General features: G+C 49.3%; 4 protein-coding genes across 5 annotated transcripts; 2 read left to right on the plus strand and 2 right to left on the minus strand.

Moving 5' to 3' along the window:
• The first annotated feature begins 1,242 nt into the window (after nt 1-1,242).
• SRRM3 (serine/arginine repetitive matrix 3) lies at nt 1,243-56,314 on the plus strand. The gene is made up of 15 exons (XM_080679929.1): nt 1,243-1,425; nt 21,967-22,231; nt 28,280-28,381; nt 36,891-37,019; nt 37,110-37,187; nt 37,711-37,740; nt 38,183-38,245; nt 38,367-38,402; nt 40,261-40,311; nt 40,800-40,901; nt 41,257-41,434; nt 51,726-52,081; nt 52,559-52,783; nt 52,888-53,025; nt 54,816-56,314. The coding sequence occupies exons 2-15, from the start codon at nt 21,999-22,001 to the stop codon at nt 55,045-55,047; spliced, it is 1,953 nt and encodes a 650-aa protein (XP_080536055.1). The 5' UTR covers nt 1,243-1,425; nt 21,967-21,998; the 3' UTR covers nt 55,048-56,314.
• Nucleotides 56,315-57,243: 929 nt separating this feature from the next.
• Nucleotides 57,244-64,785, plus strand: HSPB1 (heat shock protein family B (small) member 1). Of its 2 annotated transcripts, XM_080679931.1 has the most exons (5): nt 57,244-58,589; nt 62,808-62,898; nt 63,383-63,873; nt 64,323-64,386; nt 64,474-64,785. In XM_080679931.1, exons 3-5 carry the CDS (start codon nt 63,504-63,506, stop codon nt 64,661-64,663), a joined length of 624 nt encoding a protein of 207 aa, XP_080536057.1. In that variant the 5' UTR covers nt 57,244-58,589; nt 62,808-62,898; nt 63,383-63,503; the 3' UTR covers nt 64,664-64,785. The 2 variants fall into 2 exon arrangements, with proteins under 2 accessions (XP_080536057.1, XP_080536056.1); XM_080679930.1 differs by lacking the exon at nt 62,808-62,898.
• Nucleotides 64,786-78,176: 13,391 nt separating this feature from the next.
• Nucleotides 78,177-104,317, minus strand: YWHAG (tyrosine 3-monooxygenase/tryptophan 5-monooxygenase activation protein gamma). Its single transcript, XM_080679451.1, has 2 exons — nt 103,806-104,317; nt 78,177-81,569 (listed from the first exon to the last, which is right to left on the minus strand). Exons 1-2 carry the CDS (start codon nt 103,890-103,892, stop codon nt 80,913-80,915), a joined length of 744 nt encoding a protein of 247 aa, XP_080535577.1. The 5' UTR covers nt 103,893-104,317; the 3' UTR covers nt 78,177-80,912.
• Nucleotides 104,318-125,230: 20,913 nt separating this feature from the next.
• Nucleotides 125,231-133,427, minus strand: SSC4D (scavenger receptor cysteine rich family member with 4 domains; the record flags this gene model as incomplete). The annotated part of the gene is given in 11 exon segments (XM_080677457.1): nt 125,231-125,688; nt 126,321-126,398; nt 127,130-127,441; nt 127,557-127,631; nt 128,182-128,194; nt 128,196-128,302; nt 129,400-129,714; nt 130,494-130,571; nt 131,259-131,564; nt 131,810-131,845; nt 133,277-133,427. Coding segments are annotated over 11 exon segments (1,788 nt in total). The 3' UTR covers nt 125,231-125,371.
• Nucleotides 133,428-141,987: the final 8,560 nt, after the last annotated feature.

Below are 141,987 nucleotides of genomic sequence, written 5' to 3' on the forward strand. Positions count from 1 at the left end.
GCCAGGCAAAAGGGGCAGCCCCTCCCAAACAGGGGAACAAGCACACTGGTGCTAGGCCAGCCCAAGGAAAACCCCAGCAGATGAAATATTCATGCAGCCAGAAGGCAGGAGACCAGCAGAGGACTCGCTGCTGGGGCTATGGGGCTGTGGTAATGGCAGTAGCAGCTGTAGCCCATCCCTCTCCCACATCCCAAGTTTTGTTCTACAGACTGGGTTGGGCCTGCAGTATCAGGATCACACACACACACACACACACACACACACACACACACACACACACTGAAGATGCATGTGAGGGTGGGATGAAGAAACTTGGGGGGAAGGAAAAGAGAGAGGAGAGGAGGAGGGCACACACAGACTCCAGACACAGACAGACAAACACACAGTTATACATATAAACAGATAGGCACACATGCACATAAACACGCACAGACTCACAACAAACATATATTTGACCCAGGGATGACTTTCAGTGTCATATAAATGCCTTCTTAAAATCTGCCTCACTTGCCTCACCCTAGTCCCAGCCCTGCTCATGCCTACTCAGGTACTTCCAGCCCTGCTTGCTGAGGCAGGGAAGCTTCCAAGGGGACACCACTGGGGGCTCCAAGCAAAGGCTTCCACGTTCCTGGCTTCCACTAGGGAAAGGTTTCTGGGCTCCCAACTCCCACTGGGAGCCCGCCCCTGAATTTCTGCCACTCAGCCAGCTCACTCAAGGAAAGGAAGGCAGGAGCCACAGAACAGATAGATCATCCAAAATCAGGAAAAGTAACCAAAGGGTGACTTGAACTCAGGACTCCAGATGCCCAACCGAGCGAGCACTATGGAAGGTCCAGCGACTCCAATCTCAAAATTCCTCTCATCCATTGAGACGTCCTCTACTAGCACCCCACCCGATCTCAGTCCGGCCACCAGGATGCACGATGAAAGGGGTGTTCTGGAGGCGATTCACAGGTGGGCCCTCTTAGACATCTGCTGTGCAGTGTCCTAGCCAGAACTCAGCATCCCGAACTTCACTCCCAGCTCCAAATAAATAACCTCCCTTGCTCCGGATGCCTCTTGGGTCTGGCGTGCCCCCACCCGCAAGGAGTGGAACAGACGTCCCTGAGTGGAAATCCCCCAATGCCCCATTTCTCGCCTCTGCTGCGGGGTGGAGGGGCCTCCACACCTATAGAGGGCGCTGTGGGCGCCAGTCCGCTCTGGCCGGCCGGCGGGCAAGCAGGCCGCCTCCATGGTGGTGCGCTGTCCAGCATTTCAGCAATCGGCGGCGGCGGCGGCTCCCGCGAGGAGACAAGAGGGCGCGGGGCTGTGGAGACCCGCGGAGCTGCCCTGCCCAGCTGAGGAGGTGGCCCGGAGGCAGTCTGGACAAGCGGGGCGGGAGAGCCTGGCTCGAGCGGCTGGGGGAGCGCGGCAGTCAGCAGGGAGGTGAGAGCCCCTGGTGGTGCGGGGGCATTTCCCAGAGGGGCTGGGGCGGGGTAGAATCTCGGGCCTCCCTAGCTGGGCTGGGGAGCTCAGAGTCCGCAGGCCCCCTAACAGAGGGTAGGTTGGGGGACTGCTGGGGTGTTTGGTCGGGGATGCGAGGCACCTGGAGAACAGAGATGAGGAACGTTGTTCATTTCACAGAGAGGAATGGAGAAAGTGAAAACCCTGCGGGATCATGGACAGACTCTTCTGGGTATAAATGACCATGGCCTGCCCATGAGAATACTGGAGAGCCCTCCAACTGCAGCCCAATTGCCCTCCCTCAACTGAGGAGTAAGACCTGCTCCCTAGGGAAGGGAGAGACCCTGTGGAGATGCTGGTCACTGGGAGTGGTGGAGGGACCAGGCCCCCATCTGAATGCTCGGCTTCTGTCCAGCAGGGAGTAGCCCCTTTCTCACCTGCCCATATGCCCCTGGGAAGGCAGGAGCTGGCAATGAGAACTGGGTCTCACACAGGGTGGCATTTACCCTCACACTGGGAAGAGGATGGAGGACATCGAAGTGAAAATAGCCACTAAGAGTTTAGTGGGGTTCTCTGTGGGCTCTCTGGGTGCCCAAGGAGAGTTTCTGGAGCTCAGAGTGGGCCTAAACCCAGAGCAAATCCCTGGTAAAAAGAAGATATGAGAGAAGAGACGCAGCCTCTGTCGTGCATCCTCCTCCCCCTCCCTCTCAGGGCTCCTGTCTGGACAGTGTTGAAGCCTCCTGCAGTTCCTGCTCCTGACAGCAGGTTCATTGTGGGGAAGAATTTGGGGGAGAGCAAGAGAAGGGCAGCCAGTTCTGGCCTGGGACCCCAATGCCTGTGCTCTATCTTAGCCATAACTTCTCACTCCCCTGAGACCTCATTCACTCACCCACTTCTGGCAACAGGGGGCCTGTGCTGGTCTTTTGTCCTAAGTCAAGAGAAAAGGCAGACACTTTGATGGAGAGCAGGACAGGAACTGGAGAATTTCTCTGTCAAGGGGGCATCTTAAGGTCATGTTCCCAGCATGTGCCAGATTCTTCCCCAGCCCAAAATAGGACCAAGCTGGCTAGGAAATTGCTCCCACATAACACCAGCTTCTTGGTTCCTTAATTTCATAACCCATCCCACTTTCTTGTGAGGGGTGAGGGTGGGGGGATTCTTGAAGTGTGAATAAAGACTTGATTGGATTTTAAGAGGTGGGGTGGATAGGTTTGGAGTCATGGATTATGATGTCTGAGAGACATGGGTTCAAATTTAAGTTACATGACTTCAAAAGCCACTTAACTTTCTGAGCCTGTTTCCTGATTTGTGAAACAAGTATAGTGTTAATATTATCTACTTTGCTGTTCAAAGAAATAATCCAGATAATGGATGGGAAACTATTTTTAAGCTGTAAAATACTGGGCAAGTGTTAATAAATTGAATACAAGTAAGAATTTCTTAAGAAGGAGCTGGATAAAGGTGGAAAAGTTTTTAGCATTGTCTAAAGCACATCTTTCTGTTCCCAGGGGATGTGGGCATTGGGTGAGGGACTGATACCAGCTCCATGCTAGGCACAATGCTACATTTGACTCAGTAAATCCTCACAAAAAACTTCACAAGGCAGCCATCGTTGTCCCTATTTCACAGCTGAGACAAGAGATTTGACTGACTTTCCCAAGGTCATGAAGCCACACAAGCTGTCTTCCCTAGGGCAGAAGTGGAGCTGATGACCTGTCCCAGTCCCTTGGTATCAAAGCTCAGTAAAGTGTCAGTTTCTTGACTCATGCTGCCAGCTTTCCAGGTGGGGAGCCTGAGGCATATGGGTGAAGGGCAGGTGTGCAGTGCAGGAAGGAACTGACTCCCTCAAGGTCAGCTGGGATATTTGGAGGTGGAATGTGCTTTGAACTGGCCAGCTGGGTACCCCCACCTCAACCCACCCCTGCCACTGTCATTCATGCCTGCCAAAGGAGGAGTCTGGGTCTGACAGGCCCATCTGCTCACTGCTGCACCCATTCTTACCTCCTCAGCCTGCCAGGTTCTTGCTGACCTGGGCAAGCTGGGCACTGCCAGTTCCTTTCTGAAGCAGTTAGTCCTCACCCCTGAGATGGGGCCTTGGTCACGAGCAACTGCCTCATGGCTGTCCTGTGCCTCCTCTACTGACTTTTTCCTTCCTCTGACCGCTTCCTACTGCCTTCAGGGGCAGAATCAAGCTCCTCCTGTCCCAGCAGTCAGCCTAGGGCTCTGCTGAGGAGATGAGAGGAGCCCACCCTCTTCTTTAACTCCTATACTCTGAGCCCCTGCCATAGACCTGTCACTTCACATACATTATCTCTTTTCATCCTCATAACCTGGTCCTTTTCACAGAGGAGCAGAATAAGGCCTGGAAGGGATGTGACTTTCCCAAGGTCATGGAGTAAAGTCTTGGAGCAACCCTAGCCCACTGCCTAAGGGGCCCAGTGTGGCTTCCACACACAGGTTCCCTGGGGGAGGGTCATCCAGAGCACCGTGGGCCAGTGGGGGTTGGAGGGTGGCATGTGGTGGGGTGATGAAAGGGCTCTGGGACAGGAGTCCAAAGACTTTCTTCCTGGGCCCATCTCTGACCTGGCTTCTTGTGTGACCTTGAACAGATCTCTTTCTTCTCTTGGCCTCAGTGTCCTCAACCACAAAATGATAGGTCTTGAGTAGATGACCCCAAAGGTCCTGCTAGCACCAAGATTTTTAAATCTCTCTGCTCTATAAATCTGTATGTTGGGAATCCTGTGGTTCCATCCGCAGAAATAGAAGTCACCTCCAGGGTTTCAAGGTTTGATTTATTCACTGGAGCTGAGATTTAAAATGTACCCATCCCTCCCACCTATAAACTTGAGGTTTTAACTTAAGGGAGAAAGCATAACTTAGGCCCAGTAGCTCATCTGGACATTCCAGCCAGAAGCCTTCTGGCCCAGGATTTGAGATGACCTGCAGGTTCACTGAAGATGCCCTGCACACACCTCCCAGAGTTGTTTGCCAGAGTCCAGGAGGCCCCAAAGCACATATGCACAGGCCCCTTGTCCAGGTGCAATGGTTGAGGCTTATTCATGGAGTCTTGGGGACAGGGAGGGATTTTGCAGCTGTTGCTCTAAAGCAGTGGTCAGCAAACTGCGGCTCTCGAGCCACATGCGACCGACACCCCCACTTCTTCTAACGCCACTTCTTCAAAATAGACTCGCCAAGGCCGAAAACCAACTTCTGCGCATGGGCCACGAAGTTTCACTCGCACTGTACGTGCGCCCCCGCACGTGGTATTTTGTGGAATAGCCACACTCGAGGGGCCAAAGAGCCGCATGTGGCTCAAGAGCCACGGTTTGCTGACCACTGCTCTAAAGAAAGGACGCAGGGTCCTGCAGAGGGGGTGGGTCAATATGGTAATTAGTCCAGGCCCAGGGGGGAGGGGCAGCCAGATAAGAAATGGAGAAGTTCCCTCTTAATTCCAATGTCTGGGCTCAGTGAAAGGATGGGGAGCTCAGAGGGAGAAGCGTTTAGTGAGGAAAGAAAGGATCAGAGAGAATGCCCACAGTGAGAGTGGATTCAGAGAGGAAGGGCATAGGAGGTGCTCAATGAGGAAACAGTGAGAGGGTGGGAAGAGCAGAGGGGCCTATGAGAGTGAAGGGCTCATTAGAGACCCCAGCCTGACCCAGCCTAGATCTTCATAGTGGCTTAGTGCCTGCTGACACCTCTGGGTTTCTGCCCCCTCACCTTCCTCTGGATCATGAGCCCAGGAGGCACAGCTCCATCCCCAAAGGCCAAGTCCTATTGATTCTTGTCATCCAGAATGGGGCTCTCAGGGGGCTTAGGCAGGTGTGCCAGTTCCAGGTTGCCCAGGCTGACTTTTGGCCTGGGAGAAAGACCTCAGGGGCCATGTGGGCCTTGGCTCCAGAGCAGCCCCAACCCCTAGGAAATCCCACCCTGCCACCAAAAGCCAGCCGTCTGCAGCACCACTTCCTGGGCAGTCAGCCTGGCCTCAGCCTCCTGCCACCCCCACCCTGGCCTGCTGCCCACTGCAGAAGCTTCTTTGCCAGCTGGAGCTGGTGGGCAATGCCATAGCTCCCTTAGCATCCTGCCGGGGCCTGTGAGAGCCATGAGGCAGCCTGGACCCAGTGAACAGGACCTTGGGGTACAGGCAGCTTACTGCACTGGGGAGCTCTTGGCCTTCATTTTCTAGCATTGAGTATGGCCTACTGGCTTTGAAACCTCTCCCCATAATGAGCCCCTTCCCACCACATCCCCCAGAACTCCCCAGGATGGAGACAGGTAAAAGTAAGTTTCAATGAAGTCTTTTTATTAAAAAAAAAAAAAATGACACATCTTTATTGTACGAGATTTGGGAAGTAGAGAAAATAAGAATCATCAAAGATAGCTACCACCCAAAGAGAGCCACTGTGAACAAAGCAGGGGGGAGAATTCCCTTCCAGGATTTTGTCCCTGTGTTCACAGGTACTTAGAGTTAAATAACTGGGAAGATGCTGTTAGGGAAAACAGCATCCTCTTTTTTCACTCTATCATGAGAATTTTCTGATGTCTTTAAAGATTCTTCAAAAAGCTTACAATTAATGGCCGTATGAAGGCTGGGCATGGGTGGAGTTGCTTCCCAGGGAACCAGTGAAAGTTGCAGGGAGAACCTTGCCCCTCCTTTGCCCTCCTGAGTGGGGCACACCTTCAGGGGCTGCTGGCTGTGGTTTCCCGTTGAGGATGGCTATGGGGCTGTGACACTGTCATCCAGGGACTGAGGTGGGCCTGTGTCCTCAGTCGACCCGCTGCCAGCACAAAGGTGGGTAGGGTCAAGGCATGAGGGAGTCATACATCCCCTGAAGAGGGTGAGAGCCTGGATCCAATAAAACCTTAGAAGAAAGAGCTCAGAACTGGAAATCTGGCAACTGCTAATTTTCTGGGCTCCGATCTCACCTGGGCCCCAACCTCCACAATCAGGTCTTAATCTTCTCCTGTAAAATGGGCAAACTGATACCTTCCTCCACGTGTGCCATGAGAAGTGACTCAGGTAGTGGGTCTGAATGCTCCCGAGGAAGAGAATACCTAGTGTACTCCCCAGAGATGGTGGTCATGTGAGTGTGTGACCACACAATCAACATCTATCACTGCCCCCTATATTCTGGGCACAGTAGGAACACTGGGGACACCCTGACCTTGAGGAGCTCCCAGACTAGTGGAGGGAACTGACAGTGACAACCTATTGAGATTCTACTGGGACTAAGATGTCCAGTGATGTGGCAGCCAAAGAAGGCTTCTGGGAGAGGGACATTGAAGTTGGGCCTTGGAAAATGACAGGGAAGGGAAGGTACCAGACAGAGCAGACACAGGCATGGCACTCCAGAAAACAGCATGGGCAACAGCACAAAAGTCCTGGTGAACTTAAAGGGACAATGAATGACCTAATATAGCCATAGCACAGAGGGTATTCCTGGATAGAAAGGCCAACCAGGGGGAGTGGTGGTCTGGCTCAGGTCTATGAGGACCTTGAAAACCACTGTAAAAGCTGGGAATTTATTTGGAAATCAATGGGAGTCATGGAAGGCTTTGGAGCAGTGTCATGAAATGGCCAGATGTGCCCACTATGGCTGCATTTGTTGGGGGAAGGAGGAGGATAGAGATAAAGAGACCAAGGGCAGAGAGGCCGGGGAGGAGGTGATGGCAGAGTGGGAAAGGGGACAGGTGCCGGAGACACTCCTCTGGGAGATTTGACAGGGGTGTATATGCGCGTGCTCCAGGCTAGGTTCACTCAGAGAGAAAGGAAAACCCATGGAGCAAGGGCAGAATGAAAAGTGGGGCAGTCTGTTCTCCATGCCCATCCCAGCTGCTGGCACAGACTTCAGTATCAGACAGAGAACCCCAGGCTGGGGTGGGTAAGCTTCAGGACTGGCAGGGGAGCCCAGCCACCCCTTCTCCAAATAGGATGCCAGAGGGGGCTTCTGGGATTGTAAAGAAGCTGGGACACAGCAGGCCCTGCCTCTGTGCAGTCCTGTCTCCCCTCCTTGCTTGGCATGGCCTGACATGTGCATCTTGATTCTTGTGGCCCACCGTTATTATCCCCAGAACACTTCTCTTCTCTGCCTCCCAATTTCTCTCCTCCTCTGTCCCTTGCTTCTCATACTTCAGAAAGCATAGATGGTCATTCATTCATTAATTTATTCATTCATTCATTGAACATTTTCTCAGCAGGTCCTCTGAACTGAAAAGCTCAAGTATCATTGTCATCCCCAAACCCTGTAGAAGGCACTGGAGAAAGGGAAGAGCCAGCCTCAGTCTAGTGGGGAGCAAGGCCCATAAGTGGTGGATGTTGTGGGATGGAATATGGGTTATGTGGGAGCTGCTGGGTATCTGTGGTAGCGGGAGGGTTGCCTGACCAGGTGACTTTGGAGCCAGTATTTACACATGGGTCCTCATAGGATGAGTACAGGTTGGCCAGGAGGGAAAGAAAGGGAAGAGCATTTCGTGCAGAGGGAACAGCATGAGCAGAACTATGGAGGAGGGAAGAGCACCAGGTACTTGTAGAAAAGTGTGGCTGGAGAATCAGGGCCTGGCCTGAAGGGCAAAGGACCAGACTGGAGAGAGGCCTCAGGAAGGGCTTTATTGTTAGGTGGGGAGTCTAACCTTTCTTCTGTAGGTGACCGAGAAACCAAGGGATGTTTCCAGCAGGTAAGCACAGAGCCAGAGCTGTTTTAGGAAGGTCACCCCTGAAGGGCGAGCATGATTTGGACAGATGGAGAGGACGGGGGGCCTGCAGAGTGCTGTCAGGATACAGGTCACATGGCCTGGGGCCTCTCCTTCTGCAGCTCTGCTCCTCCCAACCTGGGACATCCAGAACCACAGCAGTTGTGGTCTCTAGATGCAGAGTACCTGCCTCAGCATTTCTAGAACATCCTATAAAAAGCAGATTTCTGGGACCCACCCATCCCATTCAGAATCTGAGTGTGGGGCTTTGGGGGTCTGTACTTTTTAAAGCTCCCAGGTGACTGTACATTTAGAGTTGAGAGTCGGTGCCTCATTGCTTTGCACCTGCTGTTCCCTTTAGCTGGATCCCCTTCTTCCTCTTTTTCTACCTCCTTGAACTTCAGACTCTGCTCACATGTCTCTGTGCAATGCTCATTCTGGGCCCTCTCCTCTGCATGCCCCTAAGTGCCCGGTTTGCCTTTCCATCTCCCTCAGTAATCAGCTCTAGGGGTCTCATGTACTAACTCATTTAGTCCTCACAACATCCTGTGAAGGAGCCAGGTCACAGCAGAGGATGCTGAGGTATACCAGCATCACCCAGGCAAGATGTGGTAGGACCACAGAGGCTGCACTGTTCTGTGATGCCCCAGACTAAGAGTTCTTTGAGGGCAGGGACCCTGTTTCATTTGTGGTTGCAGGTCCCCAGTGCAAACAGAGGGCATGGCATGTGGGAGGTGCTCAGTTTCCCCATCTGTAGGATGGGCTTAAGGATGATAGCTCCCCTCTAGGGGGCTGCTCTGCAGCTTGCGGAAGTCCTCAGTCTTAATGGGGTTGTAAGCTGTGATGTGTGTGGTCTGGGTGGGGCTGGTGAGAGGGTCCAGCAACAAAAGCCAGAACTCCTCTCTCGGCTTTTAGGATGAATTTCCCAGAAAAAAAGGCCTTTTCCCCTAAGTTCAGCCACTCCCATAGAATTCAGACCCTCTCAACACTGGCCAGGGGCTGGGAGCAATCTTATGGCTGGGTATGGTTAGAAAACCTGATGACAATTCTCTGGGCTGATGGCAGAGCAAGGTGGGAGAAGCCCCAGCTGCAGAAGCAGCTCTCACTGCCAATCTGACCTTAAAGGGCTTGTGCCTTCCCAGAGCAAAGAGGGGCCCCTCTCCTTATCATTCATGCCTCCCACCCACAATCCCTCAGGTTATTGTCAATGATGTTTTAATTAACTGCTTAATTAACTATTTAGGCTAATCAGATTAATTGACATTAATTGGCTACCATTTGTCAAGGACCCTGCAAAGCTGTGCCTCTCAGAGTTGAAGTGTGTGACTGGGGCTGGCAGGGGAGTCAGGGAGGAGCTGTCACTGTGCTGTGGAGCTGGGGGGAGCCGGTGGCAGGCAGTGGACACCAGGATTGCTGCCCAGGGCCGGTGCACCTCTCCGTGGTTTTCAGGGCTGGGCCCTTGACAGCTGGGTTCTGGCTCTTCACACTTTAGGAAGTGCATCACCTCTTCCTCTTCCTTAGTTGCATTAAAAAAAAAAAAAAAAAAAAGGTTTGATGAGGGACCAGAGGGAAGAGCTAGATACTTTCAATCCCAAAGGGCTGTAAAGACCTCAGAGGGGGAGAGACATTAAAACCCTAAATCAGCCATGATATAAGTAGGTCACCACATAACAACTTCTGGGATGAAATGTGCATATTCAGTTTTAAAAAGGGGGTTGAGGAGCAGTATCAGGGAGATAAAATATGCAAAATATTAAACTGTGATAAAATGATCAGATTTCCATTATTTAGTCAATTACAGCCCCCAAAACTCATAGTACATTTTTATGCCTGTTTTAAAGCACAACTTACAGTTTTAAATTATAGCACTTGAAACAAAAAAGAAAAAAGAAACTACTATGAAATGCATCCTACGTTTTGGAAAAAGAAAAAAAAAAGCCAACCCACTCAAAACTGGGAGTGTGAGTTTGCCTTCAGAGCCATTCTCTCAAGATTAAATGGCTCTCATATCTAGTCCAACACTGAGCTGGAAGTTGGTAGCCTGCAGTCTTATTTTGACTTTGTCACTGACCCCCTGAGGGTCCCCTCCCCTCTTTGGTGAATCCCTGGCCTGTATTCCTGAGAGAGTGCTTACATGGAGCAGAGGAGATGTGGATTTTGAATATTCTAGAGATGAATTCAAATGTGAGGGGAGGAAGGGGTTCATTTTAGTGAGAGGGTCAAGCTCCCAGAATGGGAACACTTCCTGGGCAGGTGGAGGGGCTCCCCACTTAGTGACATAGCTCTCTAGCTTGGTGCAAGAAAACCTGGAAAATGAATGTAGGGTCTCTCCCCACCCCTTAACTGCCCTATCCTGCAGCCCCTGGGGGGAGGAAGGAACAGGAGAGACTGGAGGCTGTTGCCTAGCAACCAGAGGCGCATCTGGATCGATGAGAATGGCAGCTGAGGCTCCAGGCTCCAACCCCCAGCCCAGCTCTCTTTGATCTCACCCGGCCCAGCAGAAACCTGGGGGGGATGCCCAGGGCAGCCTGCCTGATTAGAGCAGAGTCAATAGAGGGAATTTTCCATAATGAGACTGTGTAGGCAGTGGAGGCAGCTGCCCCTGGCTTCTCCTGTCACCAGCCCCAGTGGATAGAAGACGCTTATCTGTCTGTCCCAGCACACCCTTCCTCCTGATAGCTCCTGGGGAGACGCATCACCCACAACTTTGATTATTCTCAGTCTTGGACTGCCAGGGACTCAGAGCCCAGCCTTACCCTGGCCCCAGGCTCCTGACATGTCATCTGGATGAGGAAACTGAGGCACCAAGAGGAAAAGATATCTGGTTACAGAGCTTCTAGCTCATCTTACCTTTCCTCAGCCCAGCTCCCAGGTGTGAGCCTGGAAGGGTTGGGTCCGGATGGGGAGGAGATGGAGATGAAGGGGGTGATAGAAGCAGATGAGAACATACGGGTTCCTCTGATTTAACTCCAGGATCATCATGGGAGGGTCCTTGGAGAGCATGGCGTCCTGACACATAATTACACAGCTCTCCCTAGGACACCTCACCAATACCATCTGGCTTGGACCCTCCCCAGGACACAGGGATCACCACCTCTGTGGGAGCCCATGCCATCAGACGTCCTTTCTCAGGCTCTCAGATCTATATTCTAGCTCAGACAGCAACAGGAAGCTGCCTGCTCCCTGGCTGGATGGCTACAGCTCCCTGAAGGCCAGTGAGGGCCCTGAATAGGAGCAGAAGGGTCTGGGTGGGGGCAGGAATTTCTTTGTTCCACTAGAGTGCAGGGGAGGCTAAAATACTACTTGCTTATTTGGTATCAGTATTGCTCTATACAGATGTGTCTACTGGGTGGAACTGGTCTATATTATTTTCAATGATCAGTATTACATATTCTGCTCCATTCCACTGGTCTATATTACTGGTTTACTGTGGTTTGTGGGTTCCCCGCCATCTTCTGTTGATGTATCCAGTCTGATTGAGGCTCTCAATGGCCTGTCCTGGGCTACAGCAGTCTGCACTGGTCTCATCTAGGTGGATGGCCTGTCCTGTGGGCCTCTCTGAGTAGCAGGTTCCTTGTCCCTGGGACCTGCCACTCAGATCCTCTGCTTTGGGAACCCAAATCAAAGCCAGCAGGAACAGGAGGAACAGGGACCCTAGGCTGAGGGGCAGGCAAGTCCATCCTATCCCTTCAAAGACAGAGCTGGACTCCAGGGCTTACAAAGTATATGACAATGTGACCCATGCAAATGTCAACACACGAAGTCTAGGCATATTAAGAGAAGTAACTAGAGACCTTTCTCACTGAGGTCCCCAGAGATGGCAATAATAAAAAAACAAGTAGTGAGCTCACTGTCAGTCCAAACATAGTCTGGGTTTCTACAAGCATTCACAGATGGCTGCTTTGTGCCAAGTTCTATGCTGAGCATCAGGGACATGAAAATGGAAGCATCCCAGTCACTGCCCTTGGAGAGCACTCACTAGGCCAGGGAGCTAACCGTCGCAATAGAACAGAGATAAATGCTGAGAGTGGTAACCAGAGGGCTTAGGCTCCAGGAGCACAACAGATGTGTGTACCCCAGTGGAGGTCATGGAAGGCTTCACCAAGGAGGTGATGCTTAAGCAGAGTCTTGTAGGATGAATGGAAGGGTAAGAGCATTCCAACTAGAGGGAGCAGCATAGACCAGTGTGTTCTTGGGTGGAGCAGAGTGCCGTGTATCTGAGACATATCAGGGGCTGGACAGGATGCCCAGGGCCCAGGTGCCAGCTAAGTTCCCTGGGCTTTCTCCTGTGGTCATTGGGCTTGCCCTCCTTCCTTTGCCTGCTCTGGACCTCCCATTTTGCCTCTGATAACTTAGCCAGCCCCCACACCTCTATTCCATAGCATAGACTGAGACTGCAGGGCAGGGGACATCACCAGCACAGGGGTGGAGAGGGAAGGGCAGGAGAGGACCAAGAGCACTGAGGCTCAGGCCCAGGATATGGTACCAGCACCCCTGTAGGCCAGGCTGCCTGGCCCTCCTGGAACCAGCCCTCCGTCATCCCAGCCAGCCCCAGCCAGCCCCAGCCTGGGGACTCTGGCCAAGGACTTCCTCTGGCTCCAACAGGGGCGGCAGGAAGCTCTGGCTGCTGAATAATTGAAAGGAAGGCTTTCAGCATTTCTCCCTCCTCCCTCCCCCACAGCATCTTCAGGAGGGTTGGGTAACAAGTAGCAGAGCCAGCATCTCCTGCCCTCCCCTCCTGAGAGAGTCCCCAGGAGGCAGAGAGGAAGCTCACTTAGCTAACCCTCTCACTGCCAGTCGGCCCAGCGCCTTCACCCTGCAGCATTTTCTTAGCAGTGAATACTGGTCTCCACTGGTCCCTGTGGGTTGTTATCTGTGAAAAGTGACCTTGTTGGCCTACTAGTCTTCACAAGTTGGTACTGATTTGGAATGGTAAATTATCTACATAATCTGTTGTGATTTATACTGATCTATATGCCCCACCCATGCCTGTAGTGGTTTAGACTGGTTGGCATTGTTTATGGTAATACTAGCAAAGGTATTTAGACATAGAACTTAGTAAGTGCTCTTAACTAACAGGTTAATTCCTTCAACCTTAAAGGGGTTACTTATATTGACACCATTTTACAAATGAGGAAACAGCACAGAAATTAAGTCACTTTGGGGCACATAGTAAGTGATTTGAACATAGGCTGGCTCTTCTGCCACTTGCTGATCTGCACATGTCCGTCTTGATTTTTTTAATCGAGTCCATTTATTAATGCATTTCAAGTTTTATGTCTGCCTTAATTAATGGTGACCAAGTTAATGTGGAGTTAGGGTCACACCTCTCTCTAAAGGGTAAGGGACAGCAAAAGTGAAGGCACTGGTTAGTAAAAGAGATCTTTTCAAAATGCAGATCTGATCATGACCTCTCCAGCTCAACACTGGCTCCCTATTGCCTGCAAGGTATAGCCCTAGCTCCTCTGTCTCCTCCCATCCACTGTGCTCAGCTGTGCAACAAGCCCATGCTCTTCCCTCTTTCCTCATTAAGCTTTCTTCACACATGCCCCACAAGCTACCCGCGATATCCTTCCTCCCCTTCTTTGTACCACCAGCTCCTATGTATACTTCAAGATCTCTCCTCCAGGAAGACCTCCTAATGATACTCCTTCTCACACACCTCTCAGTTAATGTTTCTACATGTCCACCATTCTAGCACTCATCTTGCTACATTACAGGCATCACTGCTTCTCCCCCTATATCTCTCTCTTACCCCCTGCTGGGCCCCAGAGTGCCCACTCGCTGAATAGCTGTGACATGAGAGCTTGTCCCCTAGAGCTGAGGGGCTTTCACTCCATCCTGTGGCCTTTACCCCCGCCCCCAACCCCACCCTCCTGGGCAGGGAGCATGGGGAAGGCTTTCAGTGTGTTGTAGCCACTGGCCTGGAGAGGCTCATGGAGTCTGGAGAAGGGTCCCCACATGGAAGGGTGAGGTTGACAGGAGAGCCCCTTCCCCCAGTGCGCAGGAAACACATCGGTGTCACAGGTACCGCATGGCTTCAGTGTCAGGGATTGAGGTGGGGTGAAACACCCTGAGCTTCCGTGAACACAGTGGAGATGGGTGTTCTTTCCCAGCTTGGACAAAATATCTTGACAAACCATTGTTGTTGCACACTCATTTTTACAAAGACCGGACTTAGTTTCACAACCTAGGTATGTAGTTTCATGTGTGTTTGTCAGTTCCATCATGTTTCTGACAGTTACAAAGAATTCTTTTCCTCCAGGAAATTCAGGAGGCATGTCCTCTCCACCCTCTCTCTCACACTGGGCTTTTTCTCTGGAAGGCCTCACACTGTGCTCACAGCCCCCACCTCAGAGGAAGGCAGCTCCCCATCATGATTCCACTCCACCCTGGTCCACTTAGTCCCAGGGCCCTGCACCCTGCCTGCCCTGGCCCTTAGCCTGTGCTGGCCCCCACCTGGACTTTTCCTTCCTTACAAGGAGCAACTCATCTTCCAAAGGGCCAGTTCAAAACGATTGCCTTTGTGAGCCTTCCCTGACCTTCCCAGGCCAAGCAGACTTTCTCTGGTCTCTTATTTACTACCCCAGCACCAAGCCAGGGTGCAGGGAGAGGGTGTAATTAGGGTCTGTTTTCATAACAAGCTTGTCACTGAAAGAATGAATGATCCCACCACGCTGTGAGGTAAGGAGTATTGTCTTCATTTTGCAGATGAGGAAACTGAGGCTCAGGAGGTTTAATGACTTTTCCTGGTCACCCAGGTAGAACCAAAATTCAAGCTCAAGTCCTCTGACTCCAAATCCAGTGCTCCTTGTCCACCCACCCCACCCTGGCTTTCCTGGGCCCGTGGGGAACCACAGATAGACCTTAGTAGCAAGAATGTGGTTATATTGTGTGTGACTGGGGATCGAGAGCTTACTTAAAGTTGTGGGAACCTGTACATTTGAGGGTGTGGAGGTCTTGAGGCCTGGCATCACCAATGGGGAGGTAGGTCTCTGGCAGGTAGAGGCAGGGAAAGGGGCCCCCAGGTCAGTGAGTGCTGTCCCCTAGTGAGAGAAGCTTCTGAGCCTCCAGAACAAAGTGGGCCTCTAGGTGGCTGCCACTGGTGCTGGAGGCTGATGCACTGGGAGTGGAGGCGTTTGCTGAGGCCAGCTGGAGGAAAGTGGCTCATGTCACCTCAGCAGGCTCCTCAAAATGACCCCCACCTTCTGCCCTGAGCTCCTGCTTCTGCTCTCTCTTCCCTCCACAATCAGCAACCTGTTCACTCTCCAGGCTCAGTCTCCAACTCTGTAATGAAAGGCCCAAATCAGGCTCGATCTCAGCCTTCTGAGTGCCAGACCCATGACCTGAGGCTCCTGGACATCTCCCCCTGGATGACTAGGGACTCCACCAAGTCCAAAACAGAACAGTCACCACTGACAAATAATAACGAACATTGGTACCACGTATGAGGTATTCACTGCATGCTATGCACTGTGGTAGCATTTCACATGTATTCATCCTTTACAACAAACCTCTAAGAAGGGTGCTGTTATTAGTTCCATTTTACAGGCAAGGAAACGGAGGCACAGAACTTAAGGCACATGACAAGGTCACTCAGATTATGAATTCCCAAGGAGTATAGCCCTGTCTCTGCCTCAAACCAGGGTTCCCCAAGGCAAGGCCAGTCTCCCCCTCAGACACATATGTCGTCCACTGCTCCCTCTCCCCAGATCCGGCCAGGTCACTATCGATCTGAGCGAGCATCTCACCCTTCTGAGCCCAGGATGAGTGATGATCTCATTAGCTGAGCGGCCTCCATGCCTGTCAGCAGACTGGACACTGCAGTACAGATGGACTGTTTCACCTTCAATTAATCTCTACCAGCAGGGCTGGACTTGCAGGTACCAGCAGCCAAACTGTTCCATCCTGTCCTCCGCCAGGTCTACTCAAGGGACCCAGGCTTGGGTCTGGAAGTAGAGGAAAGCCCAGGGACTCAGCCATGAGGCTTGTAAATTAGAGGTCTGGCTCTTTAACCACTCAGATCTGCATGACTTAATCTGCACATGGGTTTGGCTGGCCTGGCCTCTGGGCTTGCCCTTGGGACCTGACCCAGTGCTGGAGACAGCCTCAGGGAGGAGCTCTGGGGTGGCAGCAGTGGCTATAGAAGCAGGAAGGAGGTGGGCTGAAGGCTTGGCAGTACACATTTATAGTTACCTAGATTTCCAGAATAGGAAAGGACCTGTGGGGTCTCTGAGTCCAGCCCCGCTGCCTGCATTGGCCAGTGGGGAAACGAGAGTCCAGAGAGGGTAAGAGGCTTCCTCAGGGTCCAACAGCCAATTAGCAGTAGAGAAAAGACTTCCCATTTGCTGCTCTGCCTCCAAAGAGACTGTCAGTGTCCCCAGGGACCTTGGCAAGTTAGGGTCAGGGTTAGGGTTATGGCTCTAAATGTCATATCTGCCAGCTTGACCCCCACAAGTCCCTCACCCTCAACACACTCTTAATCTGCCCTCCATGTTCCCCATCGCAGTAAATGGCTGTACAATCCACCTGGCCACTCAAGTCAATTCATCCACAACCAGTCACATCCTGCCAAGTCTGTCTACTTCTTGAATTCTGTTCAGGCCTCACCTGCTCTGGTGTCCCTGCCTCCAGCCCCTCCCAGTCCCTTTGGGAATCCTGCCCTGACCAACCAGGCAAAGCTGCAGACTCTCCTCAAATTCTGTTTTATCACACACACCCGATAACTATTGGTTTCCCAAGCCAGCCTGCGAGCTCCCCGATAGCCAGGATGGACTCTTGTTCATCTCCAAATCCTCAGCCTTTCATAGGGTGGGGCCCCCAAGTAGATGCTGGGTGAGTGTTTGAGTGAATATAGTATCTATCTCCTGCTTGAACAGTCTCTAACAAGGAACTCATACATCCTGGGATGAAATGAACTGCTTAGTTTTGTGTTTTTTTTTAAATTAAGATTTGATTGTTGGGGGGTGGGGGAGATCTTTTATGGATTTAGCTGAAGTCCACTCTAGATGACTTCCCTGAAGGAATTTGGCTTTGTCTTCTGGGACAAAGGCCAACAGTGGGTGAGTCTCTGAAGGGGACAGAATGATAATGGGAGAGATTGGCTAGAACTTTGTTCCTCTCAGTGTGGTCAAAGGACAGCACTTGACAACTTGTTAGAAATTCAAATTCTCAGACACTACCCCAGATCTACTGAGTCAGAAACTCAGGGTGGGGCCCAGCCCGCTGGTTTCAACAAGCCCTCCAGGTGACTCTGAGGTCTGATAAAATGTGAGAACTGCTGCTCTGACAGGGCTCCCAATTGCTAGTCCATGATCTACATCAAAATCACCTGGGGAACATTAACAATTTAACCTCCAGAGATTTTTATTCATTAGATCTGGGGTGAGTCTCAGGTAGCATGAACATATAAAATGCAAGACACCAGGTTAAATTTAAATTTCAGATAAACAGTGAATAATTTTTTTAGTATAAGTATGTTCCAAATATGAAATTCATGAAATTCAAATTTAACTTAACTGCACATTCTATATTTTTATTTGCCAAATTTGGCAACCCTACCTACTTCTTATAAGCTTCCAGCAGATTCAGCTAGGTTTGGCCTATATCCTCTACAATCCTTTAAATACTTAAAGATAGGGATTCTGATCGTCTGTATATTCTTATCATTTCCTTATTCTACACATCATATTTTTGTTGCTATAGCATAGGATAACATAGACTTTTGGCAGCCACATCATGATTGAATCTCTGACCATTGAAAACCTCTAAATCCTTCCTAAATATACTGCCTCTAACTATTTCTATTCCAATTTTAGAAAGTTAGTTTGGGACCTAGCTCCAGAATGTGGCATTTTTCACTATCCTGTTTCACCTTCTTAGATTCCTTTCATTGCTCCAGTCTGTTGAGTCCTTTTAGATTCTGACTCTGAATTCATGAGCCTTCCCAGATTGTATCCTTGGTGATAATCAGATTGTCCAAGTTCCCTTCAGTCAATGGTGAACATATTGGGTCAATGGTGAGGACAGAGCCCTGTGGTCCCCCATTAAATACCTCCATCTAATGTGACGTTGACCAATATTAGGTAGCTCTCTTAAGCATAGATCAATCTATCCACCAATTACAACAGTACAGACTATTAGTTCCCACCAGCACGATGTCTCTTTGCCTTATGAAATCTCACAATGATTTCATAAAAGATAACGTCAGTGCCTCACAGAAAGACCATGTGCCTGCAGTAACTCCCTGGTTTGCTGGCCCTGCAACCCTAACATAGTGAGCAATGACCCCTGCCTCTTCTCTAGGGGTTAAAGGGTCATCCTTTGAATAACCTACCTCAGATTCCTGCCTGGCACCCTCCAACTCACCAGAAGTTGGTAGAATCCACCATCTGTCCTAGTGAAATGCAGACTGCACCTGCCCCCTGTACCTTCGCACCCTGAAAGATTGCCCCCAGAAGCCTAGCAATCTCACCCAGACATTTCCCTAGTGCTGGGAATAGAATTTCTCAGGGTCTGGAGATCTGACTCTGATGTTCAGAACTGCCCCCATCAGCTAGCTCCTCTACCCCTGCCTGCAAGGAGCTGGGCCAAGCTCTAGGCTGGGGAGCCTTACTCGCATCAGAAGGTAAGCCTGCAGAGCAACATGGCTAAAAACCTGGCTTTGTACCCACACTTTTAATGTGCCTCCAGCATTGCCAACTTCTGGGGAGGTTCTGAGGAGCTGTAATGAAGGGACGGTCCCCTCCCCTCAAAGGACTTACAGTCTAGAACAGAGGTCAGATAAAAACAAGTTGAACCTCCATATCTAAAGAGGTGAGGACAAAAGCAGTGGGAGTCAAGGAGTGTCCTGTCTCCTCTCCCCGCAACCTCCCACCTCTCTGTCCATCCTGCATCAGCAACCTGGGAGATCAGTCCAGGAGTAAATCAGGTGTCATGCTCTGATTAACGGCCTCTAGTGGCCTCCTGTCACTTTGGCTGAAAGTTGTGACATAACCTGCCTTTTGATCTAGCCTCCATGCCCTTCCTCAGAAGTGGGGAAGGCTTCCCAGGGGAGATGACATTTGGGCTGGGCCCTGAAGGATGAGTAGAAGTTCCCCGGATGGAGAAGAGCAGAACAGGTATTCCAGCATAGGGTAACCACATGGGCAAAGGTACAAAGGAGTGAGAGTGCTGATGGGGCTGGACGTTGGTTGCAGGATGAGGTGTATCAAGGAATGAAGCTGCAGGATAGCATAGGGCCGTTGTCGGCAAACTGCGGCTCGTGAGACACATGTGGCTTTTGGGCCCCTTGAGTGTGGCTCTTCCACAAAATACCACGGCCTGGGTGAGTCTATTTTGAAGAAGTGGCATTAGAAGAAGTTTAAGTTTAAAAAATTTGGCTCTCAAAAGAAATTTCAATCGTTGTACTGTTGATATTTGGCTCTGTTGACTAATGAGTTTGCCGACCACTGGCATAGGGCAAAACATGAAGGGGTCTTGCAGGTTATATTGAGGGCAGTGCCAGGTATTCCTCCATCCCGCCTCCCGTTATAACTGTTTTCCATTTGTTCTATCCATATGCATCGAGCTCCACTTGCTCGGGCACTTTGCTGGCACGAGGAGCAGAAAACTAAACTGCCCCCAGCCTGGGAGAGCCAGGCCTGTGAACTCACAGTGACAGCAATGAGTGGCAAGAGCTCTGGGAGGGCAGCACCTTCCATAGGGCTGAGGGAAGGTTTCCAGGAGGTGGTGATGCCTACGAGCAGTCACTTTAAGCACATGTAGGAGTCAGGAGAAGAGTGTTCCAGGGAAAGGGAGAGACAAGAAAGATGGAGAATCTGTTGGAAGGGGCATAGAGGCTAGATCAAAAGGCAGGTCATGTCACAACTTTCGGTCAAAGTGACAGGAGGCCACTAGAGGCCGTTAATCAGAGCATGACAGCTGATTTGCTCCTGGACTGATCTCCCAGGTTGCTGATGCAGGATGGACAGAGAGGGTAGGGGGTTTGAGGGGGTGGGGAGGAGGCAGGACACTCAGGCCAAAGTGGATCAGAGTGAGGGGCTTGGGTTGAGATGGTAATGGGAGGGAAGGAAGTGGATAAATGTGAGCAATGTTGAAAAGAGAGGATGAGGGGCCAAACTTGATGATAGGTGAGCTGCAGTGGGCCAGGGCAGTGGTGGTCTCCAAGCTCCATACCTGCCCCTGGTTCAGGTGAGCAACATATGGAGGTGTCACCCATGAACTAAGCACAGTGGCCAAGGCAGTGGGGGAGCAGGGTTCTTGGAGCTCTGCGTGGGGCTGGACAGTAGGTGATGCTTATGGATGCCCCAGGAGAAGCCTTGGTGAGCTGGGGTGCAGAGGTGGGATAGGGACAGGCAGGATGCCTGCAGGGTTTGGGGTGGATAGAGGTTAAAAGAACATTTTTGGTCTGTAAACACCCAAGTGCCCTCCTCTCTTGCAGAGTCTGGATAATGCTCCCAGACACAGGAGGGGATCAGTTCAGAGAGGGGTAGTAATGTTCTCAGGGTCACATAGCAAGGAGTGGAGGAGTCTGGCCTGGAACCCAGGGACTTGGGACTTAAGAGGATAGACATATAAAGGAGTTTGTGTTCTCATAACCACTTTCACTCTGTCCCCTTTAGAGCTTCTATGCCTCTCACAGTCCCCCCTCCCTCTTCTCTGCCTTCCAATCTCTGTGTTGTTGAATGTCCCCCACCCCCACCATTCTGAGGCCAGTAAGGGGAGTGTGTGTTGGGGGTTGTGTTGCAGGGAAGGTCCATCCAGGATGTCCAGATATGCCCAGTCTCTTCTTCTCTTCCCATCTCCCTCCACCCTTCCCCTCCCTGGCATCCCACTCCCTGAGAAGGAGGCCTCCCTGTTGCTTAGCAACTAGCAGAGCCTTGGAGAAAGGAAATGGAAATAGCTCAGAAGGTGCCTCCCTCTGTTAAGATAGGTCCTTGGTGTGTATGTGTGTGTGTGTGCATATGTGTGTGTGCGCATCCGTGTGTGTGCCCACGCAAATGCATGCATATATTCTACTTTGGGCCTAGTGTAGAGCCAGGACTTCTTACCTCCCAGGCCATGCTGACTCCCATGTCACCCTGAGCCTGTAGGAGGATGTGGCTGCCGGGAAAGCTAATGTCAGTGCCACTTTGGGTCACATCCTCAGGAGCAGTGTTTCCAGAACAAAGGAGGGTTTTAATCTGGATCAGGCCCCCACCTGGACTGCTGGCTTTGGAGCAGTTAGCCAAATCAAAGTGGGGACTGAAAACTGCATCTGCAGTGGGAGTGCCCCTAAGCCTGGAGAAGGCTCTGTCTTCCCATCTCTGCAGGGCTGCCCTGGGAAGTGGGAGCACATGTGGTCTGTGATTCCCACCAGCCAGAGCCAGGACAGTGAGTGTTTTGAGGAGAAGGAGATTTAAACTGACCCTGAAGGAAAAACAAGAATAAAACTAACAAGTTTTCCCAGGGACTAATTTGATTGCCTGGGGAGATGCAAGCAAGTGGGCAGGCAAAGGCTAAGCGGCCAGGCCCAGGCATTGGTACAAGGCAGAGAGGATTGCCCTAGGTGGTTACTAGGTCCCTGAAAATGATTCTATTCCAAGCCAAGGCCCCTTAGAAACTATCTATAGTCCCGCCTGCATTCACCCATCTTACAGTGTCTAATCCCCTCTCCTGCTCTGAGGGGTGACCCAAAGGTGCAAACTTGCTGTCCATCCCCCTCCGCAGTCTGAGGGGAAGCGGATTAGAGCCATGAGTAGGCCTTTAAATCTTCAGGATTAACCCGCGCAGAGAAGAGCTTAGCAGGTGGCCGAGAAGTGACCATCTCGCCTCGTGTCTGTGTCTGTCCCACAGGGCCGAGGCCAGCAGCTCCGGGGCTAGCCGCTATGTCCTCCACCGTGAACAACGGGGCAGCTAGCATGCCGTCCCCGCCCGATGCTGCGAACGGCTTCCCGCAGCCGGGAGCCTCCTCCGGGAACTGGCCGCGGACGGAGGAGGAGATGCGCGCCGCCGAGCCAGGGCTAGTAAAGCGCGCGCACCGTGAGATTCTGGACCACGAGCGCAAGCGGCGCGTGGAGCTCAAGTGCATGGAGCTGCAGGAGATGATGGAGGAGCAGGGGTGAGCGTGCCGCTGGGCCGAAGACGGGGAACCTGTGGGCTGCGGGTCAGGGCCAGCGGGCGGGGGCGGGGCTGGGGTCGAGGGCGGAGCTAGAGTGGGGACCCTGGAGCCCAGTCAGGCAAGGACCAAGGGAAGGGAGTCTGAAATCGTGGGAGTGGAACCATTGCAAACCCAACCGAATTTTTATTCATTTATTTGTTTATTCAACCAATAAGCTGTCTTGAACACCCACTCTATGTCAAGCTCAGATTTACAGCAGCCAAGGAGACACAACTCATGCCTTTCAAAAAGGTCCAGTCCAGTGGGGGAGAGAGGCATGTAAACATGCCTCAGTTTCCCCTTCTATAAAATCGGTGGATCGAGCCGCCTAGACTCTGCCAAGCACGTGCTGCAGCCAGACAAGAAAGCACAATTGATCCTTACTATGTGGTTTCAGCAAAGGAATGCTGCTGGCAGCCACATCTGGAAGCTTGATTTCATCCTCTCTAGTCCAGAACCAGTCATGGGGCACATAAGTGTGCTGGGCACTGTGCTGGGACCCAGAGTTGGATCTGAGTAACTTCCTCAAAGTCTCTCCCCATCTCAAAAAGGAAACAAGCATGTTAACAACCAACTCCATCACAAAACAGATTAGAATCATGGTACAGAACAGGACAGGAGAGGGCCAAGTGCTTCAGGAGCTGAGAGGAGAGGTTTTGAGAGGAGAAGACATTCAAATGGGCCTTGAAGGATGAGTAGGAGTTTGTCCAGCCGAGAAGGAGGAGTTGTGAGGGACTTCCCTGGCAAGTCTAGTGGAGACAGCCCTCCACCTGAGGCTGAAGACAAAAAGAGCAAAAAAACCCTAGGAACAAAGCCTATCCATTTGTGCAGCTCCAAGGAGAGCTGATAGTCTCAAGGCTCCCTTTTGCATCTGTCCTGAGTACTTTGAAAGGAGTGAGCTGGCTGTGGAGAGAGACAAAGTTGGGAGCAGGCCATGTCCATCAGATATGCACTATCAGTGAGCTGAGAAATCAGAAATGCCAATGGGTGGGATTGGGCCTGGAGCCACATCAGGCCAGACAGCCTGTATACAGCAGTCCTTCCAAACCATACTTTTGTCTGTCCATCTAGTCCTCTTGGACTCCTCAAGAGGCAGCCAAGACACAGCTCACTGTCCCTGTGGAGCCCAGGAAGACACTGAGGCTCAAACAGAGAGAGCCACCAGTGGCAGTCCATCAGGAAGGCCATCAGAAAGGCAGGCCCTGGGTCCAGGGCCTCCTGCAGGGCTTATAAGGAAAAGACAGGGGCACGGGGACTTGGTGTTCACCTCCAGCTGGGGACCAGGTTGAGGGACGGGGGAGGTAGGGTCTCTTCAGAGAGTGATGGATGGAAGGCTACTGAAAGCAGACCAAAAGGAGGCCTCTGCTGGCAGCTGAAAACAGGTTCCATGAGCTGTGGATGTGAGCAGAAGAAATGAGACCCCCGGGCAGGGTTGAGTAGGGAATAGGATGGAGTGTCCTTTTGCAGAGAGAGCCCCCGGACCTTAAACCTGCAAACCCTGCTGAGTTGGGAGAGGAGTGAAGGGAGCATGGCTGTGGGTAGGGAACAGAAGGGATGACTTCTTTCAGAGAACCCTAAGGCACATTCCTCAGGAAGCTCCTCTCCCTCCCCACCCTTCTTTCCCCTGGTGGAATCTCCTCCTCCACGAGCCCCAAGCCCCTTGCTGCGCTTGGGAGGACCTTTACCAGGTGAAGGCAGCCTTTGATGGAAGGGGATAACACTTGGCCAAGTCATTGCTGTCAGTCCCCAGGCATTAAGGACCTGTACCTCTCTGGGAAGCACCCACTAGGTCTCCAGATGTTCAGTCAGGGCACCTTCCTCCCACCCAAGTCTTTACTGCAGGTGGTCCTTAGACTGGAGTCTCCCATAAAGCTAGCTCTCCAGTCACCATCCCCCGCCCCTCCCATCTCTTAGTTGCAGCCTGGTGGGTGAAGGCCACAGCCACTCTGAAACCCAACCATCCAGGCTTTTAGCCCAGGCCTGTGACCTTGGGCAAGCCCCAATTACTTGCCTCCCAGAATTGTTCTGAGGGTCCTGTGGACTAAGGCATGACAGGGCTCCTCTGCCCCCAGTCAGTGCCCAGAAAATGCTCCACAAACACTAGGGACCCTTGCCCTGTTATCAAATCTAGTCATTAATATCCATTTCTAGAAACACTGGTTCATTTGCGTTTATTTACCAGGTTCTCAGGCATTTGACAAATATTCCCACTAGTCACAGGAACACGCATTCTTTGGCCTCATTAAAAAGCAATCCCTTCCTTAATATTGATGGATGGCCGGCTAATTCGCTGGTGATTGATGCTGCATTTGGAAACACCTTCCAGGGTAGCCTCTGTGTGCAGCCTGCAATCACCGTAGGGGTGGGGACGGAGCCCACAGCCTGTGCAATGTGATGTTCTCACCCCCACCACAAACATCCCCCACCCACCCTACCTAGGCCCTTTCCTGTGAGGACACAATGCAATGGTGGTGGCGGCAAGGTGGCCTAGTTGGGTGTGGAGCTTTGAGCCCTCCCCTCTCCCTTATTCTGTTTCCTCTTTTATAAAATGGGAATAGTGAGGTCATCTACCCCCTCAGAAGTCATTCCTTCTATTGCTCCGTGAAAATCAAATTAATGACAAAGGAAGGGATTATCTAAGAGCCCTAGGTCTGAGCAAGGGCAGCAGAATGAAACATTTTCCACTCTGGGGAAATCTTTTAAAATACAGTGTCTCCTCATCCCACCCCCAGAGGGCAACCCAGGAAGTCCCCAAAGCAGCAACCAATTTGGCATGTCCTTCCCATACAGTAGAGTGGGGACAAGGGAGACAGACATCATTGTCCAAGCCCTTGACTTTTAGTATGAGGGTTTGGCCAATGCTAGCCAGGCCTCCTGTGTGGCCTTAAGTTGGCAGATGCTGCCACTTCCACACAGAGTGAATGGTTTGGGTACCAGCCTCCCTTCCATGTCAGCCTTTGCCTCCTGAGAATGCAGAGTGAAAAGGTCCAGGTGGCTCCTGACCTGGGTGGGACCTTGCTGATCTGGCAGGGGTCTGGAGTAGAAAACAACAGAGAGCCTGGGATAGCTAGACCCTCTGTTCCCATCACTCTGGAACAAAAATCCTCAATCACTATGATTTATTGAGCACCTACTATGTGATGGGCAAAGGACTGTATATGCATCATCTCTTTAATCCTTATGATAACCTTGAAAGGCAGGTTACTATCTCACTTCACAGATGTAAGGGCTAAGGCTAAGAGAAGTGTATGAACTTGTCCAAGGTCACAAAGCTAGGCAATTGGAGGGGGGGGGGGGGGACGCGGTGCCAGGACTCAAAAATAGGAGTGCCTGGCTCTCCTGCCTCACCTCTTAATCACTGTTCCACATAGCCTCAGCTGAGAGGCTTGACCTCAAGAGATATGAGGAGAGAGGAGAATAGGAGATGGTGGTCACACTTGAGACCTGTTTGCCCAATAACTAAATGTTATTCCTGGGTCCCCAGCTTCTCCCAGCATGAAGCCCTGGGGCAGAGAGTGGTCCTCCCCAAGCCACCAAGTTGATTCAATCCAGCCCCTCAGCCCCTCAACGACAGGTGCTGGAGTTAGTCAACTTGCCTTAAACCTGCCAGTTCTGGGATGAGCCCCAAGTCCCTGCACATGTCCCATTCCAAGTCTTAATGAAACCCATTTCCCAGCCTCACATGCTCCATAGACCCCTAGGCATGGTGCTTGAACCCTGGGCTGAAACCCCTCCTATCCAACTTGGAATCTAGCCAAGCCTTGCTCTTGGGCCATCTCCTCCTCAACCCCACCACATGCAGGGCCCCATGCCAATGGGCCAGCCAGCCTGTGTCTTCCTACAAGAGCCTGGGGCTAAGCAGTTTTAAAGGGCCTATGCTGTTTGTCTCTGTGCTGGTGACAATGACAAGCTGGTATGAGGAAAAGATGAAATGGGAGCAGTTCCTCTGTGCCTCCACTGCTCAGAGAGAGGGCACCACCCCTTCTTCCTGGGCACCAGACCAACCCAGCCGTCCGAGGACTCTGCACTGCCCAACACACAAGGACAAGGACCCTCCAGCTGAATGCTAAACAGGGACTGAGGAGGACACCACGGGCCCAGGCCCCGAGCTTGGTGAAGCTGGGTTAGAGACGTCAGTAGAGTGTGGCCTGAGCACCCCCACACCCCACACATCCTCCCTGTGATGGAGGTGGGAGTTGGGAGAGATGGGCTTCTCCCCCTGCCAAGCAGGATCCAACCCTCCATATCGTGGGCCACATAGGTGCCTGAACCTGCAGAGAATTAGACCCAAGTTAGGGGTCAGGAGACACCTGGTTAAAAAGTTGTGCTTCTTATCTTCCCCCTGTCCGCAACGTGTCCAATCAGTCCCTGAGTCCCAGCCATTTTCCCACCTAGACAGTTTTTGCCCTCTTCCCTTCCATCCTCAGGCCCACTCTCTAGCTCTAACTTCACCATTTCCTGCATGAACACCTGCAGTAGCCCAATAGCGGCCTCTCTGCCTTCAGGTCTCTCCTCTGCACAGCCACCAAAGCCATCTTTCCAAAATAAAAATCCAACCTCCAAATTCTTTGATGCCTCTCCATCACCAGTCACTCATTTATCAAAACGTTGGGGTGCCACATAAGGCAAGCAAGGTGACAGGTGCTGGGGACACAATGGCAATCCAGACAGACAAGGTCCCTGCCCTCAGGAAACACCCAGGCCAGTGCAGAACACAGAGGAGTCAACAGATAATGACTAGCACAGGAACCACCTGCCAGGATCCAGGAAGTACAAACACCAGCACCTAACCTGGTCAGAGGGTATCCATGCTGTTGTATACACCCTATGAGTCACTTCTTTGTGCTTAGCCATGACTATCTCCTCATGGTAAACCTGGAAGTTAATTTGAGTCAAAGGGAGTGTTCATTATTTAAGATTTTTGAAAAGAATTGCCAAATTGCTCTCTAAAAAGACAGGGTCCATCCACACATGCTTGTTGAAGGGAAGAAAAGAATTGAATAGAGAAGGATGGAGAGACAATATGGAGTCCCTAAGAGAAAACAATGTACTATTTTCACGAATAGGCTGAATGGGGAGGGCTGGACCTGCTGCATGGATAGAAGGTGAATGGTGAATGGGTGATAGAGACAAGACCGGACCTCATTCCTGTTTACCCAGGACACTGACCTGCAGCCCAGGAAGGAGAGAGGGTGTGGGCTGGGAACCCCAAGATTCATTTAGCAGCAGCCACTGGATACAGGGCAAGGGGCTGGGTGAGCAAAGACATGACCCTACCACCTGGGCACATGCTGGAGAAAGAAATGCCAGAAGAGCTGGAAGGGCCAGGCAGCAGCTGTCACAGTGGTGCAGTGAGAGAAGATGAAGACTGACTCCAGGGTGTAGGAGTGAGGATAAGGAGTAGAGAATTCTGGACTTTGATCCCTAGCCTGAGACCTGACTCAAGGAGGGAGGAAGGAAGAAGGGAGTAGAGAAGTGAGAACTTCCATTCAAGGCACAGATTTCATCCACCCACCCAGAAAGAGACAATGGATCTAGCACTGGGATCCCCAGCAAGCCATTTGGTAGCCTTGATCCTGCAGAGATGGGGATGCTCGAAGAACCTCCCAAGGTTATTGTGAGGATCAGATGTCCTTGAGGCTAGGAAAGCAGAAAAAGCCATGGATTCTCACTTCTCCCTAAAATGTGTCCAGAGTGCATGTAGTCGGGATGTGGGAGGGAGGCCTGCCCTGGGGGGATGAGGGCCAGGAGGAAGGCCCCACCTAGCTGGTCTCCCCACCTCTGGGAACAAATCTTCCTTTCATTTGTTTGCCTGGCTGGTGTTTGTTTAGTTGGTTGGTTGGCTACCTTGGCACAAAGTGGGCAGGCCTTGCGCTTCCTCAGCGTTGAAAGCCTTGCTTGGACAGACCATCCCAAGCTGGAAAGTGCTCTTTTGACAGGGCTGGGGGAGGGGCAGGGGAGGACACAGGCAGGAAGAGAACAGCCGTCACCCTCCCTGCACCCCTGCAGGTACTCTGAGGAGGAAACCCGGCAGAAGGTCAGGACTTTCCGGCAGATGCTGATGGAGAAGGAGGGAATGCTCACGAGGGAGGACCGGACTGGAGGCCACATGTGAGTGCCACCTGTGTGGGGGCAGAGGAAGGGAGGGTGCAGGCTCAGACAGCAGCTGGGTGCCAGAGGGGCCTTTCCAAATGCTCCTTCTGAGGGTTGGGGGTCTGCAAGGAAGAGAAGAGAGATGTGGATTCTGTCCACTGGAAGCTCCAGCCTGGCCCAGGCACAAGATGGGGCACCAGGGCATCAATGGGACCTGCCCCTGCTCCCTGGGTTCTATCTATGGCCCATCAGTGGGAAAGGCAGCCCACATCTCAGGTCAGGGAATCATAGGCTGCAAATCAGGAAACCTGATAAATGTTCTGACCCCAAGCATTGTCACAGGTTGACAGTGAGACCGAAGGTAGTCCTTCTGCCCCAACTCTTACTACCCAAACAATGGCCTCCAGAGTAAACACGTACTCTGGAAAGTAAGACTCAACGCACCAAATGCCATTGTTAGCGTGGCCAAAGTCTTGTCAGAGAAAGAGAGCATGAGCTTGTGTGTGTGTGTGTGTGTGTGTGTGTGTGTGTGTGTGTGTGTGTGAGAGAGAGAGAGAGAGAGAGAGAGAGAGAGAGAGAGAGAGAGAGAGAGAGAGAGACATCCCTGCACCTGTCAAAGGGCAGGAGGCACCTGTCACAGGACTAGTGGGCAATGGGCCCCCAGGAGAGCTTTGGATAAACAGGGAAGTTATAGGGAGGTCAACTTTGTCTCATTTAGAGAACTGGGAACCACTCAAAACTATACAGAATGGAGCAGACTGCCACAGGAGGCCGGGGCAGCCTATCTCAGAGAGTGTCCAGGCATGTCTGGATGGCCAGATGCCTGGCAGGCAGTGTGCACTGAGTGTCGCTGAATCCACTCTGATCGATCTTCCCCTTGCAAAGCCTCAGTGTCCCTGCCCCATTGTGGCATTCCCTGCTTTTTACATTGCTTAAACCTCCCCTTTCTGGCCTGGGTAGGAGTGAAAGTAGAGTCAAAGCAGCCTCAGGCTTGTGGGGGTTCACAGGTGACTTGGGGAGCCAGGCCCAGTTGGCCTCTCCCTCTTTCTCTTTGGTGAGAATAGGTGATGTCACCACTAACTCCTTCTCTCCAGCCCACCGGAATTCCCAGCAGCCCTCAACAGCTCCTGTGCCTTCCCCCTCATGATGCCAGCCAGTTCCCTACAAAGCAAGGCCAGCCCTTCTCTTCCTCTCTCAAACCTCCTGGTAAACCAGATCCTCCTGCTGCTGCCTGCACCACCTCCAAACCCAACAGGTCCTGGCTTTCTGACTGGTGCCCCTTCAAATCACCCAGGACTCCTCTGGAAATCATCTGCCCTTTCCCCACCCATCCAGTGTGAGAGTGTGAGGCCTCCTCTGGACTCTACCTGCCACCTTCCCTGGGCCCTTTCAGCTCAGGCCTGCCTCTTTTCCCTCCCCTGGGCTCCTTCCTATTAATCTAGTTATTGTCCTTCTTCAATTCTGCTTTCTCCTCCAGCTACCAGCCCACATTTTTCTCTCCTTTCTCAATCAAAACATTTTAAAATATATTTTTATTGATTTCAGAGAGGAAGGGAGAGGAAGAGAGAGATAGAAACATCAATAATGAGAGATAATTATTGATAGGTTTCCTCCTGCACAACCCCTACTGTGGATTGAGCCCGCAACCCAGGCATGTCCTCTTTCCCAGAATCGAACCAGGGACCCTTCAGTCTGCTGGACGATGCTCTCTCCACTGAGCCAAACCAGCTAGGGCTCAATCAGATTTTTGTGTGTGGCATGCATTGTCTCCATTTCCTTAAGCCATGCAGATGTGGTGACTTGCTCAGGCTATGGCCACTGTCATGCTGTGGGCCTGACCTCTCTGGCAGTTACGCTTCCCCTTCTGAAAACCTACTTTCCCCCCTGGCTTCCAGTATGCAGTTCTCTGTGAATTCCTCCTGGCCCTCTGATGGCTTCTGCTGTCTCCCTTATTCCTGCCCACTTCCCAGATGTTGGTGCCCCTCCCCTCAAGGTTCTGTCACGTCCTCAGGTCTCTTCCTTCCTTCTGCCTTCCCTCTTCTCCTGGGGGAATCTTATCCCTTCTACAGCTGAACGCTCTCCTGTTAGTGGATGATTCCCTGGTCTTTTCCAGTAGTCTTGATCTTATCTTTCCTTAAGTGAATGAACAAATGAATGATGCATTTAAGAACTGGGATGCACTGAGAAATATGCCATGGGAGTGTTGCAGTGTCTCCGCCATCAAAAGAAATGTCCTTGAGGATCTGTGATGCATGCCTAACCCTGAGCTAGTCCATTGAGGAGGGAGGAGAGGAGGGGAAGATGTGCCTTCTGTTCTCTGGGTGGGAACACAAACCTGAAACCTGAAACCAGGAATTACTGGCAGCTCCTGACAATGTGGCCACTTGAACCTTTCAGCCCTGTGCTTGTTCAATTGGGGAACTGAGGGGGACAGGCTAGTGTTGTCAGTCCGGAAAGGGTCCTGGGAAGACTTGACAGTCAGGGAGAACCCCTGGTCTGGAGGCAGAGGACAATATAGACTTAGCAGGATCCTGGGACCCCACTAGAACATGAACTCCATGAAGATAGGATCTTTATCCGTTTTGTTTATTGCTATATCCCTGGTGCCTAGAACAAGGCAGCGTGCCAATCTTCCCTGAAGCCTCAGTTTCCTCCTTTACACAGAAAAGGGGTTCGACCAGAAGGCTTCTTTTAGTTCAGGCAGCCAAAATGGTGTGAAAATATCACTCCAAAAAGTGACTATACCAAACTAAGGAGGCTTACGGTGCGCCCTAGATTACTCAGAGGCTGGGAGGAGCTGTTTGTGGTGCTGAACCCAAGGCCGGAGGAACAGAGATGAGACTGGTCCTGTACCTGCCTTACTGTAGACCTTTAATTCTTAGCTCAGAGTGTGGGGTAGTGGAGGGAGAGTGCAGGCTCTGGTGTCAGACATTCCACCTGTCTAAACCTTTAAGTTCAATGTTAACCGCCTGGACTATGGATTCCTGCTCCACCACATCCCAGCTGTGCGACTTGAACAGGTCCCTAACTTCTCTGGGCTTCCACCTCTTTACTATAAAATGGAGATATTAGTACCTACCTCATAGGACTGTTGAGGAAATTAAATGAGACGATGAATGTAAATGTGAAGAATAGTCACTAGCACACAGCAGACATGTATCACTACTAGATGACCAGCACAACTATCTTAGTCAGATCAGGCTACTATAACAAAAACACCAGAGATTGGGTGGCTTTGTTGTATAACAACACAAACTTGTTTCTCACAGTTCTGGAGGCGGGAAGTCTGAGATCATGGTCAGGTTCAGGTGAGAAATGTGTTCTGGGTTGTAGACTGTGACCTTCTTATATCCTTACATGACAAAAAGAAAGCTAGCTCTCTTGTCTCTTCTTATAGGGGCACTAGTCCCATTCATGAGAGCTCACCCTCATGACCTAATTACCTCCCAAAGGCACTGCCTCCTAATACCATCACATTGGGATTACAGTTTCAACATATAAATTTGGAGGGGACACAACATTCAATCCATAACATCCACAATCCCCATGATCACAGGGAGGCCTGGCAATGGCGAGTGTTGGATTGATATTAACTTATTCCCCTCTGCCTGAGTTTCTCCACCCTCTCTGCCAACTGTGAGATTCTCTCAGGGATTTATAAAGCCCTCTGACCACCCAGCAGTTTCTGTGCTCATGCCTTTGGCTTCCTGACCCTGATACCCCACACGCACTCATAGACAGGTAATTTGAGATGTATAGAAATTCAATGCCCTCTCAGAGTAAGATGACAAAGAAGAGCCAGCTGAAGGGTCTCCACCGTGTGTGTGTGTGTGTGTGTGTGTGTGTGTGTGTGTGTGTGTGTCTGATTTTAACTGTCTACGAACTGTAAGAGCCCATGACAACTCCCACTCAGGAAAGGGTCTCAACAAAGAGTCATTCCCAGAGCTTTTTATCCCAGGGATCATCAGTCTTCCTTAAGCTGATTGACTGGTTTGAGTGACAGTCTCTTGGGGCAGTCCCACCTCAACCAACACTCCACCTGTCTACCCTCCATACTGGATACCAGAACATCACACTGCTGCAGTATTATCTGGATGTGGAGCCAGTGGAAGGTTTTGAGAGGTGTGATGTGGTCAGACAGGTGCGTGGGGACTTTACCCTTTGAAAGATGATCAGATGGATGAAACTGAGGAGAGGTGATGGAGAGAAATAGTAGGTCCCAGAGATCTGGAGACTTTTGTCCTTGGAAATGATTGGTGTGGGGAGTCCTATTTTGCCCCAAAAACCTTCTGTAGGTTCCCCATCATCCATGCAATCAAGTCTGGACTCCCTGGCCTGGCATTCAAGGCCTCCACACACTAGACCCAGCCTGGTCTCCCACTCTCAGCATCACACAGCAGCCAGCCTGACCTACTGACAATTCTCAGCTGTGCCCTGTATGTTTACACTCCCATATCTTTTCTCATTCTGGGCCCTCAGCCTCAAACACCCTATCCTCTTCTGCACAGACTCAAAGCACCCCATCATCCAAGGCTGCCTCTAAAAACCACTTTGCCACCCTAACCGGTGTTGCTCAGTGGATAGAGCGTCGGCCTGCGGACTGAAGGGTCCCAAGTTTGATTCCGGTCAAGGGCATGTACCTTGGTTGCGGGCACATCCCCAGTGAGGAGTGTGCAGGAGGCAGCTGGTCGATGTTTCTCTCTCATCGATGTTTCTAACTCTCTATCCCTCTCCCTTCCTCTCTGTAAAAAATTAATAAAATATATTTAAAAAAAATAAATAAAAACCACTTCGCCCATATTGCCAGGATAAAAGTAAAACCTTCTCTTCTTTGGAATGCATATGTTTTCTTTATTTCTTGGGGCTGCTGTCAGTTCTTTTTTCTTTTTTTACTCTAATAGACAATGACAACTTTTAAGAATAATTGTTTTCATAGTTTTGTAATACAACAAAATGTTTGGAATAGAGGGTTTATAGTGAACAAAATTCATAAGCTACTTTCTAACACAGTGAGAAAATTCATCTTTTCTTTCTGTGCATCTAATTTTAGATGGAGTGTGACCTCTCTGTGCCTCTTTATTTTATCTGTAAGATGGGACTATTAATGGTGGTACCCACATCAGCGGCTTGTTCTGAGCATTAAATGATTAAATACATGTAAAGTGCTTAGAATAGTACCTGGCACCTTCATTAGTAATTATAATATGCACAGTGTTATATTTTTGCCCTGCATTTTGAGAAGATAGAGGAGAGGCCTCAGGCCTGACTCATCTCTTTTCCTGCCATCACTAAACCCCACAACCCCCCCTCCCTCCAGGCCCCTGGCAGGCCTGGCACACTGGCTGAATAAATGAGCAGGAGCAGAGAGGGCAGAGCCTTTGCCTGGGATCTGCCCCTCCTCTGTCTGGACTCATTCATCTGTCAATTGGCCATTATACTCCTGGATAATGGAAAACAGAACCAGTTAATTAGCAAAACTGCTGGCGGGAAGAAGGGCATGTGACAGGCGGTCTTTTCCCAGGTCAGAACCTTGCCCATGGCGGCCCGTCCAGCATGTGTCCTGTGCAGCGCTGTGTTCAACCTCGATATGTTCTTGGTCCCTCTGCAGTGGACTCTTTGGGCCTGCTTTGGTCAGTTACCTGGGGCTTGATTTGTTCTGTCACAGGGAGGAATGCCTCCCCTGCCCATTTCATAGACGTGGTGAGAAGTAAACTAGACCACAAACATGAACTGAAGAGTAGGAAATGTTAAACAAATCTAGAGCTCAGTACACACCCCCTCAATTGTGTCTACAAAGTAGGGAGGAGACAGCTGAGCTAACATCTACAGCAGGGAAGCCCAGCCAGCTAAGTCAAGGGCTATCCTGTTTGCACATGACTTCTCAAAGCCAATTGCATAGGTGAACTTACATTCTTTACTCAAAGGTCCCAAAACCATAGAGGATGTTCCTTTTCCACTCTGGGCCTCGGTTTTCTCATCTATAAAATGGGGGGAGGGAACAATTTTTCTAAGTAGCTCTACATGGGATTTGTGAACTGCAAAGAACTATTTGAACATTAGACAATATTGTTGTTAGTGATACTGTCATCTAGGAAAGGCAGGATAGGAGAACCCTGGGAGATCTTGCAAAGCAGATGTGGTGGTACCAGCCCCACAAAACTACTCCCATTGATATCCCTGGAACTCCCGGAACAAGTCTTACCAAAGGTTCTGAGACCTTGTGCCTCTCCCTGAGCCTGCTACTCATACCCTATGCCTGCTCTCAAGTAAAACCTCTCAGAAGGGACTGAAGAATGAGAGAGGCCAAATGACAAGGCCCCAGGGAGGGAGGATGGGGAAGTGGGGAGAGAGTTCTGTCCCGGGACAGAGGAAGAAAGGGGGTGGCCAGCAGACTAAGGGCACAGTGAGGGGAAGGAGCTCAGTGAGGGCCTACACCCGGGGGCTCACTCAGCTAGGATGTTAGGAGGCAAGAAGGGCTCCCTGCAGAAGGCAGTGCCCAAACTATGCTATTTTATTTTGTCAATAGCCCTCCTCATTTTTGTGTCCAGATAAGCGGAAGCCCCCCTCCCACTGGCTCCAAACAATGTTGGAGTGCCCTTACGTTTTGCTAAAGACTATCTTTTATGTATCAGGCATTTGTGTAGCTGAGGGCTATGTGGAGTGAGTTGGGGATTTCAGGGACAGGGACAGGAGGTGGGAGGCCACTGGCTTCGGGAAAGGAGCGTGGGGAGAGCACAGAGGTTTGAGTGAAGGGATGTGGGGTGTTTGACTCTGTGGGGGTGGGGGGAATGACATGAGCCTCTCCTCCATCACCCCAGAAAAACCTCCTGTACTACCTGGATGACTTCAAGGCTGCCAGGGTCATGTTAGGGAACTGAATGGCATTACTGAGATTCTAGATTAGCAGATTGCTGGAGATTTGTTTCTGAAAATTCTTTGCCCTCAGTAGCTGTGGTCTGCCTTCCTTGTCCTGTATCTCTTTCATGTCTCACAACTGCTTTTCTCCCTGCAAGAGGAGGTGTTGGTATGTGAGTGTCCGACTGAGCTCCCCATCTAACAGTGGTGACCATGGCGGGAGGGGGGGACAACAGGAGCTTCAAAAACAGAATCTCACTTAATCCTCTCCTCAAAGCTGGGATATTCTTTCCTCCTTGGATAGATAAGGACCTTGAGGCTCAGTGAGCTTGGTCATGCCTGGATTCAGACCTGTCTGTGTGAATCCAAAGCTCATGTCATGTTTTAACACTCTGCCATCCAAGTCCTGGCTTCTCTCTCTCTCTCAGGGCAGGGAAAGAATGAGCCGGGTGAATGGCTCCCAGGAGTGAGGGTAACTGAGCCTCCATGCAGAAGGGGCATTGTCTGAGCCAGCATAGAATGGAAAATGGAAGGTGGGGGGCACCACCCAGAAACCAGTACCCTGGAGCTGGGCTTTTGGAGGATGGCTTCTGGGCGTGTTTACTAAAAAGCAAAGTTGCAAAGCTCCCGTTACCTCGGTGAATTCTCCCAAAGCCCTTTAACACAGTTGTCACTCTCATGTTGGAGAAGAGGTTCAGAGAGGGGGCAGACAGGTAGCAGGCCATACAATGACTTAGGGATAGTGTGTGATGCGCTTGCCTTAAGTCCAGCTGCCTTTTGGGAAAAAGCATCAATCTTTAACATGCCCGCAGGGTGCAAACATCTGGCTGAAGGCTGGGCTCCTGAACCAAGAGCAGGGCCAGGACCACCAGGGGCCCTGCTGAGTGTAGGGGAGAGCTTTGCAAGATGGGGGAGATCCGAGGCGGAGTGCTGCCGCCAGGCAGTGATTGATGACAGCTCGGCAGCAGAAGAGCAAGGAGGCCTCCGGAGGCTGGAGGCTGCGGAGAGGAGGGCGAGGGGAAGCTATGAATATTTGAGAGGCAGCCAGGGCTGGAGGAAGGAGGGTGTGGGGGAGGGAGGCAGTCGGGTGGGCAGGGGAGGCAGCTCAGGAACTGGGACAGCAGGGTTAAGGAAAGCCATAGCAGTGAGGGCGGCTCACTGAGGGAAAAGGAAGGCTGGAGAGAATGAGCGGGCTTAGAGAGGGGAAAGGGGCTGGAGAATGGGGCAGTGAGGTTAAAGGGGACAGAGATGCATGAAAGGGGCTCAATGAGGGGAAAGAGGGCTGGATTAGGGGTGCAATGAATGGGACTAAGGGACAAAGAGTCAGTGCGGGAAGGGGACTCCATAAGGGGAGTGGCCTCACTCAGGAGGAGGGGGCTCATTGATGAGATAGAGAGAACTTGTAAAGGGAACTTAGAGGGAAAGGGCTCCCTGCTCTTTTTTCTTTTTCGCAAAATATGGCACCGTTAAGGCTGGGAGTCCTGTAAGGTAGGCTCCCCGCGGGATTCCCCAAATCCCCGCCTGACCGTCTAGGGGTCGAGGCTGCAGAGTCCGGAGCCGGCCGCACCCCGCCTCCCTTGAACCTTTGGGGCGGAGCAGGCCTGGGGCGCTGCTCTGAGAAAGGGGCGGCAGGAAGGCCCGGCCCGGTGCTGAGCGTCCCTGTCGCCGGCAGCGTGGCGGAGACACCGCGGCTGCCCGAGGGCGCCGAGCCAGGCCTGGAGTACGCGCCCTTCGACGAGGACGACGGCCCGGTGGACTGCGACTGCCCGGCCGCCTGCTACCGCGGGCACCGGGGCTACAGGTCAGCGCCCGGCGCGGCAGGGAAGGACAGGGCCCGGGTGGGGCGGCCCCGCCCCCTCACCTCCGCCCCGCCCCCGCCCCTTCTCCGCAGGACCAAGCACTGGTCCAGCAGCTCGGCCTCGCCCCCTCCCAAGAAGAAGAAAAAGAAAGGCAGCCACCGGAGGAGCCGGTGAGAGCACCGCCGGCTGCGGGGGGGCTGGAGGGGCGCGGTGGGTCCCCCCTCCCGCGGTGTCTGCAGGGACCCAACGCCGCATTTGTGAGGCCGCCCACGCTGAGCTTCTGCACCTAACAAAGTGCTCTCCCCCTACTGACCCCGCCCTTCACTCAACCCCCTTCCTTTTACCAGGCCCCTCCCTCCACTAGCCCCTCCCCTTCACCACGTCCCCTCCCTTCATTGAGTCCCCACAGTGGCATCACCCGCCCCAGACCTCAGACCGGATACGCTGGCCTCTTCCTCAGACCCTCTGCCCCAGGACTAGACACACTGACCCCGTCCACCTGATGGGTACCCCTCTGCCCTTCCCCAGTAGCCCTGCCCTCCCCACCACTGTATGAGTGGCCTGGTTGGAGGGGTTTGCCAGCGTCTCATCTGTGGTTCCCTCTCCCCTGTCCTGAGTGAGACCCTGGAAATCTTCTGGGGACCCAACTAACCCAGTCGAACTGTTTGTCCTTCTTTCTCCCCTGGCCCTCAGCAAAAAGAGGAGACTAGACTCGGAGTGCAGGTCAGTGATGAAGGCGGGCAAGGACCAGGAAGGGGGGGGTGTTTCTGTGGGTGGGTGAGATTCCAGGGCCATCTCCAGAAGCAGGAGGCCTTGGACCTCAGGGCCTGGACCATGGACACCAACCGCTTTTCCCCAGCAAGGCCAGAACTCCCACCATTACAGCCGCCAACCTTTGGTTTGAAATAGCCCTCTCTCACAATGCCAAGGAGGCTAGAAGGGTGACCAGGGACAACACGGGCAGTTCCATCAACTACCTTTAGGGACCTTGCCAATCCCCTGGGCCTCGGTTCACTCTGTACAGCAGGCAGTTGGCTTCATGGCCTGGAATCCACTTTCCAGCTTTGAGCCCTAGGCACCCAGCCTTCCCTAGCCATTTCCAGCTGCCCCTCCACCTCCCAGGCCCCAGTTCACTAGAGCCCACCTCCCACCCCTTTGTCCGCAGCTGTGGGAGCTCCTCACCCCTACGCAAGAAGAAGAAGAGTGTGAAGAAGCACCGCAAAGACAGGTACCCTTCCTCTCCTGGGGCTTCCTCTCACTTCCATGGGGCCCAGGACCAGGGCTGTACTGCTTGGGTGTCCCTGAGTCATCCCAGATGGATTCAAGAGAACCCTTTTATGGCCCTACAGGTCTGATTCTGGGTCCAGGAGGAAGAGACGGCACAGGTGAGTGGTGCCCTGTGGAGGTGTGATAGGAGGATATGGTTAGAAGCTAGTGCCCCCCTGCAGAGACCAAGGCCCAAAGGAAGCCTTCATGGGAGGGGCGTTTTGAGGGTCCTGCCCAGCTCTACCCTCCCACTGCAGGGACTCTCTCTTAGCCACAGGCAGGGGACTGAGGGTGGGCAGAGGACCATGAAGACCAGTGATTTGCAATCCTTGCCTGCCCCATGAGTCAGCCTTGACATAGGGACCCCAAGAATTTCCAGACAATACAGCAGGTCCAGTGTCCAAGGGGTGTGTCCGTAGAGGTGTCAGGTAGAAGGCAGAATTTGCAGGAAAAGGGCATGCCAGATAGAAGGAAGCCTCAGTTGGCAGAGACAGAGTGGGTGGGCTGTGGTTACAGTATCATGAGGGGCAGGTGCCAACCCCCAACAGGCCTGAGTGCTATGGAGATGGCCTCCACCAAGGCAGGGCTGAGAGCCAGCATGAGCCTCTGAAGTGACTTACTCAGGATGGACTGGGAGAGAGGACAGGAGGAAGTGAAAGATAGGAGCCCAGGCAGAAGCAGGGGTGGAGAAAGTAGAACACACCTGGAGGGAAAGATGTGGGGCAGTCACATCCCTGTGGTTGGCATGAGAGCCAGAGCCCCTCTCAAGCAGCCCTGAGGAGGAGCAGAGTCCCCAGCCCCATTTTTGCAGTGTGTATTTGCCCATGGCCATTTGTCAGGGGGGAAGGAGCCTAATTGGACACCTAATCCTGGCCCTCCAATCTCCTCAGTTTCCTCCTTTCCCTCCCCCCAGTCCTTAGAGGCCAGTGTTGGCCTCTGCTGCCCTCAATATGTCACCATCAGCTTGTACAGATCCTCTGGCAAGCACCTATCAGTCCTGGGAAGGACCTAAAGATGAGCTAGGCTAGATAGCTCCAGATGGGGAGACTGATGCCCCAAGCATGCAACATGGGTTCTAGACCCAAACTTTTGCCCCTGCACTCCCTTCCCCCTCCCCCCCGGTTCTGCCTCCCATTCCTTTTGATCCTGTGAGAAATACCTTCCAGTGTTTCTTAGCATCACATCATTTTTGGTCAGAAGAAAGCATCTGAAAGTTCAGGAGTAGAGGATTGAGTCAGAATTTGGTGGCATCAGGGAGGGTGGGGCTGAGAGACCTATGGGACCCGGCATGAGGTGAGACCTTAGAGGGCTAATCAGAAGGCTTTCAGTCCTTTTGTCAAAGGCAGAAATTGGGCTGTGGGGCCCACCCCAGAGAGCTGGATGGGATGGGATAGGGGTCCAGAGGAGTAATCCAAAAGCAGGAAGATCATGCCCAAGGGCAAGAAAATCACACCCAAGGGAAAGCATTTATTTTCTAAACCCCTGGTGACTGACCCTGGGCTGGGCCACAGTCTAGAGGACAGAGAAGCAGGAGGCTTGGGCTCTGTCTGGGAGGGCCCCATCAGAGGAGACCTAGGGCATAGGGAACACAAATGAAGTGTGGAGGGCCACTGCCCACCCTGATAACTCATCAGAGGGGCCCATCCCAAGACTGATGCAGAAGATAAGGGCAGGTCAGCCTTCCTTCTGAATCAGTGGTCACATCACCATTTAGCACTCCCAGAGGGAGCAGCAGTTAGGGCCCGGGCAGAAGGTGATCATGGGCCAGGATTTACTGGAGAAAGAAGGAACAGACTTGGCAGAATTGAAGAAACCAAAGCAAAGAGTTGGATGGGCAATTCCATACCTGCCAATAAGGCTCAGGTCAGAGGGGGGAACAAATCTCAGGTTAACACATAGGACAGCTGGGCTCCCTGGAGGCTCACCCTCCCCTGCCTGGCTCAGGCTGTGCTGTCACCTAGCCTCTGCTTTCTGTAGATCTCGAAGCCCCAAGAGCAAAAGAAAAGAGAAGAACAAAGAGAGGAAGAGGTGAGCACTATTCCCCATTCTCCAGCTCCTCAGCCCTTCTTCCCACACAGCAAACCTGGCCCCTGGAATCACAGAATCAGGCTCTTGAAGGTAGTTCATTTTGTACCCCCTGCTCAGGTGGGAACATTCAGACCCAGAGAGTAAGCCAAGAGTCCTCGAGAGTCGAGTCAGTGGCAGACCTGGAACTGGAACCCAGGCCTCTTGCATACGGGTCCAGGATGTTTTCAAGCTCAGTCCTTGTAACTCTCCTGCACTTCTCCAGGGTCACAAGAACAACAGCTGAGGGACCAGTGAGGTCTTGGGGGGTTGGGGCTATCTGGAGAAAAAGGCACCTTCTCCTAATTCCCACAAATGACCCACAGGGACTGGCTGGGCTTTGCGTGGACAGCCTTTGTGTAATTTTTGTAGGAGACTTGGGGAGGGGATATTGGTCAGCTGTGGCTTCCATCAGGAAGCAGAACTTAGGTACAGGCTGATTTCTCTCCCAGGCCACACGATTCCCCAGGCCGGAGGTCCCATCGCCACAGCAGCGGAAGTTCCCACAGCCCCTCACTCTCCTCCCAGGACAGCGATTCCAGATCGCCCAGCAGGTAGGTCCTAGGCCCCTGGGAGAGCTCAGGGTGTGGCTGAGCCCGGCTTTCTGCTGGGGCTGAGCTGGCTTTCTGCGTATTAAATATACTCGAGGCTGGGGAGCCCGGCTGATAGACAAACAGCAATTAATCAGTGGGTAGTTTACCAGGGCAATGCCAGTGCCAACTTGGAACTGGGCTAGGCATCCCAGACCTTGAATGGAAATCAAGGCAGTGTGCGGACTGGGGCTTGGCTCTCTAAATAGAAATGTTCCCGGCCAAGTGCGAAAGCCGGTAGGGAGCTGCCCTTCCTGCGGGAAGCGGCCTCTTATAGAGGGGCGTCCCAAGCCGGCTCTCCTCACGTCTCCTGCCCCAGGCTGAGCCCCAAGCCCCGAGGCGAAGGTCGGAAGACGGGCAGCCAGCGGTCCAGCGGGAGCCGATCGCCTTCCCTGTCAGGCGGCAGCGGATGGGGGTCGCCCCAGCAGAACGGAGGCAGCCGGCAGCGGAGCGGAGCGCAGGGGGGCCGCCCGGGCTTGGCGCACAGCCCGCCAGATGTACGTATGCCTGGCTTTGCGGAGGGTTCCTGCGACGCGCGGGCTGCGCCTTGCTGGGGCGGGGAGAGTCGCTGCCGCGCGGGGGAGGCAGTGAGTGTGTAATGGGGCGGGGCGCTGCACGCCTTCCTCAGGCCCTCCGCTTCCCCCCTCCCCTGCGCCCTCCCTTGAATGGGAGCGGCCAGGAGTGCTTGGTTGTTATGCCCACCTGGCTCTAGTGTCCTGTGGGTGGGTGGGGGTGCTGCAGGCTTGGGCCACCCTTGAGCTTGGCAAACTGAAGGCCAGAAAGGGTTACCACCGCGACACTCAGCCATTTAAGTAAGGAGCTGAAGAGGAAACAAGATCTCTTGCCTCCCTCCCCAGGCATATTGAGGAGGGAGGGGGCATGGCCATTGAGACAGGACTCCCCTGGGCATCACTTGGGCCCTAAGCCTCCCTCTCCTCACCAAGCCCTTTCCCCCTTTCTGAGTGCTCTCTGCCCCTCAGCCCCCTCACTAGACGCCCCCCTCCCCCAGTCCCCTTGCCACAACAGAGCTGCATTTCTAAGGTCCTTTTCCCAGCCACTACCCTCATCTGGACAGGTATCTCAAACCTGGGGGTTCCACTTCCCATCTTTCCTAAGGCACCTCCCAGTGTACCCATTGCTCCCTGGGAGACCACACCAACATCACCCCAAAAACTGTCCTCATCCATTCTCCAGGAGGGGCACAGATTTCTTGAAACCCACAGGCAGGTGTGGTGATTGTAGGAGCCCCCTTTTGTCTGCTGATCTTAGAGTTCGGTGTAGAGGCCCCCTCAGGGAGAAGGGACTACAGCACTGACAGGGGCAGTGGGTGGGCGGGCACAGGGGACTTAGGGTGGGCAGTCTGCAGGTCCGCCCCCCCCCCCCCCACACACACACACACAGGCAGCCCAGAAACCCCAGCAGGGAGGGGGCGCTGCTCCTCCCCAGACCTCAGGTCTCAGCAGCAAACCTGTACATGTCAGTTTCGTTTTGATTTTTGGCTGTTTTCGTTTCACTCCCTTTCTTTTCTCAAATACCCTTAGTCCAGGACCTCAGCAAGGAAAGTCAAAGGGCACCTGACAAAAGGCTTTTGGTCTCAAGGTTAATTTTTGTTTAAGGACATTACCCGAATGGAAACTGCCCCTCCTGGACAGGGTGCCAGGCTCCTGAGCTCTGAGGGGCCTGGTCAGGCCACGTGGGGAGGATCACACCAATGTCCCTGGATCTGTCCTGGGTGTGGGAGAGAGCACGCAGAGGTAGCTGAGGGCAAACAGGAGAGGGACAGGTCTGAGACATGATGCCCAACCTCCTACCGCATGGGCACAAAGCCTGAACAGCACAGTGCCCCAAACACCTTCTCATGGAGGTACAGAAAAGCATGTGTTTCCAAGTCAGGGTGAAAGGAGGCCCCTTCCCACTTTTGGTCCCCTCCCCAGCCTTGGATGCCTAAGCAGTAGCCCCCACAAGAGCCCTGGGCATGTGCAGACAAAATGGTCACAGCAACTAGGTAGACCCTAGGAGCAAGCAGTCAGGGAAGGTGGCCTAGCAGCTGGCCTGGGGAGGAAGCCTTGGCAGCACCCCAACCTTCTCCCTCCCAAAGTGGGACTCCATTTTGACATGGCCCTGGGAGTTTCCTGGGAGACAACACTTCGTTACTCCTTTCACAAAACATGGTCCCCCAATTCTCTTTCTACCCTCTGGGCTCTGGGAGTTCAAAGACTGCTGACCATCCCCTGCCTCTCACCTGCACCCAGATCCCCTCCTTGCCTTGCCCATAGAGCCTCTCCTCAAAGTGAAAGGAGGCTGGTTCTCTCTTGCCTCCAGGGAGGTGAGATGGGGGTCATAGACTTTGCCATTAACCAAAAATGTTTTTTGGGAAAAGCACTGGGGGTGGTATTCTTGGATTCTCACCTTTAAAAAAAGAGAGAGAGACAAATGGAAAAAGAAAAGCTCACCATTCTTAACCCCGTCTATGTTTCTGTTTTTGTTTTTGTTTTTAGCCTCCCATTTGAAACGTGGTAATATTGTGATTCCATTTCTTGTTTAGTGGCAAGGGAAGAGGGTGGGGAAGTGTATGTAACTCTTCCTGTTATTTCATTTTATTTTTGTTTGTGTTTTCTTTTCCTTTTTTTTTTCTTTTGTAATGTACAGAAATGCAAACTATCTCTCTGGGTTTTTTTCTATCTTCTCTGTTGTTCTAGAATTTTGCTTTTGTGCGTTACTGTGGGAGCCCCTCCTCCTAATGCAGAAATGGTTTTTGAATCTCAGTGAACATTAATCATATACATATCTCTATAAATTATTTTTCCTTTCTAATCAGAATTTAAAAGGGAAGATAACACTTACAAAATCATTTCCCATGCCAACAGCTTCTGCCAAATCTGCAGCAGCAGCCGTCCCTCCCCTCAACCCCAGGCAAAGGGCACTGGTGGACCTGCCTCAGCTTTCAAATTAACAAAAGTGGTGCAGACCGTACTCTGGGTGCCTGTCTATAAGGAACTTTGGAGAGAAGCTGGGAGACCCAAGAAGGGAGAGACTTGTCCCAGTCACCCAGGGACCTTCCCAGAGCAGTGAGCCTCCTGTGTCTTCTCAGTTCTGTCTAGTATAAGATGATGGCTAGGCATGGCAGGGAGAGCCTGGAAGAGGGTGCTGAAGACACCTGAGAGAGTTTAGTTCAGGTGAGGGCTTCAAAGCCAGACACTCCCAACCAAGAGAAAAAAAATCCATCCTCGTTTTGAGACTGAGGCCATAGGATGCTGGCTCCCAACATCTCTTTGCTGTCCCATCCCAGGCCAGGGCTGACCCCCCAAAGGAATTTCTGGATTCTGCTGCCTACGGCTGTCTGCAGCTCACAGAGATCAAATGATCAGCTAAAGACACACAGCATTTTAGAGGCAGATCTAAAAAGGAGATCCTCTAACCTCAAGACCCCAGCCACAGCCAAGATGTGGAGATGGTAGTCAATGGGAAGCACACTTCAGGAGCCTGAGTAGGAGGAGAATGAGGAGGATTTGGGAAGTGGATTCTGGGGCCTCAGCGCTTACCTTTCCCCTGAGGACCCCTCTAGAAGTTGTTGGCTCTCTGAACTCCCCAGCACTGAGGCCTGCCCACATGAAGGCCAGGGTATAGGTGAGCCTGGTTTTGCACAACTCTATATGACTGCAGCTTTAGCAACTCAGGGAGCCCTAAGCCCTCACAGTTCACACCCATGTGGGAAAAGAAATAATGAAGCACAATGAGGGAAAGGAAGCTGCTCAAGGTCACGTAATGTGGTGTAGAAAAGTAAGATACTGAGCCCAAAGCCCAGCATACTGGCCAGATAGGGTGTGCCGGGATTGCAGCCTTAGGAGTAGGGCCCCCTTCCTTGGCTCCACCTGTCCCTAGCTTTGGAAGTGTGGAGGGAAGCCTCACCATTTGCCGACAGTACCAGAGATGCTTCCTGAGCAAGGCCCCCAGGCTCTCTGGCCTCTGCCTCTGGTTCAAATTTCATCTCAAAATGGGCAGCCTAGAGTGACCCCAAGAAGAGGTGCCCATGGCACTGCCTGACCTGTCTCATCCAGCCTCTCTCCTCTACACCCTCAGGGAAGAGCAGTGACCATGGCTGGAGTGGGGAAGTCAGCATAGGAAGGGACACCTTGGCATTTCTTCTAGGCCAGTGGTCGGCAAACCATGGCTTGCAAGCCACATGTGGCTCTTTGGCCCCTTGAGTGTGGCTCTTCCACAAAATACCACGGCCTGGGCAAGTCTATTTTGAAGAAGTGGCGTTAGAAGAAGTTTAAGTTTAAAAAATTTGGCTCTCAAAAGAAATTTCAATCGTTGTACTGTTGATATTTGGCTCTGTTGACTAATGAGTTTGCCGACCACTGTCTAGGCTGAAGCCAGAAAGCAGGAGGGATGAATTTTGCTAAATGGTGCTAAAGCCAGGGGGAAAGGGAATAAGGTTGACTTGAGGCAGGATCAATCCTCCAAATTGAATCCGTGGTTGCCTTCCCTTTTAAATGCACAGTTCCTACTTCACCCCATCTGTCCACTCTGATTGGCCTTGTTTAAACAGCTTCTCTTTCTTCTTTCTGGCTGGGTCCACCTTTCTCTCTGTCTCTATTTCCTTCTTCCTTCTGCCTTTGCTTCTCTCTCTCTCTCTCTCTCTCTCTCTCTCTCTCTCTCTCTCTCTCTCTCTCTGTCTCTCTCTCTTTGAGCCCCTCTGTCTCTTTCTCTCCATCTCTCCCCTGAAATGGGCCTATCTCCCCAGGCTGCAAGCCCCTCCTTCACCCACCCTGTGGTTCTGCTTCCATCAGCTGCTTCCTGCATGCCCTCTGGAGGTTTTCTGTTGTTTAAAGAGTTAAGAAAAGCTTGGCTATTGGAACCTGTGGTGGGAGGGGGAAAGCAAACAGAAATGGCTGGGCAGGAGTCGCCTGCCATCCCTGGGACTAGACCAAAAGCCACACTTAGCTGCCATATGCCAACTCAGAGGGGGAGCGCAGCTCAAAGTCACTGTCTTTCCCCATTCTGCATTCCCAATGCGGAGACCTTCTTTTCTTTTTTATTATTGCATTCCCGTCCCTGACCACTGAGAAGGTAGGTATCCCAGCTCAGCTGTGCGCTCGCTCGCTCCCATCTCCAGATAAGCCCTGCCACTCTGCTTGGTTTGAATGTGGTTTTCTTCCTCTTTCTCTCAGTCTCACTCTGGTTGGTTTTCTTCCCTTCCCTTTTCTTTCCTTATTTTAGTGACTACTCATTTGTAACTTGCATTTTCTCCAAATGAGCTACAAAGCTGTGTTTCCTGGTTTGTCGTTTGGTTTTCTTGACCTCCCCCCACCCCAACAACTTTTCTGGTTCATTCTTCCCTCCTTCCCCCGCCTTCCCTGCTCCTCCTTCCTCCTCTCCACCCCACCTCCCAATCCTCCTTCATGCTCTCTCTCATTTTGTTGTCTGAATGCATTTCTGTGTGGTTTAGCATTCCAAGTTTGTGTTCCCATCCTGAACTCTATGCTGTGGTTGAGCCAATTTGATTTCTGTTGTCTGGAGTAACTGCTAAGCCTCTCACCCCTCATCCCTGCCAGCCCCTGGGGTGACTTGAGTAATAAATCTTTGTTGGAGGGGCCTGTGCTGGGCCTTTGCCCTCCGGATCCTGGAGGAAGTTCTGGCTGAGGTCAGGCCTGGGAAGAGAGCCCTGTCCCATCCTCTGGGGCCTCCTGGGCTCCTGAAGGTGCTGCCCTGGCCGACGGCAGAGCTTTAGGGTGGGAGCTGCAGGACTTTGGGCAGCAGTTGACAGCAGGACTAAATCCCACAGCTCCATCTTTGGGGTGTGATGGTGATTGGACTTTGGGTGGGGAGTGAACTGCAGGAATAGGCACTGGACTTAAAGTTCTACTTAGAAAGTCTCTGTGGGGGGTGGAAGGAACTCTCAGCTAACCCTCTGCTCTCTGGACCACTACCCAATCTAGAAAGGGGCTCCCTCCTTCCCCCAGCATCCTTCCGTCTTCCAAATTTGAGCTTAATGTGCAGAATGATCCAGAAGGGATAGTCAGCAGAGGCCACGGACCCCCAAGGTTAGGGCAGAACTAGGCTAGGTCCTGGGATTTGTGTCTTCCAGCCCAGTGCTCATCCAGCCACAGAGGTAGGTCCTCAAGGATCTCATCTCTGCCCTTTAAACTGTTTTTTTCCCATCTAGAAGCAGCTACAGAAGTTTGACATCCCAACCCTGTGAGTCCTCACTGGACCTCATCTTTGACAAGAGAAGGACTCATCTCTCCCCATGTTGACCCCAGGGGCAAGTCCCCAGTAGATCACCCCTTCAGAACATTCTTCAATCCTGGTGGTGCTAGGAGGGCAGGCAAGGAAATTGTTCATGGAGGGAGAGAGCGCTGCTGGTCCAATGGAGAAGAGGAAGCCCCACCCTCAAGGAGTACCTGATGCAACCAGGCACCCACAGGATCCTCAAATGCTGAGCTGGAGGGGCTAATTGCCCCAGATGCTCACTTATTCTTATCTTTAGGAATACCAGGATCAGGCAACCACACTATTCCTTGCTGCTCTCTTCCCCTTGTCTTTCCACCTCAAAAATTTCTTACGTAAGCAAAAAGAAAAGATGTTGGATAGGAAGTCAGTGATCACTCAATATCATTGTACTTCTTTCTCTCCAAATTAACTATTTCAGATGGTTGTTTAAGTATCATATAAATTGAACCTGAGGTAAAGTTTTATTAAAATAATTAAGAAACCTTTAAAAAAAGATGTCTGGGAGCAGGTGGTACCAAGGAGCAGAGGGGCTCCTGGGAGCAGGGCTCAGAGTTAGGTGAGGTCTAGCCTCACTCACTAATCCATTCACACACACACACACACACACACACACACACACACAAACACACACACACACACACACACACACACACACACACACACACCCCCCAAGCATTTGCTGAGCACTCCTCCATGCCAGGCCCTGTCTGAGTATGCATGCCAGGGTCGAGGCAGGCAGACCTGCGTTCACAGCCTCCACCTGCCAGGCTGGAGGGCAGACAAAAAGATCACTCAGAACAATGAGAGGGGGCAAGCTGAACCATGGATGGGGAGCTCTGCTCATCAGGGTAGCCCCAGCCCTAACACATGCTGGCACAATCCAAACTGAAGGAAGGAACAAGGGTCTGTGAGATGAGAGAGGAGCGCGCCTGAGTCAGGGTGAGGCTCAGGAGAGGCTTCCTGGAGGTGGTGGCCTTGGGCTGACTGTAAAGAAGAAAGAAACATTAACCAGGCTATGAGCGAGAGGAGAGGGAAGAGAGGAGAATAGTTCCAGGCAAGAGTGACAGGACTCACACAGAACAGGTTTTGAGAGATGTTTGGTGGTCCCTGGCCACCACAGTCCTGTGTGGCAATGAGATCCATGGTGTCTGGGCCCGTATCTTCCTCAATTCCTGATGAATGAGACCCAGCCAAGCTGAGGATGAGGATCACCCTCTGGCAGGATCATGGCAATCCTTTCATAAGGACTTCTGGAGGGATAGGTGGGTAAGGGTGAGGTTGATCCCCGCAGTCTTCGTCTTCCCCTGAGGGAAGGCACTATATGCCACCTACCTAGCAACATCTTCCTCCCATCCTCCATCATCCTGGCACGTAGGGGACATGTTATGGGGCCCGAGGCCTTCCTGCACTGCTCTGACCCTATTTGTCTCTGCGGAAACCGTGAGTCATTTGTACTCCGTAAAGAACCTCTCAGCCCCTGAACAGGCCCACGCTGTTCAGAAAGATTCAGTTATGACCATTTTACCAATGGGAAAACTGAGGCCTCACAGTTAAGTCACTTCTCTAAGGCCTCACAGCAAGTTTACATCAGGGTTGATTCCAGTGTGTTCACTTTTTCCAATTACCAGCATCTTGGGTTATGACAGCCAATTGGCTTGGAGGAGGTGAGAGGGAAATGGAAAAGAGATTGGACTTCAAGACCAGCCAGACAGGAAGGGTCCAGCTCAGCACAAGGGGTCTGGCCCAGGGACTTGCGCCTCAATGGTTAGGGACAGCAACATCATGGGGGTGGGCATCCACCCAACCCAGGCCCTTGTTATCCCTAATACTCCCAGACCAACAGTGGGAAGTATAGAGGGCCTTGCAGTGCCTGTGGGAAAGAACGTGGTAGCACTTGGTCTTCTTCCCTCCCTGCTGGCCTCTCCCCTGGAGTCAGAAATAGTGGCTTAGATCCAGAGTCTGGGTTGGAGCAGAATTCACATCCAGGTCCTAATTCCCAAGTTTAGTATTCTGCCTACTTGCCTTGCTACCCCAACACAACCGCCAAAGTGGCAAGCAAAGGCTTCAAAAAGGTGGGGTCCAGTGTCTCCTTAGGTGTGAGTACTATGCATTGGCTGCCAGGGCACCCACTCCCCCACCTAGTATCTGTGCCACACTCTTAGACAACCCAGGGGATAGAAAAGATACTGGAAATTTGGGGAATCTGGAGACTTCTTTTTCATTTGCCTTCTCTGGAAAGAAAAGGATGCTGGATGACAGAACCTAGTGCTGGGGGCTTGGGAGCTATACCGGCAGGGGTGGAGGGCATATGTGTTGGGGAGCCAAGGGTCTCTGGTAATATCTATTGAGAATGGAAATGCTATCTCAGAGGGGCTATGGCTGAACAACCCAGCTTCCATGTCTCCTGGCCTAGCTAGAGTAAAGGTGCTCAAAGGGTACCTTGGTACCTGGTAATATCTACTCTGCCCACCTATGCCTGCCTTTGCCCCAAAGAGAGACACCAGGCTCTTCCAGGAGGAGGTCTTCATGGCCCATCTGGCTCTGATCAGCTGCTTTCACCTTCTATGGTTGGTGTTCATTGGCTACTTCACAAGCTGGCTATGCCTCTCCACCAATTGGGGCTGACTTCTTGGCTCTACCTTAATGCCCAGGCTGGATCCAGGGTTGTACACAATGGTCTTGGAACCATCTTGCCCCCTGTAGGAAGCACAAGGGTCATGCCAACCACACTCCTTCCAGCCCTTGGCAGCAAGGTTATCTCATCCAGGAGCCTGTCAAAAGAACTTGGCCTAGACCCTGCCCCTGACCTAAGACTTCCTGGTTTGGCCCTGGCCCTTGTAAGGACATTTCTTCCTCAGCAAACAGCATTGAGGCTGCCAAATTCTGTGATAAAAACTCAGGTTACAGAGCTCAATTGACACCAAATCTGCCCTGGGGGTAGTCAAAGTCAAGTTGGTGCTGTTATTGGGGGCGGGGTAAGAGTGATGGACAGACTTATAAACAGACAAATGTAATCAACTGTTACCAGATAGAAGCCCAAGGACAGGAAGAGGGTCAGGTCTCTGGAGGGAGGGGGATGGAGAGGGTGGTCAGGGGGCATGCAAAGAATCTTGGAATATTTGCTCTGGAAGGAACATCAGGAAGCAAAGCCCAACACTCTCATTTTGTGGATGGGGAAACTGAGGCCCAGTAGGCAGAAGTTACTTGGCCGGGGTTACTAAGTGAGGCAGTGGCAGGTTCTTGGACCCTGATTTCCAGTCAGGGCCCTTTTGGAGGTACCAGGTGTCCTTTCTGGTTTTCTGTATCCAGATCCTTGTGTCCTAACTCCGTTTTTGGAAAAACATATGTCATCTCTATCCAAAGGTCATGGTTACCCAAGAGGTGCCTGCTCAGGCCCAAGGAGCCAGGCGCTGCCAGTCCTTCCTCCAGAGGCAGTGTGGCCTCTAGGCCTAGAATGGGGTGGTTGAGATTTTCTCTCTCTCTCTCTCTATCTCTCTTGCATTTTTGTGAATCTAATGATGAACTTACGCTACCACACTTTTCCCTTCTCTTACACATCTTACCTACTAAAGGAGGAAGTGCCACTTTATTGGTAAGTGGACGTTAACCAAGAGGGACTTAAAAAAAAAAAATCAGAACTTAAAAAAAAAAAAAGAAAAGAAAAGAGAGAAACAGAAAGACAGTAGGGCGCTACTGACAGCTCCACAGGTCTCTGCAGGGCCGGAAAACAAAGAAAAATGTTAACAGAAAAATGTCAGTTCCCCAGGAGTTCAGACATTGTTTTTGATTTTGGTATCTAATGACATTTGTGGATTTTGTTTTTTATTTCTTTTTTTCTTCCCTTTCTTTGGTTTAGTTTTGAGTTCAGTTGTCCTGCCCCGCCCCCATCCCCATCTGTGTGCCGTGTGCCCCCTCCATCCCCTCACTCACCCCCACGCTGGGGGGCCTGGGCTGCTGGGCTGGCCCTAGTGGGGCCTCCTGGTGCCCACCCTCTCTCTTCTTTCTGCCGGGATCGTCCGTCCCTGGAGGGGAGCAATGCCAGCCCCCCGTGCCCGTCCTGGAGCCCTCTCCCTGTCAGCCCCCGACCCCCACCGCTCCGTTCCTCTTGTGTTTTGCATGCTGAGAACCTTGCATGAGCTGCACTGTTGAGGCCAGAAGGTGGACACTCAGGAGAGGCAGAGGCAGGGCAGGCGCGGGGAACCGTGTGTGCGATGCTCCGGGACTGGCAGCCCCAGGCCTGAGCCAGGTGAAAGCCCTCTCTCCTTCTCTCCCCCCACCCCACCCACCCGCTCTCTCACCTCGATCTCTCCTTCCTTCTCTTGATCTATCCTCTTTTTCTCCGTTTTGTCTCTGCTTCTCTAACTTGTCCCTGTCTCCCCTCACTCACCCTGTCTCCTCTGCCTCTGCCTCTCTCTCTTCTGGGTTCTCCATCTCCTATCTTTTCTGTCCTGCTTCGTCTCTCGGTCCCGTCTCTCCTGTCTCTGTCACTCTCTCCGTCTCCCTCCCCCCCTCCCCCCACCCCGGTTCCCTCTCTGCCTCTCTCCCCGTCAGAAGCCCAGCTCGCCCTCGCCCAGGGCCGGCGACCAGGCGGAGGCCGGCGCAGCCCCGTCGCCCGCGCGGGGGAAGGAGAGCACGAGCCCGCGCTCGGCGCCATCGTCGCAGGGCAGAGGAGACCGCGCGGCTGGCGGGCAGGCCAGGCGGCGGCGGCGGCGGCGCCGGCGCCGACGAAGGCGGCGCTCCAGGTCCCCCGCGTGCGCGCCCCGCCGCAGAGGCCGCCGGCGTGCCCGGCCCGCGCCGCCCCGGGTTCCGTCGCGCTCACTCAGCAGGGCCCGGTCCAGCAGCGACTCGGGCGGTGGCGGGGCCCCCGACGCCGGGCCGGAGCCTGGCTCCGGCGGGCACGGTAAACGGTGAGCGAACACGGTCCCCGGGAGTGGAGGCTCCCCTCCCCGCACTGTCCCCGACCCCCACGGAACACCCACCTCCAGCGAGTCCTCCACCCTCACTGACCACTCCCCCTCCGAACTCACGGAGCTCCCCCTTCCTGATCTCTCTCCTTCGACCCCAGGAGCCCTCTCGTCCTCCCACTAATCTCTCCCCATCCACCCCCACGATCTCTCTCCTCCCCTCCGTTTGGACTCCCCCCTGCACTGATCACTCTCCCCTTTTCTCGCTGATTTCTCCCTGTGCCCCCTTCCCTTCTCTGGAGACCTTACCCCTTCCAGGATCCTTCCGTCACCAACCCACACACCACCTCCTCCCGACCACGAGCACATCCTCTCCTCAATAAACCCCTTCCGCGTGAATCCCTGCCCTACTGAGTCCCTTCCTCCGCTGAGCCCACTTTCTCCCAGGCTGAGCTCCCTGTCGCCGTGCCCCTCCTGCAGGGCCAAGGAGAGGCCCCCGCGCGCCCGCCCGGCCAGCATCTCCCCGTCCCCGGGCGTGCACGGCCGGCACGGCGGCCCGGAGGGAAAGAGCTCGTCGCGCAGCCCCGGCCCCCACCCTCGCTCGTGGAGCTCCAGCCGCTCGCCCTCCAAATCCCGATCGCGCTCGGCTGAGAGGAGGGTCCGCAGCCCCACCCGCTCGCCGTCGCCCAAGAAACCTCTGGGCCGGTAAGTGCGGGCGGGGTGGTGGAGGGAAGGATGGGTGCCGGGGAGAGGGCAGGCCCGGGAGCCCTCGCGCGGCGGTGGCGCTCACCTCGGGCCCGGCCTCGCAGGGACAAGGACGGCGAGGGCCGCGCGAGGCATGGCGAGGCCGACACCGCCCGCGCGCGGCGCCGCTCCCGCAGCTATTCGCCCATCCGCAAGCGGCGCCGGGATTCGCCCAGCTTCATGGAGCCGCGGCGCATCACCAGGTATGAAGGGGCCGGGGGACCAGCCAGGGACCTAAGGGATGAAGGCCCTCCTGGAGGGACCGACTGAACCTAGGGCAGGGAGGGGAGAAGGCTGAAGGAGAAGAAGTGGGGGTTCAGTAAAGGGAAGGGGGCTCTGAGAGGAGAGAGGCTAGACGTGGTGCTGGGAAGGGGGTGGACTCAGACAGGTGAAAGTTCACTGAGGGGAGGAAGGCCTCAAGAAGGGAATGGTCCCCTGTGGGGGCCTGAAGGCCCATGGAGGGAAGGGGGAATCAGCACTTGGGTCTGGGTGGAAAGAGACAAACCTGAAATTAAGTTCTGAAGATTCCAGCCAACCCTCCCTACATTCATCTCCTGGCAATGATGGGAGGAGCCCATCATTGCCAAGAGCCCATCATTGCTCCACATGCAGGGAGCCCCACCCTCCCTCCCTCCATTCATCTCCTGGCAATGATGTCTCCTTTTCTCCTTCATCTCAAGGTCCAGCCTGCTGAGTGGCCTGTGGCCAGCCTGGGGGCCAAGTGGACCCCCTCTCCACAGGCTGCAGGGGAGATGCCCATGTGAGCTGATCTGGCTCTGTTCAGCTGTCTGTCTGCCTCTCCTTTTCTCACTAACCTCACTGCTTACCTTCCAGCCCCCTGGGGAATTTGGAGGAGGGGGCACCAGCAGCCTGGTTTCTGGGGCAGCTGTGGGAGGAACCCTCCTTCTTACTTTCCCCACACAGTCCAGTGGGGCTGTGCCATGATCAGAGTTTCTCTGCCAGGACTGGAGGGTCTGGGCCTGGGTCTCCAGGTGAGCCGATGGTCTGTGTTTGCAGAAATCACCCAGAAGTCCTAGATCCCTAACATGGGGTAGAAGGCCACCGGCAAAATTCTGAGCCCAGCTCTGCCACAGCCTTACTGGGCAGCCTTGGGAGGTCGGTGGGCCTCTCTGGGTCCCTGTTCTCATGTCCAAGCAAGAGCAGGCCTCCCTCAGCATCTGTTCAGCTCTCACATGTCGGATTCTCAAACGGGCCTTTCCTAGGCCTTGATGATCACATTGCCTCCTCTCTTCACCCCAGAGCTAAAGGCCAGACCACAAGGTTTGGGACACCCCCAGACATAAGAGGGAGGTCCTAAGATGGCAGACTCCCACACCTCCCACCTGGCACCCACCTCAGCCCCTCTCCCAGGCTGCCTCCTCCTCCCACTAACGTACACCTGTTTTCTTCCTTAGAATTAACCCAGTGCGATGGGGCTTTGCCGCCCCCTTAACAACTCTCTTTTCTTTTCTCTGGGTCAGTCTCCTGGCTTCAAACTAACTCCAGGGCTGGTGGGAGGTAGCTGAGTAAGGAGAGGGGGCCAGTGGGCCTGGGCCAGGTTGTGGGCATGGGGCAGCAGTGGCCAGGGGTCTCTTCCTGTTCCCTTCACGTGACCTGAAAACCCCAAGTCCTCCATTCTGTGGGGAACAGAGGAGCAGAGCTGGGCCATATCCACAAACCTTTCCATGCACAGAAGCCACTGCTTGGCTTGGTTGATGTGAATTGTCTATATTTAAAACTTACATTCATTCAACAAATATTTATTGAGCACCTACTCAGGTCTAGCTGAGATTCGGGTTCATTTTCCCTGCAGACAAGTGAGGAAAAACAAAATGGTCAACATGAAATTGGCAAGTGACCACTGACTGTCCAATCCTGTTGGGGTGGGAGGGGGGCACCTGAGGCAGCAGAACCCTGGCCACTGCTGGGGAGGGGCTCCAGGCCCAAGTGAGGGCCCTGGATGGTCTGTAATCGTTTTTTTTCCTCCTGGCAGTGCCCGAAAGCGGCCCATCCCCTACTACCGGCCCAGCCCCTCCTCCTCCTCCTCCAGCTGCCTGAGCAGTGACTACTCAAGCAGGAGCCCCAGCCGGAGCCCCAGCCCTGGCCACAGCCACGGAAGCTACAGCAGCCGAAGTGGAGGGACCCGAAGCCACACGCGCAGCCCCTCCCGGACCCCCAGTCCCAGTTACCACAGCCGGAGCAGCTCAGAAAGTGGAGGCTTCTGAGCCCTTACAGACCCCGATTGGTGCCCCCTGGCACAGAGAGAGGAGAGGGGTCAGGCCCCAGGATCCATGGGGGGCATACACCCTATTGCTACAAAGAGGTCCCAGGGCCAGGGAAGACCTTGAGGGTAGGTGCCCTGCAGACAAGGAGGAGCTGGGTTCTGCTGCTTTTAGAGGGTCCCTACCCCCACCTTCTGCCCTCCCACCATGTCCAGGGAACAAAGAGCCTTTTCGAACACAGGGATCACCCTGCCCCCCTTCCTGCTTGATGCCAGCTCACCAGGCTGGGGATCTCAGCTCAGTGGACCCAGGGACATCTCTGAAGGTGCCAATCCTGGGAGCCTCCCCTACCACTCCGCAGGGCCCTTGGATCCTCTCAATCACTAGGCAGGCAAGGAGGTGGGACAGCAAGCAGGATATAAGTTAGACAGAAAGAAGAATGGCCTAACCCTTGGTGTACCACCATCCAGGCTGGGGAGCTGCTTCCTCCTGAGCTGGCTGCAGGAGGACCCTGGCTGAGGGCCGGAGGCTGGCCCCACAGCCTCCAAAACCCCTCCCCAGGCCCAGGAGTGCCAGGAAGAGCCAGGGAGCTCACTCTTGGTCCCACCTTTTCTCTCCAGGCCATTCTCTCCCCTTCAGGCCTCGCCTCATTCCCTGGTCCAGGGCCACACAAGCCAGGCCTTGTGCATGACAAGAGGTGGGACATACAGACTACAACTGAATCTGACCCTGAGATGAAAGGGGCTCAGGTCAGGAGGTGGAAGAGAGAAGGAGTGGATGGAAGAAGAGCCTGTGAGAAGGGAGAAGCAATGCAGCCTAATGCCTGAGCAGGCCCTGGTGTTCTCATGTGCCCCTTGTCTGAGTTACAGGCATAGGACAGCGTAGCTTCAGGGCCTGCCCAAGGGAGCACTTCCTCCTCAGGGTTTGGTGAGGAGGTGGCCAGCCAAGGCTTCCCAGAGAAGGGTGCTATAGCCCTTGGAAGAAAGGGTAGGATCTATACTGAGGGCCTTGGCCTGGGGCATTGACAGGAAGCAGTGGCCCCCAGCCCTCTTCTGCTGCTCCCAGCCCCCTCCTCCTGGGGCCCTCAGGGATCTAATGAAGTCTTCCTTGGCCCAATAGGGCAGATGCCCTGGGCTCTGCTGGGGGGAGGGGTCTGGGGTCTGGTCCGGGTTCCCCTCTCTCTATTTCCCACTTCCTTTTTATTTCCGCGGTGCGGATGAAACTTGGGACTCTAATAAAACACTCAGTGCCCAAAGGGCAGGTGGTGAGACCAGGCCTCTGTGGATTTGGGTACCTGGAGAGTGTGGGGAGGGCATGGGGTCCTGAGGTCCTTCCCACTGAGAAATGAGAGAGGTTCAGACTCTTGGGGACCCAGAGAGAAGAACGGGCACCAAGGAACCAGCGCCCAGCACATCTATCCCCCTGTGCAGGTGCCTGAGTCTGCAGAGCCAGCAGCTTACTGAGGAGGAAAATGGGGACCCAAGATGATCACTCCCATGCCCTGAACCCCCATCTAACTTCAGCAGTGGGTGGGGGTGGGGCAGAGGAGGAGGCTGGGCCAACACACAGGACCTTCCCTATATGTGGAATGTTCCAGAATGGCTAGAACACAGTTTGGAGTAACATGTGGCTGTGAATCCAGGCACCCTAGGATGGGGCGTGGAAAGGGAGTTTAGAGTAATGGGTTGTTTTTTTCTTTTAACAGTTACATTGTATTTCTTTTATTGAGATCTAAACAAATACACACAATCCCCCCCTCCCCTCCTCCTTTTCCTTCTCCTCCCCCTCCTCTTCCTTCTTTTCTCTTAGAGTGGTAGATTTTAACCTGGTTTTGAATCTACTCTTCTTGGGGAACCTGATGAAGGTCGGGAAGCCTTTTCTCAGAAGGTGTGCACATGCCCACAATTCAGCATGCAATTTGGGATCACACAAACACTTACGAGCCTTTAGGGCCTCCTGGTCCACCTCTGCTGAGGAAGCATACGACATGTCCATAGCTCCGACCTGTGTGAGCCAAGAGACAGATGTCCTTGGTCTAGTCTGGTCCCCAGAGCAGGGGGGTCATGCTCCTGAAGCGTATGGCTGTGTCAGCACATGACCTCCTCTCCAGGTCCTTTTCCTTCCTGCTAGAAGGGGCACCTGAGGAGGAGACTGTTTCTGATCTGAGAAAGCTATTCAAAGAAGCATCTGTCTCTTTAACCCTCGGGCACACTTTAGGGGCTACAGGCAGATGTCACCTCCTGGGCAAGGGAGCATAAAACACAAAGGTGGTCATGAAAATTTAGCCTGTCTCACACTGAGCCCATTCCTGCTCCCACTCCCCGATTCCATTTCCTCATTGCTCAGCCTGAAACCTCCTCCCTGCACCCCACAGCTAGGTCCTGTTTTCCTACAGCTGGACAGGGCTTTCCTAGGTCCTGTTTTCCTATTGGTTCCCTGCAGATGGTACCACTTCTTCCCTTTCTGCCCCACCTCCATTCCTGGCCCAACAATCCTGGGCTTCTCACTAGCACCCCTCCCATACCCATCTCTTGCCCTCTCCCACCCATCCTGCTCTATCTAAAATGCAAATCTAACTTTTCATTCACTCATCCCACACATACTTATTGAAAACCTACTGTGTGCCACATAGTCCCTGGCTCTGAGGACATAGTATTGAATTAAAGAAACAGAGCTTCCTGCCCTGTGGACCCTGCATCCTGTGACCGAGGCCACCAGCTCGTAGGACTTGGAAGGCTTCTGAATGGCTCCACCTGGAACAGCAATCCCTTCCTCCTGCAAGCCCTCCAACCTCCTCTCCCACCACTGCCCTTTACTCCAGTACACCCCAGTTCAGCTGACCCTCCTCCCTGAGCCCCCCAAGAATGCCCCTTCACCTCCACAGGTTCAGGCTCAGCTCAGTTCAGCTGCCTCCTACTCTGAAGAGACTCTGGTCCCCAGATGTGGTGGCCACTCCTGCCTCTCTGAGTTCCTCCAGTGCTGGGTTTGTTCCTGACTTTAGGGCCTTACACTCTTGTTCCAGTTGTTTGTTGGCAAGTTACTCTCCCCATAAATATGTGAGCTTCTGGAGCCCAGCCCTCGCTTTATTGGTCTCTGCTCCCCCTCCACAGCCTTGTGAAATAGTTGCCCTTGAAATGTTTGTGGAATGAGTAAATGAGTGAACAAGGGGGCCATGCAGTGAGCTGTTCCAGAAACCCTGGGGGCAGGCAGCGGCCCAAAGGCAAGGTGTGGTGACCGCAGAAGACACTAGAGGGCGATAGAGAGGAAAATCTGCCAGTTAGGATCCGCCGGGAGGGGCACAAAACAGGAGAGAAGCCTGGGGGAGGGTCCTCGTCAGCCCGGAAGCCTGAGGCTCACGTCCTCCGCGCCCTCACTGGCTATTTGAGAAAGATCGTTCCCTGGGAAAAGATGCGGAGGGCACCAGGGTACCAAACCCCTGTCCCTCCCACAGACGGAGGGGTCAGCCTCTGCTCCGTACCTTGGGAAAAGAGAAAAATACTGCCAGGAAGGCAGGCAGGAAAACAGGAAACTCCAATTCTGCATTGGTAACAAGGAAGGGGAAATGGGATGGGGGTGGGGGAACCTTCCCAGGATGTGAGCCTTTGGGATGCTGTAGGTTCTCTCCTGGTCTCTCTCTCCACAGATGGGAGCCACAGGGACACCCTCCCCCTTCTCCCCCCTCAGCCCCCCTCCCCCCCACATTTTTCCCCTCCCAACACACTCAGCAACCGGGCAGCTGGACAGGGCTTTCCTATGTCCTGTTTTCCTATTGGCTTCCTGCAGCCCAAACTCAGGGTAGCAAGTCACAGGTGCACATGCCCAGTTTGGGTGTCCCAGCTGGCAACACCGCCCCCCCTGCCCCCCCCCCCCCCGCATCCCCCGCCTCTCTTAAATGTTCTTGGAAGACCCCTGGCCTCTTACCAGTCTTTCTCAGCTGAAGGCATATTCAACAAACTGGTCCTATCACCAGGCACCTTCCCTTCCTTCTCCAGGCCCCCCTCTGCCTGAGAAAGTCTCTCGGGACACCTAAGACATGGGGGTGCTTCAGCTGTAGGGACTCCCACCTCCATGGGTGCCACATCTCCACATCCTCCCTCACCCCCTCCCTACACTCACGCATACACACCCTTCCTGAAGCCTTAGATGGCAGAGCAGGCAGTGTAGGGAACCTGGGGGGAGGGGGAAGTGGAGGAGAAACTGTTGATTCATGGTGCTGGAAGGAGTCTTAGAGAACATCCAGTCCAATGGTCTCATTGCACAGATGAAGAAAATGAGTCATGGGAGCCGGCCGCTGGCTAAGGTCCCAGAGTCAGGTCCCCAGACTCCCAAGCTAGACAGATTATTTTTGCTGGACAGCAGGGCATTTGGGGCCAGAGGATGGGTCCCTTCCACCTGGCCCCTCCTTGCCACCCCTTCAGTGGTGATGGGGATGAAGTGAACCCAAGGCCAGCCAGAAACGGAGGCCTAGTGGGTGGGCAGGCTGGAGGGTCAGTGACACTTCCAGAAAGACCTGGTGCTCCCCCAGCCCCATGTGCTCTAATTACTGCTGCTCACATTTTCAATTTCCAGCAGGCTCAGCAACAAGCGAAATCTGTCAGCTGTCAGGCCTCTCCAGGGAGCTCTCTCAGCTGCCTGAAGACTATCGAACTTTCTCTGAGGTTGTGTCAGGGAAAGAGAAGCTGGCTCAGCTACAGTTGGCAAATACCAGCCAAGGTTGTGGCTATTGTGCCTAAGGCCTCAGGCAGAGTGCCAGGCTGGGAGGCAGGTATTGGGGCTGCTGCAGAATATCCCAGACTTCGGGGCCACGGATGAGAGGAGGGCCCCCTCCAATTAAGTAACCCCAGACCCTACAGTGCCCATCTTCCTTCACTTTCCCCTCCCAATGGCTTCTGGGAAATCCCTAGGGGGTGGATTTAATTGTCCTCTTAATCCCAGAAAAACTACCCCTGGCAGCTCAGTGACTGGAATGCTAGAGCAGATGATTGTCAAAGGCCATTTGGGCAGGTGGGCAAGTGGAAGCTGACATTCAGCCCTTGTTCCTCTTGCCAAGTCCGGTGCCTGGGTTCAGGGTGCAGCCTTCTAGAAGAGCATCTTGGTCAGGGGTGGAGGAACCCCAGAGAGTCTGGCCCAACGCTCCCTGTTCTGATAGGCAACCCTTGCTGAAAACAGCACCCTGTTCTCGGGACCCACAGCACCCCCTGGACTGTCTGGCAGTCTCTCCCCTGCAGGACAGAGGTTCAGGAGGCCTGAGTTCCAATCTCACATACCCGCTTCTAGCTTTGTGACCTTGGGCAGTTCTGACCCTCAGTTTCCTCATCTCAATAATGAGACTCTGATAAGATACTTGGACATGCTATAATGCTCATGCAACTGGGTAATTCTCATTCGTCTAAGTCTCAGTATCCAAAATTAAAGGCCCTCTTTCCTTAATAATGATTAACACAGGAGCACCAGGCATTTCACATGCATTCTTGCATTTGAGATTCACCACAATCCTGCAAGATGGGTGCATTGTTAGCCACATTTTGCAGATGGAGACATGTGGGCTCAGAGAGGTCACCAGGCCAGTGAACAGCAGCACCCAGACTCAAGCCAAGCCTTGTTTGACCCCAAAACCCAGTTTTTCCCACACCCCACCCCCTCTTACCACGACCCAGAGCTACCCATGTCCCCTCCCTTGTGACTGGAAGGGTGACCCAAGTCCCTCAAGAACTGGCTCATTGAAGATGAATGTTGAGATCTCCATTCTGCCTCCCACCTGCTGTGGGCAGAGTGCTCATGTTGCGCTTCAGGTTGTACAACTTCCCCTAGCTGGGGCAGCAGGGATGGATCCTCCCTGCCTAGCTTCAGACAAGATGAAGGGAGCTATGAAGGGAGCTTGTGTCCACAAAGTGCCCCCACCCAGAGCGTGGCTGGGCCTGGCAGGACCACACTTGAAAGCACCCATGACTACACCTGACAGCTCCCTCAAGGGTGGGGCACCTGGGCTCCAGTCTGGGCCAAGGTGGGCAGGCAGGGGCAGATGAGGGCCCTCCCTGGCTCCTGACCTCACCCTAACTTTATGGGGCTGGGAGTGCCAAGGTGTGAAAGCCTGGGGCTTCTTGAAGCTGAGATCCTTGGGGGGTGTGGCCAGTAGTTCCTAACTGAGATTCACTGGGCTCATGACAGGATCCATCAAGGGAGATGGAGCAGAGGGCAGGGGTACTGTCAGCCTCCCACCCTTGGCTCAGTAGAACCCCAGGTGCTCAGAGGTCTTTCCAGAGGTGACCTCAGATTTGTGTGGCCCTGTCCCAGCTCTTTCCTGATGGAGAGCAGAGGGGTAAGAAGGAAAGACATCCAGGAGCTCTCTCTCATGAAGAGGAAACTGAGGCTTAGAGGGGGCATGAGACTTGTTACTCCTTGTTCATCAAGGTAAGTGGCCTGGAGTCTGGCTTCCAGCCCCTCAGTGTCCTGGGCAGAACAAGGCCTCCTGTGGAACTTGTTAGCAGGGTGGGCCTCAGAAAGAGAGGGGGTAGGGAAACTCCAAGGTGAGAACCCTTGAGGGTAAGAGCCCTGAGCAGTAGAGGCAAGAGGCTTACTCTGCTAAGTGTCTTACAGGAGACAGCAGGACAGTCACTCAACCTCAGTCTCCTCATTTTAAAGATAATAGGACAGAGTCCTGAGAAAGAAGGCTGGGCCAGGAAATGCCTATGAAGGCAGGAAAGAGGGAATGTTAGGATTATAGCAGGAGCATAAGGGCACCACTCTCTCCCAGAGGTGAGATATTGGGGACTGGATCCCATAGGTGGTCAGGTAGGAGGTGGGGTCAAGGTACAGGCCTCATGTTATGAGCAAGATTTAGCAAACTACCATCTGGGGTCCCCGCCCACTTTGTACTGCGGAAATAAAAAACAAAAGGGGCTTTGTGATTATAATTTGCAAAATGGGAAACTGAGGCCTAGAGAAAGAAGGGCCTTCTCTAAATCACACAGTAAGTCAATGGCAGAGCCCAGAGTAGACTCAAGGTTGCTGCATTTCAGGTTCCCTCTCCTCAGGGAAAAATAGATTGTATAGAGCAAGAGCAGAGCGGAATTTCTGGGCACCTTTGACAATCCAATATGGAGTCACTGTCAGCTAAGACTGAGGTATGTAAGAGTGAGGTAATGGGGTGTAATGGGAACGCCCTTAGGAGCGGCCCAGAAGGCCCAAAACCACAAGTCTGGATGCTTAGAAAAGGATCCCATTTGGACACCGATATGAGTGAGACCTCCACCCCTGGTGACCTATAAGAATTCAGAGCTCCTCCTACCTCAAGCTTGGCTCTACCACGGGTCATGCTTGGATCCCTGCCAGACTTCTACTCCACCAGATGCATGCCACCACGGTAGCCACCTGGCTGGAGACAGAGGCCTGCCTCTCCACCTGCAGACTCCCCCAGTGATGGACACTTTGCTCTGCTCATGTAACCTGCCCCTCTCTTTGTGTAACCTGCGTGTGAGTCTGTTGGCTTATTGGGGAGGTCTCCCCTAATGAACTTGGCATTGCGGAAAGAACCTGGCATTGTGTGTAACTCCTTTGAGGGTTGCTCACCACATAGATATACTGTGGAGACTGACAATAACCTTCCTCCTGACCCCCCACCCTCAGCACTGGACCTGGGGTTTCTCATCTGGGCCAGTCCCACTCCTGGGGGCAGGGGGGAAATGGTCAGACCCATACATGCCTCTGCCTCTGCAACAGAGATAGGTACAACTCTCCTTCCTCCTCCCTCTCTTCAATTCCAGGTAGATAATAACAGTAATTATCATGTACCAGGCCCTGGGCTAAAAGTCTTGCTCGCATGAAGTCATTGATTCCTCACATCAATCCAATGATGTAAGCATCATCGTCACCATGATCATCTCCATTTTCCAGATGGGGAAACTGAGGCCCAAAGAGTCTAACTTGTACAAGTCTTCCATTAATGGCAAAACCAGGTTTTGAACTCAGGCAGTCTGGTTCCATTGCCCACACTCCTAAAAACCACTCCAGACTGCTTCTTAAAACATATCACAGGTAACTGTGGGTCAAATTTTGGCTCTGCCACTTCCTAGTTGTGTGGCCTGGGACAAGTAGCTCAACTTCTCTCTTCTTAGTCCACCTGGACAAAAGGACGGGACTGTCCACAGGCAGTGGCCCAGTGCTTTAGCGCCCAGGCCTGTGCGTGTCCGGCAGTGTGCACTGCATTAGCATCAGCACTCCAGTCATTTGTTTTTTTAACAAGAGAAGGTTCCAGATGTGGGCAGAACCTTCCTCGCCCCGCCCCTGCCCCGGTATGCAGCGGGAGGGGCTGCCCGTAACTAGTCATTGCCATTAATAGAGACCTGAAGCACCTCCTGCTAAAAATACCCGGCTGAAGCCCTTTAAAAGCGCTGCTGGCTCCAGCCCCGGACAGTTCTCCGAGCCTCACCGAGACGCGCAGAACCCAGAAACGAGCCAGCATGACCGAGCGCCGCGTGCCCTTCTCGCTCCTGCGGAGCCCTAGCTGGGACCCTTTCCGCGACTGGTACCCGGTCCACCACCGCCTCTTCGAGCAGGCCTTCGGCATGCCGCGGCTGCCCGAGGAATGGTCGCAGTGTTTCAGCCACAGCGGCTGGCCGGGCTATGTGCGCCCGTTACCCGCGGCCGCTGTCGAGGGCACCCCGGCGGTGGCCGCGCCCGCCTACAGCCGCGCGCTCAGCCGACAACTTAGCAGTGGCATCTCCGAGATCCAGCACACGCCCGACCGCTGGCGCGTGTCCCTGGACGTCAACCACTTCGCCCCCGAGGAGCTGACGGTCAAGACCAAGGAAGGCGTGGTGGAGATCAGCGGTGAGAACCCCACCCCCAACCCCAGCCCTGCGGGGATAAAGCTGCGGGGCGGAGAACCTGGACAGTGAAAAATTAGCCTCCTATTAGTCGCCTGTGCCCTCTTCTCCAGAATGGGGGGTGAGGATAGCTCCTAAAGGAACTTTTGGCCCTAAAAAAAACCAAAAAACCACTCAAAGGAAGAGACGCACTCTTCCAGCGGAGATTTTACACCCCCTCAGTCCCACCCCCAAGTGTCCAGGTCCTCCGGAGCTGTCCCTGCCTCTTTCCCCGTCCGTGGAGGGGGCGTGTGCGCCAGGCAAATGGAACTTCTCAGAAGTCTGTGAGGGCTGGGACAGTCCGGGGCCCCAAAAACTCTCCACCAGTCCGGGCCACTAGGTGGGGCGTGTTTGGATGTAGGCTAGCTGAGAGGCGGTCCCTCCCTCACCCTCTGACCTCCTTCCCTCCCCCAGGCAAGCACGAAGAGAGACAGGATGAACATGGCTACATTTCCCGGTGCTTCACTCGAAAATATACGTGAGTTTGGGCACTAGGTGGTGGGGGGCGGGAGGATACAGTGACTCACCTGTGTGTGACTCTTGTCCTCCTTTTCTGCACGTCCAGGCTTCCCCCTGGTGTGGACCCCACCCTGGTGTCTTCTTCCCTGTCCCCCGAGGGCACACTCACCGTGGAGGCCCCGATGCCCAAGCCAGCCAGCCAGTCATCAGAGATCACCATCCCTGTCACCTTCGAGGCTCGTGCCCAGCTTGGGGGCCCAGAAGCTGGGAAGTCCGAGCAACCCGGAGCCAAGTAAAGGCCTTTGCCCCCCTTCAAACCCTGCATTAGCAATCACTGACCATCCCCACCTGTCAGCCTGTATGCTCTTTTGATACGTTTTTGTTCTGTGTTTCTCAAATAAAGTTCAAAGCAACTGCCTGCTACTGCCTCAGACCCTGGTGTGTGTGTAGGCCTAGGAGTTGGTGCTATTTGCTGGCTCACACATTCATCATATGTGCTGAGGGCCTGCAGTGTACCAAGCCCCATGCTGGGCCCTGTGGGTACAATGGTGTCCATCACAAGGCACAGCCCTACTCTCCAGCCCTGTGTCCATTAAAAGAGAAGTAATGATTGTAACCAGCAATTAAAACTCCAAAAGCCAGGTGTGGGAGCCAGGGAAACCAGGAGAGGCTCCTGGCCTAGGCTTGGGTACTCAGAGACACCTAGCTGGGGTTAGGTAGATGGGGACAGCAGTCCCCCTGGGGAGGGGAACTTCCTGGGAGCTCAGAGTCCGATACTGACTTCATCATGACTTTATTATTCTCCTAGAGAGGGACAGGACTATTTAGATGGTGTGGGAGATGTGGTGACTCAGGTGACTTTCTGAGGGGAGGTGGGACTATTCACAGGACCCATTCCCCATCCCCCCAGGCCCATGCATGCAGGGATGGGGCCTAGGCTCTCAGGCCTGAGGGTTTCCTCTAGAGAGTGAGGCCTAGGTTTTGATGGGAGAGAGGCAAAGACCCTGACAGAAAGGTTATTTAGTCGTTCCAGGAGGGCCTACCTTGACTGGGCCAGGCAGGAACAGTCACACCTACCTTGGTCCTCTCCTTTGTCTGTCCTTGCCCAGCCCACTACCCTCTTACCTGGCCCAAGGAGGGTTCTGAGGGACCTGGGAGAGGGAAAAAACAGACAGGGGCTTTGGAGCCCAGTCTCAAGTCCTCAAGAGCTTGAGAGACCCCACACTATCTCCACAGACGAGGAACCAGAGCCTGAAGCTGAGGCAAAATACCCCTGCTGTCTTTTCTAAGCCCACAGCCTTACTTTCACAGGGTGCTTGAGCGGAGCAGCGTCCCACAGGGAAATGCCTGGGCATGCATATGTCCACGCACATGCGACCCCTGACACTGCCCAGCTTCCTAATTTTCCCTCTCTAGTGCAGGCTCCCTGTTGGGATACCATAATACGGAGCAGGCATAAAACCAAAGCAGGCCTCAGCCCTCAGAGGCTTCACCAAACCTGGAGGAAAGCCAACAGGAAAATAAACACATAGACCAAAGGATTGTGTTGGCTCAGCTGGCAGCACAGGTCTGGGCCTGAAGGCCAGGGCACTACCCAGTCTACCCACCCTTCCACTCATTTCCTGAGCTCCAGTCTCCTAAATCTGCCACCCTCCTCCTTCCAGACACACACAAACCACATCGCTGGTGTCTCCTGGACACCTCCATGATCCCGTGGCTACAACCCAGAGTCAGCCTGTCTAGTTCTCACCCTTGCTCAGATCACCAGCTCCCTTGTGGTTGGCAGTGGGGTGGCCCTAGCCTACACAGGTGTGGCTGCATCCTCCTGCCTTGTCAGAGAGAGCTTCCAGCTACTCCACCAGTGCCCTTGAAGCGTGGGAAAGCTGATGCCAAGCCTTTGACAAGCAATAATCCTCATCAGCCCTGGGAAAAGATGTGGTTAGTCCTGCTTAACTGGGCACAGCAAGCCTCAAAGAATGGGAGAAACTTGCCCTAGTCCACACAGCTAGTCCAGGGAGGTGGTCCACACACCTAGTCCAGGAGGGGTGGTCCACACACCTAGTCCACACAGCTAGTCCAGGTGGAAACTAACGTAGGGACATCTGTGTGGCCATAGGGAGGGGAGAGCAGGTTAGCTCAGATAGGAAGGTGGGGGTGGCGGGGAGCGAGATTCCACAGCTTAAAGTACTGCAAATTAGGGTTGGTGGGACCTCAGGAGGCGGAGGACAGGGATGCAGTTGAGCCCAAGGGCCACAGCTGTCCAAGGGAGCCAGGCTGCAAAATGGCTTGGAGAGAGCGTCTAGGGGTCTCAGACCCAGAGTCCAGAGCCATGGTCTGTGGCAGGCAGGGGTCAGCACCTGGGGTGCTGTCAGTGCTATAGGAGTGGGGTCTAAGAGCAGCAGCTTTGAGGCCCCCAGGGTCTAGGCCAGTGGTCGGCAAACTCATTAGTCAACAGAGCGGCAAACCACGGCTCGCAAGCCGCATGTGGCTTGTGAGCCGCAGTTTGCCGACCACTGGTAGGCCATAATCTGGCACACAGCTGAGCCACAGTGTAGGTGGGAGGGAAGGAATTCACTCCCTGCAAAGGAAGCAGGCCTCAGTATCCATGGGAAACTAATGTAGGAAACTGAGGGTGATGCCCTGTAGCCTGCCTGGGCCACACGAGGGACAGAGGCCAAGGGGATCTGAGGTGGGCTGGCCCTATGCCCAGAGCTCAGCTTGGAAGATGTGGAATCTGAGGCAGCACCTCTGGGCAGAGGAGACAGGGCTGCTGGCTCAGGCCTGGGGGTCTCCATTGGGAGGGGCTGGCACTAGGCTTTGGAGACATAGTGAGTCCCTGCACTCCTGCTGTGACGCAGCAGCAGTTCCAAGCCTCTCCAGGCATTTTCTTAATTTTCAATGGGTCCTTCTCTAAAGGCCTCTAATGTTCTTCAAGTCTGCAGACTCAGATATTGGCCTTGATTTGATGAATGTTGCATCTGGGCCTCTCTGCTCAGCCAAAAGGTATCTGAGGGGCAATACTCCATGCTCAGGCTGATGACAAAGGCTCCCTTGAGGCCCTCAAGTCCCTGTGGCTGCTGGTCACCCCTGGCTGGTGCAGTCTCCCCTAGGGATCTGTAGAGCACAGAAGCCTTCCTCTGTCCCAGGCTGATTCCAGGGTCTCTCCTTTTCTCTATCCCTCCCAGTTGTGAAATCTGCTCTCCCTGTTGGCACCTCCTCTGGCCCAGCACCCAGCCAGTCGGTCCAAGTCCCCTGCTCTCAAGGGGGCAAGTGTAGGAAACAGCTCTGTGACAAGCAGCATCAGAGAGAGGCTGGCTGGGACAGGCTGTGGAGTCTCAGTGGAGTGGGGAAAAGGGATTTCCAGAAGTGACCCTTGTGCCATACACCAGGGGGAATATCATGGGCAAAGGCTGGACGGCTAGTGCATTCAAGTTGGAGAAGCAGCAAGTACAGGAGAGAGGGCACATGAGGGAGGTGATGGGGCCCTGAAGGCCATGCTTTGTAGGTTATGGAGTCAGGAATTGGTTTAAGCATCCCTGCCTTAGAAACAGCTTCCAGGTCTTACAGGAGAATGTCTGGTAATGAGCTAGCCAAGAGGCAGGGGGCAATGTGCTGCTGAGATGTAATGGACCTGTAATGCCAGGAAGAGAGGGAAAGAGAACCAGGTGCCTGGATGTAGCAGCAGCAGGCTCTGCAGTGTGGGGTGACAGTCGGAGGTAGAGGTGTGGGGAGTGGGCAGGGGAAGGAGGGGATCTGCTGAGGTCATGGTTCATTACCTGGGGCTTGCTGACGTCATTGCCTCTGTAAGGTCGAGCAGACCCCAGACCTTGGCCGCTGGATGAGTGAGTTGTCTCCAGATATCATTATTTTCCCTGCTACAGAATCAACCTAGGTGCAGACTGCTCTCTGGAGAGGGTGGGGTTGGAGGCAAAAGTTGCCCAAAGGACCCCAGTACTGGGTCTGAATGGTATGGCCAGAGAACATTTGTGATGGGGGAGGGACAACCAAAGGAATAAAGGAGATGAGGGTCAGGCAGGACTGGAGCCCTTGGTCAGAAACTGGCCACTGGGTTACAGAGACCAAAGACCCTTGGTTTTCTAGAGGCCACCCAAGCTCTCCCCTCCCCTGGCAGAGCCCAGGGCAGGGCAGAAATCAGGCTGGCCAAGGTCCTATCTGCTGGCCTTACCTTATACTCCCTGCACCCCACCTCCACATACACATAGTGGGACCTGGAAGTTTGGGACACCCCCAAAGCTCAGGGCTTGGCCCCAGGCCCAGATTTGCACAGTAGCAAGGAGCTGCAAGCCCAGGACCAAACCAGGGAAGGAAAGGGAGGAAGCTGCATGGGTGAGGGCAATTAGCAAGCCTGGGCTGGTCTTAGCCAGAATTGGGCACTGGATAAAATGAGGCTAAACCCTGCCCTCATGCTACTCTCCCAGGGATGTGGCCCCAGGGAATGTGGAGGAGACCCACCATGTGCCTTCTACCCCCAAAGTGTGTACTGTCTATCAATCAACCAATGTCCCTGTGTGCCAGCCCTAAGGAGCACAGGGTCCCGTGGGGGAGACCCACAAGTAAACAGGAACTCCACGCTAGCACAATTCTCTTAGTCAAGGGCTCTGGGTCCTCCTCCCCCTCTTCCACCTGGCCAGGTGACTTTGGACTTCACTGTGTGTATGTATAGATATACATATGTACATGGCTCTGCCTCCATATATATAAAACCCTGCCTCCCAAGGATGAACCATATTCTCATGGACTTATTTGATAGTTCTGCCAACTTCTAGTTGTACTGAGAGAACTGGCAGCATGAAAAGTGCCAGGAATCCCAGGGTTAGCTGAGAAGGGACAGCTCCAGATCAACAGCAGAATCGCTGGATGGCCTCAGGTAGGAGCATGGAGGGTGGAAGAGCCTTGCTGGCCAGACTGCCACCTCACTCTCCACTGAGGGGCGGACTGAGGGCCAGAGCTCCCAATACCCAGCCCAAAGAGAAAAGGTCATGTCTGCAGCTCCTGGGAGAAAATGCAGTTATGGGAAGGGTCCTGGCAGCATAATGGCCCCCTCCCATCCTTCCTTCCAGTCTGGTATACCACCCTGCCCAGCCTAAGGTGGTGGTGGTTGGATCAAGATGCAGCATCGGTGGTTCAGGAACTGCCTCAGTGGGGGAAGTTAATCCACCCCCAGGGTTAACAGGGAAGAACCTGAACCTGCCAGGAAGGCTTGGACTAAATAATAAATAGAATGGAAGGTGGGGGGTGGGGAGGGTGGAGACAATGGGATAGGGAGACTGAGAACTTAATTAGGTGAATGGATGACAAGAGCGGTTATTGTGCCCTCTCCCCACCAAGCCCCCTCCCTCTCTGATCCCCACCTGACCTCTCTCTGAGCCATAGTGGCAGAGCTATCCTTTTACAATCCCCTCAATCTACCCTAGGCCTGACCCTCCTGAAAGCCTTGAACCCTGTGAGTAGCCCCACAGGCCAATCCCTCAGCAGGGGTTCTGGAGGCCCAAGGCAATGGCCTCTGGGTGAGAAAAAGAGTGATTCTGGACAAGTAATCCATCACCACTAAGCAGGCAGCAGGCCTGGCCAGCTCAGGCCTCAGACTGTACTAGCCAACTCCAGAAATAAAGCCTTGGCCCCACCGGCTAGGGGCATGGAGCATTGCCCAGGCAAGCCCTGAAACTGCCTCCTGCAGGATGCCCCGAGGCTGAGCACCAGAGTTCTACCTGCCCCTCCCCTCCCTCTAGGCCCAGATAGGACAGTAAGTGACTGCCCCCTGGTGCTCCACAGGGACATCCAGATACCTGACACCACTCACCCCAGAACATTTGGGAATCTGTCCAAAGGTCTGGGTCCTGCCAGGTCCAGAGAAGAAATGGGTGCAGAAGACCTGGTCTTGGAAAACACTGACACCCCCTAGCCTGGCACCTACCATGCCCTTTTCTCTGCTCTGAGCCCTCAAGCCTCCTGAAAGTTCCCTCCTGGAGGACCCAGCTCAGCCCCCTGGGCGCCACCCCTGCCTCTGCCTTTGAGGGTCTGGCAGCCAAGGCCTAGACCCAGAGCCCCTGCCCCACCCTGCTGCATAGGTATTGACCACAGTTTCTGTTACTAATCACAACTGTCATGTGTTGGGCACCTGCTAGTTGTCAATCACTCCTTAGCTTACTAAATCCTCACAGCAACCCTATACTTCTGAGAGGCAGAACAGGATTGTGGTTATGCTTTTGGCCACTGGTGTCAAATTGCCTGGGTTCAAATCCCCATTGGTCCACTTACTAGCTGTGGGATCTTGGGCAGGGTACACTTTTTAGTTTCTTTCTCTGCAAAATGAAGCTGATTATATGCATTAATACACATGAAGCCTTTAGAACAGTGCCTGGTTACTAAGCATATTAAGCACCTGATCAATGCTAAGCATTTTAATAAAGTAGATTGCATTATTCCCATTTTACAAATATGGAAATGGTGGGATGAGAATTCAAATGCTGAGCTTTCTACCACTAACAGCCCTTCATTTGGCAAATGGCATACATTGCTGAGTGACAGAAATCTCACCTTTCTAAACAGTCAGTAGCCACTGAAAATGATTAAGTCCTAAATCTAGGTTTGATTGTGCCTTGGGCAACCCATCGCCCCTCCCAGACCTCAGGAGTATACAACAGCTCTATGTTGGCAGATGAGAAGGGCAGAGATTGGGGTGTCTGTGCTCCCTAACATTTCTGACAGCTGATTCTGGGGGAGAGCCCCGGGTGGCCACCATTCAATTCAAAGTTATTATGAACGTCTATCCAGGAGTGTGGGGAAAGCAAGGGAATTTAGTGTGAGAACAGCACACGAAGAGAGGAGGATGGAGTCAAGCAGCAGGGGAGGCTAGAGAAGTAGATTGGGGCCTGTCTGTGCCAGAGGACCTTGAATGCTAAAGGGAGGCAGGGGCTGTCCTCACTGTCCTCAGGACAGCAGGTTTTCCCTGTAATCCAGGGCTCTGCCATAGGACCAGTGTGTGAGGTGACTGAACCTGTGAGGTGACAGAACCCAAGTCGCCAACCCCCTTTGAGCCCTTCCAACTGTTTTGTACAGATAATGCTGACCTCCTGAGGCACAACAAACCTACATGGGACATTAGAGGTCGCTTGGTTAAGGTGGGGAAACTGAGGGGCAGGTACGGGGTCTAGGGCGCAGCAGGAGCCTGAGACTCCGCCCTCCCACACCAGCTCCTTTCACCGATCAAAGCAATGGACAACGGCAATACAAGTCACTAAAGCCGAATTAGGCTTTATAATGCCCTGAAGAGCTCAGAACAGGTTACTCCGGGTGACAGAGTCGCACACGGAGGGTGGTGGGGAGGGCGGAAGGCGGAGAGCTGGTTGGAAAAAGGAGGTTGAAGCGCCGCGAACGGTGGAAGGAGGAAGGGGTCCGGAGCGAATCGGAAGGGGCAGCTGTGCAGGCAGATCCTGGAGCAGGAACCCAAGTCTTAGCAACAGGCCGACCATTGGAGGAGCGGGACAGACTAGCCTGCGATTGGCTCTCGCCAAAGCCCGGTTGGAAGGCGGGCGGGTTCGCGCTCCCAGACCGTGTCTAGCGGGTCCGGAACCTTCAGACCCTGAGTCATCAGAGCCCTGCTTCTTCCGAGCAGAGGCTGGCCCGGTCTTGCGGCGGGGCCAGTGCACACGACGTGAGAGCGCGTAGAGCCATGCAGCTCACCCACGCGGACAGCAAAATCCTTAGCTTGGGGCCTAGATGTTTGGGAGTGGGTGGTGACCAGAGAGAAGCCACAGGACAGCGCGCTGGACTGGAGGGCGCGGCAGCTGTCTTGGGACCTTGGCCAAACCTGTGTTGCATGAAGGCTTGCAGGAAACAGCACCAGGCTGAAACTTGGGGCGGGCGGGGCTCCGTGAGGACTAGCTGCAGAGCCGGCGGCGCCCAGTGGGGGACAGCAGATGACAGCACCATCGGAAGAAGCCCCTACCGGGGGGCGCGGTTCCGGGCTCAGACCCTGTCCAGGATTGATGCTGAATTCCTCCTCCCCATTCCAGGGCCTTACAAACCATTTGGCAACCCATATAATGGGACAGGGGTGGCCAGATCAGTCGTCTCTTGTACACATTGGGGTGCTGAAGCCTTGACGGATTGGCCAAGGCTATTGTTTTGCTATCCAGGTTCATTTTGGCTTCTATTACCACTAGGCTAAAGAAATTCAAATCCTAATATGCCACTGGGAGCAATTATTACTCCCTTTGCTTTCGTCCGGCAGTGGGATGTAGTATCTGTTTGATCCTAGAGATCTGGACAGCATTGAGGGAGATTATATGGAAAGGGACTCTCCCAAGATGCTTGTAGTCAGCCACAAGCTGCTCATCCTTTATACTGGCCATTACTTCCTAAATCTTGTCTCTATTTCAGATGTAACCTAATTTAGAGCAAGAGAGTATTTTTCATTCTTTTTTAAAACAAATATATTTTACTGATTTTTTTTACAGAGAGAAAGGGAGAGGGAGAGTTAGAAACATTGATGAGAAACATCGATCAGCTGCCTCCTGCACACCTCCTACTGGGGATGTGCCCACAACCAAGGCACATGCTCTTGACTGGAATTGAACCTGGGACCTTTCAGTCCACAGGCCGAGGATCTAACCACTGACCCAAACCGGTTAGGCCTATTTTTCTTTCTTCCACTATCCAACCTAGACTAACTCAACACTAACTCACAACTTCCCCAAAAAGGAATGTTTTTAAAACTGAGCAGGCAAAAACACCTATAAACCATAATGACTTAACTCCATATATTGGGAGGCAAGGACTTTTGGAAGGCAATATGCTTTGATAGAATTCAAAATGTTCTTCCCATCAGGCTTTAAAGAACTGATCATCTAAACCCCATCCCTAAATTCTGGCTTCAAGCTAAGAAGAAGTGAAGTATAAGGTGTTGATGTCTCTTCTTAGCCCCTGTGGAAGATCCAGTAAGTAGTAGAGTGATTTGCCCATCATGGGAGGAAGAACCAGTTTACACCAAAATCGTGTTAAAACAAGCCTAGATTCATTCTAGGGATGTAGATTCAACTCTGACATGCCTGCCTGATCCTAAGAACTCCCAAGGACACGGTGGGCTGAACTGTTTTACCACCTCCCCAAGATCCAGGACAGCTGCAAGCCACCAGGACCCACCAGGCCAACTGAGCGCAATTCTGACATGGCTCGCTGATTGGGCACCGACCTAATACTTTTTCCATCCAGGAGAGGTAGGAGAGGGTTTTCAGGAGGCAAAACACCCCAGGTGGCAGGCACTCCCTCTAGCCTGTTGTTCAGAACTGCAGCTTAGTCTTCCTGAGCTCAGGTAACAGGCCCTGGTGCTGGCTGCTGCTTAACATCACCTGATTCAGAGAGAGTGCTGGCCAGCCACTATTCCACATGAACCAACCAAGGCTGGAGGGACAAAATAAATCTTTATGCAAGATAAAAAAAAAAAAAAAAGTACTCCAAGAAGGATGGGAACAAATTAAATGACATAGGAGGAAACCACTGGGCAAACCCAGAATGTGGGCCATTCTATAAGACCATTAAGTAGCCTGGTTATTGAGAAGAGGTGGAAAGAGTAGTCTAAAGAAACATAATGGAATCCAATTAATTAATTTTAATTAGATCCTATTTGGTCTGTGTGGTGTGTTTTTCTTCATGTAAATTTTTTTGTCTTTTTTTTTTTTTGGTCTAAAGTTTTACATATGTCTCCTTTCCCCCCAATTAACACCCCCCCCCCCCGTCTGTGTGTTTTGGGGTGGTTACAAAAAAGTCATTATTTTTCAAGGCTCTATAAGACAGAGAAATATAAAACAAATACAACAAAACTTTAACTGTCATATCAAGTAGTAGGTATTTGGTTGTCACTGTGCCATTGTTTTCACCTTTTGTCTTTGAAAACTTCCAAAATAAAGGGTTGTGGGATAAAGTGGCCCAATACCACCTAGCTAGCTACCCTTTAAATTGGGGTTAAATTTAATTCAAGAGGTACTTATTTGGTCCACCAAATTTCAGTTATCCATATTTAAAATCACAAAGCAAAGCCTTTTATGAACCTAGAGTCACTGAGAGTTCAAAAGAAGCAAAAATCTTTCTTTCTCAAAGCCAGAGTTAAGTCTACTGTCTCAAACTGAGCCAGACTAGGAAGATTAGAGAATAGTGATTACCTCTAAGAAAATGGGTGACTTGGGAAACAGGCATAGGAGAGTTACTGATAAACCAGGAGTCACCAAACTACTGTCAAGATAGTAAATATCTTAAGCTTCATGGGCAACACATTATCTCTTTGTACTTTTTTTACTACCTTTAAAATGTAAAAACTGTTCTTAGCTTGCCCTAATGGGTTTGGCTCAGTGGATAGAGCATTGGCCTGCAGACCAAAGGGTCCTGGGTTTGATTCCGATCAAGGGCACATACCTCAGTTGTAGGCCCCATCCTAGCCCAGGCCCTGGTTGGGGCTCATGCAGGAGGCAACCAATTAATGTGTTTCTCTCACATTGATATTTATCTGTCTTTCCCTCTCTCTAAAAATCAATGGAAAATTATCCTTGGGTGAGGAAAAATAAAGTAAAAACCATTCTTAGCTCAAAGGCAGTACAAAAACCTGTTTCAGACTACACCCTTTTGTATTTTTAACATGCATGTACTACCTATTAAAAAAAATGTTCCCCAAGATAACTTTCCTCTCCCATACTGTGGATAATTGAGTGCCATTTCAGAATATTACTTAAAATGGGAAATACTAATCCATTTTGTTTTGCCAGATGTGGACTAAGTCTGAAGATGAGATACCAACAATCCTAAACCCTGATACTAAGGATCCATCAGTGTTACCCAGCCACTCTTGCCCCAGCTCCTCTGACCACAGGTGCCTGTGGTTAATTAGAAGTGGGGCTTGTGGCCATTCAGATTCACCTACATTTATCCTTATCCAAGCTGGTATCCCACATTTTAATGATCTGATTAGGCTGGTGACCACTTAATGCCAACTCTTAGAAACAGAGAACAGTGTTAGCCAGCTAGTTATCAGAATGTTTCTCCCAGTTTTGCTTTGAGAACTGTGCAACCAAGAGGAGGTAACTGACATTCTTAGCCACTCAGATCAGCATTGAGTCAACATGCAGTTTTAGCTGACCAGCAGAGGCCAATGCATGTGGTAATGACACATAAATAGAGTGGAGGACAATCACTCACAATGAATAGCAACTTACCTGCTACTCTTTTAGGTCCCCTGCCATTCAATCTCATTTGGTGGCCCCTCTGCTCCACCTGCAAAGTTCTAGGAATGGAGAACTGTGCTCTGTGGATGCCTCAAGCAGAGTGGATTATTCACCCCTTTATAATTACTCTCCTGCCCCTCTCTTGTCACCTTTATTTAATTGCTTCACACTATCAGTAATTTTTTCAATTCTTAAGTGCATTAAGGATCAGGACCCCTCCTTGGTGCCTAATCCAGGGCATCATGCAATTCCAGATATTTTTCTCTCTCCAAATACTTAAACTCAAACAACATAGCACAATAGATTGAATGCTGAAGCAGCTAATGAGTCCAGCTGAGCTCTACAAAGAGAACAGCAAAATTCTAAAATAATGCTATTGTTTCTATTTTTATTTTGGAAAACAATTATTTTTCATGAAATTATCTTAACATGTAATGTGTTTGTTTTTTAAAATATATTTTATTGATTTTTTACAGAGAGGAAGGGAGGGAGATAGAGAGTTAGAAACATCGATGAGAGAGAAACATTGATCAGCTACCTCCTGCACACCCCCTACTGGGGATGTGCCCGCAACCAAGATACGTGCCCTTGACTGGAATCGAACCTGGGACCCTTCAGTCTGCAGGCTGACTCTCTATCCACTGAGCCAAACCAGTTTCGGCATGTAATGTGTTTTTATTATTTTAAATAAATAAGTATTTTTAGTTTCCAGTTTTAGATACGACCCACATAAACAAAAGCACTTAAGAGCTGTGTAAAGGGGTCCTGAGATGAAAAAGTTCGAAAAATGCTGCATTAAGGAACTCTCTAAAACTGGATAGAAACGCAACAAACATTTTATCGCGAGAGATTTAAGTGTTTGCTCAAGTCCTCTGTCAAATTCCAGGTACTCATAATGGGAAGTTACATGGAAGGAACAAGGGTATAAAAACAGCAACTTTCGGGAGTTAACCCTTCTTTCTGACTAGCCTTGGAGAGAGTGTTATTTTCAATAAGCTTGACTCTGCTGATCTCACCCATATCTGTACTTTCCTGTTAGCAAGATGTCGCTTCATCTCTCTACCCACAGTAACTCCCATATTAAAAGCTCTCAGGCCGACCAATGTGGCTCAGTGGTTGAGTGTTGACCTATGAACCAGGAGGTCACAGTTTGATTCTGGTCAGGGCACATGCCTGGGTTGTGGGCTTGATTCCCAGTGTGGGGCGAGCAGGAGGCAGCCGATCAATGATTCTCTCATCATTGATGTTTCTCTCTCTCCCTTCCTCTCTGAAATCAATAAAATTAAGACAAACAAAAACTCTCAGTGTGGCTGAATGTTGGCAGCTGCTCAGTTTGAGTCTCCTAGCTGAGCAGAAATAGCCTGGCAAAGCTCAGGAGGGCCAAAGATTGGGTGGGGCTCCAATGTGGACTTATCAGCAAGTTGAGGGACCTTAGGCATATTGGTCATGTCTATTTCCACAGCTATACTTGCAGTGGCACTCTCAGGATGATTTTGAGTGATGAATTCATAGGAGAATTCATGACTACATAGGCAAAAACCTGGGCACACAGTGTTATTCCTAAAATAGGAATTACAATTTCTCAAAAAATTAAAAAGCTATCTTTTTCCACTGTGTGAACCAGTGCTTCTTACGCCTTCTTCCTTTCCTTTGCTGGAACATGCCCAAGTTGATGGAGGAGGAAAGCCTTTGCCCTGGCATTCCTTCCTGTAGACACAACCCTCTTTGTAACTGGTCAAGGCAGAACACCCCATACACCAGGGATACAGTGCAGGTGGTGGACACATTCTGACAGCTGCCATCAGCAACAGCAAGCTAACTATGGCTGCTGACCACTTCAGAAGGACTAAAAAGTCCAAAACAATCCTCTTACATAATAAAAGGCTAATATGCAAATTGACCAGTTGCTATGATATGCACTGACCCACAGGGGGAGCGTGGCTGAGCCAGGCTCACAGCTGGTGAGCACAAGGCGAGCGCAGCGGCAGTTGCAGCAGTGCTAAGATGTCTGTCAGACATCCCCCGAGGGTCCCAGACTGTGAGGGGGCGCAGGCCAGGCTGAGGGACGCCCCCCCTCCCCCAGTGCACAAATTTCATGCACCGGGCCTCTAGTATATTTATAAACATTTGTAAGTACAAAGAACCACCTCATCAAACACATAATGAGATATCCAACAATACTGGGCACCTAATTGAAAGATACTGAACCAGGCACATTACCCAACAGTTTTAGACTTACACTCACCCCTAACCCCCACCAACCAAGGCTCAGAAGTTTAGTCATTTGCCCTAACATCAAGAGGAGCCGTAATCAGGAAGGTCTTTGCACTTCTCACAAATTGTATGCCACCTTCAAAGATCTAGTTGAAAGCACTCTTTTTGTAGGAGAAACAATGAAGGCCCAAAGGTGCAATGATTTTTCAAAGTCAGTAAACCCGGGTATGATTCCTGGATAAGCGCTTCCCCCCAATCCAACCTCATTCTTTGAGTGGGGAGAGATGACACCAACTCCAATCAAACCTTGAAAAGCAAAGGAAACTTTAAACTCATTAAATAATTAGAAACTATGTAGCACTGACGTCAGATCTGTAAGTTTATTTGCTCAATGTACAACAGCTACATAATGACTCACATTCATGATATTCCATCACTGAGGAAAACTGCTAAGAACGGTCCGTGTGTGAAATAATTCTTAGAGAAACACGGAGTTGGAAAAATAATCACTGATTAGACCTTAAAAATAGTTCACTGCATAACATGACAAAAAGCACAAAGGCTCATTCAGAGAACATATTCATTGTTCTCCTACACTGTAATAGTTATAATTTCACCATGACAAACACCAGACATTAAGATTAAGCTAACACTGGTGTTTCTTTTGCACCCCCCCCCCCACTTAAAAACAAAATATATAACTGCATGTCACTATAGCAACATCCAAAACAGATCAAATTGTTACAATCACTATTTGGTAGAGCAAACTTTACCCCCAAAAGGAAAACTTAAATTAAAAAAACTTTAAAAAATTTGAAGACTTAATTTTTTGTCATAGGAATACATAACACCTACAGTATAAGTTAATAAATTTCAAGCTACTTTATAGAAATACAACACTAGCATGCACAATATTGTATCAATAGAGTAATGGAGGAATAATCATTTCACTGGAGAGACAATATCATAGGCAAGTGCATTTCTTTAAAAATAAAGAAAAGAAAAGAAACCATTCAAGCTGCTTAAATATCAAGTCTCCCATTTCCTCTTCATTTTTAGCCCTCAGGTATGATTTTATCTTGCATTATACTAAAAAGCAGCCACAGCCAAAGCTGAAATTTTAAAAAAATATATAGGTTTTGTAATTCCAGTAAATCATTTCCAAATGCTACAAGGACACAACACTGCTCACTGGACATGAAGATAAATTAAGGAAAGCCCCACCTACCCTCCCCCCTCAAATCTTTTCCCTTCCATGGCATTGACTTTAGAGCTCTGTAATGGCAAAAGAGCTGTAAAACTTTCTTCTATTAGTTCTTCTAGTAGGGTTCAGTTAATTGGGACTTTCACTCTAGCATAGGAAGGGGACCGTCTAAGGAAAGTCATGCTGGATAAACTGTGCAATGTTACAGAGTATCATCACCATTCAATCTTCACTGTCACCTGGATTCTGTTAAAAGTATTCATTTCATAATTGTAGGCTTAATTTTGGTATTAGCAAAAGCAAGTGTCAGTTTTCCTCAATCATTACTGATACCTCTCCTTGCCTAAAGAAAACAAGTCTGGTGTCATGACCTATCTTGGGAATTCACAGTTACTGATCTTATAAAAAAGGCTGAACACACATGCAACAGATCATATTTTCAGACAGGTTTATCCAAAATGAGAATGGAGGACCTAAGGCTAAATGAAAACAAATTTGTGAAGATAGCAATATGGTTTCCTTCAATTCTAAAACATGCACTGATTACACAAGAAATGAATCTGATTTCCATGTTTTTGTTAAAGAGAAAAAAATATATAGAAAAAGTTTTGGTCAAATAGGAGTTTAGTATTTATTATCTGATAATGATTTTAGTTTGTTTTCCTGTAACAACTGATTGGGGGGAAAGTGTTTTCAGGGAGGAAAAACTGACACACTTACAAGGCTTCTGGAACCGGACAGAATGTTTATGAAGATAGCTCTTCCTTTTGGATTTTCCTACCAGTAAGCTTCTAGCACCTGAATTTTCACACACTGCACCACAAAGTTTCTCAAAATGACCACCCAGCTTCTACAACCCACAGCTTTTCAACCCAACTGAGTGGCATCAGCATAAGGTACAGTGGGGAAGACTCAAGCGAGAGCGAAATGGCAGCGTAATCCCTGAGGAAGGAGCTGTGGCAGCTTACAAATCAGGATTTCTCTGAAAATATCAATGCAATAAATGACATACAGACCTGAATTTTCTCTATTTTTTGTGGTGTTTAACATTTCTATTAAAGTGATTAATAACTTTTGTGGTGGACTTAAGAGTAAAGAAAGATAAAAATCCCACAGCCACCTGCCAAGCACCTATTAACCAATACCTAAAGTAGCTTTGATGCTTCTCAGGCAAGCCTTTGGCCTAGGAGATAACCAACCTGGATATGGCTGAATAAGGATGTAAAGCCAAAATAACTAGCAAAGAAAAATACACAGTCAATGGCTTGATGTTACATATGGCTGTAATGTAGAAATACTGTAAACTGCAATTTAGTGTTAATACTGTCATCTAATCAGAGACTTCAGAAAACTAGCAAGGCCTAAAAACCATAAGGATAAATATACCTTATGTTCCAAGTCTGTCAGTTTGGGATTTAAACTATTCCATGTCTGGTAGAGTACACCCTGAAAAAAATGCACAGCTAAAACAGATGAGATAGAAAGTACCCAAAACTTAAGACAAGAGCATATGTACATAAAAATCCTTACTGGAACCACAGAACTTACTGAATGAGGGCCATTCCACTGAAGTTTTCTTTTCATTTTAAAATCCTATTATCTAGCAATAAGTTAAATTAAAGACAGACAGCTCCACTTGCATTAATCTACAGAACAGTCCATATGCCGGTGTGAGGCTGCTATTCCAATACCAGCACAGCTAGCCTGACTTTCCACTAGTGGTATTTTGGCAAAAATGTCAAAGAGGCAATCAAAGACAGGACAGGTCGTGGGTTTCTCCCTAGGAAGGTCACCCCTCCCTTTCCCTCCCCCACCCGACCCCCAAACTCATGGGAAAAAAATAAAGACTGCAGTAGTAGCATCAGCGTGCGCTGCCAGTCCACCTGAGGGGCCTTAATTGTTGCCTTCTCCACCATCGTCGTCTTGCTGATCGCTTGTCCAGAGCGTTAGGTTGTCACGAAGGAGCTGCATGATGAGAGTGGAGTCCTTATAGGAGTCCTCATTGAGAGTGTCGAGCTCAGCAATGGCATCGTCGAAGGCGGTCTTGGCCAAGTGGCATGCTTGCTCTGGGGCATTCTGGATCTCATAGTAGAAAACGGAGTAGTTAAGAGCCAGGCCTAATCTAATGGGGTGAGTAGGCTGCATGTGCTCCTTGCTGATCTCATGGGCTTCGCTATAGGCCTTCTCAGATGACTCCACAACAGTTGCCCTTTTCTCTCCAGTGGCTACTTCAGCCAAGTAGCGGTAATAGTCCCCTTTCATCTTCAGGTAAAACACTTTGCTCTCATACTGGGTCTCACTGCAATTCTTGATCAGGTAGTTATCTAGCAGGCTCAGCACATCCTGACATACCGCTTCCAACTCCTTCTCTATTTTTTCACGATAAGCACGGACCATCTCTATCTTCTTCTCATTACCATCTGCAGAAGTCTTCTGCTCAATGCTACTAATGACCCTCCAGGAAGAACGGCGTGCCCCAACTACATTCTTGTAGGCCACAGAAAGAAGATTTCGTTCTTCATTGGATAGTGGCTCATTCAGCTCTGTCACCTATTAAGAGGAAAAGAATAAAGAGTTGTTATGGTACAGATGATGTCAGTTGGGTTAATCATAACTATATACAGCTAAAACATAAACATCCATCAGATGATTAAAAAGATTAATAGACAGAGAAGTTATCAGGTTGTGTGTGTGTATGGAAGGGAGATGGAGGTGGAAAGAGCAATAGTAAAAAAAAAAAAAAAAAAAAAAAAAAAAAAATTGCAACTGGGTCAATAGTGTCTGAATCCCTGCTTCACACCTATAAAAGGACACATACTTATCACATAGCTGTTCCATAAAGAAACTGTCAAGTCTAGCTATTAGATGACAAATCAAATTTTTATCTAAATTGCAAAAGGTCAACAGTTCTTTCACGTACCATTACATACACACCAATCCTAGGGAATTCTAATATAGGTGGTTTATATACCTCTTATATACCATTCTGTTCTCTTAAGAACAGAATGACAGCTTCCTTCTAATATCCCCTGTCTGCTAAACTTCTGGGTGAGAATATTTTGAGTATTGGTTGAGAATATAGAGTCAACTTCAAGCAGACTTTTGAGAAAGAAGGATGCTTTTCTGCTCTTGTGTTAAGATCTTATGAATTATAAACCTCAGAAAGTTAGTCAAAATTGGGGACATGGGACTGAGATTTTAGCAACTTGGGGGACACATATTTGTTATAGTGTTTGACTGAATACAATTAGCAATACAAAACAGTGGAGAGGTCAACAAAGTACTTTTGAACTGAGCTGGCCAATAGGAATTAATGCTTCTTTCAATATGGGCATTTCTAAAGGGTCCTCATCATCCCAAAGACTAATTGCCTTGAGAAAACTAAAGCAATAGCACACTGAGAACTCTGGTCAGGATGGCAGAGTAAATGAATGCAGTGCTCACCTCCTCCCATGACCACATCAAAATTACAACCTATATTGTGGCAGTTAAGAATCCAGAGGGAGCCCTAGCCGGTTAGGCTCAGTGCATAGAGAGTCGGACCATGGACTAAATGATCCTGTGTTCATTTCTGGTCAAAGGCACATACTTCGGTTACAGGCTCAATCTCTTCAGGGCACACGTGGGAGGCAACCAATAGATGTGTCTCTCTCACATTGATGTTTCTTTATCTGTTTCTTTCACTCTCTAAAAAATATGTAAATAAGTAAATAAAATTAAAAAAGAATCCAGAGGGATATCTTGACTGCAGAGGTCTCCCTGAGGAGCAAGGGGTCCCAGCCCCATAATCTGTGGCTGTAAAAATCAGTGGGGACTCAGTTGGGGTGAGATGGTGAGATGAAGGGCTACTGGAGTCCCAGAGGTTCCTCTTAAAAGGTCTGGCATGGACTTACTCGCTAACACACTCCCTCGTTCTGAGCTCCAGTGCTGGGGCAGCAGCTCAAAAGCACGAGAACATATGGAAAAGAACTGAATTCTCTGGCTTTAGGGTACGGGATGGAAGAGCAGCTCTGGCCCGGACAAAATGCTGGCAGGTGCCACTGTTCTTTTGCTGAGCCCTTCCAGGTGGGCACCAAATCTGTCTCCATCCAACTAGCTAATATCACTTGCTGGCCTCACCCTGTTGATTATTTGAGACCTCACCCCACACAACCCATACACTAGCCCAAGCCTCTTTCACAGATTGTTCCTACTGGACCTGGCTCAAGCTTTGGACTGTCCTAAAATCTCTCAAAGGTCACCCGGCTGGAGTGGGGCTCAGTTGGTTGAACATCATTCTGTGCACCAAAGCGTTGCCAGTTCGATGCCCAGTCAGGGTGCATGCCTGGGTTGCAGGTTCAATCGCTGGTTGGGGCACGTGCAGAAGGCAACCAATCAATGTTTCTCACATCAATGTATCTCTCTCTCTCTCTCTCTCTCCGGCCCCCCCCCCCCCCGCCCCACCCTTCCTCCTTCCTTGGGTGAGGATTTTAAAGAAAACCTCTCAAAGGTCTATAAACTTCAAATAAGCAGTAGTTGGCCTCAGCATACCCTGTATCCCCTGATGAGTGGCGCCTGGCTCTAGTGGCAGCATAGCCTAGCCTCTCTTCCAGGTACCTCCAAGCTACCAACCACAGATCATTCTGTAGCTCCTACCAGGTAGCTCTAGGCCAGGCATAGGCAGTAGCTGAATTTGGCCAATACAAGAGCCTCTCCCAGAACCAACATGCCTGGCTGGCTTCAGACCATATCAGAGAACCACCCAATTAGCTCCACAAATGACACACCCAAAGGGTGAACTTGGCAGGCACCAGAGCCCTGCCAAATCGAAATCCACTCTGTAGGGTCAGTTTTTATAAAACAGCTTGCTTGTTATAGTCATGGCCACTCCTCACAGCCAGTTAGCCTGAGGGTCAATCCCACCAACCTGCCAATTGCAATCAAGGCTCAACTACAATAGAATACATACAACCTACATAAGGGACACCCCTGGGGCACCCAGCTCAGGTGAACAGGGAGACTGGGTCTCACAGGACACTTACTACATAAGGCCACCCCACCAAGACTATGAGATGTAGCAGATCTACCTAATACTTTGAAAGAGAACAAAACGCCAGAAAAATAACTAAATGAAACAGAGGCAAGCAATCTACCAGTTCAAAACACTGGTTATAAGGAAGCTCAAGGAACTTAGGAGAATAGATAAACTCCATGAAAACTTACACAAAGAGATAGAAACCATTAAAAAGAACCAGTCAGAAATTTAAAAAATAAAAATAAAAATGAGGATAGTTTAAGGGGCCTATGGAACAACATCAAGAGTAACAAAATCTGCCCTAGCTGGTTTGGCTCAGTGGATAGATAGAGCGTCGACCTGTGGATTGAGGGGTCCTGGGCTTGATTCCAGTCAAGGGCACATGCCCAGGTTGTGGACTCAATCCCCAGTCGGGGGCATGCAGGAGGCAGCCGATCGATGATTCTTTCTCATCACTGATGTTTCTATCTCTCTCTCCTTTCCCCTTCCTCTCTGAAATCAATAAAAATATGTTAAAAGAAAAAGTAACAAAATCCACATTAATCAGGTACCAGAAGAAGAGAGAGCAAGGGATTATAAACCTATTTGCAGAAATAATGACAGGAAATCTTCCCTAACCTGGTGAAGGAAATATACAAATAAGACCAGAAAGTACAGAGTCCCAAACAAGTGAACCCAAAGAAGCCCACACAAGACACATCATAATTAAAATACCAAAGGTCAAAGACAACAAGAAACTCTTACAAGTACCAGAAGAAAAGCAGATAGTTATGTGCAAGGGAGCTCCCATAAGATTGTCAGCTGATTTCTCAACAGAAACTGCAGATCAGACAGGATTGGGCAGAAATATTCAAAGTAATGGCAACCAAGGACCTACAACCAAGATTACTCTACCCAGCAAGGCTATCATTTAGAATCAAAGGAGAGATAAAGAGCTTCCAAGACAAGAAAAAGCTGAAGGAGTTCATCACCACCAAAACAGTCTTACAAGAAATGTTTAAGACTTCTTTAAGAAGAAAAAGAGAAAAAAATTATGAATAATAAAGTAGAAATAACTACATGGTTGTCAGATGGAAGGGGGATTAAAGGGCTGGCTGGAAAAGATGATGGGATTAAGAAGCACCAACTGGCAGTTACAAAATACTCATGAGGATGTAAAGAACAGCATAGGTAATATAATCAATAACATTATAATAACTATGTATGGTGTCAGATGGGTACTAGATTTATTAACTTTGGATAATTTCATAAGTTACAGAAACATCTAACCATTATGTTTTACACTTGAAACTAGTATAATAAAGAAATTAAATCAAATCACTAACACTACATTTAATTTATATAATTTGATTTCTGTGACATCAGGGCCATCCATACAGAGTAGCAAGTGTCTGACAACCATATGAAACAGAAAATTTTGCAGGGATAGAAGTCTTACTTTTTATTCCTATTCTGAGGTTACATTTTTATTTGTCCAGTTAACTATCGTATCTAAACTGGTGTATACTAAGTCAATCACAACATCAAGAAACCCAGATCATTCACTATTTCCTAAGTTTTACAGCAGATTAGGCGGTTCCCTTGCCTGACCCTCTCATGTGCTTGTGCTCCAGCTGTAACATTAATTGCAAAACACTTCATACTTCTGCCCCTGCCTAGACTATTTCCCAGTGTTCCTTCTGGAAAATACTTACACAATTATCAAGAACCAAGTTTATACTAATGTCCCCTATGAAATCTTCCCCATCTCTCCTTCCAACCCGTTAAAACTGGCTACTCTCTAGAGGACTCACTGTTTCCTGTGTAGCTCAACGATAGCATTTCTATAATAACATATTAGTTACAGATGTGATGGGTAGGTGGATATAATCCAAAAAGATCTTTAAACTATGGAGGGGAGGGAGGTTGCTGGGATGCCAAGAGACTTGTTTTCTATGAATGAATCATTTACACTTTTATAAAGGGGGTGGAGTGGGGAAGGCCTAAGCTTATTGAAATTTGCTGCATAATTTAAATAGTATCTCTCAGGCCCAGTTGGTGTGGCTCAGTGGTTGAGTGCCGACACATGAACCAGGAAGTCACAGTTTGATTCCCTGTCAGGGCACATGCCCAAGTTGCAGGCTTGATGATCCCCAGTAGGGGGCATGCAGGAGGCAGTCAATCAATGATTCTCATCATTGATGTTGTTTCTATCCTTCTCTTTCTCTCCCTGAAATAAATAAAAACATATTTAAAAATTTTTTAAATTGTATCTCTCAAAAATAATTAAATCAAAATGTAAACCAAATCACTTTTATTAGTTTATTGCAATTCATTCTTTAAATGAATTGATCATGCTTTGCTAATTTTCACAATATCCAGCAAGTAATATACAAATATTTACTAAACTGATCAGTTTTTATGTTAACCTCTTACTATGCATTACTAATTCTCCATTATAATGCTGGAGAACACCAGGACCTCTACCAGACATGACCTAAGTGCTACAGACCACAGAGTGGGAGCTTGGGTTTGGTATACTGGACTTCAAATAAGAAGGAAACCAGGACAGAGGTGCTTTCTGATCCCCTACCACATCCCCTTGTAGAAATACCACTTCTCCTGAATAAGGAGGCTTATCATCTCACATCCAATTCTTTATATATTCTAGGCTTTGGAGACACTATTCTTAGCCTCAGGCCATTGCCATTCCTGTTGATTTCTGATATATATGTTCTAGGAAGACTGGGGTTTTCCCAGTCTCACCATTTACTAAGTGACCTTGGGAGCAAGATATGTCATCTTACTGGGCCTCAGTCTGCTTATCTGTAAAACAGAGGCCTCTGCCTCTTTCATAAGGTTATTGTAAAGGTGTATCAGATGGAAGATATAAACTACTCTTGACACAGTCAAGTGCTATAGAGATGTGAGCAATTACTTTAGAGAATAACTTGAATAATTTTCCTTCATTTTAGTTCTCACCTAGGAAGCCTCTAAATTTCTTAATCTCCAAATTTATCTTCCTATATCAAGTATCTCTTCTCCTTTTTATCCTGTGCTCTATTCTAAGCTGAAACTTCCTTATCTACCTTACACCACTTTATTTCCATAAACTTTAGTATCATATATCTAGAAAAATTCCCCAGACTGGCTTTCAAACAAGCCAAGGCCTCTGTAGGCCTTGGGCCAACATATCACAGGACTCTAGCCTAATATTCACTGAGTGTGCAGCTACAGAAGACTAACTAACTGTCTCTAGTGCAACCTGATAAATGTCTTCCATGCAAGGAGGAGCCAGAGGTCCTAAGGCCATTGAGACAGAGTCCTGGCCTTTCCCCTAAATCATGCTATCCTTATTTCAAGAGCTAGCAACTATTTAAAGCTCAAATTACGTCAGCAGTATGCTATATACCATTAGCTCTCACACTGAAAAGAAAGTTTGGTTGCAGAATCCAAAGGTAGCAATTTGTGCACATGTAAAGTTTATCTAGTTGCCTCAAACTGGAACATGGAGATTATGAAATAACAATATCACCTTTAGATACAGTAACTCAACCACATTTGGAACATACTCAGATGTTCTCTGCCACTGAGAAACTAAATTAGAGGGAACAGCCTTTAACTCTAAAAAGTCTGTTCAAAGGAAAGCAGGGTTTCTCTAAAAACCTTGTCAGAATTTTGAAAAATCCTTAAGTTCAAAATGACTTGTATGAGAATGACTTTTACATTAAAATAAAGGTCACAACTATACCACTTTTAACTATCAAAAGATACTAGTAATTTTTTAAAAGGACAAAAAAATTCCCAGTGTCCAAAAACTATTCGATGTGGGAAGACATGAGATATGCATCATTTGGGAAGGGAAGTAATGTTTTTCAAAACAGTCACTGAATTGTTTGTAAGAATGCAGCATTTACAAATATGGTCCCCCAAATTTATTGTCATGGGTGTTGGAAAATGTGGAAAGCTTGTATGCTACAGCATTGCATGTTCTGCTTAAAAACAAAATTGAGGTTCCTCTCTTCTCAAATCTTACAATAGTAGCTAAAGTTCAAATTTCTTTTAGTGAGTTGAAGATAAAGAGCTATGAGTAGCCCGGCCCATGTAGCTCAGTGGTTGAGCATTGACCTATGAACCAGGAGATCCCAGTTCGATTCCCCATTAGGGCACATGCCTGGGTTGAAGGCTCAGTCTCCAGTGTGCAGGGGGGCAGTCTATCAATGATCCTCTCTCATCACTGATGTTTCTCTCCCCCACTTCCTTTCCCTCTCCCTTCCTCTCTAAAATCAATAAAAAATCTTTTTTTAAAAAAAGAGCTATGAGTAAAAAGGCTAGAGAAATCTGTTATTCTCACCAACAGTTTAAGAAATATAACTCCCCAAATCCCAGAACTAAGGAATTAGATTAGTTCATTAGTGTCACCTGTTCTTCCCTAAGAATTGAGGAGAGAACTCTTAAGATTAACAACCCTTGAGATTATGGAAAGGGCCAAGAAGCCATGAAAAAGGTAAATGCAGTGATTACTACATATGGACACCCTACACTAAAAACAGAATAAATAAGATGACATGGTACAAGATGGGCATCAGTGTGTATGTAATGAACATGGTGTCTATATACTGTGTGGGCAGTGAAATAACCATTGTAAATAAATGTGACTCTGTTCTGCTTGAATACAATTAACCATGTAGTCTGAAGATGACCTGTCTACTAAGTCATATCTGAGTAAAATACCTTAAACTTTTCTGTGCAGGAAAGAGTAAACAAGATAGGCCCAAGACTGCTATCTTTAGAAAGGTCTACTTGCAAAACTGACCTTTGGCTGGCATCTGAGAACTTGGATTTTAGAAGAGTTCCCACAATTCCTGATAAGAATGGCTCACTGTCCCTAAACAGTGCAAATAATGTGATTTACTTTAAACACCTGTTTTCCTTCTAGGAGTCTCAAATTTTGCTATGTGATGGGCAGAGAATGCCTATGTGACCAGCCCCAATACAACTGTTGGGCACTGAGTCTCAAGAGTTTCCTTGGGCCCAGCCTCTGTGGCTCAGGGGTTGAGCATCGACCTATGAACGAGGTCACGGTTTGATTCCCAGTCAGGGCACATACCCGGGTTTCAGGCTCTATCCTCGTGCACCAAAGGGTCGTGGGTTCAATTCCCGATCAAGGGTATGTACCTGGGTTGAAGGTTCGATCCACAGCCCTGCTTGGGGAATGTGTGGAAAGCAACCAATCAATGTGTCTCTCTCATCTCTCTCTGAAAAATCAATGGAAAAAATACCCTAAGGTAAGGATTAACAACAACAAAAATGTTTCCTCATTATACATTTCAGACATATGTCCTTCCTGTGTGACTCTGAAAACCCTTGAAAGCTTGCGCCTGATTTACTCTGATCTTCACCCTAGGCATTTTTTCCCTGTGCCAATATAGCTTTGTATCTTTCCACTGTAATAAACCATAGTCACCAGTGAGACTATGCTGAGTCCTAGCAAATCATTAAATCTAGGGGGATAGTCTTGGGGACCTCCAACACATAATTATTCTAGAAAACTTGATATAACATGTCCCATAAGGTCTGATGGCAAGGAAAAGATACTTAAAAGCTACTCCTTAGCAGATAATTATCAAGCATTCATTGAGCATCCTGCATGTGTGTCACACTGCACCACATTGTGTTAAAGATGCAAAACTCCCCAAGGAGGAAACACAAGCTTATTCACGTTAGAATATCAGTCACAGAGGTATTCTTAAGGTAGCAAAACTATTCCTGGAAAGCTTAGGGAATATTTTAATTAGAAGTAACAACTTTAGCTGTGTTTTTAAAAACCAGCAGCCGTCACCCTGGATAAAAATTACAGAAGGGAAAAACATTCCAGGAAGAGGGACATTCTAGAAGAGTCATGAAACTTCCATGGCATATTCAGGGCCACACCCAAGGTCTGAGATGAGAGAAAAGCTGGCTGAGCACCTGAGTTTTTCTGACACCACCAAATCCTATGATCTTTTCACAACTACCCTATAGTGGGACATTATATGTGATACAGAGAAATGAAGTATTTTTTCCCCAAGATCACACCATTAACACACAGCAGCACCAGGACCCTCTACCTTCAAATCCTGTGCTCTTCCACCCATGTGGAGTCTCTGATAATGTGAACATTGCAACACATCACAGGAAAAGGGCTAATTTCTATTACATAAAGACCTCCTGAAAAGAATTTAAGACCAACCAATAATTTAAAAATGGTTGTCTGGCTGGTGTGGCTCCGTGGTCAAGCATTGACCTATGAAACAGGTCATGGTTTGATTCCCTGTCAGGACACATGCCGGGGTTGTGGGCTCAATTGCCAGTAGGGAGCGTGCAGGAGGCAGCCGATCAATAATTCTTTTTCATCTTTGATGTTTCTATCCCTTTCTCCTGCTTCCTTCTATGAAATCAATAAAAATATACTGGGGTCGGGGGGAAGCAGTCAAGGTAGAGAAGGTTGAACTTTGACTTGTTACCAGTAGTTCCTATTCAAACAAACCCTCTCCATAATTTGCCCTCTTAATTATATCTACAATTAAAGTTTAAAACTAATTTTGAAAACCAAGACTTTAAACAAAAAAAAATAAAGCCAGTCGTTTTATAAACAAAAGTTTATTGATGTAAACTAACTCAAACCCTCAACCGTTGCTTTGAGCTCACCACCCAACCTCCCATCAAGAATATTTTTTTAAAAACTTATTTCAGTTGTATAAAAATCTTTCATTATATCTTTATACAGATTAGGGCTAATAGTAAAATATATACTACAGACTTTAACCCTGTTTTCATTGAACTAATTACTAATTCTAACATTTTTCCAGTTTATTTCCTACATATATAATTTTACAGTTTCCAAATATCACTTGTACCCAACTATTCTATATTTTTCTAAATAACTTTTGTAGTATCAAAATGGGTTCTTCACCAAAACTGTAACTCCCCTTCGGCCCCCCAGATAGCCTTTATGATTAAGTATTGTTATTTCCATTTTAAAGTTAAGAAAATTAAGAGTCAAAGAATGGAACCCAAATCCAATGGCTCAAAATCCCACAAGCTCTCCACTATACTTGTTCTGAACCAAGGAGGGGAAGCTTTTTAAAAATACTATTCTGTACAGTCCTAGTCCTTAAAGATACAATACTGCATGTGATCCACACATGTCTATTTCTCCAGCTTAAGAAATGAAGCACAATATTCCTCAAAATATTGAGTTACCACATGACTCAGCAATTCTACTCCTAGATATACGCAAGAGAAATGAAAACATAATGTCCACACAAAAATTTGTACATGAATGTTCACAGCAGCAACAACCAAAAAGTAGAAGCAATCCAAATGTCAACCGAGTAGAAAAACAAAATGCCACATTATCCATACAACTAGAGGCCTGGTGCACAAATTCGTGCACGTGTATAGTCCCTCTAGGTGGCCTGCAGGGATCAGGCAAAGCCCGCAGTCCAACACCACCTGCAGCTCCTGCTCATCCAGGCCCCACTTTGCCTTCTGCAGGCTCATACCCAATCAGTCCTATCGGGAGAGGCTTCGATTGGGAGAGGCTTGCGCTGCCATAGCAGCGCTTGCCAGCCATGAGCCCTGCATCTGGCGCCCTCCCAAAGGGAGTGGCCTGCGGGATTAGACTGAAACCGGCTCTCCGACATCCCGAGGGGTCCCAGATTACAAGAGGGTGCAGGCCAGGCTGAGGGACCCCACTGGTGCACGATCCTGCTGGAGAGGGACCACAGGAGGGCTCCAGGGCATGTCTAGCCCATCTCGCTCAGTCCCGATCAGCCAAACCCCAGCAGCAAGCTAACCTACTGGTTGGAGCATCTGCCCCTGGTGGTCAGTACATGTCATAGCGAATGGTCAACTGTCTGCCCCCTGGTGGTCAGTGTACTTCATAGCAAGTGGTTGAGCAGCCTTAGAATATCATTAGCATATTATGCTTTGATTGGTTGTTCAGTTGTTCAGCCGTTTGGTCTATTTGCATATTACCCTTTTATTATATAGGATTATTATATAGGATGGAATAGTATTCAGGCATACAGGAATGAAGTACTAATACATGTTTATGCTAAGTGAAGGAAGCCAGCCACCAAAGACCACATATTTGTTACATGATTCCAGTTGTATGCAATGTCCTGAATAGGCACATCTATAGAAACAAATAATAGATTAGTGATTGCTTAGAGTTGGGACCTTTTTGGGGGAGTGTTGGGAATGGGAAGTGACTGCACTGGGTACAGAATTTCTTTTTGGGGTAATGAAAATGTTCTGGAATTAGGTAGTAATGATGGCTATACAACTATGAATATACTGAAAACCATCGAATTATATATACACTTTAAATGGGTGAATTGTATGGTGTGTGAATTATATTTCAATAAAGCTATAAAAATAAAATCTTATTGTAACATTTTCCACACATACCAGCAATTAAATATTAGCTCATTTGTTTGATAACTGCAGAATTCCAAATACTTCATGCTTCATAATATGTGGGCTTACCCAAAGAAAACTCACTGTTATAGAGCACAGACCTCTAGCTCTTATATTTAATCCTCCTCTTCTGACTTCAAATAAATTCCTCTGTAGTCTGATGTAGGTTAATCTTTCTCAATACCCTCAAGTCCCAAAACAAGAACAAAAAAAGTTTATGTTTATTACTCAGGAATTAACAAACTTGAAAAGGGATAAGAACCTTATATATTTCTTTCTTTTTAAAAAATTTTTATGTTTTTTAGAGAGATGAAGGGGAAGAGAGAGAAAAATATCCATTTGTTGCCCCACTTATTTACACATTCATTGGTTGCTTCTTGTAACCCACAACCTTGACTAATTGGGACACAGCTCTAATCAACTGAGCTACCTGGCCAGGAGAACCTTACAATTCTTAGCATGGATATTTTGCATTCAATCCCACCACTATGGGGAAAAAAGTCAAGGAGGGAGATACAGTATAGTAAGATAACTTACTTCCCAAAATACAAACAATCTATACACATACCAATCTAGTGCTCTTTTTTCCTCTTACAAACCCTACTAAATGAAGGTTTCCCTGCCTATCTACACAACTTCTGTGAGAACTCAGCCTAAATTCACCTTCAGAAGTACTTCATGCTAAAATTAATCTCCCTACAACTGCCATTCGCTAGACTTAATAATTTTATCTCTTAAGGCCAAAATCAATTCTTTAAACAGGTAAAGAGAGTCTTCATGTCCATGGATCTTCTCTACTTATTTTTTCTATGATCTGGATACAATTCCTCTCACCACCCTGACACTTCCTCAAAATATGTTCATTTTTCAGTACCCTTCCATCTGCTATTCAGAATACAGGAATTCAAACTTCAGCTATTTTCAGAATTCAACAAACACACTATAATATTATAATTGCTAGCCCTATCACAGATCTTTTCTTTTGGGGGGGGGGGGGAGCAATTAAACAAGCTGGTATGTGAGAAAGTGCTGTATGAACTATGCTATAGTGTAGCAATTTTTAAAAAACAGCTCTATTGAGATATTATCTATTAAGCAGAAGCTAGGGATACTGATGAACATCCTAGGACAGCCCCCTAAAAGAGCAAAGAATAACCTGGTCCAAACCTCAATAGTGCCAAGGAAGAAAAACCCTACTCCAATCCATTAATATCCAGAACCAGGTCATATTTGCTCTTCCTCATACTGCTCTCATGCTTTTCTGGCCACCTAAAAAACATACCTCCAGAACTCATAATGGAAAATTTTCTACATATTCTTCAAATACTACACTTATTTCCTAACGCCTTCTAAAAAATTCTCACACAGAACTAATTACTGCTTACTCTATGTATTAGTAACTTTAACTTTTCCCCATATAGTCAAAATAAAAACTAGTTATAATCCATTATTTTTGAGAATCTATATGCTAGATGTAGTTCTAAATAAGTATTATCATCAAAAGAAATATATTTCATGCAAGTTTTAAAATTCAATCCATTACTATAAAGTTTCCTTCCTCAATAGATGGATGAAGTTCCAAAAATCTAAAGTTTACCTACAGGAACTTCAAATAAAATGGCAGTATACTCACCTAAATTAATGATATCATTACATTGGTCAGCTCCATACTTCTGAATTCAAACCTCAGCTAGTATGCATACTTACTATACATTATCTATATACACATTCCCTCAGTAGTATACTGACATTAAGGCAAAATGATTTTTTTTTAATGCTTGGCAAGTACCCCAGACGGGTGTGGCTCAGTTGGAAGGAGTGTCGTACATATACCAAAAAGGGTTAGATTCCCAGTCAGGGCACATACCTAGATTTTGGGTTCAATCCCCAAAAAGCAGCTGATGTTTCTCTCTCCACCTGCCCCCACTTCCTCTTCCTCTAAAATCAATAAACATATCCTCAGGTGAGGACTTAAAAAAAAGAGAACTTTATTCTCTTTAAAAAATGCTTAGTAAGCAACAAAGCCAAACAAAAACAAAATGTTTATTCACATTGTCTTCAACAAATCAATTGTATTTTAGCCCGTCTATCAGATTAGATTAAAAGCTAGAACAAAAGAATCTACCTTCATTGTCTTTAAAAAAAATAAAAAGGGGGCCAAAACCGGTTTGTCTCAGTGGATAGAGCGTCGGCCTGCGGACTGAAGGGTCCCAGGTTCGATTCCGGTCAAGGGCATGTACATTGGTTGCGGGCACATCCCCGGTGGGAGGTGTGCAGGAGGCAGCTGATCGATGTTTCTAGCTCTCTATCCCTCTCTGTAAAATATCAATAAAATATATTTAAAAAAAAAAGGGGGGGGGGATTATAATGAAGTCTCCCAAACTGTCGATCTAACCATTAACTTCCAATAAAATTAATTCTAACTGTAAAAAAAGACAAAAGGCAGTAAACAGGAAAGAACATACTAATGTAATTACAGAACTCTTCTTTTAACCGACAGACACCCATCATCTTTCCTCTGCCTGTTAGTGACCCACCCAGCCTTTCAACCAACCCCTCCTGAGAGTAAAAGCTGAGGGCAAGAAGCACTTGGATGTCAACTTAAGGAAGCACTCATCTTAAAAATCAAGGAAAAATTAAATTATCTGCCATCTGGATTAATGCTTCAAGCAAGAAACTATACTTTTCAGTTGCCAAATTTGAATGTAGAAATCTTGCTGGTAATTGGAGCATTTGTGGCAAATAGGAGTAATTTTAGTTTGATAAAAAGCCATGTTCCAAGATGGTAAATCCCAAATGGGCTGGAAGAGTTAGGAAAGTATGTAGGTACAGTATTGGCCAATGGGCTGACAAATAATGAACCTGGTTATATGAAGGCATATTATACCAATTCACCTTTATTTTGTATATACTCTATACTTTAACGTTTCTACATTAGTTTTTTTTTTCCTTAAAATTGATGGGGGTGGGGGGAAGAGATCAATCAGTTGCCTCCTGCACACACCCTAACCAGGGATTGAACCTAAAACCTGGGCATGTGCCCTGACTGATGTACTAGATGCTCCAACCAACTGAGCCACACTACCCAGGGCTCCATATTAGTTGTTGTTTTTTAAGGCAATCATTCTAACCACCAGAAAGCAGAAAAAAGAAGACTTGCCACAAATAAGCTAGCAGTCAAGCTTTCCCCCATTTGAACCTTTTATTTCTATTGATAGAGTGGTAGGGCATCCTTGAATTTTGAACCATGTGTGTATAATACCTACTCCAACAATTACATTTTTCAAAACTTTTAAGAGATCAAATCTAGTACTAGTGATGGTTTAAAGATCCTTAAAAATTATTCTTAGCTATTCTTTCAGCAATTCTTTTGTGTCTCTGTCCTAATATCTAAACTGTTTGGAAGCTTTAGCCACAAAGTTATTCATCGAAGTTTTTTTCTATTTTTTAGTTCACTTATTATTATTATTTTTTTTATCCTCACCTGAGGATATTTTTTCCATTGATTTTTAGAGACAGTGGAAGGGAGAGGGAGAGACAGAGAGAAACACCGATGTAAGACACATATATTGGTTGCCTCACGCATGCCCCCGACCAGGGCCGGGAGCCTGTAACCAAGGTACATGTCCTTGTCTGAAATCGAACCTGGGACCCTTCATTCCACTTATATGTGGAATCTAAAGAACAAAATAGCCCTAGCCAGTTTGACTCAGTGGATGGAGTGTCGGCTTGGGGACTGAAGGCCATGGAAGTTTTATTTATAAATTTGGAAACAGCCTAAATGTTAAACAAAAAATAACTAAATTATGACACATCCATAGGATTATTCAGCCACTGAAAATACTAATGATAGAAGAAAATATCCTTGAAATCTTAAGGGAAAAAGACAATGTATAAAAGCAAGCCTAAACCTGTAGAAAAAGACATGATGGCAATATCTGTCCTTGGGGAATTATTATGGTGATAATACTTGTCTTTTCCCTAAAAAAATTTCTAGCATCCTAAAAAGCCAGACATTTTAATCATCAGTAGTCAGTCCCATTGATGACAGCCTTCCAAAAACCAGGCTCTTAGAAAAATCACAGCATCCCAAAATTCAAGATATTCTAGAATAGTCCTTCCCTGCTCACTTGCTTTGCTTGCCTCAGAATGCTCTTTACTACTGTTCCTCTTCTATACTGTTAGTTCTCCTTGCCCTTCTGGATTGGGTCATTTTCAGCCTAGAAGAAAAAAATTCTAGTGTCTAAACTTTAAAGTTTTTATTTCTACTACACAAATGTAGTTAGAAAAGACCAGATGTAGTTCATATGTGAAAACTGGAGTATGATTTGGAAATAACAACCATTCCCATAGTGTACCCATACCAGGCAGGCCTAATGTAAAAGTGTACTGCAGGGGCCAAAACCGGTTTGGCTCAGTGGATAGAGCGTCGGCCTGCGGACTGAAAGGTCCCGGGTTCGATTCCGGTCAAGGGCATGTACCTTGGTTGCGGGCACATCCTCAGTGGGAGGTGTGCAGGAGGCAGCTGATCGATGTTTCTCTCTCATCGATGTTTCTAGCTCTCTATCCCTCTCCCTTCCTCTCTGTGAAATATCAATAAAATATATTTTAAAAAAAAAAAAGTGTACTGCAGGGAGTATGGGATCGTATGCCTAGCTACTATTCATGCTGGACCTCCACTACAAAGACATACTCATTCACTATTTCATGTTAAACTGCTACAAAAAGAGCATTATACTGAAATGAATGGTACTGAAGTGAAACAATTCAGTAAAAAATAAATAAAAATTTAAGCTTATTTCTGCATTTTAAAGTACTGGCACCATAGGCAACTTTGTTTCCTAGATGGAGGCTATTTAAATATGATGCCATAATTCCTTCCAGAAAGCTAAAGAAATTTCAATGATCTTCCAAAGCAAACCTGGGTGGGAGAGGGAATGGAGGCATAAAAGCCTTCCTCTTGTTACCTCTTAGCCTTCTCTCACTTCTCTATACCACTGCAGCTGCTCTTCACTCAGCTGCGGGGGAGGGTAGATACGGGATTCCTCTTGAGCTACTACTGTCATTACATATTCAGCTGCCCATTGCTGTCACTGTCATATTCCCAGCTCTGATACCCTGTTATAGTAACAGAATTATTAAGGACACTACACCTGGGCCCTACTCACTAAGTCTGGCTTTAGATCTCTCCAAAAAATATGGTATTCCAAAGAAAATAAGACGGAAGAGTTTATTTTAAATGTCATGTTAAAAATCAATGTATGTCATGATGTAAAATACAGCATAGAAAATATAGTCAATATTGTAATAACTATATATGGTGCCAGGTGGGTACTAGAAGTGTTGGGGGAACACTCTGTTAAGTATATGACTGTCTAACCCAGTGGTCGGCAAACTCATTAGTCAACAGAGCCAAATATCAACAGTACAACGAATGAAATTTCTTTGGAGAGCCAAAAACCAACTTCTGTGCAGGGGCCACGAAGTTTCAATCCCACTGTATGTGCGCGCCCGCACGTGGTATTTTGTGGAAGAGCCACACTCAAGGGGCCAAAGAGCTGCATGTGGCTCGCGAGCTGCAGTTTGCCAACCACTATGCTGTATACCTAAAACTAACATAAAATATTAAATGTAAGCTGTAATTGAAAAATAAATTTTTAATATCTATGTAATAGGGGAGGGTGGGGGGGGGAAATCAACCAATGAATTCATATGCGTATACGCATAACCCATAGACACAGACAATAGGGTGGTGAAGGCTTGGAGGGAAGGGGGTGGTAGAGGGCAATGGGGAAAAAAAGGGACATATGTAATACTTTCAATAAAGATTAAAAAATTTTTTTAAATCTATGTAAGAACACTCATTTCTATTTACCTGTTCACAACCCAACTAAAGCTTTGTGGCACGTTAAGAGTATTCCACTCAAGGTGAAGAAAAATCTACCGCTGTGGTACACATCCTTCCTTACAAGTGAAATGCTGATGAAAATTTAGTTTCGATTTAAGCAGTTCTTTTATTTTTTTTAAAAGATGTATTTATTGATTTTAGAGAGAGGTAGAGGGAAAAAGAGATAGAAACATGGATCGGCTGCCTAATGCACGCCCCCTACTGGGGATCAAGCCCAAAACCTGGGCATGTGCCCTGACTGCAATAGAACTGGCAACCTCTTGGTGCATGGGATGTTGTTCAACCATCTGAGCCACACCCGCTGGGCAGTTCTTTTAAAACAGTGGCTCTCAACCTTTCTAATGCCGGGACCCTTTAATACAGTTCCTCATGTTGTGGTGACCCCCAACCATAAAATTATTTTCGTTGCTACTTCGTAACTGCAATTTTGCTACTGTTATGAATCGTAATGTAAATATCTGTGTTTTCCGATGGTCTTAGGCGACCCTGCTAGTGGTTCTCAACCTGTGGGGTGAGAACAGTTGAGAGCCACTGTTTTAAAAGGAAGGGCGAGAAACTCATGCAAACGCTTTAAGATTTACAATTTTTATTGTTTCTGCAAAACCATGGGACCAAACCAGTTATTTAGCCATTTATCTTAAAATTAAAGTTTTTGGGGAATTTTTGTTGATTACTTTTCATGTAACTTAACTATTCAAATTCATAAATTAGTAACATTAAAATTTCAAGGATATCTACAAGTGCAAATTTAAAGTAAGATGATATGGTTTGATAGTGAACCAAAGTGATAGCTGATACCTAAAGTGGAATTTGGGGAAGACAACAGAAAAATGATTATGAGAGGAAAGGCCATACATAAGGCAGCTGGTACTGGTAGACTAGAAAGACAATAAATATAGCCCCCCATAATTATAGTTTCAAATATCTGGTCAAGCACTAAAAAAGAGTTTAAAAAATAAGACAAAAAATAGTGGTTTATGTGTAATTCTCCCCCCCCACCCCGCCCTTGACTATTAAACATACAGTCTTTGCTTTTCTTTCACATCCCTTGAAATCTGGTAGAAATACAGAAAAATGCACTGCCAAATAAAAGGGTTAGGGCTAAGTGATATGATGAGAAGAAGCTTCTGGCAGGTTTAGAATCACCCAGCCACTGTATTTAACATCTTATTTATGGGAATCCCGTCAGTTAAGAATCCCATGTTTGAATGGCTCACCATTCTCAGTAATGCATAGGTTCATTAGGGGGCTGCTACCACACAACAGGGAAATGGTCTATAACAAAGTCACCCATGGGGTGGAAAATGATACATAACAACCACCAGCAAAATTTCCATGATCTCCAAATAGTTAATAGTTTGCTCTGATTTCAGGTAAATTTTTCTTACTTATTTGGGTAAGTTTTTAAGCTCTAACTTTTGTAAATGAAAAGGTTCAAACGTTAGAAAACAAAGACAAAGGGATACTGATTACCACTGGCTTTGCTGTTGTGAGTACTTCACTACTGACACATTCCTGGACCAGTCAGGTCTTGAAATCCAGCCAGCGACAGCCAGACCATCATCACTTTTAAAGATATCATTTTCTCATTTTTTTCAACTAGAGATGGTTATACAACATTGTGAATATACTAAATGCTACTGAATTGTACACTTGAAAGTTTTAATGTGTGCCCTGGCAAGAGTGTTCAGTTAGTTAGAGCCCCCGGCCCACCCCTGGTCTCCCCTCTCTCTAAAAAAATCAATGAATAAAAAAATTTGAAAAGAAAATGGTTAGTTTGTTATGTGACTTTTACCTCAATAAAAGCAAGGTCAATGGGGGAAAAGGAGACATATGTAACACTTTAAACAATAAAAATTTTTTTAAAAAAAGGCAAGGTCATTTTCTCCACTTTTTTTTTAATAATTTAGAGTTTGGTGTAATAAATAAATAAGTATTAAGGGATGAAATCCCTCCCCCCCAGGGTCAGCAGTTAATCCAAAGGATTAATGAAGATGTACATTTAGCAACATCGTTATCTCAATATAATTTTTAAATAATTACAAAAAGCAGTTAACATTCATTTCGGTTATTGTGAAGGATAACACATAAAAAGCAAACTGTTATCTGTATTCTTTCCACTCCCAAGAAGAGAACAATTGAAACCACATGACTTAGAATAATGGCTGGCAGAAGTCCACCTCTGAAGAGTCCACAGAGGTGTCATTACTCCATTAGAGATAATGGCTATTGATCTAGCCTCCTGGAAGAGCTAATAAGGAAAAAGAGTATTTCAGATAGCAAGAATTTTAAAGTATATCAATTCTACTAGGAAGACTTTTATAAAAATAAAACTAGGTAGCCTCTTATCACCAATGCCCCACCCACACACCGGAGTTAAACTGCTTAACCCAGTGACTTAAAATTAGTAGCCCAGACCTTTTTCTCTACAGCACCCCAGGCAAATACCAGTAGCCTACTTAGAACATTAACTTCCCAGGCCATTAAAATCCAAAGGACAAGACAGCATTGTCTAATCAGTAGGAAACATCTAGGTGTTCATTGTCTTCTTAAATGTAAGACTGCACATTTGTCTTAGAAGACTAAATTTCCCTCTTTCCTCCTTTCCAAAATACTGCATATTATTTCTAGCCTGGTTATCTACATACAACTACCACTCTGCACAGATCCCAACAGTGTTACTAGAATAATTTCATTAAATGCAAATAAATCATCCCTCCAACATGTAGGACTGAGTATTTTCTTTTTACCTTCCAGTCCTTTCCAAATTCTCCATGATGAGATGACTTTTATAAGAAAAAACAAACAAACACAAAGTTTTATAAAGTTTCCATTTTGAGCACCTACTGCATTTATTTAATCCTTACAACTTTTTCAAGTAGGTATTGACCCATTTTACAGATAAGGAAAATGAGGTTCAAGGTAAACCTACTTCATCAGAGTCACAGTAAACAGGTTTGAAAAGAGGTCTGCTTTATTTGACCGTGTTTTTTCCTCCAACTCCATCAAGGAGCAGAAGCATAAATACAGCAAAAGAAAACTTTTCCAATCCCAACCTAGTGTTTTGTAAAAGAATATTCCCTAACGTTTACTGAAAATGATCGAGTAGGAAGTCACATTTTGTTAAGGTTTTTAAACCTGCCTAGTTAATAACAGGCAATAAACCCAAGTATACAGCCCGTTCCTGCACTATGATCATAAAATGTATTGTTTAAAATTTCTATCTTTATTCCATCACTGTCCAATTTTAATGGTGAGATGAATGTTTAAAAATACAAATGTCTGCCCTGACCGGTTTGGCTCAGTGGATAGAGCGTTGGCCTACGGACTGGAAGGTCCCAGGTTTGGTTTTGGTCAGGGGCATGTACCTTGATTGCAGGCACATCCTGGGTGGGGGGTGTGCAGGAGGCAGCTGATCGATGTTCCTAACTCTCTATCCCTTCCCCTTCCTCTCTGTAAAAAATCAATAAAATATTTTTTAAAAATACAAATGTCTTATACACCCTTATGAGAAAACTAGAAATAGGAAAATGAATAGGCATATCTAGAGGTCACTGACCTGCATGTGTAAGGGTAAATGAAATTATTTTTTGCACTAATCCTCATCTGCTGAAATATGGTGTTCAATTCCACCTGGCTTATCTGCTAATTTCTGCATTACCTTGGACAAATGCCATTTGCATACTCCCTACCAGCCCTTAGGTGCATTGCAGCCTCTGTGTCATTGTGTGACATCACTGGGTTGCTTTGGATATAGGTGCGAGGTCACTCGCTTTTCTGTGAAACTAGAAGTACGGAAAAATTAGAAAAGTCTAAGTAACATGAACTTAATATATTTCCAATATTTATAACTATTAATGCAACTTTTGTCATTTGAGCTTTAAAATGTTTTAGGATAGCAACTGTGGCACTATATTAATTCATTGGTCCTCCTACTTACAGAACCAATTATCTTGCTTAATGAGAGAAAATTTTGTTCATGTAGCTGACTTAAATATAAAGACATCAGCTTATCTTTTGTGAATTCGTAAAGTTATTCAGTAATCTGTAATACCTATACTGTTTCGTTAAAAAGATTTAACATGCAAGCTACACATCTAAATCCATTTCACACTAACGATGCATTTTTAAAATCTTTGTTACATAAGGTAGGAAGTTAAATATTAAGATAGTGGGAGACCTATATCGTTAATTGGATTAATTTTCCATGTTTCACTTAGTAATGCTCAATACCTTTCTCCTCCTCTAATATCAAACTCGTTGGCAGCCCATTAGATAAATGTAGTTACTGACAAAATGGTGCAATACAGGCAGGAATCTGCAGACAATTAAGAGATCAGTATTCCCTTTTCATCAGCATGAGGATGTGCTAGCTTGCGTGTGTGTGTTTTTTAAGCCTTAGATGTATCTAACAAAACAAAAAAAATTTAAAAACACTTTTTTTCCCATTTAAAATAACTCCTCCCAGCCTCCACCCAGTCTAGGCTCTCTGCAATATGACAAATGGAGAATCTTCTGGAATGACTTGATACTGCCTCCCACCATCGTTTTGTTTGCAATAACAGATTAGAGAGAATATTTTTTCAACTTAATAGGAATTTCAACAGATGTGTGCCTGTATTTAAAAAACAAACAGCATGTCACAAATTGAACCAGTCAGATAAATTCACAACCTTTATTTTAAAGACAATACCTACCGTTTTCAATACAAAACATTAGGAAAAAATGGAAATGACATGTCGAGATCAGTGAAAACGCTAGCAAGACAAACGTTCCCCCCTTCCTAAAAGCTCGAGGACTTTGCTTTGGGAAATGGAGAAAGATCCTTTTGTTAAGAAAAACGTGGGGAAGGTTTCGATTCTGCACCACTGAGCCCAGGTTTTCAGGGAAGCCCACATTTTTCTTAGGGAGGTTCTACAGGATCTGTCGGGAGAGGCAGCGGCGAAGATTGGGAGGGGGGTAGGGAGGAAGAGGGGAAGATGTTAGGAAACCCGGAGACAAGCTGAGTGAATGCGAAAGGCGCCGCCCAGACACCAGGGAGAGAAAGAGGAACCGCATCCATGCGGTCCCCCGCCCCCACGCCAAGGCTGGGAGGAGGGGAAGTGGGGCACAAAGGATGCGCAAGACCCCCAGCAGCCCTGGAGACGCGGGGGGCAGAGACCCCACTTCAGAGGTCAGCCCCGCAAGACCCCGCCCCAGCCCTAGCCCAGGGAGGGTTTAGAAGGCAACGCCGTCGGCCCTGGGGGACACTCGGGGAGAGGCCGCGTCACAATCCGGATCCCCATTCGCTATCGGGACCCTCCCCTGTCCGCTTAGAGAGCGAAAAGGCCCTGCAGTCGCCACAGGCGACTAATCCACGGGTCGTCCACGCGTCTGCGAAGGGGTTGGGGCGATGCGGGGGAGGGGAGGAGGAACTCACGTTCTTCATGGCCGCGGCCATGTCGTCGTAGCGCTCCGCCTGCTCGGCCAGCCGGGCTTTCTGCACCAGTTGCTCGCGATCCACCATCTTCGCGGGCTGGGTCGGGCCGGGCGAGAAAACCGGGGAGGCCTGAGGGCTCAGAAGGCAGCTGTGGCGCGGCTGGAGCCGTGTGCCGGAGGGACCGACCACGCAGCGGGTGGCTGAGGGGATGAAGGCGGCGCAAAGGCTGCGGCTCGGGTTGCAACCGCGGGAACGGGCGTGAGCCGGCTGCGACTGCAGTGCGTGCCGCGGACGGACAACCCCCTGCGGTCACGCCCACGCCGCGTGACGCACAGGGCCCGCCCACCCGCGCACCCCGCCAGGCTCCGCCCCAGCTTCCGCTTCTCGGGCTTCCCCTCCCCAAATCAGCTCGCCGCCGCCTTCAGGGTGTCTTTTCCTTCCTCTCTGCCTCTCAACACTCACGGTTCTTCACTACACCCTGGTTCCAGCGTCCCAGCTTCTCCAGATGCCTCCCCTACTTCCCCCTCAGGCCCCCGCCCTGCCAGGCCCCCGGCGCCTGGGCCCCTGGGAGTTGTAGTTCATCCACGAGCGAGGTGATGCATTGGAGAGATCAAGGACAAAGGGGCGGTCAATACTACATCTCCCAGTGGTCATAGCGCGCAACCGCAGGGAGAGGATGGGTTGTAATTCTGCGGCCGCTGGGGACCCCTGGTGGGGACGAAGGCTGCTTCAGCCCGAGCTAGTGCTGATTCACGGCCCCGCCCCATATTCTCCAGGAAATTACGAAGGTAAAGGGCTGAGGCCCTGGACCTGGTCTTCGAGGTAAAGTAGCAGACCAAGGTGGTTCACCGGTAGGGGGGCGGGGGGGGAGGGAAGGGGGCTCGCCTACTGTAGATCCAAACTGTCAAGGTAATGCCCTCCCCTGGGGTAGGTGAATTAAGGGGCTAAACATTGGGAGCTAAACTTACCCTCCTTCACAAGATTCCAGTTCCCCAACGCACCTTGAGGTTTTTGGATCTGATGAGGTGAAAACATGAAAGGATAAATATTGGCCAGGCATACTGGTTAACTTATAGAAAGGATGCAGCTGTCTGCCGGCTGACCCCTGAGGAGCCCTTCTTCCTCTTCAGGATGGAGTGTTAAGGATTCTGTTACTAAGAGCCTACTGTCTGCTTATCACTGGGTTGTGTCTGGAGTTAACCAATCCTCTCCACGGGCATACACACTGAGGTCAAGCTGACAAATTCTTGCTCATGTGCTTCCCTTTTTGGACATTCCATGTAGCTCATACACCCCATAGTTTTGACTGCACATTTTATTTACTTAATTCATTCAGCAGGTATTGAGCACTTACTGTGTTCCAGCACTGTTCTAAGCAATGGGGTACAGCAGTGAACAACAAAACAACAACAAAACCCTACCCAAGAAAATAGGCAGGATATAAATACGGAAGGGCAAAAATATATTTACAGTTGTACAAATAAATAATAAAATAATAATACAAGAATAAACTCTCATGTACTCAAACTGTAAACCTACATTTGCCCACCCCTGTATGTAGAATATGTTAGAAAGTGATAAGGAGTAAAAATATAAAGTAAGGGATGTTAAGTGTGAGAACCTAGAATGAAGGAGTGTCTCTGAGGGAATGTTCCAGGCTCTATGCTAGATGCTAGGGGGAGAGGGCATGGAAAGCTGCCATCAGGAATTTAGAATGTGTTGTGTGTGTGTTTAAATTGATTTCAGAAAGAGCTGAAGGGAGAGAGGGAGAAACATCCTTGCAACAGAGAAACATTGATTGGTTGCCTCCTGCAGGGGATCAAATCCTAAACCAGGGCATATGCCCTAACTGGGAATTGAACTGGTGATCCTTTGGTGCATGGGAAGATGCTCAGCCAACTGAGCCACACCAGCCAGGGCCGAACTTTTTTTAATTGTTATTACTAGAGGCCCGGTGCATGAAAATTCATGTACTGGTGGGGGGGATCCCTCAGCCCGGCCTGCCCCCTCTCACAGTCCGGGAGCCCTCAGGGGCAGGAGGCAACCCGGCGATCAGGGGAAGTCAGCACCCAATCACACCTCTGCTGCTGCCACTGCCAGCTGCGAAAGCCTCGCTGGCCCTGGTTACCTGAGCCTGGGGCGTCCCTGGGCGGCTGGGCAGCCACCATCCAAGGCTTGCCTGCACCTCAGGCCAGCCCTGGGCGGCTGGGGGGCTGAAGGGACTGGGGGACTCCGGAGGCAGACACACAGAGTGGCTGGGCCCGCCTGGGGGCGGGGCAGGCCTGGCCTTGCCACATGCCTGACACCCCAGCAGGGCTGAGGTGACTGGGCGCCACCATCTTGTGGCTGTGGGTGCCACCATCTTTGAGGGCGGGACAGCCAATTAGCATATTCCCTCCTTATTGGCTGCCATCTTTGAGGGTGGGGCACCAATTAGCATATTCCCTCCTTATTGGCTGTAGGTGCTGCCATCTTTGCGATGGCGTGAGGGTCAATTAGCATATTCCCTCTTTATTAGATAGGCTTTTGCCCTCCCCCCCCCAAAAAAAAATTATTTGAGGCTGGATAGGAATAGATTCTGTAAAGCTTCTCCAGGGAGGTTGGTAACATTTCCAACTCAGCTCTTAAAGGACACATAGGATTTGAAAGCAGATAGAGGGAACAGGCAAAAAAAACTCAGAGACAGGTTCCTCCCTTACATATATATTGATAGACAAAGAATCCAGTTTTTATTGCCTAAAGTGATGGATAGTTGGGCTAGGGATGGAGTCCGGAGCCAAAGCATGGGGAGCCCTGAATGGCAGGCAAGGGAGTGAAATCTTTATTCTGAAACAAATAGAAAACCTGTGAGAGATTTTAACAAGGGCAGAAAATGAGATTTGTGTTTTGTCTTCTTCATCATTACCTCCTTGGTTCTTAGCACAGTGCCTGGTACACAGTAAATATATAGAACATATTAAAGAAAGGAATGAATGTGGACTGAGTGAGGAGAAAATCTAGAATGGCTCTCTTCTTCCCCTCCTCCAACACAGAATTCAGCCCCTCTTCTCTTAATACATCACCCAGCAAAATGCAATCCTGCTGGTGAATGAACCCTCCCACTTCCTTCTGTCTCTTATAAAACTGTTCGCCAAGTCATTCCTCTTCCTTTCTCTTCCTGTCTGCAGGCCAGACCTGAACTATTCTGGCCTGGGCACCACAGGTCCGTGGGAATGAGCCCTTTCAGCCAACACTGGTTGTCTATATGTGGATTAAATGTGTCAATGCTAAATCTTGGGAACTTCCTGACACATTTCAGGCTGCTTCCCCTACCTTTCCACCTCAGTTCCTTCCCCTACCAGTCCAATGTGCCTTAAAAAAAAAAAAAAAAAGAAAAATCGAAGCCAAATCTGTTTGGGAAAAGTCAAGCAGATGCAAAGAAAGGATGTTCCAAAGCCAAACAGTAATGACATCTGCAATCTCCACATCAAGGCTCTCCTTCAATGGTGCAGGGGAGAGCTGGCCCTGCCCTCCTTCCCCTTTTGATTTCTTGCTTTATTTCTTTTTTAAGACAGTAGGCTTAAAGCTGCAGCAGCCCAGAAGCCCTTGGCTTTTTAGAGGACTGCTTCAGAGGCATGGTGACATTATATTAATATTAATGATATAATGGCTTAATGGCTTAATATTCTGGCTTCCTCCTACACTGCCTGGTACTGCAGTAAGAAACCTGAAGCAGGGATTTGGAGAACTAGCATTCTGGCTTCTGTGTGGCCCCCAACTCAATGTGCAAGGCCTGTCCCCTCTCTGGGTCTCAATTTACCCTCCTCTGAAGTGAGAAATTAAACTAAATGAGAACTAAGTGCTCCACCCAGTTGTGATGAATCATAATTCTAGATTCAGCATGTTCCTCTTCTGAAATAGAAAACTATTGGTATTCTTTAGCTGTGGAAACAAGGGGAGATGGTCGAATCCCAAGGACTGAGAGGCTCAGAATCATCCTTGTTGTTTTTTCTTTTGTGGGTTTTTTGTTTGTTAATCTTCACTGGAGGATATTTTTCCCCCCATGATTTTTAGAGAGAGTGGAAGGGAGAGGGAGAGACACATCGAATGGTTGCCTCCCGTATGCACCCCGATCCAAGCCTCCCCCCCTATCAAGCCTGCAACCAAATTATGAGTTACTTATGAGTTATGTGCCCTTGACCTTTGACCAGAATCAAACCCATGACCCTTCAGCCTGAGGGCCAATGCTCTAACCACTGAAAAAACTGGCCACGGCAGAATCATCCTTGTTTTTTAGGCAAGAAAGTTGAGACACAGATGCTGTGTGACCAGTCACAAGTGACTGATAGAGCCTGAATTCAAAACCAGACAGATCTTCTGGAATCCCCGTAGCCAGGATACCCTTTCCTACCCAGGCTATGAGGATCTACCCCTTGGCATGTGCTCAGGAAAGGAAGGGCTCTGCTCTCTGGTGGCGGGCCTGACACAAGGGCACTGGGCAGGCACTCTGTATGACTAACTGTCCACCCCATCTCCAGTGTTGGAGGACATGACCTTTAGAAGCATCCTCTCTGGCTAAGTAGGCAGACAAGCAGGCTAGTTAGAGACATTAGTGTCCTGCTGTTTCTGTGCAATCATAAACCACTGCAGCCCCATCCCCTGGCTTCTGCCTTCCTCCTGTGGCTGGAAATCTCCCTAATTGTTGTAGAGGCGGCAGCAGCAGCCCAGCTTCAGAAGCAGCTGGGCAGTGCTCCCTGCCTTGTCCTCTGGGACATTTTCCTGTCACTGCCCTAGCAGGCTGGTCTGCAGTAGGGGCAGAGCACAAGACAGTTTCAGAGGCAAAGGCAACAGGGAAATCTCAGTGGGCTGCCTCTCTTCCTGAGGATACTGGGGCAGTAGGGAATGCCTGTGCTAGGAGGCAGGACCCACAAGGGAAGCCTTGACTTTGCTATTAATCTTGCTGGGTGACCTTGAGCAAGTCACTTTAACTTTTGGGCCTCAGATTGTGCATCAATAAGATAAAATAATTGGATGGATGTTTTTAAAGTCCTATCCTATAACAACAGCCATTTTAAATTTTTAAATATGTTTTTATTGATTTTCGAGAAAGAGGAAGGGAGGATAGAGAGAGAAACATTGATTGGCTGCCTCCGCCTACCCCCTACTGGGGATTGAGCCCACAACTTGGGCATGTTCCCTGGCCGGAATCGAAACAGCAACCTCTTGATTCATAGGCCGACACTCAACCACTGAGCCATACTAGCTGGGGAACAATAGTCTTTAAACTGCCCTGCTCAATTGTCTTCCCAGCCTCCCCAGTAAAAGATCTGAAAGATCTTTCCAAATGTACATCTGATCTTCTCTTTCCCTTACCTTGGCTTCACTGTGCGATGCCTCTTCCATTGCATATGGGCCAAAGGCCCTGCTTCTTAGCCTGAAATTCAAGCCTTTCCTGAGGACCCCTGCCTACCTCCCCAGCCACATCTCACACAGGGCAATTGACACAGTTTTGGAGCACACAGTGCCATCTTCCAACCCTGGGCCCTTTCAAAAGCTATTCCTTCTGCTGAGATTCCATCTACCCCTACCCCCCATTCAACTCCTATCTCCTCATATTTCAGACTCGGACACTATGAGTTGAACTGATGGTTCCTCCTTGGTTCCCCTTGCGCCGAGCTCCATGCTCAGTACTTCCACCCTAGGGTCTAGACCTCCTTATTGCACTTGTATTGTATAAGTCTGAAAAAGAACCTGTTGACATAGGGCTGATGACCCACAGATTCCCTGTTCTGAGTACCTGGGGCTGGCCACCCCTCCCCAACCAGCTCCCATAAATCTAGGGTCTGATTCTTAGATCCCCTAAAACTGATTGGGCTGGAAAGAGGGAGAGATTTAAAAGTCTACTAGGGAGAGGGATAGAGAATTAGAAACATCGATGAGAGAGAAACATCGATCAGCTGCCTCCTGCACACCCCCTACTGGGGATGTGCCCGCAACCAAGGTACATGCCCTTGACCGGAATCGAACCCGGGACCCTTCAGTCCACAGGCCGACGCTCTATCCACTGAGCCAAACCTGCTAGGGCAGTGGACGGCAAACCGCGGCTCGCGAGCCGCGGTTTGCCGCTCTGTTGACTAATGAGTTTGCCGACCACTGGACTAGACTAAATGTTACCGTGTAGTTGGAAGCTGTGAGGATTAGGCAATTGTGGCATATTGTGTGCAAAGAGGTAAAGGGTAGTATATGACAGTGGTGGGCAAACTCATTAGTCAACAGAGCGGCAAACTGTGGCTCACGAGCCGCATGTGGCTCGCGAGCCGCCGTTTGCCGACCACTGGGCTAGGGCAATATATCTTTACATTTTAAGTCTTATCTTTCCATATAAAGAGCCAACTTCAAAATTTAGCACACCAAAGGAATGTCTCTCACCATAAAAAAAAAAAAAAAAAAAGTACTATCTCAAACAAAGAGATGAACTGTCCCCATTCTTAGAGACCAGTATTTGAAGGCAGAGGAACCTAGACTAGAATCTTCATTCCAAACTCAGCTGTGTGAACGTGGGCCAAGTGCTTCACCAATCTGGACCTCAGGTTCCCCACTGAATCCTTTTTCTTTTTAAAATATATTTTTATTGATTTCAGAGAGGAAGGGAGAGGGAGAGAGAGAAACATCAATGATGAGAATCATTAATCAGCTGCCTCCTGCACGCCCCCTACTGGGGATTGAGCCTGCAACCCGAGCATGTGCCTTTGACTGGAATTGAACTCAGGACCCTCCAGTCCACAGGCCGACACTCTATCCACTGAGCCTAACCAGCTAGGGCTTCCCCACTGAATCTTAAAGGCAAATCACCCTGCCGTCTGAATCAGACTGTGACATGGATGCATTCCTTGACTTGGTAGAGGGGTCTGAAGCAAGTGTTTTGATGCTTAGAACTTCAACATATGGCAAATGACTCATGGGAATCCCATAGTGATGGGGATGGTGGTAGCCTGCCAATCACATGGAGTGAAGCAGTTGCTTTTTGTTTTCAGAAGACTCCAAGCTGCAGAGAGCCCACCAGCTTTAGCTCATTTCAAGGAAGCAATTTCTCCATCAGCTGGAACTGTCCAGTGATGTCATAAGCTGAGTTTGGAGAGGGTAGGATAGATATCAGGTCAGGGACCAGCAGAAAAACAGCCTGAAGACCAGCCAATCAGAGATGATGCTGAGCAGTAGTTCTCAATCTGGCTGTGCATCACATTCCCCCAATATCTGGGGGAAGCCTGTTTAGAATACAGTGTCCTGGGTCCAATATAAGAGGTCAGAATCTCCAGCAATGAGGTCTGAAAACCTGTATATTTTCAAAGCTCTCTGGGAGATTCTTCCACCACCAGTAGCCTGCCAGGGTAACCTCAAAAGTCCCTGGCAAACTCTGAAGGAGGCCAGGCTAGGTTGCCTGAAGAGAAAGTGGAGTGTCCATGCGGCCTTTTGAGATCTGGATGGAAGAGGTGAAGGAACTAGCATTTTCTTGTATTGGCCATTCTGCTGAGTTAGCCCAGCACTAATGCTTCCAAAGTGCAATCCCACTTGGTCATATAATAGGAATTCTGACGCCGACACGGCAGGCAGACAAGAGCCCAGGCTGTATCAGTAGACAGGAGGTAGGCGCAGCCATTCAGCACCAACTCCTTGCTCTGAGCCTGGGGACAAGCAGGAACAAAAGGCACCCCCTCCATGCCAAGGTATCGGAGCCAGCTAGATTTCCTCCTAGTCTCCCTGGAGTTTGGGGTTGGTAATTGGAAGGGACAGCAGAACACTTATTCCTCTAGTAGAGGGATCCCTTTTGTAGCACCCCTTCTCCTGGATGGCAGCCCTTGCTAGCACACCTCCAACCACAGGCTATTACCATTTCCTGGGGTCTTCCTCCAGCAATGGGACAGCTTTCACATTCCTAGACCCATTTGCCCATTGTCCCTCATTTTGCCTTCTGGTGTTACAAGAAAAAGGAAAACCCTTTTCCCCACCATTCTTTCACATTTGAGATCAGAAAATATAAAGCCCTTTGTCTCCACATTGGACAGTTTCCCCAGGAACAGAGAGTCGGTTTGAGCATGTGCTTTTCTCCGTCCATAATGCCTGGTGGGAATGGAGAAATGGCCAAAGAGATGGATGACTAGGACATGCATTACTGAGCTCTTGACACCTACTCTACACACACACACACACACACACACACACACACACACACACACACACTTGAAAACAGTGTGCCCAGAGGGTTATACAAGGCCTAAGAACACTTCATGACAAGTGGAGGTTTGGCTGCCAACCTCAGGACAGCCATCCCCAGCCTAGGCTGGGCCAGCTGCCTACATCAAGGATGCCTCAGGACCTATAATCAATGCTTTGTCCTCCTCCTACCCCTAAGTCCTCACCTCAGTTCTAACACTCAAATAGCAAGGAAAGACCAGTAAGTGAGGGGATAAAAAACAGGAGAGAAATGTGTTTGCCCCATGCCCTCATGGACAGTAGAGAAGCCACACTTCAAATGAGGAATTCAAGGCACAGAAAAGTTAAGTAACCTGTCCAGGTCAAACAGCTAGGAAGCAGAAGGGCTGGGTCATAAAGGAGGCTCATGTGTCTCCGGTGCCTCATCTCACTATTCAGAAGTACCACCTCAGCTGAGAGAATTTCTTCTTGTTGTTGTTGTTGGCCCCTTTACTGAGCCAGTAAAGGCAGGCCTGACTCCCTACCCACAGCTGGGTTTATTTCTAACCTCTCCTGTGGGAGGATACAGATAAAGCTGATGTGAGCGGGACAAAGGGAAGGAGGGAGTGACCTGTTCACTCATGGAAGTAGGTAGGAGTGTGCTCTATAGGGGGATGAGTCAAAGACAAGGCCCTTCTGGAGTTGGAGGGACAGCAGTTTCCAGGTGTCTTGCCCAAGGCTATGGCTGTCCATGCTGGATTTAGGGGCCTGGTACAGAAAACAGAACACAATGACTTGCTAAATAACATTAAATAAATTATTTCTCTTCTCTGGATCTCTGTCCCTCCTCTGCAAAATGATGAACCAATGACCCATCAGCTCAAAACAAGCTACGTGGGTTAATACTAAAACTTTTGCATGTTCTTGTTTTTGTTAAAAATGATCAGAACTCCAGTTATCCTGTGTAGATCAGGATATCTCACAATGCTATCAATGGGGTTTTCTGGACATCTATGACATCACAGGGATTTCCTGGGTTCTAGAGGTAGGGGAATGGGAGGATAAATAAAAGAGTACTGAGAGGCACCAAGTTTGGGAATCTCAGAATGGATCAGATACTGCCTTTAAGATTTTAGTCAGGTGCGATTTTGTTTTTTTGTTTTTTTTTGTGTTTGTGTGTGTGTGTGTGTGTTTTGAATATTTTTTATTGATTTCAAAGAGGAAGAGAGAGGGTGTAGAAACATCAATGATGAGGGAGAATCACTGATTGGCTGCCTCCTGCACACCCCCCACTGGGGATTGAGCCCACAATCTGGGCATGTGCCCTTGACCGGAATCGAACCCGGGACCCTTCAGTCCCCGCTCTATTTACTGAGCCAAACCAGCTAGGGCAGTCAGGAGCAATTTTAAGCAAGGAAGAGATGAGGTCAGATTTATATTTTAGAACAGTCACTCTGGCAGCTAGGGTAGCTGGTGAATTGGACAGGAGACCAGAGGAAGAGAGAAATTTGGGGGGTTGCTGTAATAGCTCCTCTGAGAGGTGGTGAGGGTTAGGTTAGAGCAGCAGTGGTGGCTGTGGGAGGAGGGATATGATCAGCATGGCTCCTAGGCAAGTGGGTGGACTGGGAAGATCACATTCTCATAGACAGAGCAGGTTTAAGGGAAAGATCACAGGTTCCGTTTGGGAAGTAATTTAAATGAGTGTAAAAGGATATATCGGTTAGATGCCCAGGTTGGGTCTGGACATAGAATTGTGAGTTCTCAGTGGGAGTAGACTCTGGGGCCTGAGAAGAATATAAATGCACAGGAGGTGAAGTGGCCGGTGAAGATGGGCTCAGGAGGAGACCCAGAGGGAGCATCAGGAAAACCATGTGACTCAGGGATCACAGAAGAATGTGGCCATCCAGCCCTCATGGTGCCTCATGCCTCCAGAAAACTCATGTAAGGACAGAAAAGAAGGCCATTTCATGAAGTGCAATTTTGGTGGAGCCCAACTACAGTGGTTCAGAATGGCAGAAGGTAGAGGGGCAATGAATTAGGATTTGGAGGTAATTGTTTTCATTAGTCATTTAATGGTCAAATGAAGGAGGGAGAAGCTGTCATTACTGGCGACTAAGGACAGAGGGAGGGTTTCATTTGTCTAAGACTAGGAGTTGTTCAAATGCTCAGGGGAAAGAGTGTTGAGAAAGAGGCTGGAAGGATGGGGGAGGTGGAAGGGACAGGTGGATGAATTGAGGTGGGGTTGGGAGTTAGGAGCCCTGGAGGAGGAGTCTGCTGGGATGGAAGGCAGGTGGGATGGACTTCTGAGTGAGAAGAAGGGAGGTTCCTGGGAACCTCTTTCTCTGAGAAGGAGAAGCTTAAGTCATCTGCTGAGTCATGGGAAGAGGAGGGGAGGAGGTTGTGAGTCCATGAAGGTTTGAGGGAGCCTCTGGGGAGGGTGGAGGAATGAGCTGGGGAAAGGCTCACCATTTGAAGACCAGCTGGGTCTGGAGGCCACACGCAAGGGATCCTATCTGCTCTGCCCTGTGGTTTTCTCTATACTGTGGGCCAGGAGCTAAGTAGGTCGAGGTCAGACCACCCAGAGCAGGCAGGGGTATAGGGAGCCCAGTATATCAAAGGAGTGAGTGCCAGGATTGGCCAAAGACAAGGTGAGGTGGGGAAAATAAAATTCAGGGAGCAGGGGAGTGGGAATGCCAGAGGATCAGGAGAGTGAGGTGTCACGATTCTGGGAGGCTACCCAAGACCCACGGAAAATTCTGGGCAGTGGACGTGGGCTAGGGCTGAGGCCCAGGTTTAAGGAGGTTCCCCTGAGAGGCTCTGGTGGGAGATGCTATGTTTTATGGATGCTGGAGACCCCCAGGGTGAGGCAGGGCCTGGAGAAGGAGGCGCCACCCAGGAATGCCACAGGCTGTACAGGCAAAGGGACGGTTCACAGAACTACAAGGCCTGAGCCCCATGGAAGGGAGTTTGCCCAAGGCATGTGGAAGGATTAGTGTGCCCAGCCAGCAGGACAGCTAGTGGCTTGGACCTTTGCACCTTTTGGTTCTACCTGGCACTCTAGAGGCCCTGCCACCCTCACATCTTGCTCCCCTGACTCTAATCTCTGGGACAGATCTTCCACCTCTGTGAGATGAGGACAATTAGAGCTTCATAGTGAGGGAAGACATGGCTAAGGGCTTGAACAAACTGGAGCATGACAATGGTATTCCCCTGCTTTATAATTTTTTCATCCACTGGGTCTTGTAGGTGACTGAGAGGCAGCAGGCAGAGTGGGGCATCTGTGATTCCTGAGGGGTTAAATGTCTTGGGTTACTTCTGGAGCAGGGGAAGAAGGAGATTACTCCTGGCCCAGGAGGAGGCTCTGGGGCAGACCAAAAAAACACAGATGAGAAAAGGGTAATGACAGAGACACACAGTGGCAGAGATATAGACCCAGTAGAGAGACACACATACAAGGATCCGACAAAGGGACAATCAGGAAGACAGACTGCCTGAGACAGAGATGGGGAGACAGAGCAGGCTGGCCAGGTGCCCACGGCTCATCCTAGAAGCTGCTGGGCTGGACCCAATCAGTACAAGATGGATGTGCTCTGGGAAGGCAGAGGCCACCAGGCCAGGCAGCTGGGCCATCTCTTCCACCTACACAACCTGCTGCAGAAAGCCCAGCCAGGTGACCCCGTTTGCCCAAAGTAGACTAAGGAATGTTCCCTGAGGGCTTCCTCAGGAGCAGCAAGAGGTCCGAGAAGCGGGCTGCTTTGTAGGCATGGGCTCCTGCTCTGCCTCTCACTAGCTGTGAAGTTTGGCAGCCACTGAGCTCCCTGCATCTTCATTCCCACCTGCCAAATGAGAACCATCACCCAACCCTCAGTGATCCTGACATTTTCACCTGCTCCATAGAGACAGGGACCTGGATAGCCTGGGGCATTAAGGATGTCTTTTAGGTCCAACAAGAACTTGGAGGTTCCCAGCCTCTGTTCCCAGCACCCTTTGGGAAGAGTTCCAAAAATCTGGCCAAGCAGATTGGGCTGAGGGTGATGAGTCATGAGAGTAGATTGTGACTCCAGCTCCCAGGGCTACACAATTGATAAAGATCCCACCGATTAAGGGTTCCTAGCTACTTCCCCTCACACTCTGAACCCTTAAGCTGGGTGTCAAGCCCTGTCACAACAAGGAAGAAAGGATGTTTTATTCCTCTGTCCTAACTGTTCAAAGGATCTGCCCCAGATAGCAGCCCTCCACAATTGGACTAGAAGAGACTCTCCTGATCACCAGGGCCACCTGCACACTGACTTCAATCCTGCCTCTCCACCACTCATTTGCCCTTTCATTCATTCAAATGTGGAGTGCCTACAAGGTGCATAAAATCTGGTAGGGGAGATAAGTAATATGTGATGAGAGGACAAGCCCAGGATGCTGGGAGAGGACATAGAGGAGATCCATCTCCCTATCCTGGCCTATCCAATCCATGGTCTTCAACTCCAGTTCAGTTTAAATGTTCCCTCTCCCAGAAGGCTTCCCAGAACTTATACAAGGAGTGACTTCTTCTGCCTCTAAACCTCATACATTGGGATCTTATACAAGAGCTAGTACTATATATGCATTATATCCCTATAGATTGTCTCCTCTTTGGAGCAGAGCCCAGACCCCACTCATCTTTGGGGTCTGGGCTACCAAGCCTACCACAGTAGGAGGAATCAGAGTTCAATGGATACATATTAGTTGTGTGTCTTTGAATTTCAAGGGAATTTAATATTATACATATATTATGTCTTTAAGCCTCCGTCTTTTAAGTTGTAAAGTGGGGATAATAATCTTCACTTCCCAGTATGGCCAGATGGAGCAAATGAGATACTGCATGTGAAGTTCCCTGGCAAGCTGGAGGCTGTACAGCTCTGCGCAGCCGTGGGCTGTTGCTAATAATATAGCAATCTCGAGGTTGGAGCTGGACACAGAGAGGCAGAGAGCAGGCGCCCCTCTGTCTGCAGTTTCTCCTCCTGCCTGACAGTGGTGGAGGGGCTCTCCGAGTCTGAAACAACCCAAATGTGGGCAGCTAGACTGCAGTGGGAAGAGAAGCCTACAGGAGCCCAAATCTCAAAGTTCCAAGTTTGCCTCTAGCTCAGGATAGGTGACCTTGGGCAGGTCAGTCCCTTCTCTGAGCATCAGTTTCTCCATCCACCAAGTAGAAATAATAATATCTGGCTGACTGGCAGCAGAGATGAGGTGAGGCCCTGGTGAGCGTTGGAATACATAGGATCTCTCTCTCTCTCTCTCTCTCTCTCTCTCTCTCTCTCTCTCTCTCTCTCTCTCTCTCACACACATACACATTAACACGTCCAAATACTATGCAGTTGCTCTCCCCCCCCCCCCCACCAACCCCTCTGCAGACATCACCCCTGCCCTTCCACACCCTACTTCCTGAAAGGGTCAGGAAGTAGCCCCTTTCACTGGGAGATGGCATAATTTCTGGCCCAAAGTGGTGCTCAAATATTTATTGAATAAGAGAATAAATGAACACATAAATGGGGCCACTGCAAGTCTCCTGAAGCATTAGAGCCCCCTTTGGACAGGTCAAAAATTCATCTTCTGTTCACTGCCTCTGCTATTCCCACCAAGTCCAAACCAACATCATCTCTCCCTGCATTATTGCAGTCATCTCCAAACTGGTTTCCCTGCTTCCAACTTATTCTCCTACTAGTATCTACCTCTTCTCCACAGGGTTTCCAAAGTGATATTTTTAAAATTCAGATCTTATTATGTCTCTCCCTCTGTTTAAAACCCTCTGGTTAGCTTCCTGGTCCATCAAAAATAATGACAGTAATCTTTTTTATTTTTCCTCAGCCGAGGATATGCTTTTTATTGATTTGAGACAGAGAGAGAGAGAGAGAGAGAGAGAGAGAGAGAGAGAGAGATTGAGAGAGAGATTGAGAGAGAGAGATGGGTACAAGAGAAACATCGATTGAACCTGGACTCGTGGGCACCCTGACCAGGAATGGAACCTACCACCTTTTGGTGCATGGGGGGATACTCCAACCAACTGAGCCACCTGGCCAGGGCAACCTGCTTCTGACTTAGCACTCTGTTCTTTCCCATTCCAACTCTCATGTGGCTTTATAACCATTGGTCTGTCTTCTGCTAAACTGTAAATTCTAGAGGAGCGGAGACCTGGTTTGCCATGATTGGCCTTTTCACCCCTGCTGGCACAGGAAGGGGCTCAAATACTTGCTGAGTAGCTGAGTGTGCTGAAAGGAAGAAAGACTGAAAGTAGTCTTTGAGAGTAAAATAAACTCCAACTGACCAAGACACATCAGGAACAAGGGTGGGAGGGTGGTGTGTGTGTGTAGAGAAAGGGACAGTGCCAGCGGGAAGGTGGGGTGGGAGGAGGGTGGGAGGGCATCAGACCTTGACTATGAATTTGAGAAGCAAACCACTGAGATCCAGAGACCACCACCCTCCCTGCCTTAGCTACATCTCAAAGGCCCTCAGAGCCAACTCTGGAGACCACAGGTGCCACATTCTCAGTGTGACCCCGAATCCCCTTGCCTCCACTGAGGCACCTCTAAGCAGCTGGTTGTTACACTCTCAGTCTAGTGCGCAGGTCTGTGAATGTCCGCACCTTTCTAAATGCACTTTTAGTGAAAACTGGCCTTACAACTTTAACAGGCCTCTCTCTAGGTTAATCTCCGAAAGCAAGAGTAAAGATCCCAGCCGGGCCCAATTGGGGAGGCCAAACGCTCTTTTTCAGCAAATGGTCGCTCAGACTAGAAAAGGCTTCCTTCACCCAAGGCTCTTAGGGAGCCCTTCCTGAGCCTTCCTAGCCGTCCCCTAGGAGGCCGCACCCTGGGCTCTCCCAAAAGGTCCCAGGGGCGCGCCCAGGAGGGGCTGGTTCGAGGGGAGGAGAGGGTGGCTCCTTTGCCTTCCCAGGCTTTCCAATCAAGAGGCGGACGCGGAGTCAGAGGTGGGGTTTCGGTTTTCAAGCGGTTTGGGCTCCTACTCGCCCTTCTTCCCCCCCACTCCCACCCCCACCCCGCGCCAGCCCAGCACCTCCCCGCTCCACCGCCGTGACTCAGCTGGAAGGCGCGACCCAGCTGGCCCGAAAGGGCCGAGCCGCACCCTCCCCTCCAGTTCCACGCCTCTGAGCTTGTGGGGCTGGAGGGAGGATTTGTTGGCTGAGGTGGGAGTTCCTATACCTGGTCCTTGAGCTTTCTGTGTGCCCCAGAAAAACTGACCCTTCTCTACCCTTGGTTTCCTTTCCTCCCAGGTGGTCAAGAGACAAGACAGTATTAGTTCCGAAGAGTGTGGGGCTCTTTTAAGTTTGTCTGTTCAGGGTGTGAACCCCGCCCCCTAGTTGCTAGCTGTGTGATCCTGGCCAAGCCTTCAATCTTTACGTGTAAAATCCAACTCAGGTTGTGACAGTGCAATAAGACAGTGTACACAAATGGGGAGAGAAAATAAAAGGACTTGAGTTTCATAGGTGGCTGCAGAATTCTAATTAGGAAAGCCAGCTTTGACTAGCAAAACAAAAAGGACAATTTTGGAAAGCTAGTCCTGTAGACTAATAGACAAGATAGCTAGACAGTTCTGTGTAAGAAATGAGCAAGAACCCAATTAAAAAATGGGCAAAGGACTTGAATAGACATTTCTACAAAGAAGATATACAAATACTCAATAAAGACAAGGGAAGGTACTCAACATAATTAGTCATTAGGGAAACCAAACCCAGTAAATAACGCTTTAAATTTTAGCCACTAGGATGGCTAGATTTTTTTTTTTGGGTGGGGGGTGGAGGTGGGGAAATAAGAATTAGCAAGGATGTGGAGAATTGGAGCCCTGGTGCTTTATAGGTGGGACTGTAAAATGTTGCAACCACTGTGGTAAACAGTTTGGCAGTTCCTCAAAATGTTATGCCGAAACCGGTTTGGCTCAGTGGATGGAGCGTCGGCCTGCGGACTGAGGGGTCCCGGGTTCGATTCCGGTCAAGGGCATGTACCTTGGTTGCGGGCACATCCCCAGTGGGAGGTGTGCAGGAGGCAGGTGATCGATGTTTCTCTCTCATCGATGTTTCTAGCTCTCTATCCCTCTCCCTTCCTCTCTGTAAAAAATCAATAAAATATATTTTAAAAAAAATGTTAAACATAGAATTACCATATAACTCAGCAATTCCACTCTTAGGTGGTATATATCCAAGAGAATTGAAAACAGGTTCTTAAACAGATATGTGTACAGGAATATCCATAGCACTATCATTCATAGTAGCTAAAAGGTGAAAACAGCCCGTGTCCATCAACAGATGACAGGATTCACACAATTTGGGAAGTCCATACAAAGGAATATTATTTTACCATTAAAAATAATGAAGCACTTGTACATGCTACAATCCAGATGAACCTTGAAAACATTATGCTAAGTAAGAAAAGCCAGACATGCCCTAGCTGGTTTGGCTCAATGGACAGAGCGTCAGCCTGCAGACTGAAGGGTCTCAGGTTCGATTCCGGCCAAGGGCACATGCCTGGGTTGCGGGCTTGATTCCCAGTAGGGGGCGTGCAGGAGGCAGCCAATCAATGATTCTCTCTCATCATTGATGTTTCTATCTCCCTTCCTCTCAGAAATAAAAAAAGTATATATTTTAAAAAGAAAGAAAAACTCAGTGAAAATCATCTGGGAGTGTGTGTGTGTGTGTGTACAAGGGCTTTTTAAAAACAGGATATTTTATTTTATTTATTTTTTTAAATATATTTTTATTGATTTCAGAGGAGAAGGGAGAGGGAGGGAGAGAGAGAAACATTACTGATCAGAGAGAATCATTGATCAGCTGCTTCCTGCATGCCCCCCAAACTGGGGATGGAGTTGAAAACCTGGGCATGTGCCTTGACCAGGAACAGAACCACCACCTCCTGGTTCATAGGTCGATGCTCAGCCAGGCCAGGGTATCTAATTTTAAATTTTCAGTTGCTTGTTGGGCCTTTGCTACAAATCATCAGCCAGGTGTGCTACCTGCATGGCATGGAATTGGGGGAACTTTTGGAGTGAAAGCTTAGTCAGTGACCAGGAAAAAGGAGAGCTACAGAGGAGTCAAAAGCAGGTGGGAGATTCAGAAATCAGCAAAACTCAGAGATTCAGAGATCAGCAGAATCTAAGCTCCTTAAGAATTCCTGAGGTTTTTGGTAGGGATGTTGGCAATCCTACTTTAATAGGAGATACCTGGCTGGGTCCTTTTAATTAAATCTTAAGAGGCAAGGTGCTCTCAGCAAGTTGAATGAGATAGGAGATATTCAAGAGGCTGACATCTGGGGCACCTATATCACTCATTTTCCAATGGAGTCTCTTCACCCTTAGATAAAACTCCTCCCATGGCCTAGAAAGCCCTGAGTAGTCTGGTCCTTCCCAGCTTTTCTGACTCATCTCAGCATGACCTTCTTTGCTCCAATCACAATGCCCTTCTCATTGGTCCTTTTGAAGGTCAGGCTAAATCCTCAGCCCTCCATCCCTACCCCCCAAGGACCTGGAATGGTCAAAAGTTTATGGCCAGCTCCCTTTCACTACTGAGGCCGGGTTCAAACCTCACCTCCTCAGAGGTTTTCCCTGACCACCCATTTCCTACCACAATACTTGGCTTTATGTTTTTTATAGCACTAATCAATAGGTCAAATTCTCTTGGCTATTGATTTTTTTAATGGCTTATCCATCTTCTCTTGAAGGTAATCTCTGTGCCATGCAAACTAGAACCTGATCTACATCTTTTCTTGCTCTGCAGCCCTAGAGCCCAGCATGGCACTTGGCCTAGCACACAGGTGCTCCAGAAATATTTGCTCATGTTCTACATTCACTGAGCAAATATTTGAGCACCTACTGTGTGTGAGATCCTGTGTACCAAGCTGGGCACAACAGACCCAGACTCAGCCCTCCAGGGTCCCCTGGGCTAGTGGGGGGTACAGCCAAGTTAGCAGTCTGCTGAGATACAGGGGATGAGTGCTGTCACTGGAGAGGTACAAGGTGCAGTGTGGACTCCTAATCCAGATGGGGGAGGAGAGTTGTATCAATGAAGGCCTCTGGAGAAAATGAAAGCCAAGATATGAGGCTAAATAAGAGTTGACTGAGGGGAAGGAGGAGAGAAGGTGATGCCTATTCCAGGCAGAGAGAACAGAATGTGCAGAGGCTTGGTGGGAAGAGAGCCCAGACATTGAGCCCAAGAGAAATTGAAAGTAGTTCAACCTGGCTAGATCCTGGCAGCAAGTGGTAAGGGATGATGCTGAAAACACAGGCAGAGTCAGACTGTGCAGGACCTTATAACCTGAGCTAAGGAGTTGAGGACGAGCACTGGGGAGCCATAAAAGGGGTTTGTGTGAGCAGGGGAGTGGCACCATCAGATTTGTAAACATTAGACAGTTTATTGTGTTATGGGGAGTGGGTTGGAAGACAGGAAGACAGTGAAGAAACCATGGTAAGAAATGTGGAGATGGAGAGAAGTACACAGGTTCCAGCAGGATTTGGTAGCTAGAATCAAGAGGGTTTAATTAGGCTTTTTTTGGGGGGTGGGGTAAGGGGAGTTGTTGGGATAATACTCAGATTTCTAGCTTAAACTAGTGGTTGGTAATGCTACTTACTAAACAGGGAAACCCAGATATAGGTGTAGGTGGCAAAATTCTTAGTGGGACAGGTTGAGTTTCAGGAGATTACAGGGTATTCAAGTCATCATTGGATTATTCTAGGAGTTTCTCAAGGACAAAAGCCTGTCTTATTTATCTGTATGGCCCCAATCCCACGATGCCCTCACACATAGAACACTAAATTTGCTGAATAAACAGTGAACAGAACTAGCCTTAATAACTGGCTGGAAAACAGGTTTCAGGTAAACCCACAGGAAAGTCTCAGTCAGGATGGGCTATGTTAGGCTGCTCTAATAAACAACCCCCAATCTCAGTAGTTTGGAGCAGCAAAGGTTTATTTCTCACTCACTCTCTATGTCCATCTTGAGTCAATGAAGACTTTGCTCTGGTTGGGTTGGCTCTCACTCAGAGCCACACAGGTTGATGGAGCCTCCACCTCCTGGAACATCACTGATCACCTTGAAGCAAGGGAACTTGACAATTGTGTTCGGGTCCTTGAAGGTTTCTGCTTGTGGGGAACTTCCACTCACATTTCATTGGCCAAAGCATGTCATAGGGCCACACCTCACTTCAAGAGGGCAGGGAAGTGCAAAGCTACCACGTACCAGGAAGGTGAAGAACTGGACATGTTGGTGACCAGTATTAATGTGCATCAAGCATCTTAGGTTGTAGTCCTGTACAAATTTGGATAAGTCATTTCTCCTCTCTGAGCATCAGTTTTCCCTGTCTGTAAAACGGGACAATAATAATTCCCTCACAGGGCTGCTATGAGGGTCAAATAAGAGATCATCAATGAAAACACTTTGTTTAGATGGGAAAGGGGACTTAAGGGGTAGGAAGCTGTGATATTTCTGGGACAACAGAGAGGCACACTCAAATGTGGGTATGCTGGAGTGGCTATGACTACAGTCTAAGCAGATTCTGAGTATGCTGAGTTCAGATCTGGGGGCTGTGAGGTGGATAGAGCATCCCTGTCCAACTCCCTGAATTCTTAAGCATTTTCATTCCTCCATCCCTCATCTCTCCAATGACACAGTGGGTCTCAGAGAATTCCCTAACAAATGGAGACAAGGCCATTACTGCCAAGAGTTTGGAGCTCATGTCTGCCTCCATCCGTGGCTGAGAGCCAGGACCCAGATTTAGAGCCTGTGGGAGGCAAAATAATGGTCCCTCCAAGATGTTCACATCCTAATCCCCAGAGCTCCTGAATATGTCACTATACTTGGCTAAAGGGATTATGCAGATGTGATTAAATTAAGGGCCTTGAGATGGGGAGATTATCCTGGATTATCCAGGTGGGTCTAACATAATCATAAGAAGCTTTAGACTGGAAGAGGGAAGCAGAAGAGTCAGAAGAAGAGAGTGTGATGGTAAAGCAGCAGTCAGAGTGATGTAATTGCTGGCTGGAAGGAGCACATGAGCAAGCATGGAATGCAGGCAGCCTGTAGAAGCTGGAAAAGGTAAGGAAGCAGATTCTCCCCTAGAGCTTCCAGAAAGAACACCACTCTGCAGACACCTTGAACTTAATCCATTTCAGACTAGTGACCTCAAGAACTGTAAGATAATCAATTTGTATTGTTTTTAGCCACTAAGTTTGTGGTCATTTGGTACAGCAGCTGTAGGAAACTAATGCAGAGACTGCTGGCTGGACCTGTAGGGCAGAGGTTTGACGACAGACAGCTGCTACTGGCAAGACCCTGGGGCTGAGAGAGGCTCCGGCAGGATCTGCCACTTCTCTAAGCCCCTTGGACTGCAGGTGAGGTGCCCCAAAAGAAGCCTCTGCAAAAGCCCCAATGCTGCTTTGCTCTACCTTATCTGCCTTTCTGCTTCCTCTCAATTTTTTCTGTTCTAATGACTCCACCACCTTGCTATGTGACCTTGAGTAGACCCTTCCTTTTGCAGAACCTAGTTTTCTCTATATGTAAATTCGAAACAGGGATGGACCAGGAGTCTCTCTAGGGGCCTTCCAGGCCTGATACTGAGTCAGCATTTCCAGGATGTGATAGGTCTGCAGAGAGCTCTTTGATGATGCTCTTGAACCATCCTCCATCCCAAGCCTCCAAAAAATCTTTATCAGTCTTTCCTGCTGCCACAAACAATACACTTGTGTCCAAACACTGACCTCAGTTAAAAGACAGGGGGAACAATGCTTTATTGACTTGGCACCTATGAATGGATGGCTACAGGCCCCCACAGTTCTTTGCTATTGCAAAGTGGAGGCTCTGTGGTGGGGGCAGCATAAATCACAGATGCTGGTTCTAGCTGCAGGGTGGGGCCACTGTCCCTGCTTTGGCCCCTCCAGTCCCCTTATCCAGTCAAGCACCATCTGAGTCTGGGCCCTCATGGAAAAAGCCAGGGCAACGACCCAGGTTCTTCTACAGTCCCAGGAAGGCTAAGGTAAGAGCTGCAGGTTTTTCCTGTCTTCCCTCTTCTTGGGATCCCAAGATGGGTCAGGGAAAGGGAGAGACCCCATTTTCTCCTGAATCACCTTGGAGTGAGTTCCAGGAAGGTAGATTTAGGGGTGCTGTACCTGGAGCCCTACCAAAGAGAGAGTTAGAAGTCATTCCCTTTCCCCAATTTTCTGTTTTGGCTGAGCAGAAAGTGGGAGCTCTCGTTGAATTGGGTCCACAACAGTTGATGGGATAAAGCCAGGCTGTACCACACCATTTGGGCAGGCTCTCTCCCAGGCAAGGGGAGGGAAGGGCTGAGTGAACTGCAGTTGTCACAGGAGGAAGGCTTCCTGGAGGAAGAGGGGCAGGCCATAGTAGGTTCTTAGAAGAGGTGGTCTGCAGGTCACAATAGCTGGCACAGAACACTGGCATCCTCGCTGTGGTCACAGTTGTGGGCATCCCAGCGGATATGAGAGCAGAGCAGAAGGGTGCTTTCGTCTCCACGGCACTTGACATTGTCTAGGAGGATAGGGCCTCGGCCTGGGCCAAAGTGGGCTTCTCCAGGGGCTGCCAGAGCTTGACCACAGCCCAGCTGGTGGCACAGGACACCGGCTGCCCTCAGGTCCCAAGCATCATCACAAACAGTGCCCCACCGCTGTCCTAAGAAGAGCTCTACACGCCCCTCGCATCGATGGGCTCCATTGGCCAGACGTAGGTGCCCTGTAAGGGGACAAGGCCGGGAGCTGGAAGGTGCTGGCCCATGCCACGCCACTCCCAAGCAAGGCCAGGGAAGGGGTAGAGGAGGCAAAGGGTGTTGGTATGAGACACAGCACTGCCCTGGGAGCCACTGGACAAGGGCAGACAAATGAGATTAAAATAGGATGGACCAGTCAATACTCAGCTTCCAGATGGAAGAACATGTACAAGCCTTTGTGGGGTGTTCTGGGCATGTTGGGTTCCATGTCTGCTCTCTCCTTAGTCCACGGTTCATAATCCCAGTACCTCAACTACAGGGCTACTCTCTGGAGACTGTGATTGTGTCCCCTGAAGTCATTGTCTCCTGAAGTTATCATTGCCTTACTTTCCCCCTGGACTCCCCAGGCTAAAGAGCAACTTCTTTCATTTCCCTTCTCAGGAAAGGAGCCCTATCCCCTCATTTTAAGCTACAGATTCCTCTAACTTAAAATCCATTTCCCTCTATTAATGAGACTTGAGACTAGCACAAAAGGGCAAAGGTTCCAGGACATGGTAAAATCTGCTGAGCTACCTAACCCCAGGCTGTGACCTCTTCTGATCCTGGTCCTTACTATCCTGATGCCTCTACTTCCCTCTTAGGGGTTGTGGGCACCTACCGTCCCTGGGCCGAGGCGTGGGAACTCGGGTGGTCTCAGAACCATCCTGCTGGACTTGCAGTCCTAGCTCCTCTGGGCCTGGCTCAACAAAGACAAAGAAAAAGAGGTGGCTGTCACATTGGGGAACATGTTCCTTGAGGACAGGTCACCTCCTAACCTGGCAAGGGAAGTCTGACCTAGTGACAACGAACTTTACTGGACCCTGAAGAAGGCCCCCCCACCCCCCGGATCAGAAATGGTGATTGTACTTTTTTCACCCTGGCGCCCAAAGCAGAATCCTTTGTAGCCTACCCTTTGTGGCCAAGGCTACTAGGCCCGGGGTTACCAAACTAGGGCGAATATATCAATTCCCAAACCAAGCAATGAACAGCATTTTAAAATGTGTAAGACTGCAAACACCCCTATCTTACTGATTCCTTCCAAAGGTCAGGCACTTGCTTCCAAAAGCTGATTAACTCTCGGTTTATTAGAGCTTTGGGGGGTCTTTGACTCAGCAGAGCAATAACACCCCAGCCCCGCCCTTGACAGACTTTCTGAATTCATCCCCGGTCTTGGTCTCTCACCGCCACCCCCTCACTGCGGCAGAACGCGCGCCCTCCCCAGGCCCGGCCCCACACTCGCACTGCAGAAGGCTCCCTTCCGGCGCTGCCAGTGCCGCGCAGTGGCGGTGCGTCCACGGGCGGGCTCCGCCTCTCTGCGGATTGCGCGTCCTCTCCGGCTCCGCCCGCGGGCACTGCCGCAGAGAGCCGTCATGCGCGGCCCCGCCCAGGGTTGAGCTGCCTGCGTGCGCGATCCCGCGGCGGGCTCACCTGAGCAGAGCGCTCCCGCATCCTCGTGGTGGCCGCAGTTGTGCTGACCCCAACCCAGGTGGAAGCAGTCGCTCAGGCGGACCTCCGTGCCGGCACAGCCCACGTTGTCCAGCAGAACGGGGCCGCGGCCGAAGCCGAAGTGACCAAGGCCGGTGGCGCCCAGGGCAGGCCCGCATCCTGCCTCACGGCAGGCCACGCGCGCATCCGCGAAATCCCAATCATCGTCGCACACGGTGCCCCAGCCCCCGGCGTACATAACTTCCACGCGGCCGCGGCACGGTCCCGGGCCGCCCACCAGCCGCAGCCGCCCGCCTGCAGGGCGCACAGGCCCGGGGCCAGAGGGACTGGGCTGGAGCCACCAGCTCCCAGGCAGGGCCCCAGCCTCATCTTTTCCCACCCGCCGCGGAATCCCCGCTCTGCCACTTACTTTTCTTCCCCGAGACCCAGGAGGCTGTGGTGAACAATGCTGTCTCCCTGGAAGGCAGGGCACCAACTCTTGTAGCTGCGGAGACAGGGCACCTAGATAGAGCATTTGAAAGGGACAAAGAGGCCTTCTGGCCTACAGTAGGGCATGAGAGCTCCTGCTGAAGTCCCCCAACTGTACCACATCTGCACCCCACACTCAACCTCAACTCTAGAGTCACCATCTAGATTGGTGTGGTGGGGTCCTCTGGAAACTGGATTGGAATGAACCAAATCCTATTTCCAGGCATTATCCTCATTTCAATCCCAATGATAGTTTCAACCCTAATTTTAAATGTACTTCTATCCTTCATTCAACCTTTATCTCAAACCTCTCACAAGGCCTCTTAATTCCCACCCTCACCAGCAACCAAAATTTTACTTAAGAGCTTTGAAGAAATCACTTATTACTTCTTCCCACCTCACTGAACTTTTCAGAGGTCTGGATTCCATCATTGCTCTCTATCTGTTACCCTGTTCTCTCACCTATCTCTACCATCTGGTCAAAAGCTCTGGCCTTCTAGTCAGGCCCCCTTCCTATGAATCTCAACAGCCTTCTCAATTCCCAGCCCTACTCACCTTCTCCCTACCATTATAGCCTGGAGGCTAGCAAGCTCAAACTGGGCTCCTTACCCTCTGGCTCTGTGTGCCAGGCCCAGTCCTCTCTTGTGGCTGAGGGTGGCAGTGCTGTGAGAGTCGGGGGCCCTAGAACTAGAGCAGGAAAGAAGGGAGCAGAGTTAGAGGCTGAGGTTCTAGTTCCTGGTCAGCCTTTGGCTGTCAGGAGGATAGAAGGATTTCTCTGAAGAAGACCACAGATTGTACTTCTAGAGCTGAGGGCTTAGCCCCAATTGGGGTCCAAGGAGGTCTGCCCCACTTTGACAATGGTCGTAATTCACTTCTGTTGTACAGGCGTACACATCACAGTTTACATAGGACTTTCACAGACATGCTTTCATTTCTTTCCGATGTTCTCAGAAACCCAATGTGTGTCCAAAATGGAGAGAGAGAGAAGGTCTTGACCACAGGGGGAGGGCCATGCACAGTCCTGAGGGACTTGAAGAACAAGACTCGTTATCCCCATCCTACAGATAAAATAGGACTAGAAAGGGCAAAGGTCATGCTTGAGACCATGCAGCAAAGTTAGCTGTGACTTTGCCAAGGCTCACTGTGTGACCATGGGTGTGGCTCTGCCTCACTGGGCCTCAGCTTACCCATCTGTAAACTGGAAATTATGGCCCCTGGTTTGCTGTAAGGCATGGGCAAGCATTTATATCTTATAGAATGGAATCCATTTGTGAAGTGCCATTATTGGCCCTATTATTTTTGTATTTGCTCAAAAAACTTCTTAAAATGGAGAGGGGCCAGGTGGGGCATTTTAAGAGCATCAGGATTAAAGAGGGTTGTGCTAGGTAATTCTAGGGACATACTTGGGCTGCAATGTAGTATTTCTGGGGCAATTATAGAGTTCTATTATTTTGAAGTGTTCCATGAAAAGTACTTAGGATATGCTCGAAAATTCCTGGGGCATTCTTGGGGGTACTGCTAGATAGTTCTAGAGTATTGGCAGAACAATACTCCAGTATTACACAGCTGTGGAGCTCACCACAAAGAGTACTGACGTTTCCTGGGGCACTTCTAGAGCAGCACTGAGATATTAACAGTAATTTCGGGGCCTTTCTGAATTACTCTGGGAAACATCAAGGTAGCCACCAACCCCCCCTCGCCACCCAAGCCCCACTTAGGCTCCTCCGGTATCTGGACGCGGCCTGGTCCCGCCCACCGACCATGGTGCGCCACGGAGCCCCCACCTGCGCAGAGCGCTCCAGCATCCTCGTGGTGGCCGCAGTTGTGCACGCCCCAGCCCAGGCTCAGGCAGGCTGCCAGGCGGGGCTCGCCGCCTTCACAGTTCACGTTGTCCAGCAGGATGTGTCCGGTGCCATAGCCGAAGAAGGCGTTAGTGGTGGCGGCCAGGGCTTCCCCGCAGCCCAGCTGGCGGCAGACCACAGTGGCGTCTGGCAGCCCCCAGTCATCGTCGCACACAGTGCCCCACAGGCCTCCGTACAGGATCTCCACTCGGCCCTGACAGGGGCCTGCGCCACCCACCAGGCGCACACTGCCCTCACCTGGTGAGGGTGGGGGCAGAAGAGAGGGCAAGGAGCAAATCCCACAGGACTCTGCCTCCCCTCACCTCCTAGCCCCGTGCACTTCTACAATGCCCTAGGCCCACCCCATACCCCCAGCGCATGGTGTCTGGGAAGCTAAAGCCCTGGAGGAGCTACTCATTCACCCTCAAGGCACTGTCTCCTCACAGTCCAGATTGGGAGTGGTTTATGGGGTCAGAGGACAGACTGGCTTTGACTGTGTCACTCCCTGCCTAAAAGCAACCCTCCCTGCCTTTGTCCATGCTCTCCTGAGCGTCTAGTTGTGCTGCTTCCTCATTTAAGACTGCATTGAAAGCCTTCTCACCTTCCTAGGTGTAGCACCAACAACTCCTCCAGGAAGCCCTGCCTGATCTCTGATGGATTGGACGCTCTTCCTCTTCTGGACTTCCTTGCCGTTTATCTGTTGTGCCTCTTTTAGATTGCTTTTCATTTTCTTGTTCTACATCATTAACAGCATTTCTGTGCATATCTGACTCTCCTATTAGATTAAGCTCTGGCGCTCACCTCTCACTTTCTCCAGCCGTGTGCTGACTATTTTTAATCATTCTATAGGAATGAATCCTCTTTCCCTATCCAGAAGGTGAGTAGCCTGAGGGGGTAAAGGAGGCAGGATGGGGAGGAGGAATGACCAAACTCAACCATCAGTAATCCTTCTCTTCTCACTTAGGGTTGATATCAGAGACTGTTCTCTGGGTCCCTCTCCTAAGACCCAGGTGGCCCCCCACATTGCCTTTACTTACCTTTCCCATTCTGGGTAGTTGTAGGGGGTGCCCTACTGGTTAACACTTTCTTTGTTGGGGGTTGGGTGAGCAGGAATTCTGGAAAGGAAGGGAGGATGACAGATGGATCTTTCTGTTCTCCATCCTCACACCCACAGGTATATAAGTAGCAGGGCGTGGACCCCTAAGGTGCCTGCTCCTCAGGGCCTTTGGTCACACAAAGGATGAAAGCCAGGGATCTGAGAAGTGAAAGGGCCCCCTGGGTCCAGAAAGCAGTAGCTCTAGAGGAGTTCTTTTAGTTCTTAAAGCAGCATCACATCATCTGAGAACTTTTAGAAAGGTAAATTCTCAGGCTCAGTAGAAACTGGGATGGGGCCACAATCTGAGCCTTCCAGGAGATTTTCTTGAAAATTAAAACCACTGCTCTCAAGATCAAAGCCTCTCAGAGGTTTCTGCTGCAACTCTATGCCAAGTGGACCTGTGGCCAGTGTTGACCCCAATCATCTGATTTTAAAAATGGGAAGGGGACTTTGCTGGAATAGCCAGAGTCCTATATGGAAGGAGCAATGTTGAGTTTTGACCAAAGTCACACACTGAGCTAGAAGCACCACTGGGGTCCAGGGCTCTTGGCCAGCCTGGAGCTCTTCCCCAACACCATGCAATGCAGCCACTGGCTTGGTCTTCTACATGGAACAATGTTACCGCTGGGAAATCCCTTCATTTATCTAGCCTTCAGCCCGGCTACCTGACACAGTCTGCCCTCCTAGGTCACAGGACTCTGCTCACCATCACACAGGACAGCCACATCCTCGTAGTGAAAGCAGTTGTGGACTCCCCAGCCTCGGCTGCCACACTCACTCAGAGCAGCTTCCTGCCCACGGCAGTCCACGTTGTCCAGCAGGATGGGGCCTCGGCCCTGCCCAAAGGCAAGGGGCCTCGGCACAGGGAGCGCCTGGCCGCAGCCCAACTGACGACATACCACATTGGCGTCCACCACGTCCCAGTCATCGTCACAAACGCTGCCCCAGGAGCCACCATGCAGGACCTCCAGACGCCCCCGGCAGCGGCTCGGACCCCCCACCAACCTCAGTTCTGTGGAGAGGGTTGAACTGGCACCTGGGGGATCCCTGGGTCCAACCTACGGGATGCCCATCTTGCCATGAAGTTATGGGAGCCTCAGGAACAGTCCCTTCTAGATCTCATTTCTCCCTTCCTATATAATGGGGGGACTGGTGCAATCCCTTTGGGGCATCTAAAACAATAGAGGTCTTCTGTCTGAGCATCTGAGTACCTGGGGTCAGAGTGGGGAGGGGGGTGGGAGGAGCAGGGGCACCTACCTGGAAAAGGCAGTGGGGTGGGCTGTAGGGCACTGGCTGAAACAGAGTGAGGAGAGCATTGGCCCCCCCTCTTCCATCATGCCTCTCTTCTTCACTACTCCTACTTTCCCAAAGTCTCACCTCTTTCCCTGACTGTCCCAGTTGGCCTCCTTGCTTCACCCCTCTCCCGTTGGTCATGGACCCCCCCAGAGAGAGCTGCCTAAGACAGATCTGTTTATCCTCACTCCACTGCTAATTTTCTCAAAGACTCCTCATTTCTTATAGGAGTCCCAGCCCCTGCGCTTTCTCTACAAAGCCTTCTCGTATCTTCTGACCAGCCTCACCTTACTTCTTAATATTCCATCAGTCTTGTCTCCAGGACTTGAACCATGCAGTCTCCTCTGGTCAATCCTGCTCATTATGGCCCTAGGGAGCCTTCAAGACCCAGCTCAGAACCCCCTCCTCCAGAAAGCCTTCCTGGAGCCCTCAGCTAAAAGTGCTCTCTATTCCTTCTGAATCACTGGGCACCACATACACTCCCCTTTCTGGGCCTTCTGCCTGGTGATGTGCCCATGACTGTCTCATCTTGGTGTCCCCCAGAGCCTTCTGCCCAGAGCCTGTTACTCAGCAGATGCTCAGTAGCTCTGCTTTAACTGTGTAAACTGGTTTTGGGGTTCATTATGGTTTCCCCCCAAAGCTTTACCTAGATGAGTCCTTCTGTTTCAGTTCTCATGAATGTACATTCCAAGCACTGTGCTCACTGCTTTATGTGGCCTGGCCCAGTTAATCATTAGGACAACTTATAAAGTAGGTAGGATTTTGCAGATGGGGAAACTTCAGGTTTAGTGAGGTTAAGCAACTTGCTCAAGGCCACATAGCAAAAGGTAGAACTGGGATTCCAATCGAAATCGCCACCCTTGCCTTTACCTTAAAATTCTGAGTACGTGGCCTGAGAGGCAGGGAGGAAACAGGGAAACTGGCCTACCAAGGGAAATTGAAAACTCCATAATAGTCCACTTGCTCACAAGCTATTACTGTGTTTAGACACTTTCACATACATCACTTCAGAGAATCCTTATAACAATGCTCTGAGACATGTACTAAGGTACCCATTTTACAGAAAGAAGAAACTGAGACTTGGTTTCTTCATTTTTTAAGTTAGAATAGTCCCTAAGTCATTTGATTCCATTTATTCTATCAGCTGCCTTTCCAACAGCCATTAGTAAGCCCACCCCCTTTCCCTCCTTTCCTATTTCCAATGTCCCTTAACTGCCCATACTCTGTGCATATTGATCCCTCACCTCCAGCATTGAGCCCTCTGCTTCTGCAAGTCAGACCCTTAGATCTAATCAACCCTGAACAAATGTCGGAGATGGAAGGAATGTTGGAAACCGCATCATTTACAGACCACCTCCCACCATAATTTTACAGATGGGAAAACTGAGAGTCAGAAAGAGAAGTGGTTGGGGTTAGGGGGACAGCACTCACCCAGTGGCAAGAGGAGGAGGAAGGATAGGGCTGGGGGGATAGGTGCAGGTACTGTACTCCTGTCTCCAGGGCTCCACCCCCTGCTCTGATCTGGTTGGGGACCAATTCGAATTTCTGCTTCCTTGTGTGTCCAGCCAGTCGATAGTTCCATCATGGAGCTGGTGAAGAAGTCACAGCAGGAACATCTGGAATTAAAAATTCCAAGTCACTTCTTCCAGCTGGAAGGGCCCAGTGAGAGCTTCAGGGGGAAGTGATATTTCCACATGGGTTTGGCATTCTGAGTGGAGGCAGCAGGAGCAACAGCTGGGAGATGAGAAGGAAGGGAGCACAGATGGAAGGTAAGGAGGAGTTAGGTCTGGCTGGAGCAGAGAGTGTGTGAAAATGAATGGTGGGAGATGAAGTTGGAAGGTTGCCTGGGTCCAAACCCAGAAAGGCCACTCAAAGCTGTGCCCAGGACTGAGTTTATCCTCCAGGGCAGTGCATCCCAAAGGGTGGTGTTGGTGCTTCTGGTGGCAACCCACATAAATTAGGGGGAGATAAATGAATATTTATGGTTTTATTTTCATTGCTTATTTTTTTTAACAATGCCTACTATTTATGGCAAAGGATCATGGTTTTCCATTTATTGGAACAATATCAAGTTTCTCTTTAAAGTTAATTTAAATCAGAAGAAATGAGTCAATTAAAAAAATCAAGGAAATATAGTTCCTGTGACTCACAAATATGCAAAAAAAAAATGGTGAAGGGTTAAGAGAATAAATGCCATTTGGGATGCTGTCTTTTTGGGATGCTCAGCCCTTGAGGATTTTTTGTTGTTAAATTTTGGATATTGGTATACAAATAAAAAAGTACTTAAGTCATAAGCGTAGAACTTGGTGAACATTTACATCATGTAACCAGCATCCCAGAAAGATCCCCATGCCTGCTTTCTTCACATAAAAACAGGGGTAGGGTGCTGGCTTAGAGGATAGTTCTGTTTTCAATATATTGAGAGTGCAGGTACATGGGTGCCCCTCCCAGCACACACACCCCTCCCCCATCTCTCCCTGGCTGTGCCTCGGCCCTGGCATACAAAGAGTCTGGTTGGGGAGAGGATGAAAAACTATCTGGATGTGGGCACGGGATTTTCAATACCCCATTCATGGGGCCTAGGACAGCCCCCAGTGGAATAATCAGCTTTTGTCCTCCCTTTGCCTAGCCTGGAGACAGCTGGGAAATGGGAGTTGAGAGCTGTGAGTAGGGGGAGCCACAACCCAATCTTTGCTGAGGAGATCCATAGTGATTGGGGTCTGCCCCCCACTTCCTGGGCCTCAGGCCACACAACCTTCAGGCTGCTGGCACACTGGCCTCCAGGTCAGGTCAGCCCCCACCATGTGAATATGGGGACACCCAGTTTCCAGGGAGCCTGGCTGGGAAACCTCAAGTCACCGTATCCCCTGCCACCCCAGTCTAGGGGTGATGGAGAAGGGCCCTTGATCCTGATCTCCACTGACCTCAAGTCCCAGCTGACCCAAGAGCTCCCAGTGGGCTCTTGGAGCCTGCCTACCTCCAGCTCCAAACTTGGCCCTAAGCCTGCTTCTGCCTCACTCCCTGGGAACCTTGGTCAAAGTGAAGGTTAACCATTCCCTGCCCTCTTTGAACTTGGCTCTCTAAAGCAGTGATCGCCAACCTTTCGGACCTCACGGACCACCAGTGGTCCACAGATCACTGGTTGGCGACTGCTGCTCTAAAGCACTCTTGCTCTCTCCCCACCCTTCATGAGTACACCTTTTGCCCTGAACTGTCTCTTTAAGTGCAGGGCAGGCAGGCAGCATAACACAACTCCACCAGCTCCATCAACTACTGCCTACTCTGTGTGTCCTCATCTGTAAAATGGGGTTAGTAATACAATTACCTATTACAGTTGTTGCTGGGTTAAATAAGTTTATAAAAGGAGTAGCTCAGTGTCTGACCCACTGTAAGTATGGTAGCTATTATTATATTACTGTCTTCCCATCTAGACTGTGAATCCTTGAAGGCAGGGACTGACTAGGTTTTATTCAATAGTAGGATCTGGCCCAGGATGGGTACACAGGAAATATTTATTGAATGAAGTCTAGTGCCGCAGAATCATGGAATGAAGCAGTCAGAAGGGGTCTGGGAGATCATCAAGAACAACTCCACATCTGACCTGTGGAAAACTTATCACACACACACCCCTCACCACCACCACCACCAAAAGTGAAGAATTCATACCTGGGGAATGCTCTGGGCTCTTTCTGTCCCTTCTTCTACAGTCAATCCAAGGTCAAATTACTTTTTCTGCCCCCAGAAGTTTAGGAGGGAGTAGGATCCCCCAAATGCAAATCAACACAGATCTTTCTTCCTTTCTTTCCAAAGCTAGAAGGTGAGCAGAGGCAACGTCTCTGTCCATGGAGCTGGCTGGTGGCCCCAGCCTGTCTCCACCCGACCTTAGGGGCAGAGGGAGGCAAAGGGAGAGTGGAGATGTCCTGCACAGTCTGGAGCAGCCCTAGAGAAGGGGCATCCAGGCAGAGGAGGAGCTATAAGCGGGGGTTGGGGGACTGGCTTGGACACTCAGGGCCAGGCAGCCCCTCCTTCCCCTCCCCCCAACTCCAGGTCTCAGGTTTCAAAAATGCCTGGATTGGTCTCCACCCCTTTGCAGGGCAGCCAAGCATCCCTGATCTCCTGTGATGGCCAACCCCTTAGTCCTGTTGCCTGGGGAGTCCCTTTTACCAAGACCTGCCCCATAGCCCACCTGGGGGCTTGGAAACATGGCCACAGGAGCCAGAGTGTGCATGGTGAGTTTCCCACATAGGTAGGGTCTCTCATTTTGCTACTGATTTTATTTTACTGTGGTTCCTCTTGAGTTTTGGTACCTTTTGGGCCTTCGTAGTTATAGGTGACAGGAGGTGTGGCATGTGGCTTATTCTATAGTTTATACCTTCAGTAAAATGCTGCACCTTCTCCCTGGAACCACAGAGTTGGAGGCCCTGCAGGGTGGTTCCCAAACCTGACTGACTATGCATCCCATCAAGTCCAAGGGCACTTTTTTTCCCATGTGATTTTAATTTATTTTTAATTTTATTTTTTTAAATCTTCACCCAAGGATATTTTCCATTGATTTTTAGAGAGAGTGAAAGAGAGAAAAGGACAGAGAGAAATATTTTTTTTAAAAAATAAATCTTTATTCAGATTATTACAATTATTTCTCCTTTTTCCCCCCATAGCTCCCCTCCACCCATTTCCCACCCCACCTTCTGCCCTTACCTCCCCCCCACTGTCCTCATCCATAGGTGTATGATTTTTGTCCAGTCACTTCATGAACCCCCCATACCCCTTTCTCCCTGAGAATTATCAGTCCACTCCCTTTCTATGCCCCTGATTCTATTATATTCACCAGATTATTCTGTTCCTCAGGTTTTTAATTCACTTGATTTTTAGGTTCGCTTGTTGATAGATATGTATTTGTTGTTCATAATTTTTCTCTTTACTTTTTTTTTCTTCCTCTTCTTTAAGAATACCTTTCAGCATTTCATATAATACTGGTTTGGTGGTGATGAACTCCTTCAGCTTTTTCTTATCTGTGAAGCTCTTTATCTGCCCTTCAATTCTGAATGATAGCTTTGCTGGGTAGAGTAATCTTGGTTGTAGGTTCTTGCTATTCATCACATTGAAAATTTCTTGCCACTCCCGTCTGGCCTGCATAGTTTCTGTTGAGAAGTCAGCTGACAGTCGTATGGGTGCTCCCTTGTAGGTAATTAACTGTTTTTCTCTTGCTGCTTTTAATATTCTCTCTTTGTCTTTTGCTCTTGGCATTTTAATTATGATGTGTCTTGGTGTGGTCCTCTTTGGATTCCTTTTGTTTGGGGTTCTGTGTGCTTCCTGGACTTGTAAGTCTATTTCTTTCATCAGGTGGGGAAGTTTTCGGTCATTATTTCTTCAAATAGGTTTTCAGTATCTTGCTCTCTCTCTTCTTCTGGCACCCCCATAATTCTGATGTTGGTACGCTTGAAGTTGTCCCAGAGTCTTCTTACATTATCTTCAACTTTTTGGATTTTTTTTTTTGCTTTTTGCTTTTTCGGTTGAGTGTTTTTTGCTTCTTTGTATTTCAATTCTTTGACTTGATTCTTGTGTTCCTCTATTCTGTTTTTGGGTCTCTGTATAATATTTTTTATTTCAGTCAGTGTATGTTTAATTTCTAGTTGGTCCTTTTTCATATCTTCGAGGGTCTCGTTATATTTATCGGCCTTTTCTAGGATATTCTTAAAAAGTCTTATAACCGTGGTTTTGAATTCTATATCCAGTTGTTTGTTTTCCTCCATTTCTTTCGTTTGTGATCTGATTCTTTGACGCCGCATTTTCACTGCTTCCCTGAGTTGGTAAGGTAGATATTTGTGCTAGGTTTCCAATATGGCCCAGTGGGTCTGCCTCCCCAGTTAACCTGAGGTGGACACTCTTGGTGCACCCCTTTGTGGACTGTGTGTGCAGCCTTGTTGTAATTAAGTCTTTATTGTTGTTGGTATCCCTGGGAAGAATTGACCTCCGGGCCAGTTGGCTGTAAGGATCAGCTGTGTCTATGCTGGGAGAAGTTCGGTGCTGGAGACAGCCTTATAGGATTAGACTTGCCAAATTGCAATAGCCTCTGTGCTCAGCTTGGATGGGGTGGAGTCTCAGTCTTGGCTTCCTGTCAGCCTTGCCCTTGCGCGCATGTGCGCTTTCAGTCCTCCACCTTCCCCAGCTCGAGTCTCCGCCTGAGAGTCCAGACCCCCCCACAAGAGCGTGGGTCCCCAGGGGCTCGCCTGGAACTGGGGTTCAGTGCAGTCAGAACTGGGGCTCAGTGCCGTCAGGAGCCTCTGACTCCCTTCCACTAGGGAAAGCCTGTGGCAACCTCCGCAGCCTTTGTGCGCACTGGCACGCGCGCACTTTCAGTCCTCCGCCTTCCCCGGCTCCCGAGTCTCCGCCCGAGAGTCCAGACTCCCCCCACAAGAGCATGGGTCCCCAGGGGCTCGCCTGGAACTGGGGTTCACTGCAGTCAGAACTGGGGATCAGTGCAGTCAGGATCCTCTGACTCCCTTCCACTAGGGAAAGCCTGTGGCAACCTCCGCAGCCTTTGTGTGCACTGGCCCGCGCGCGCCTTCAGACTTCTGCCTTTCCCAGCTCGAGTCTCCGCCCGAGAGTCCAGACTCCCCCCGTAAGAGCGTGGGTCCCCAGGGGTTCTCCTGGTAATGGGGTTCAGTGCAGTCAGAACTGGGGTTCAGTGCGGTCGGAGGCTTCCTTCCCCCTTCCGCCAGAGAAAGTCAGCCAGGCTCTCAGCCGCCCTTCCTCTCTGCATGCACAAAGCCCCTTTGCCGTACCTCCAATTCTCTGTGAGCTTTTCTCTTTCCTTCTAGTTGTAGAATTTTCACTCAGCCAGCTTTCCTGTGGTTCTGGATGGTGTCCGTTCTGTCTTTTAGTTGTAGTTTTGAAATTGTTGTGCGAGGCAGCAGTTTAGGTGTTTACCTATGCCGCCATCTTGGTTTCTCCCTCGAAATATTTTTTTTTAATAAAGAACACTTTATTATTTATTTATTTATTTATTTATTTATTTATTTATTGTTAATCCTCACTGGAGGATATTTTTCTATTGATTTTTAGGGAGAGTGGAAGAGAGAGGGAAAGACAGAAACATCGGTGTGAGAGAAATACATTGATTGATTGCCTCCTGCACATGCCTTGACCAGGGCCTGGGGAGGGAAGGAGCCTGCAACTGAGGTACATGCCCTTGACCAGATTCAAACCTGGGACCCTTAGGTCCGCAGGCCGTGGCTCTCTCCACTGAGCCAAACCAGCTAGGGCCCAAGGGCAGTTTTAAAAATATATAGGGTGTCCCAAAAATGTATATACATACTTTGAATAATTATAAAGTCAGTGTTTATTAAAATACATTTTATTTTCAATATTGAGCTATCAGCTGTTAAAGTGTTTATACATTTTGGGGGGACACCCTGTATATAGATTATTGCCCCCACTACTTCTGCCCCAGAGATTCTGATCAAGCAGTTCAGGGATGGGTTCCCCCTAAAAGTGTGTTTCTCAAAAGCCCCTGAGGCTCAGACATGTTTGGGGGCCGGGGTTTAGCCAAAGCTGTTTATGTTGCAGGTGGGAAGACCAAGGCCAAGAGTGAAAAATGGAGACGCAGCCCATGCACCTAGAAGGACTTAGTTTCCTGACTCTCAGATCTCACCTTGCTTCCCACTTTTCAGAAAAAGAAAACTCTCTGATGGGAGGTCTGCCATCACCCTGCTCTCATTCCTCCTTTCCTCCTGCCTTTTCCTTCCTCCCTGGCCTGAGGAACCACTCCCCCTCAGTCCAGACCTCATCTCCTTCTGCCTTCACAGGGACCTCCCTCTCTCCATCTGGGTGTCTTTTCTCTTCCCTAGTCATCTGCTCTTTCCCAACTGGACTCTTCACTTTGAGTTTCTAAGCACACTCTGCTCTCTATCATTAAAAGCAAACAACAGCCTGGCTGGTGTGGCTCAGCGGTTGAGCATCAATCTATGAACCAGGAGGTCACAGTTCGATTCCTGGTCAGGGCACATGGCAGGTTGCGGGCTCAATCCCCAGTGTGGGGTGTGCAGGAGGCAGTCAATCAATGATTCTCCCTCATCATTGATGTTTCTATCTCTCCCTCCCTCTCCCTTTCTCTCTGAAATAAAAAAAAAAGGGGGGAGGGGAAGCAAACAACAGAAAATCCTTTCAACCTGTGTTGGTTGGGTCTTCAGGGTAGAAATAGCCAGGTGCTGGTATCCCTGCAATGCTCTGTCACTGACTGGGAAATGCCCAGGAAGAGTGTGGTCTTGGCTCAAATGAGGCAGTACATCCGGAAGGTGCTAGACTGGAGGCTGTCAGCTGACTGAATTCCTCACATCTCATCAGCAAGTCCTCTCTCCAGGGTAGGTCTGAACAGCACTTCTGCAAGGCTGCCACTGGACTCCACACCCCCTCCTCCAGCTAGTGCCCACCCCTCTCCTTCCCATCACGGCCACACTTCTCTAAAGAGCTGTCTGCACACACATCTCCATTTCCTTACCTCTCACTCACCACTCAGCTTGCACCAGTCTGCCTTCTGGCCTCACCTCTCCACTGAAGCAACTCTTCCTAAGGTCACCATACCAAGGTCTGTTCGTGCCATGAGATTCAAGGGTCTATTTTCATCTCTTGTTTTAGTTAGAATATGAGCTCTGATATGATAACAGAGAGAACCTGTATTCTTCAGTTTTTGCTGTGATAACATGCAAAACAAACAACCCCTAAAATGCAATAGCTTAAAGCAGCGATTTCCAACCGGTGTGCTGCAAGAATTTTTAAAACATGCAGTTCCTGATTACTTAGTCAGGGGCTTGGGCCGCTTTTCCTTGAGATTGTAAAATTTTAAAAATGACAACAGACAACACAACAATAGCTGTTTGGTATGAATGAATCAAAATGATATCTTTTATTTTTGTCAGATCGGCAAAAAATATATTTTTTTGGTGTGCTGAAGAATTTTAGTATTAGTTTATGGGTACCATCCAATGAAAAAGGTTGAAAATCGCTGGTTTAAAGCAAAAATTACTTTCCTCCCATGGTTCTGCATGTTGGCTGTGATGGTTCTATTTCAGGCTGTGGGTTGGGTTCAGGTCTGTTTTATTAGCCTCTCATTCCAGGATCCAGGAAAGGAACAGCAGTTTCCTAGGGCATGTTCTTCCTGTAGAGGAGGCAGGAACCCAGAAACCAAACCAGACCACACAAGCATATCTAAAGTCTACTTTGGCGTGATACATATCCCATATGCTCAGATTTTGTTGTCTAAAGCAAGTTACATGGCCAAGCCTGTGATCTATTAGTGGGACTGGGGAAATATATCCCTCTCATAAAGGGAAAGAGAAGAGGGAATGAATACCAGTATTTGCTGAAAAGTAGTTATTATCTACCAGAAAATAACAGGCTTGAACAATATCCAAATTTATTTTTCTCTTTCACTTACAAGTCCTGGTAGGAGATCTAGAACTGGCGATCTAGAGCTCATGATTGTTAAGGATCCAAATTCCTTGTCTTTTATTGCTCTGCCATTCTTTTCTTTTTTGGAAAGCCTCACCAAGGATATGTTTATTGATGAGAGAGAGAGAGAGAGAGAGAGAGAGAGAGAGAGAGAGAGAGAGAGAGAGAGAGAGAGAAACATCAATGTGAGAGAGAAACATCAGTTGCCTCCTGTACGTGCCCCAATTAGGGATTGAACCCTCAACCTAGGTATGTGCCCCGACCAGGAATCAAACCTGCAACATTTTTGGTGTACAGGAAGATGCTCTAACCAACTGAGCCATTGGCTGGGGACATTCTGCCATTCTTAATACAGGGCTTCCTTCTCATGCTCCAAGAGGGCTGCTTTGGTCTCTGCCATCAAGCTTTATTTTAGCCAATCTATCAGTCAGATCGGGCTGCCCATCAAAATATCATAGACTATGTAGCGGAAACAACAGAAATTTATTTTCTCACAGTTCTGGAGGCTGTAAAGTCCAAGATCAAGGTTCTGGCAGGATTTGGTTCCTGGTGAAGACTCTTCCTAGCTTGCAGTTAGACACCTTCTCAATGAGTCCTCACACGGGAGGGGAAAGCACTCTTTGGTGTCTCTTCTTATAAGGGCACTAATTCTATGGGATCATTGCCCCATCCTTATGACCTCACTGAATCTT

The sequence above is a fragment of the Plecotus auritus genome (genome assembly GCF_963455305.1).
Source record: "Plecotus auritus genome assembly, chromosome: 7".
Classification (NCBI taxonomy): Eukaryota; Metazoa; Chordata; class Mammalia; order Chiroptera; family Vespertilionidae; genus Plecotus; species Plecotus auritus.

Excerpts from the sequence above, each read along its gene's own strand:
- SRRM3 (XM_080679929.1), top strand. The coding sequence starts at position 21,999 with ATGTCCTCCACCGTGAACAACGGGGCAGCTAGCATGCCGTCCCCGCCC. Across the intron at positions 37,020-37,109 it reads CGCGGGCACCGGGGCTACAG|GACCAAGCACTGGTCCAGCA; the intron begins GTCAGCGCCCGG and ends CCTTCTCCGCAG. Across the intron at positions 53,026-54,815 it reads GAGCCGCGGCGCATCACCAG|TGCCCGAAAGCGGCCCATCC; the intron begins GTATGAAGGGGC and ends TCCTCCTGGCAG.
- HSPB1 (XM_080679931.1), top strand. The coding sequence starts at position 63,504 with ATGACCGAGCGCCGCGTGCCCTTCTCGCTCCTGCGGAGCCCTAGCTGG. Across the intron at positions 63,874-64,322 it reads AGGCGTGGTGGAGATCAGCG|GCAAGCACGAAGAGAGACAG; the intron begins GTGAGAACCCCA and ends TCCCTCCCCCAG. Across the intron at positions 64,387-64,473 it reads TGCTTCACTCGAAAATATAC|GCTTCCCCCTGGTGTGGACC; the intron begins GTGAGTTTGGGC and ends CTGCACGTCCAG.
- YWHAG (XM_080679451.1), bottom strand. The coding sequence starts at position 103,892 with ATGGTGGATCGCGAGCAACTGGTGCAGAAAGCCCGGCTGGCCGAGCAG. Across the intron at positions 81,570-103,805 it reads TGGCCGCGGCCATGAAGAAC|GTGACAGAGCTGAATGAGCC; the intron begins GTGAGTTCCTCC and ends TCCTCTTAATAG.